The sequence below is a fragment of the Pectinophora gossypiella genome, chromosome 18, assembly GCF_024362695.1.
Source record: "Pectinophora gossypiella chromosome 18, ilPecGoss1.1, whole genome shotgun sequence".
In the NCBI taxonomy this organism is placed as follows: Eukaryota; Metazoa; Arthropoda; class Insecta; order Lepidoptera; family Gelechiidae; genus Pectinophora; species Pectinophora gossypiella.
This window is the reverse complement of record NC_065421.1, coordinates 6,227,766-6,342,924: the sequence shown is the minus strand read 5'-3', so window position 1 is coordinate 6,342,924 and position 115,159 is coordinate 6,227,766. Positions and strand designations below refer to the sequence as shown.

General features: G+C 38.0%; 4 protein-coding genes and 1 long non-coding RNA gene across 7 annotated transcripts; 3 read left to right on the top strand and 2 right to left on the bottom strand.

Annotated features, from left to right (window-relative positions):
• Positions 1 to 14,770: 14,770 nt before the first annotated feature.
• Positions 14,771 to 67,925, top strand: LOC126374914 (Down syndrome cell adhesion molecule-like protein 1 homolog). Its single transcript, XM_050021686.1, has 31 exons — positions 14,771 to 14,863; positions 39,425 to 39,496; positions 40,618 to 40,762; positions 42,323 to 42,498; positions 44,443 to 44,533; positions 44,824 to 44,974; positions 45,552 to 45,716; positions 45,791 to 45,926; positions 46,011 to 46,130; positions 46,208 to 46,372; positions 46,453 to 46,597; positions 46,669 to 46,817; positions 47,044 to 47,251; positions 47,332 to 47,527; positions 47,631 to 47,797; positions 47,889 to 47,971; positions 48,060 to 48,197; positions 48,438 to 48,641; positions 48,751 to 48,880; positions 48,964 to 49,148; positions 49,396 to 49,575; positions 49,721 to 49,909; positions 50,673 to 50,900; positions 51,838 to 52,049; positions 52,410 to 52,524; positions 53,413 to 53,575; positions 59,058 to 59,209; positions 62,801 to 62,965; positions 63,896 to 64,003; positions 64,825 to 64,893; positions 65,298 to 67,925. Exons 4-31 carry the CDS (start codon positions 42,384 to 42,386, stop codon positions 65,423 to 65,425), a joined length of 4,257 nt encoding a protein of 1,418 aa, XP_049877643.1. The 5' UTR covers positions 14,771 to 14,863; positions 39,425 to 39,496; positions 40,618 to 40,762; positions 42,323 to 42,383; the 3' UTR covers positions 65,426 to 67,925.
• A 5,987-nt stretch (positions 67,926 to 73,912) lies between these two features.
• LOC126374927 (protein NDRG3-like) lies at positions 73,913 to 75,470 on the bottom strand. Its single transcript, XM_050021711.1, has one exon. It carries the CDS (start codon positions 75,058 to 75,060, stop codon positions 74,080 to 74,082), a length of 981 nt encoding a protein of 326 aa, XP_049877668.1. The 5' UTR covers positions 75,061 to 75,470; the 3' UTR covers positions 73,913 to 74,079.
• A 4,703-nt stretch (positions 75,471 to 80,173) lies between these two features.
• Positions 80,174 to 98,124, top strand: LOC126374919 (uncharacterized). 3 transcript variants are annotated; one of them, XM_050021693.1, is made up of 14 exons: positions 80,174 to 80,410; positions 81,072 to 81,164; positions 81,990 to 82,164; positions 82,474 to 82,569; positions 85,070 to 85,210; positions 85,878 to 86,042; positions 86,730 to 86,867; positions 87,186 to 87,286; positions 88,271 to 88,364; positions 88,555 to 88,713; positions 93,417 to 93,665; positions 95,252 to 95,429; positions 95,755 to 95,951; positions 97,255 to 98,124. In XM_050021693.1, the coding sequence occupies exons 2-14, from the start codon at positions 81,133 to 81,135 to the stop codon at positions 97,417 to 97,419; spliced, it is 1,890 nt and encodes a 629-aa protein (XP_049877650.1). In that variant the 5' UTR covers positions 80,174 to 80,410; positions 81,072 to 81,132; the 3' UTR covers positions 97,420 to 98,124. The 3 variants fall into 3 exon arrangements, with proteins under 3 accessions (XP_049877650.1, XP_049877649.1, XP_049877651.1); XM_050021692.1 differs by having other exon boundaries at positions 81,072 to 81,169; XM_050021694.1 differs by lacking the exons at positions 87,186 to 87,286; positions 88,271 to 88,364 and having other exon boundaries at positions 81,072 to 81,169.
• On the bottom strand, positions 89,044 to 93,170 carry LOC126374935 (uncharacterized). The gene is made up of 2 exons (XR_007567518.1): positions 90,787 to 93,170; positions 89,044 to 90,715 (listed from the first exon to the last, which is right to left on the bottom strand). It is a non-coding gene; the product is annotated as an uncharacterized LOC126374935 (long non-coding RNA).
• Positions 98,125 to 108,777: 10,653 nt separating the features above from the next.
• On the top strand, positions 108,778 to 114,551 carry LOC126375068 (uncharacterized). The gene is made up of 3 exons (XM_050021910.1): positions 108,778 to 108,941; positions 113,918 to 113,986; positions 114,450 to 114,551. The coding sequence occupies exons 1-3, from the start codon at positions 108,778 to 108,780 to the stop codon at positions 114,541 to 114,543; spliced, it is 327 nt and encodes a 108-aa protein (XP_049877867.1). The 3' UTR covers positions 114,544 to 114,551.
• The last annotated feature ends 608 nt before the right edge of the window (positions 114,552 to 115,159 follow it).

Sequence of the window (115,159 nt, the reverse complement as noted above, 5' to 3'; positions counted from 1 at the left end):
CGTATCATTCACTTTCCATTCACGCATATTATAATTATCATTCATCATAATTTACATCAATCAGCGCGCATCATCCCACTACTAGGTACGGGACTCCACCAATAGCTACTTGACAGTTGTAACAATAAAATATGTCGGATATGGTAGTTTATCCTTGAATGATAATTATTATCTAATAGTCTCTTTAATAAGATCATTTTTAAATATTATGTTGTTTTTACAAAATAAGAATGCATTTTTTTATCTGTGTATTACAAGACCCGAAACACGGGCGGCCATGATTGAGGTTCGTGTGACGTCACATTTCACAAAATGAACAAAAAATATCTGTCAGGTTTCAAGTGATACTGTTAAAATGTCACGGGACCAACCGTTTTCGCGCGAAATTTAAACTGATTGAAGAAAAATGAGTTTTTTTCTATTATATAAATCTTTTTTGAGAAAATAAAATATTTTAAGAGGTATAAAATAAGCAATTGTAATTTTTTAAATACTTATCCGTATTAAATTTAAATACTTATAGTCAAATCAGTTACTTTTTACTAAAAGTCAAAACACGAAATTACTATGGAATTTGTATGAAAAAGCAACTTGTGACGTCATAGAAAACCGTGACAAAATGTCGCACTTATTATTATATTTTTCTTTATTAAAATTCATAAATAAGTTAACTTTAAAAAAGAAGACGTTTTTTATCACCTTTAGATGTGTCTTTATTTAGTAGTCAGAATCTCATAATTTATCTTTGACCTACCCAATTGCAGCATCTATTTTATCCATCCCTACGCCAAGTTATCGTACCCTACACTCCACCTGGGCGTGTCCGTTCCTGATTTTTCGATGCAAACAGTTTACGCGCGTGGCCTTATTTGCCCGGTGCAATGGGTCAGTGCACTCGCAAAGTTCACAGTATTGATTTTATTGCGCGCGCCCCCAAAATATAAATGGAATCTCACTATGTAGTGGCCGATGATTTACTAGCGTTCGAAGCTCGTACGCCTTTCTGTTCATAACAACATAAACTCACGAGTATATCCCAGTTGGGGTAGTCATCCGTGCTTCGGAAGGCACGTTAAGCCGTTGGTCCCGGTTACTATTTACTGATGTAAGTGAGTAATCGTTACATGAGCCATGTCAGGGGTCTTTGGCGGCTCAATCATAACCATGACACCAGGGTTGATGAGGTTGGTATTCCACTCACAACCCACACGATAAGAAGAAGGGGTAGGTCCATCGCTGGATGACTCATCATCATCATCATCATCAGCCCATTAACGTCCCTATTGCTGGGGCACGGGCCTTCTCTATGGATGGATAGGGAGATCGGGCCTTAAACCATCACGCGGGCCCATTGATGGTTATTAACGACTGCTAATGCAGCCGGGACCAACGGCTTAACGTGTCTTCCGAAGCACGGAGGAGCTCGAGATGAAAACTTTTTTTTTGTGTTCACAAATCCTATGACCGGCCTTTGCGAAAGTTGCTTAACTTCAACAATCACAGACCGAGCGCGTTTACCGCTGCGCCACCGAGCTGGATGACTAAGTACTCACATCTCAGCTTTCTGTTAGACCAACGTAGTGATGTCTCGTATCCCCGTATATAATGGTCGAGTCAACTGTGTTAGTGAAAACCCGATACATGCCGGAGTCCCACAAGGCTCCGTCCTCTCCCCTTTACTATTTTCATTGTATACTAGTGACATTTTCAAATCCCCTAATACCGAACTAGCTTTATTTGCGGATGATACAGCCATCAGTGGTGAAACAGGACATAGATATCGGAAATATATTTTTTAATTTTTTAATGAAAGCATTTCTAGCTAGCTAGTGTAATTGTATAGGTACCTATCTACTTGGAAACATTGATCAACAACCTTAGCTTAGGTGTCATTTTTGAGGTTGTTTCTCTGACGTGGTAGGTAGAGATGCTTTAATAGTATACACACACACTCCTCGCCAGTTATGTTTAAAACCATATAATAGGAGGCGAGGGGGCGAAGCTATTTCCATTAACCGGGCACAAATCTTGAAAACCATGTGATGTCAACTGTCTATGACCTAATGAAGACAAACATCTAATAGACCTAGGTATTCATTGTTACCCTACAACCCCTTAACACTGGAACTCTTTCGTTTAATGTGATTTCGTAACGGCCTCAGGTTGGTAACGTAAAAACACATAAATTGTCCTGTTGTGACGCTTCCTCTGATTTATTGAACCGCCATTGGCAGAGCGTGAATAATTGCCGAAAACGGACGTCATGCTAAAACGGGGATGTAAAAATAAAAGGGGGCTTAATTAAGGTGTAAATTAATGTTTTTTTGGCTTGACAGGTGTCTTTGTGGCTTTGCACACTCCAATAGGGATTACGGGCATGTTTTTTTTATTTTTGGAATAAATTAAAATTCAAAAATTATTCGTTCGGAGAACATAAGATCCATAGGGTTAGTAACAAAAACTTACATACTAAGTAAGTTTACAAAAAAAGGTGGACGATATACGGATTTAAATCATAAATAACATAAATGTGTTTTTATTTGGGTATAAATCTTTATCCTATTTAAGGAAGTTTGTGGTGAGGAAAATAGGTATTTTTTTCATCCAAACTCATTTCCCACACTTTCGGGGATGACGGGGAAAGTTTGATTAATAAAAACAACTTACTGGTTTCCTTGCTACTAGTTATAAAAACGTATAAATAAACACAACAGTCACAAATTTACTACTTATAGATAAAAATTCTCATTATTAGAAGATAATAATATAACGTCCTTATATGGATGTGATGAACCATACAGATACAAGTGATTCCATGGAATCCAACACACAACATGGGTATTTTGAGAAATGATTTTCAAAATATGTTTCGAGGAAATATATAAACATAATTACGCGCTCAAAAAACTGGTTAGCTTGATGAATTGTCACAGCTTTTTCTCGAAACTACATTTTTTTTGTCGCCACAATATTGGATTTGATGTGCGATATGTTATAAGTCCATTGCAACAGCAGCAAACAGCCTCCGTGGTCTAGTGGTTAGAGCGTTACGCTCACGATCTGGAGGTCCGGGTTCGATTCCCGATGGGGACATTGTCGAAATCACTGTGTGAGACTGTCCTTTGTTTGGTAAGGACTTTTCAGGCTTGAGTCACCTGATTGTCCGAAAAAGTAAGATGATTCCGTGCTTCGGAAGGCACGTCAAGCCGTTGGTCCCGGCTATTGGCCGTAAAAACACCTCCACCAACCCGTACTGGAGCAGCGTGGTGGAGTATGCTCCATACCCCCTCCGGTTGATTGAGGGGAGGCCTGTGCCCAGCAGTGGGACGTATATAGGCAGTTTATGTATGTATGTATGTATGTTATAAGTCCAGTATGTTAGAAGCAGTACAGTTCCGCTGTTGATTTTCAAGACTAGCCCACTTTTTTTCTATTTTGTTCTTTCACAGTGCTGTATAGAAGCAAAAACATAAAATATCGATACGAAACAAAAGACAATCAATCACTTACTAAAACCAAATGTTATGTGTGTATTAACTCAGTAGGTACTCGATGCAAAAGCATTGTTGCTGTGTACATTATACGGTCTATGATTATCGTCGAACAGGTTCAATTACTTAAATTATCTTAATTAATTGATGACGTCACTGTATCCATGTTCGATGTTTGCTCGATATTCGACACTGGGGTGTCAATTTTGTAAATTGTCTGTGTTAATACATTTGTTTTTTCTTTCGCAGGTTTTGATGGAGAGGGGAATGAGTTGAGGTGTCAAGTTTTGCATCCGGTCGGAGGGTAAGCAGCTTTTATGCATTTTTGCTTTCATAGAAAAAAAAATCGAAAAAGTCTGACTCAGACGGGATTTGAACCCGCAGCTGTTGTCTAGCCGGGACGAGCGTGTTAACCATTAGCTTCGATAGCAAGGGTGAGTGCTATAAAAATAAAAATAAATCTTTCGTTACTTACATGTTATTAAATTGATTTCGATACATACACAAACTCCCGCCTATTTACCAACGGGCTAAGTAGAGACTATATAATTATATTTGCTCCGAACCTGACATACTTCTCTTGCTTCCTCCATATGCTGTTCAGAGGAGATCGTGCTAAACCTTTTCTAAGGATAATTTGTTTTTTATCATCTATTATACTTACTAATACTATTCAGAGGCAAAGTTTGTGAGTTTGTTTGTAGCAGGGATTCTCTGGAAGTTCTTTCACCAGTAGAAGTCTACTTTATTCATGCGTGATAGTAGTATAGCAAGTAGTCCACGCGGACAGAGAAACGAGCGGGAAGTTAGTTAAATTTAAAAAGTTTTTTTTTACGTTAAGTACTTATTTTTGGCCGGAGATGTAAATAGTAACACTACCACAGTTACACTCATAATGAATGCATTTTAATTAGTAAGTGTTGTCGTATTCTAAATCCAACACTTAAAGCACACTTGTAATTCGAATCTGAGTTTTCCGCATTGTGAGCCTGACGCTTAACACTCTTAACAGGTGCAACATAACGGCCTCCGTGGTCCAATGGTTTGAGCGTTGGTCTCACGATCCACAGGCCCTGGGTTCGAATACCAGTGGGGACATATCACAAAAATCACTTTGTGATCCCTAGTTTGATTAGAACATTACAGGCTGATCACCTGATTGTCCGAAAGTAAGACGATCAGTGCTTCGGAAGGCACGTTAAACCGTTGGTCCCGGTTACTACTTACTGGTAAGTAAGTAGTCGTTACATGAGTCATGTCAGGGGCCTTTAGCGGCTCAATAATAACCCTGACACCAGGGTTGATGAGGTTGGTACTCCACCGCACAACCCATACGATAGAAGAAGAAGGTGCAATATAAAAAAACATGTCAAACAAAACCTATGTATACTTATATATTTCTTATTTTATACCTACATATTTATTATTGAGGTAAATGATGCGACAATTGTAAAATATATTATCTTGGGAAAATAATACTTGTAGCTTCCCGACAATGAAAGGTATTCCAAAACAAAACACTGTCCCCGCTCCGAAATGTTATACAAAGCGCGTCATAACCGTAGACTTAAGACGTTCTGCCTCTGAGCACGCGGCGTCGCGACGTCGTGACGTAATTACAGCGGCCGACGACCCCGACTTTGACCCACTTCCAGTCTAATTCTCAGTCTCACCCTCTAGACAAAGTTGTCTATAGCGAGGTTATATAAACCCGGAATGCGTGGGTTTGTCGTTTAAACTGGTTATGGGTTAAGATTTTTGGTTAGCCATGTTTTAATGTTGTGGTTGCGAATATACCTTAACGTATATTTGTAAAACAGAATGATTTAGCTTTAAATTATTTTATAAATTGATATATTTATTAACAGGTTTAGAAAATATAAAGTCAAAGAAAATAGAAAATTGTAATTAAAATAATTGTTAGAATATGGACTTAGTAAAATCATTACATTCGTCATTAGAAATCTGTGTAGTACAGTAAGGAAATTAGTTTTAGAATATCATGTTCTAAAATTATCTTTAAAAAGATAATATTATAGATAAAATTATCTATATACACAATAGAGTCAACTGAAAAAATATACCTATCCATCTATAATACCAAAATGCGCAAGATATATTATACATACATAAACAGCCTATATACGTCCCATTGCTGGGCACAGGCCTCCCCTCAATCAACCGGAGGGGGTATGAAGCATACTCCACCACGCTGCTCCAATGCGGGTTGGTGGAGGTGTTTTTACGGCTAATAGCCGGGACCAACGGCTTAACGTGCCCTCCGAAACACGGAATCATCTTACTTTTTCGTACAATCAAGTGGTTCAAGCCCGAAAAGTCCTTACCAAACAAAGGACAGTCTCACAAAGTGATTTCGACAATGTCCCTATCGGGAATCGAACCCGGACCTCCAGATCGTGAGCCTAACGCTCTAACCACTAGACCACGGAGGCTGTTAAGATATATTATTATAAATAAATAAATATATAATTATATTTAACTGATTAATGCATTAATGTATACAGCTTTAAAACCAGCCTAAAACAGGTTTTTATTCAAAATAAAATCAAAATTTTTTAGACATAAAAACTAATTACGTAATTGTTTGGTAGCAACGTCTACGTCTCCTGAGAGTTTATCGTGACTGTTAGCTACGGCGTAGAACGTAGCCTTCTACTCTAATTTAGTCAAAGTGGAAACAATTACATTTTAGCAGTTTATTTGCAACGGGTTATAGCATTTTTACTATCACCATCATCATCTGCCTGCGCCATTTCCCATCATCTAGGGTCGGCTCTCCTTGTGCATCTTCTCCATTTTGGGCGATTTTGAGCGGTTTCGGGTTTCGCATTTTTACTACAATTTGAAATATAATTCTTTCGGAAGAAATTCCGAAGATACTTTTCGAAATTCACATGTAATTTTAAACGATGGAAGGGATGGGATATTCAAATTGAAACATGGGATATTTTAATATACGTTTCCTAAATAAATATGAGAATAATTGAATTACAAAATCTTTAATTTGGCTTTAATAGTAAGTATACGTATATTCATTTACGAATCCAACATTTTTGTTATTACAGATGGCGCCAAATACCTCTTTTATATAAAACAATAATATGTTCCTACTTTAACAATGCTAAAATTACAGAAGCTTTTGTTTGAGGGATTTCATAAAACAATATTTATACAAGATCCGAAAAAAGGTCCTATTTTTATAATGGTCGAGTCGATCGCCTTTCATGATATGTTATAAAGCGTGCATATTTGATTTCTACTGCCTTTGAAAGTGTCAGTACTATACGAAAGAATATAAAAGTAATGTCCCCTAGCCATATCCGATATTCTTTTTACTTTGTATTGTTATAGCTGTTGTATTATTGATGACCCGTCAAGCATATTAACTGTAAAAAACACTTTCATCAACGGCATGGACCTCAAAGTGAGAGGCAAGCGTTCTACCAATAGAGCTATAACAACTACACAATCCCTCTGTCGAATATACAAGTAAATAAACTAAAATATGACTTATTACATTGGTAATACATGTCAAGCACGTTTATATAGTTATACAACGTGGAAGTTTCTATAGTACAAGTTGTGAAAGCCAACGCGACTGCAAGACTAACTTTTATCGCCACTTCGCTTACACAGCTGCCAATTGACCATTTTAAATAACTCATCTATAAACTAAGCGATAAGCTGTTTAGTTAAACATGGTCTCTTATTGTTTTATGTCTGAGTCTGTTCCATTCTATACCTAGTTTGGGGGCCAGATAATCAATTCATTGTATACTACATTAACCAATAACAACAATGTATCAACAATTATATTGTGGAAGTTTATGAAAATAAATAAATTTATTATTATTATATATTATATAAAAAAATATTATTATTATTATTGCTTTAATGGATGATGGATTGTGTCTTTTCTAACATGATTATCACCATAAGGTTCATCATATCCAGCAACGGCCGCCGCGGTCCAGCATTTGAGCGTTAGGCTCACGATCCGGAGGTCCCGGGTTCGAATCCCGGTGGGGAAATATCACAAAAATCACTTTGTTATCTAGTTTGGAAATGCCCACGACATGACTCATGTAACGACTTACATCAGCCGAAGTACGGATCATCTTACTTTCGGACGATCAAGTAATTACAGGTTGATTACTTGATTGGCATTTGGCGGCTCAATAGTAACACTGGCACAAGGGTTGATGAGGTTGGTAATCCACCTCACAACCCACACTAGAGAAGAAGATGATCATATCCAGCTTACATCGTATCAACAGTGGCTGCAAGTTGTCTTTGATTACTTGTGGCTCTGCCCATCCGATTAGGGATTACGGGTGTGAGTTTATGTATGTATGTGTTTAGGAAAATGAGTAGAAAATAAAAGATTATACTATGGAAGGATAATGAATGGGGTTTCGTTGTTTATGGTATGAATTTAGGTTGGGTAATGAATCGGATGGATGAAAGTTTTAAAAAATATAAGGTGATTGTCTATTATTGGATAGTCGTCGGAATTTGGTTTTTGAAAATAAAAGTCATGATACTTACAAAAATGTTCGTGCGTTGTTTACACTCCTATAAAATCTATATAAAAATGTTCGTGCGTCGTTTACACTCCTATAAAATTTATATAAAAATGTTCGTGTGTCGTTTACAATAATTAAAATATCGCTTTTTATTGTATGTACTTTTATATTATGGACTGTTAACGAGATTTCCCCGTTTATCGTAATAATAAGGGGCAGAGACAACAGATTTCCATCGGTGTCCATCTCGCCTACTTTATGTTGTGAAAAAATGATAAATTACATTGTACGGTATTGTATTAAAAAATACACGTACAAGTAGGTTAGCGGATACATAAATCTCTACGCCCGGCGCCCGCGTTGCGCATTACTACCCCACACCCTGACCGTAAATTAAAATATTTTCACTTATACGTATACCTTATATATTTCCGCGATTGCCTTGTTCAGAGAACGCGTTTTGCATCGCAGTGTTACGTGTTTAAATTCTGGTTCGGGGCTCTTAACCACTGACTACTTTATTGAATTCAAATTCGGACCATAGATAATCGATATCACGTGATTTCCAAGATTTGTGCTCGGTCAATGGGCCATTGACCGAGCACAAATCTTACATAGCGGCGAGGAGAGGATCTACTATTCATCTCTGCCTACCTCTTCAGGGATGCAATCGTAATGCTACGTTGTAATATGTTAACACTTACATTTGTTAGAGATTGTGCCGTTTCTAATAGGATGGAACCCTTGTTACCATAAGGTTCATCATATCCATCTTAGGACTACGTATAAACAGTGGCTGCAATGTTGTCTTTGATTACTTATGTCTCTGCTCACCCCATTAGGGATCAGGGGCGTGAGTTTATATATCTATCACTTACGTTTTTAGAATTCGAGATGAAATACTGTTTCCGGGGGTAAACAGAGATTATGGATTTCAATTTGCTTCGATCCTGATATTATCTTGCTTCCTCCACATTCGTCTATCTTTTCATACACGCACGCCGGTTCAGAGTAGATCAAACTAATCCTTTTCTATGGAAAAAACTTTCGCTTTATATACCACAGGTAGATTCCTATCGTATATAACATATTCATATTTGCAACAGTAAACCAGCCAATTTGACTAAAAATCGGATAAACAGACAACAGCTGTGGGTTGCAATCAATTAAGTCTATTTATAGTCCCTTTTATACTGGGTGTTAGTGACATAGCAACGAATACTAAGGGGGTGATTCTGAGTTGATATCAAGTGGAATTTCCTCTCGGAAAATTCATGAATATTTTTTTTTAAGTTCCATACTTTTGCGACGGAAAATTCAACTAGATATTAATTTAGAATCATGATCTGAATCATCCCTCAAACTTTCGTTACGATGTCATTAACACCTTGTATAGAGGGTACAAACTATTTTACCTACTCTAGTCCTTTCTGTTACATAACAAGTATATAGTGTTGATTAAGTGTGCGGGAGTTTAAGTTGGAAAACAGGTATATAAATCGACAACATGCCAGTTGTAACATAAATCGTTACTAGACCGACGTGTCGGGTCGGAAGGTGATATATTTTCACCACGTTTCTGTTACATTTAACGCTTTCTCCTTTTAGTCTGTTTTCATCCTATGGTTTAATACTCTATGTAAAGAGGTACCTGCTTACTAGTTGAAATGATGTTAAATAATAATAAGATATCGTTTAGGTATTTCAGTAGTTTTTACAATAGAAAATTACACTAAATACTTAAAGGACAAAAATATTTGTATGTAAATATCAATTTAAGTTGTAAGTTATAAATTGTAAGGAAATATCAATCCCGCGAGTACCCGAAATTTTCGGGATCTCGTCTAGTTCATAAAAAATAAATAAAGTAAGGATGGGTGAAAACGATGAAAACTACTTGTTTGTGATAGTGAGATTAATTAAATCAAAATATTACTAGCTAAATAAAAAGTTTTCTTTGTAAATCAGCATATACAAAAAGTTTAACTCAAGGAGATTCTTTCCGGAGTTGTAAATCTAAAACCATAGAATACTAGAGAACTAACAGCTTCAAATCTATTGTTAGTAAATCTCGAATAATCGTCATAAAGATAATTACAGAATCTGCAATATGTCGAGTTTTCAGCTAGACAGACAAAGGTAAACATTGCAGAACAAAACAAGTGTGTATCGATTTCAAACTCGAATTCGAAATCAAGTATAATAGAAAGTAAAGTAATATAAAATAGTTAAACAACAAATTGAAATATACTTCAAGTTTTATATCTCAAAAGTTTTACTGTTCTAGAAAAAAAATCTCAGTTTTATTCATTATTATGAGCTGGCAAAAGAGTTAAGCGCTTTGAAAATATAATAATACCATTTTTCAGTTTAATAATAAGAGGATTACGCTAAGCAGTGTACGACTAAGCTGGCCGGGCGTGTACAAATTCTTATAACATTTTAGCGCTAAACTCCAACAACACTGTGAAATGGGAAGAGGAAAAACACACGTGCATTAGAGCTTTGTGTCGTACAAAGAATTCGAGCACATACTTATAAGAGTGTAGCCACACCCATGCGATCGCCGTCGGTAAATGCCTGACACACCTATTTGTTCAAAGTCAATGCTTGAATGAAAGAAGTGTAAGTGCCTGCGTGTTAGTGACATCGTAACGAATACTGAGGGGGATGATTCAGACAATGATTCTGAGTTAATATCAAGTGGAATTTTCCGTCGCAAAATTCATGACTTTTTAAAGTTTTTTTGAAATATTTTCAATTCTATACTTTTGCGATGGAAAATTCCACTTGATATTAATTCAGAATAATGAGCTGAATTATCTCTCTCAGTATTCGGCACGATGTCATAAGTGACATCAAGTGTGTAAGTGTGTGTGTCATAAGTGTGTAATCACCTCATTCAAGTACACACAGGTAGCCATACAAGTGGGTATGAGTGTTAGTGACACCGTAACGAATCTGAGGGGGATGATTCACACCATAATTCTGAGTTGATATCAAGTGGAATTTTCTGTCGGAAAATTAAAAAAAAATCGAAAAATTCATTTTTTCCTTTTTAATTATTTTGATTTCCTCACTTTTGCGGCGGAAAATTCCACTTGATATTAACTCAAAATCATGGTCTAAATCAACCCCCTCAGTATTCGTTAAGATGTCACTAACACCCTGTATAGCGAGCACATTACTAATCTTCGTACTTCAGTGAATCGATTCGGTAGGTCGCTTAACACGTCCTTTTAAAAGTATTATCGAATCGGGTTAGAACATATTCGTACACCGATAGGTAGAATTTCAGACTATTTTTACTTTAATATCAATGTCCTTATAAATAATAATGATATAAGCTCACGACTATATTCCGATTGGGTTAATCATAGGTACATCCATCGCATCGCATCGCCTAGGCGGATGAACTAATGTTCATCTTGCGATTGGTATTAACCCTCCGAGCTTTCTGTTCAACCAACGTGATAGGTGGTGAGTCGTACCGCTTTCCCAATGTTCCCATCATCGAATATAAAGCCAAGGAGCATATATAATCATAGGGTAGCGCTGGTTGTGACTGATGCTGTCTAGAAGCTTACCCAATCAATCCAGTTTAACGCTTTTCGTATGCGATTTGAAATGATTTTATGCAATGGTTAGGTATCAATTCGGTGGTCGATTTGCACGAAAATCGATTAGTGTTAAGTACTAAACTTTCACCAATTCACTTCTACTACCATTTACTTTTAAAGTTGAAGTTGTTGTTACTAGTTAGTATCTATTGATGAAATTACGTAGTCGTTATATGAGACATTGCAGGGGCCTTTGGCGGCTCCATGATGCAACCTCAGCAGCGTTGGAGCGCCTCTGGGATTTGCGGACTGAATTTCGACAGTACATTACTTCGACAAGTACCAAACTCCGAAAACATATAGATCGACAAGTCATTGCTTCGACAGACAATACTTAGACAAGACACACCTTCGAATGACCACTACTTAGACAGTCGATTGTTCGACAGAATAACGTGCTTAATTTAAAGCTCCTAACAACCTACCTTTTTAATGTCAACCGATCAGTTCATTGTGAAGTCGATCGTGTTAGGTTTGGTAAAAGCCTTAGGATTGTGAATGTCTTCACGCAATTAACAAGGTTCACACAAAAGGCGAGTCGGAGGAAAATAATTTGAATTCGTTCCAACCACTGTAATTGGTAGGCTCTTTTATGTGCTGTCACGTGTCTTACCTTTTGCGGGACAACCTTTTTGAATGACACAGAGCTGTCTCGTTTTTTTCCTTTGACACAAAGTAATACTTGTGATATTATTTAAAAGTACGCAGGACAGTAAGTTTATCACAATAAAAAATACAAATATTTTGGGTGCGAAAAAAAATATTTTTATTTTATCTACTTACTATAATAACATTTCGTGTCAGTGAAGTATCGCCAACAAAAATGTTTGCTCATGCTTTCATTATTCTAGCTAGTCATCGAGTTAATTTTGCTAGAACAAATAGGTGCATTCTGAAGAACCAATAGGTCTGGACCCGGTTACTAGTTACTGGTGTATGTAAGTAGTCGTTACACGAGCCATGTCAGGGGCTTTTGGCGGCTCAATGATTACCCTGATGGGTTGATGACGTCCGTTTTACCTGTTAGCGTCGACAGTTGATGGTCCATAGTTTAAGCTTATTTGCAGCAATTTTTTGGCCAAGAGTAGCATAGAAATCGTTTATTTTAAAAGGACGCCACACACACTAGTAAGACATTAATATCATTCTTCTATCGTGTGGGTTGTGAGGTGGAATACCAACCTCATCAACCCTGGTGTCAGGGTTATTATTGAGCCGCCAAAGGCCCCTGGCTCATGTATCGACTACATACTTACATCAGTCAACGGCTTAACGTGCCTTCCGAAGCACTGATCATCTTACTTTCGGATAATCAGGTGATCAGCCTGCAATGTCCTAACCAAACTAGGGATCCCAAAGTGATTTTTGTGATATTTCCCCACCGGGATTCGAACCCGGGACCTCCGGATCGTGAGCCCAACTCAACCACTCAACTACTACTACTACTACTGGACCACGTAGGCCATTAATATTAATATCATTTAAAATTTAACACAATGTAACAATTAATGAAAAAAGATGTTCGTCGAAATGATCATAAGTAGTGGACGTCTTGACATAAAGGGGCCTCATTCGGCACAAGCCGTGGCATGAACATCGATCCAGGTATTCCCATTAGTCCCAGGCTTTAGTCCCGTAATTCACCTTTGTTACCCCAACACTATTGGCTTTTTAGGCGAGAGAAGGCTGCGGCACATCAAACAAACGGCCCAAATTACAGGCTTTTAATTTTCGCCAATTAATAAAATGTAATGCTCTTTGTGAAGGAAGGTAATTAAAGGTTTCAATTTGTATGTTGTCGATGTGTTTGTGCATTCACGTACATTCTCAAAGCTTTGAAGTTTGCACTCCTTTGTGCCACAGAACGTTGGCTGTGTCTTAACGATGTCTTGTTATACCTACTTGACGGTAAATTGGAATAATTATGTACTTTAGACTTACAGAGGTATATTTAAATGTGATTTTAGATACGTTCTTGTAAAAGATTCTACTTTTGATGTGATTATAGTGACATAAAATATATAGACATAAACAACGCATAATAATATAAGTACATTCCGATATCAAATACATAAACAAGCGGCAAAGAAAGGGGGTAGACAGATATGTCTGCCCGTAGAAAATTATGGATCTACCTTCTCCACACCAATCTTATCAGTCATCCCGTGATCATGGTACTTGAAACAGTGTCGAAATATCGGGAGTCTCATATCCCTGATTTAAACGCGGTAGGAACCCGTTCTTATGTGTTTTAATTATGATAATAACCGCGTAAACCTAAAACAATGTAATATAAGTTTCGCTGGGGACTGTATAGAACAACTGTATAGATACATCAATGGTATAGAACCGTAAGCTAAGTACATGGAAGTAATTCACCTTAAAAATAATATTGCTATTTGACATTCCAGCCTACAAGATCCCACTGGCGGGAAAGACCATCTTAACATTTTAAAATAATTTATTTTAAGTACTTATGTGAAAAGTAAAAACTTATTTTACATTTGGTCTTCTATCGTGTGGGTTGTGAGGTGAATTACCAACCTCATCAACCCTGGTGTCAGGGTTATTACTGAGCCGCCCAAGGCCCCTGACATGGCTGATGTAAAGACTACTTACATCAGTAAGTAGTAACCGGGACCAACGGCTTAACAATAAGCAATAAGGCCGCCTGTTTGCTTTTCTGTAATGTTGCCCTTATCTCAGTATCCATTGTGCTCAATAAAGTATTTTATCTATCTATCTTAACGTGCCTTCCGAAGCACGGATCATTCTACTTTTACATTTGGTGAAATATCACTGTTATATGCGCAAACGTCAAATGACAATATTGCTTTCTAGATGAATAACTTCAATGAAGCCTTTTTAGACTCCCTGATTTTCATTCATCGATCTGAAATTGAATGGAGTATACTCCACCATGCTGCTCCATTGCAGGATGTATCAGTACAATGACCCAACAAATTCCAAATAAAAAAAATAAATTAAATTATAAATTAAATTAAATTAAATATTATTATTATTTATTAAATATTATTATTATTTATTAATTAAATATTATTATTATTTTTTATTATTTTAAATTATAAATTATGTTTTCTTTACAGAAACAACAGTCTACAGTTTGAAAGCAGCAACAATGAAGCTGTGAAGCTCGGCTGCGTCATAATCAAGAAAAGAAATAAAAAACATATTCCATATAGCGGTAAGTGATTCCATACATGGTATAAGAAAACCAGGTATGCTCAAAAGTGACAGCTAGCATTTCAAGGTTAGTCCAGCTGACGTCAATCCACCCTACGTTGCCATTTTGTAAAAAAATAATTAGCCACAACCAATGTTTGTATATTTACTTTGCAAGGAAATTTTGAACTTTTAGTAAAAGGTTTACTTACACAGTTTTAATGATTTTTATATATATGACAAGTAATAGTAGTTAAATACATTTGCCAGTAATTCACTTAATTACCAATAATAACATTTACGGCCTTGGAATGTTGGAGATACCAATTTAAAGGGAACACAGTGGTAATACTTACGTCATCAAAGGGCTAGCAATGGCGGCTTGTATACCTTGCATACCTGGTTTTCTTGTACCATGATTCCGTATATTTAAAGGTGTGTACTTTAATAAAACATCAAATAAAAGTTAAATAAACATCGTGAGAAAACCCACATTCCTGAGAAAAGCATTTTTGAGGGTAATGTGACCTAACCTGTAACCTGTGCGGCTGGTTTTCCCTTCGCGGGTTGGAAGGCCAGACAGGCAGTCGCTTCTGTAAAAAACCGGACTTGTCAAAACTTCAGGTTAGGTAAGCGGACCCTGTGAAAAAGGGGTTAATGCTAGGGATATGTATAAATAAAGGATAATGAAGTAAATGAAACAGCCTCCGTGGTCTAGTGGTTAGAGCGTTAGGCTCACGATCTGGAGGTCCGGGTTCGATTCCCGATGGGGACATTGTCGAAATTACTTTGTGAGACTGTCCTTTGTTTGGTAAGGACTTTTCAGGCTTGAATCACCTGATTGTCCGAAAAAGTAAGATGATTCCGTGCTTCGGAGGGCACGTTAAGCCGTCGGTCCCGGCTATTAGCCGTAAAAACACCTCCACCAACCCGCAGTGGAGCAGCGTGGTGGAGTATGCTCCATACCCCCTCCGGTTGATTGAGGGGAGGCCTGTGCCCACCAGTGGGACGTATATAGGCAGTTTATGTATGTACTTTTGTATGTCATATTTTACAGCCAATTTTGATAAGATGGAACATCAGATCAAAATCACGATGCGGATTCGCGAAGATGATGTGATTTTGTTAACAAAACCATGCAATAGGCACGCTAGTTTCCATCCAGGTAGATTTTTTTTGCCGGATTGAAATTATATGAAGTAAATTGAGGTTTATTAAATTACTTCAGAATGTGATTTTTGATAGGCATTATGTGTGTGTATGGTTTTCCCTATTTGGCGGCGTTATGATGTTTTCACAATAAGACGATGATAATATGGTAGATAAATCACTTGATTTTTTTTTTAATATGTACCCGGGACCGTTTTTTTTTTCCCTAAATGGCTTCTGTCAACAGGGAACCCGGGACGATAGACAAGCCGAACCGAACGCAATTTATGTTTTTCTTTAGAACCTAGTCATATTAGACGGAATCTTCTTCTATATCGTGTGGTTTATGGTTTACCAACCTCATCAACCCTGGTGTCAGAGTATTGACTCGCCAAATTCCCCTAACGTAGCTCACATAACTACTACGTACTTACATTAGTAAGTAGCAACCGGGATCAACGGTTTTACTTGCCTTCCGAAGCATGAAACATCTTACTTTCGGACAATCGGACAGCCTGCAATGTCCTAACCAAGTGGCTCAGGATTTATACTTACATAAAACATAATAACGTTACGCAAGAATTTAGTTCTTCTGTAGTTTAATCTAAGGATATTATTGGTAAAACTCATCATAACACGTAAACTAATATTACTAGAATCAACAAAAGGCTGATTGCGTGTTGCAAAAACATTCCGCCTTTCAACAAAGCCCTTACTTACTTTTATGATGTGCAGAATAATCTCATATATCTTCCTTATCCTATACAGGGAAACTAACGTTAGATAAACGTGTGTACTTATGGTAAAACAGGATATGTTTGTAGGAAAGGATCGTAAATATTTATATTATGAAAGTTGTGAAGATACGCTCCTGGGTTTTACCACAGAAACGTTCACGAATTTGTTTGGAAGTGTGTTGTGGATTATGCGAGTCTGGATAAAATAAGATATTAGCCGTTTTCTTTGAAACATACCTACAATAAATAAATAATAAAATAGTCTATATACGTCCCACTGCTGAGCACATGCCTCCGCTCAATCAACAGGGCGGTTTGAAGTTTCTGAAAGTTATTGATGACTTTGTAAAGTGTTTCCTCTTCCTTTGTAAGTACTAACGATTGCTTTATGATACTTTTACGGTGATGGATAATACTTTAAATGATGTTAAGCTTATTAATTAATATTATAGTGTGGCGCGACTATTATTTGGATGCTTGCCGGAGGGACTGGCCGGAATACGCACAGGACCCCGAAACATGGATAGAGGAAGGGAGGTCGTTGCCCAGCAGTGGGATCTTGTAGGGTAGATTAGATTAGAATAACATAATAAAAAGTTAACTATAAAATAAAATCATATTTTACCACGCCGAGCTGGTTGAAAGGGCTCTCGTTTAGAGATATCTTTAGGACCTTTTGTTAAATATTCTCTTAATTTTTGTCAAAGTGCCTCCTAGACACTTTATAAATCATATAGAAAAGATGTATTACGCCTGATGAGGCGAAATGTATGTCTATTATTATAAAGAATATTATTAATATCCTTCCTAACTTATCCCAGTGGACTTTTACGAAAGGCACGATGCTTAATATTATAACAGCCTATTTGTTACGTCTCACTGCTGGGCCAAACCTCCCCTACGTTACTCCACTGCGGAATTAATCATTCACTTTTTTTTACAAACAATATACAAAAACTCAATATCCAACTGCAACTATGTTCCCCTGCGTTTGCGGCAGTCTGTAATTCTTTCCTCTCGCGCCCGGTATATTTATAGCCCGTCTTATTATAAAGCTACCCTATATTTCTACTTGTGGTCCAGCTAGTGCTTGCTAGTGCCTACTTCCTACTCCGTCGTAACTTCTGACTTCCTGGTAATGGAATTTTATATAAAGTTACCTGAAAGTTGTGTTATATTAATAACACAACTATAAGGAATATAAGGAATAAAAAAAATGGAAACTTATAATATTGTGTATTGTGACTTGTAGTTTTAAAGATCTTTTTTTATTACCTTTGATGGGTTTGCTCTTGGCCTCAGACATCCCCGACGGCACTGAAGAGGCCTAAGATGGAGCGAGCTCGCCCAGAAGGTGCCTGTTCACTAGGAGAAAATAAAATTAAAAGCTGTTGCTTATGTATTTATATACTTAGTCAGCTATGGTACCTACTCAATTATATTCATGTCAATTAATGTACCGATATTTTTGTCAATAAATATTATTATTTGTATGTCGTTTCCATGTCTCGGGCCTACGGAGTCCCGGAAGGCGTGCGTGGGGCCGAAGCCAACACGTAGAGGCCCCTTAAGACAGTTTAATCTAAATGTGGTGTGACACCAACCGGCGATTATCCCTGTATGCACTATGGGAGTGCACCCAAAGACAATCCCCGGTTCGTGTAGGACTATTGCAGATTATGGGAACAAAGGGAACCGGGCTATTGGGTTGGGGGTTAGTGGACCGGGATACTGGAGCTATGGGGGACTATGGCGCCTGCTCGACCAATGTTGGTAAACATGGATAAAATGAGCAGGCGGTGACTATGTTACAAATGACAATTTAGTTATAAGCAGTCACGAATTTAGTCGCTCTAATTTCATGTAGTCATCTTTAAAAACAGAAGCTTGATTATTCTAAGTATAAGAAACTTCACACTAGATATTAGAACATAAAATTGCAAGTTAGTTCTAGATTGCTTTCTTTATTACTTATTTTATGGTTCCGTGTTCAACCAAAAGACTAGCTTCGATACGATTAATCTTTCGTGTCCCTAAATACTTAAAAAAGTTTAGACAAAGGAGATCGCTTTATCAGATATTAAGTTTGTGAGTTGTGCACAGGCGTGACTTTATGAAAATAAATATATTTTTAAATGTCGCTTTCAAGTTTAGTTTACGATTTCCGTGGTCCAGTCGTTGAGCGTTGGGCTCACGTTCCGAATTCGACTCCCGGTGGGGACATACCATAAAAGTTACTTTGTGATCCATAGTTTGGTTAAGACATTACAAGCTGATCACCTGATCCGAAAGTAAGTTGATCCTTGCTTCGGAAGGCACGTTAAGCCGTTGGTCCTGGTTACTGCTTACTGATGTAAGTACGTAGTTGTTACGTGAGTCATGTCATGAGCATGTAGTCGGGGCGTGAGTCATGTCAATAGTAACACTGACACCAGGGTTGATGAGGTTGGTGATCCACCTCACAACCCACACGACATTTTTTTTTTTTTTTTTTTTTTTTTTTTTTTTTTTTTTTTTTTTTTTTTTTTTTTTTTTTTGAGATTTGCCGCAGATGGCATTAACTACTTGGCCGGACAAAAGGGGAGCGCTGAAGGCTCTCACCCGGTACAACGTTTAAGGACCCACACGACAGAAGAAGAAGATTATATCCAGCTTACATCGTATAAACAGTGGCTGCAAGTTGTTTTTGCCTACTCTGCCCATCCCATTAGGGATTACGGGTGTAAGAGCCTTTTTTCCAGATGCATTAAAAACAGCACTAGTAAAACCAGTGTATAAAAAAGGAGAAAAAGTTGATCCAAAAAACTATCGTCCCATTGCTCTATTACCCACATCTGCAAAAATTTTTGAATGCGCCATGTCTAAGCAAATATATGCATTTTATGAAAAATATCATATCTTTGATGATAGTCAAAATGGTTTTCGCAAAAATCGATCTACAACTTTAGCAATCTATAAATACGTTCAAAAAATTCTTGATACTCTCGATAGTAAAAAATATGCAGTCGGCTTGCTACTCGATATGAGTAAAGCCTATGATAGAGTAAATTATAATTTTCTATTAGACAAACTTTATGCTACCGGAATCCGCGGAGTTCCTTATAAATGGTTTGAATCTTACTTAGATAATCGGGCACAAATTGTAGAAATCCAAAATACAAATTTTAAAACAGGCCAAATTCAGAAATATAGGTCAGAAAAAATAAACATAACGGGATCCATACCACAAGGAAGTGTACTGGGCTGTATCCTGTTTTTGATCTATATAAATAACCTACCAAAACAAATAGAAGAACAATGCATTATCTTTGCCGACGATGTCTCTATTATGATTCCCTGTTTAGATACTACAGAATTGAATAATAGATTAAATAACACACTGGAAAAAGTTGATGATTGGTTAGAATACAATAATTTAAAACTAAATAAAACAAAAACCAAATTAATACAATTCAGACCCCACCAAAAGAAACCATTACAGATAAACTACAATTATAAAAATGTCAATTTTGATATAGTAAATTCAGCTACACTACTAGGCATAGAAATTGACACACATTTAAATTGGAAAACACATATAGAAAAGTTAGCTAGTAAACTGTCTTCATTTATTTATGCACTTATCCACTTAAAAAAGGTCACAAATCTTAATACAGCTCTTTCAGCTTACTATGCTTATGCTCATTCTAGACTAAGTTATGGTATTATTCTTTGGGGTAATTGCACAAATATTGACAAAATCTTCATATTACAAAAAAAGATTATTAGGATTTTAACAAATATAGACAAAATGGAGCATTGCAGACCTTACTTCAGAAAGCATGGCATACTCACCTTAACTTCTCTATACATTTTAGAATCTTGTAAGTTTGTTAAAAAACATATAAATCTATTCTCTCCGGTAAATACTATAAAAAGAAATAATCGCACTGAAAACAAATTACAAACCCAATTCTCAAAATTAAACCTAGTAACGGAAGGCCCCCATTGTATGACAATTAAAATCTACAATGGTATTCCAAATGCTATCAAAAAAACAGAAAATTTAAAGTCGTTTATAAAACAATTAAAATTATTCCTACTAAACAAAAATTATTATAATATTGAAGAGTTTTTTAATGATAAACAGATTGTTGGATGAGGTGCTTAGGTAAGTATATAATTATGTATTGTATATTTTCTTGCGTACTTTATTTAATTTGTATAGTTTTAAATTAATATAATTTTTAAAATATTGTATTTTAGACTGTGATGTATATATATAGTGTATAATAATTTTGTTACCTTTAACTTGTTTAATTCATAATTAACTATGTTACTTTCTAATATTTTTTATAATGAAGCTGCTGTCACCTCTTACGTTGCTGTGCCTTTGCAGGGCGTCACATGTACCTAATACCATGTATGTAACACCTAACTGCTTGTGACTTTGCAATGATTAAATGAATATGAATATGAATATGAATATGTTTATGCCTTTGGCGGCTAAGTAATAACCCTGGCAGGGTTGATAAGGTTGGTATTCCACTTCACAACCGACACGATAAGAAGAAGAAGAATATAGTCACACCGTATACTAACACTAACCACAAAATGTAACGATCTCCTTGAAAGTGTCTCAAAGAATAAGAAAACCTCGGGGTACTCTGTTCCGGCTTTATACGGAGCCAAATAGGATATCATTTTATAAAAAATTTCGCTAGAACAATTTCGCTGTTTTCGTTCAATAGGCCACAGTGGAGCCGCGTATATTATGTACGTTCCCTTACCCCGTGAATCATTAGATATTCGTATATTTCGTACCTATTTCTTTACTATTAAAAGATGAAACTCACGCCTCTTTCCCACCGGGGTAAGTTGAGACTATGGAAGTCCTTTGCTTCGATCTTGGCACACTTCTGTAGCTTCCTCCACATTATCAAGCGTTTCATATACGCCGGTTATGCGTGTATGTTACTTGATTGAATAAACGTATTAGAAAGGTATATAATACGTATATAGTAGGTATAGTTTTTCTAAGTATAGTGTATGCACCCTTGAAAAATCAATAGTTTTGTTTTTTATCATTTCTTTATAGAATCCCAAATAAGTTAAATATTTGAAGAAAGTTTATAACAGCCTCTATGGTCTAGTGCCTAGCCTTATGATCAGGATCTATCCAGGTTCCATTCCCGGTGAGATCATTGTCGAAATCATAGTGAAAAAGTAAGATGATTTCGTGCTTCGGAAGGCACATTAAGCCCTTGGCCCGCATTGAAGCAACGGAGTAAAGTATGATCCATGATGCCCCTTCGGTTGGTCGAGGGGAGGCCTGTGCCCAGCAGTGGGACGTATATAGGCTATTTATGTCTTTGTTTATTTGAATATATTTATTTGTCTATGCTGATATTTAAAATACAGGCGTAGTTGAAAGCCAAGAAGATATTTGAAAAGTATGTAATGTTAAGTATATACCTAACTTAACATTACATACTTTTCAAGTATATACCTAACTTAACATTACATACTTTTCAAATATCTTCTTGGCTTTCAACTACGCCTGTATTTTAAATATCAGCATAGACAAATAAATATATTCAAATAAACAAAGACGTAAATAAAATAACAGGAGACTGCCTGGAATAGCTAGGAATACAATGGGGCCTTATGATAACACCGGGGTTTGAACTTAGTTACCGCCGGGAAAACTGTGGACTGTGGAGCATTATTTATAGACACTACCTTTATACCTGTCTTCTGAAGCAGGAATACTTAGTATTCGTTACGGTGTCACTAACACCCATACCTACTTGTATGGCTACCTGTAGGTATGTACTTGTACGGTCACGAGAATTAATAATATGTATACACTTTGGTACCATGTCACATTAACTTTTTTGACCAATTAAACTATAAGTCTCACTAAATGTCAAATATGTTAGTGCGACAGAGTCCTAAAGTGGGTACATTATATTGCTCATGGCTGTAAGTGACATCGTAACGAATACTGAGAGGGATGATTCAGCTCATTATTCTGAGTTAAAATCAAGTGGAATTTTCCAAAGTAAAGCCTCGGTAAAGTATAAAATTGAAAATAATTTTAAAACTAAAAAAAAACATTAATTTTGCGACGGAAATTTCCACTTGATATTATCTCAGAATCATGGTCTGAATCTTCCCTCAAACCTTCCCTTCCCTTTGCGTCACGATGTCACTAACACCCTGTATACCTGTATATATTTATAATTTAACACAATAAAGACTTAAGTATATTTTTTTATTTAAGAACTTGTCAAATACAAAGGTAGGTACTTACCTATTTTTATAGAAAATAACACATTTCCGTTACATTCGCCTCCTGGTTCACACAGACGGATGAACTTCATTCCCGTAATACTGTTTCCAATAAAATATTTTTACACGCAGATGGGCAGAATGGCTGCTCCCTCTAGCCACGAGAAACAAATATATTGCGATTTGCTCCTTCATTTTCTCGCAAAGGTATTTTATTGCCTTGGGTCTCTCATAAATTCCTTACTCACTCAGAGAGAAAAATAAGGTCTAAGCTCTGGAGGAAATTGGTGCGAAAAATAACTTGTATTAGACCATTCTTATCTCATGAGTGCAGGGCTAGTTATTACTTATGAGAGCTATTGGGTCGGACCTTCGTTAGTAAATTGCTTAGTACCTACTCTTAGGTTATGATGCCCTGGTACTGGGAATAGAAGACAATAATTGGTAGCGTATGGAACAAATACGCAATCCTTCATGATATGGACTTACTTACCTACGTAAGTAGTCGTTACATGAGCCATGTCAGGGGCCTTTGGCCGCTCAATAGGAACCCTGACCCAGGGTTGATGAGGTTGGTAGTCCACCTCACAACCCATACGATAGAAAAAAATGAGATGGATAGATCTATAATAATCGGAAGACAAGTTGAAACCACTTTTATCCAATTTTAATCTCAAGATGAACCGCTTGGGGACAGTTGCGTGATAGGTGTATGTTAGAAAGGACATATATAATCTGTCGTTCAGTTTCTGGAACAATCTAATATAAGCTAGTCTATAAGATCTCTTTGCTGGGCAAAAGCCTAACCTTCCTCTTTCCATTTTTCGAGGAAAAATACTAATATTATTTATATGCCACAAGATTTCGGATTTTCCGTTAAAATCTGTTGTGAGAATACCTAGAAACGAACTGTCGCAAAGTAAAATAATATCGAACTAAAACTATTTCCTTTGAAAACAGAATGTCGACGCGGTAACTGGAACTCATTAGTCAGAGTCCGTAATAAATCAAAGAAATCTTTTAAAATCCTGTCGTAATGAATTTCCACTCGAACTGAAAGTAGCTTTAATTAGAAATTTCTGGCTTAAGTATGCCAAGTATTCTAGACCATGTTATTAAAAATCTGCATTACTTATTAAACAGCGTTTTCTGTTGAATTTACTATATGTTAATTGTAAAATGAATAAAGAATATACCTTTAAATAATTACACGTTAAATTAATTAATGTTTTATTTATTTATTTTATTTTATTTATTTATTTAGGTACAATGTTAATTAATTAAAGTTAAATTAATGAATTAAAGTTACAAGAGCTATTTTAAGGGCTTTTATCGGCTCGATAGTAACCCTGACATTGTCGGTCATTCGATCTCACGACCCACACAAGAGAAGATTTTATTTAATTACTGGCGTACGTACTTATCTTTTTCCAGCTAAGTAGTTAATGCCATCTGCGTCAAATCTACAATAAGTCCGTCAAAAAAAATCTATTAAAGCTTTAGCAGTACCGAAACTAGAAATAATTCATAACTCGCTTTCTTACTAATATATCACATTCAAAGATAAATATTACTTATTTAGAAAAAGTATATAGAAAACAACATAGTGCTAGAAGCATGGCGCCATCTACACTTTTTGTCATAAGCACTGACATACTATAAACAAATAGACTCACATTCGTTATGGAGTTTTTCAAAAAACGCGTCCGAACCGTGTTGTAAATACGCAGATAGCACAAGTTCGTTCCCTCAAATTAAGCTGTTATGGCTGTTCAAATAAAATGTAATATCGGTTGAACAGTGTCATTACACGCCGTTGCTAGTGACAAGACGCGCCGCGTATATTTTTTACAGTGATTGGTTGTCTATCTGTTTTACGATGACAATGGTCATAAGACCTTTTCAAATAAAAATCTTTTGGAATATCGCGCTTTCCAGCCAGCATGATGTGTCTAGAAGAGGTCACATAATCACATTATCAATATAATTATTTCAGAAATAACAACTCTTATTCTGAGAATACTATAAACATGAATGGCAGTTTATGAAAGGCAACATTGCAGAAACTTTGTCAATAAAACGCGAAATTCGGGTGCCAAATGTGCGAAACATTTAATTGATTCGAGCATAAATTACTACAGTCCTATTGACCTATTGTTTTGCGAATGAGTGCGGTGACTTGGTTTAGCCAAAGTAGATCCGTAGCTGAATTAGATCTGATTTTTTTATTGTAACTGAATATCATCATCATCATCCACGCTCTTATCGGTGTAGCAGTTTCTATAACTTCTTCTTTTTTTTCTTTTTTTTTTGGTGACGGCATATAATATTAATAATATGTTACAATATAATATTTATATCTAACATTTTAGAAGAGGTTTGAATTTTTTAATTTTAAATTCAACACATTACATAACATTGCATTACTAACATTGTATTAGCAGAGGTGTCAAATTTACTTAATACATAATATGTATCTATGTATTACGTATAAATGGGGTATATATGGGTGTATATTATACACCCACTTCTCGCCAGCTCTGTTGAAGTCCCTTTAAATAGGGGGCCAATTGCCACTAACCGGGAACAGATCCTGTAAACTACATGATATCAATTATTATCTATGATCCAAACATGAATTCAAACTTATAAAGTCGAAATTTGAAATTCAGTATTATGCTATGTATGTATATATTTTTTGTTTAGAGGAGATTTTGTTTTATATTGAACACATCACTGTGATTCAAATGCTATGACCCTTTGTTTTCGTTGAAATGCGAAATATAATATTACCTTCAGAGTAGAATTACGTGTAGCGTTCATATTTTCAGAATTGATCGCTTTAATCTGCCCCTTACACTTAGCACCCGAAAAATATAAGTTATTATAAACATAACATTAACATAAATCCCAATTGGGATGATCAGACGTACATCCACCGCAAGATAAACTAAGTACTGTGGGTACCTCTCAGCAAGCTTTCTGTTACATCAATGTGATAGGTGGTGAGCCAACTTAGTGAAAACTGAACTTAAGATAAAACATTGGTGCAAGTCTATACTAAATATAGTTAATGTATGGAAACTTAGCTGATGGTGACAACGAACTTGAAACTTTACAACTGATTCCACTCTCAACCTGAATAAGTTAGTCGTCTTTATTATTTAAAAGCATTTTCGAGTTCTTTCACTTAATTAATTAATAAAATATTCTACTATAACACTGAACTTTACTAATTTATTAGCGCAGTAAAGAAAAAGTAAATCTGGGAAAAATCTGTTACTTATTTTATTCTTATTCTTAAATGATTGACAACGATGCCATCTAATTGCCTGCCATTTTCATAATAATATACGCAGAAAATGAAAGGGAACGGAATTATCCGTTCCGGAATTATCCGTATCCATTAGGATAGACATAAAATTTATGGGACATTTTACATTGGCCAATAACCCGACCGTATTGAGCTGACAGCACGTCAAACGGGTTACATACAGCGAGATGCCTATTTGATTCGCACGGGTTAGTCATTCATTCATTTTAAAATTAATAACTATCAATCATCTGTACCTTTCGTTTTCGGTGAATAAGAATTTCATTTGTCAGTGAATTACATGACCCAAAACACGGGTTTCGTATGACGTCACATATAACAAAATAAAATAATTGAGAAGCTCAGTGGCGCAGCGGTAAACGCGCTCGGTCGGCGATTGTTAATGTTAAGCAACTTTCGCAAAGGCCGGTCATAGGATGGGTGACCAAAAAAAAAAGTTTTCATCTCGAGCTTCTCCGTGCTTCGGAATGCACGTTAAGCCGTTGGTCCCGGCTGCATTAGCAGTCGTTAATAACCATCAATCCGCACTGGGCCCGCGTGATGGTTTAAGGCCCATCTCCCTATCCATCCATAGGGAAGGCCCGTGCCCCAGCAGTGGGAAAGTTAATGGGCTGATGATGATGAGGATTCAAGTAATACTGTTTGATAGTTTCTAAGTTTGACTTCACTTGGTAAAATGTCACGTAATCAACCGTTTTCGCGCGAAATTTAAACTATATAAAGCTTTTTCAAGAAAATAAAATATTTTAAGAGGTCTATAATAAGCGTTCGTTATATTAAAAATAATTATCCGAAAAAGGTCAAATAGCCAATTATATTAATTACCCCAAAATATGAGTTTCCCTATTACTAGGAAATACTCATTTTTAATTACCATTCAAAGTACATTCAATGTTTTTCTTAAATAGGATATAACCACAATTTAGCTTGAAAATAACATTTCGATATTGTCCTTTTCATCAATCGGAATTGGTCCAATTTCGTCAAAGAGAAATTAATCCAAGACTTTAGATCTGGTTACGATTGAAGTCGAGGGATTTCTGTGCAACTTTGGGAACCACGGCAATAAACGCTACATTCTGACTACACGCGCAACCTACAGCTGCGCCTTACCCAATTGTTTTTTTTTGTCGTGACTTATTCTAGATTTGCCGCAGATGGCATTAACTACTTGGCCGGACAAATGGGGAGCGCTGAGGGCTCTCACTCGGTACAGTCTTACCCAACTATTTTTAAACCATAGGAAACAATGGTCCCGCCTCAAAACTTATCCACTGAAAAAGAAAAGGACGGGAAATCGACAAGCATACAATTTATGGAACACACATCAATTTTAAGCAGAAATTTAAAAATCCCTAGCAGTTTGTAATAATGAAGGAGGACACTCTTCTTCTTTGCGAGTCGATGGCGATCGAAACTAAATTTTTGCTGACCAATAATTGGCCACGCTTAGGCTTAAGGAGGACACTGATCTAGCGGTTTGCATGGGAGGAATGTCGACCACATATCATCGGTGATGTCGTTAACTGACGTATCTGAAATTTTTGGCAAACCTGATTTCCACCTTTTGGTCAAAAAGACACAAATTATTTTAACCAAATATTGCAGATACGTCAGTTTGCAAAAACATCCACAAATTATGGATGGATCTTGGCCGCCTTATACGACTTTATACGAGTAGTTTCGATCAAAACATACTTGTACATAATGGCCCCGATTCCTGGAGACACCGCCTAATTTTATTTTAAGTTATATCCGTCATTTTCATATCCGTCGAAAAGGAAAGGGACGGATGATTCCCAGCTCTTAATTTTAGGAAGAATGAGTAAATGAATGTGTCGGGTTATTGACTGATGTAAAATTTTTAGACGGTTGGTTTAGATTTGTGCTTAAAACTGACGTGTGTTCCATAAATTTTATGCTTGTCGATTACCCGTCCCTTTCCTTTTCGGCGGATAAGAAAATGACAGATATAACTTAAAATAAAATTAGATGGTATTTACAGGAATTAGCACCAATATGATAGTTTCTAATTATTCAAATCAGTTACTTTTTATTAAGTACACGTCAAAACACGAAATTTCTATGGAATTTGTATGAAAAAGAAACTTGTGATGTCATAGAACAACGTGACAAAATGTCGCGCTTATTACATTATTATTATTACATTTTTCTTTATTAAAATTCATAAAAAGGTTAAATAGAAAAAATCTAATCTTTTTTGTCATCATTACGTCTGTCTTTATTTTGTAATCGGCCACGGCCTCCGTGGTCCAATGGTTGAGCGTTGGGCTCACGATCCGGAGGTCCCAGGTTCGAATCCACAAAAAGACATATCACAAAAATCACTTTGTGATCCCTAGTTTGGTTAGGACATTACAGGCTGATCACCTGATTGTCCGAAAGTCAGATAAGCCGTTGGTCCCGGTTACTACTTACTTACTGATGTAAGTAAGTGAGTAATCTTTACATGAGCCATGTCTGAGGCCTTTGGCGGCTCAATAGTAACCCTAACACCAGGGTTGACAAGTTTCGTAATTCAACTCACAACCCACACTAAAGAAGAAGAAGATTTAATAATCAGAATTTCATAATTAATCTTTGACCTAGGAAACTACCCAATTTGTATCGTCATTGTACATAATATCGTTGAGCCTTATTTTAACTCCATTATGTTATGTAAATATGTCCCCAATTCGCTCGTTTATAATAAATGCATTAATAAAATATTAACTGGATTACCGGAGCATAAATTCCCCTTAATTAAAATCATATTACGCAGAACTTAATAAAAACTTCAAGCTATCGAACGGCGGTTATGTACAATGATGGACGACGGCACAAAGCAAATAAGTTAGTGATGTGACAAGTCAAAACTCATTTTTTTTAAACCGATTACCTCGATTTATAATTCCACTAAATCGAGTTACTTGTTGTAGAAACTTTGTATATAGTAATAACAGTAAATTGCAGCCAATCAGCTCGCGACACCAAACACTTCAGGACTCCGATACCGACCCCGCCGGCGTGGTTGACGACTTCCCTCAATCAGCACTTATCGCTATCGACCCGCCAGGGTCGATTAATTCTTTCAAATATTTTTCCTCTCAGATGACGCCCTGAGCCGAGGTTCGCGCCCAACTGGGCACCCTCAGGCCTGTTGTCTTAAAACGTTGTACCGGGTGAGAGCCTTCAGAAGTAGTTAATGCCACCTGCGGCAAATCTACAATAAGTCTAAAAAAATAACAGTAAAAGTAGTAGTGATAGTTTAGACTATTCTAGTAAAGTTCTCTCCAGTATTCGTAATCCGTTATAGGAAAGTCTTTGTAATAAGAAAACTACATGCACTTGCGGCGTTTAGTTTTAAATAAGTTACCAACTCGTCGAAAATTCCACGTTCTCTACATTAATATTTAAGACATACGTACCACTTACGTACTTTGTACACTGTTGTAGAGGTTAAAAATAAAAAAAGATAGTTTGGTGTTCAATTTCAGGTTTATATTTGAATAAAAATCTTCATCATCGTGATCTTCATGGTTGGATTTCCGATATCTATAATTATCTGGTGTTTTCGTCACCTCCAATGCGATTGTAATAGAAGTTAGCAGCCCGACAAATAATGAGCATAGTATGCTCCTATCGTTACATCACTAAGATCGATACAAATGTTATATAAATGAATATATAAATGTTAATATCAGGCCCCGAATTTGTGTGATTTGTGAAAGGGCGATGTAGGCGTTTCTATTGGACATCCAACTCGGGTTACGGTCGGCTTACTGGACGAAGCTTAGAGTTTTATGAAGCGTCTTAGGTAAACTTGTTTGGGACGAAAAGTCATTTCACTTTTTTATGGTAGAAGATGTCTTGGATACAAGTTTCGTTTTAAGTCGATCGGCGATGGTATTAAGTCCACTTACCGATTTTTCTTTATTTCTGTTTTTCTTGTAAGCAAGTTACTATTTTTTAAAAGCACATGTATTTAGATACTATCGGAGAAGTATAAAAGCTGCTATTTTAGATTCCATCTTTTCCTCTCTTCCAAATCTCAAAGGTTATTCTCGCTAATTTAAGAGCCACCCTCGTGTCGGTGTGGCATTCTCTATGCTACTTTTTTTAGGAAAAATAGGGCAGCGGTTTCCCTCTTGCCTTCCGCCCCGCAGTACTCAGTCTGACGCGAGTGGGATGACGACCAGCGTAGTCTATTTCAGAGCTGTACTAGGACTGCTATCCTCCGTCTCTGAATAGTACTGACAGTTACTGCTGCCCTCTATTAGGTTTCAGGTTACAGTCCCTATGACTTGCCTCTTCCGTCCTGCATTACCATATTGATAGATAGATAGATCATTTATTGGCATGAACACAGTACAATGGTCTTAATAAGTAATAATATATCCGTCCCATCCCCATCTCCGCCTCTGCAACCAGTAGTGAGGTCTTCACCCGTATCCCTGGGCAAGGGTTCTACGTTACCACGTAAAAGTTATCCTAAATTATGAAAAAGCCTTTAGTGCAGAGAATGGTGTCATTGTGTGTCGCCAAAACACTTAATTTAGAATTATTGTAATTAAATATTTTTGTTCTGTTTTGGTCATTCTGTTGCCTTTGTTGTACCGTCCCGCATGCAGGTATTTATGACAAATTCCTGGTAGTAGGCCGCCTACTTCTACTGCAGTTATATGTTATAATACATTTTTGTACGTTCTGGTTGCGTGCAATAAGTATAATGATTTGATTTTATAAAGGCGAGATGGAACTATATTTTCAAGTTACATCACAAACATTGACGGGAAGAACCGAAGCGGTTATTGAATTGCGACAACATACGAACCCTGTGGGTCCCAAACACGACCGTATAATTAGGTCCACGTAGTGACCTACAAACTGAGAACGACCGCCGGTAACATGTTTTGTGCAGGGAATAATGCATTGTAATAATATTATGGTTCTCATTATAATTATGATTCGGATGCCATGATTAGAACTTTCAGTATAATTTCTCAATTTTTTGATTGATTTTGCCAGGCCTTTAAAAGGAATCAAACAAAAAAACAGTACGATTGATTCCAAATACCTATCACATAAACAGCTTACATGAAACAGATTAAAGAGAAGGCGAACGTCGTGTCTTGGGGGTTAAAATGGCCAATTTGAAGCAATTCATCTAAGAAAGCAATATTACTATTTGACATTTCGCACATCTAGTTCTTAAAAGTCATAAATGTTAAAAAAATCTGGAATTGAGTTAACTTAGTAATTAACGTAGATATGGAAAAACAAAAATCGTTAAAGCGCTCTACTGTAAAATTTAAAAAAATACATTTATGTCTTTAAAGAACTAGATGTGCGATTTGTTTGCATTGCGCAGTTACTTTTATATGTGCAAATGTCAAATTGCAATATTGCTTTCTTAGATGAATTGCTTCGATGTGGCCATTTTAACCCCCCTTATAAGGAGGTGAAGGAATTGGTCTTTGATAGACAAGAATGGAATTGAGGAGCTCGGTGGCGCAGCGGTAAACACGCTCGATCTGCGATTGTTGAAGTAAAGTAACTTTCGCAGAGGCCTTCGCGGGACTTCACTTGTCGTTATATATACAGGGTGTTAGTTACATCGTACCGAATACTGAGAGAGATGATTCAGACTATGATTCTGACTAAATATTAAGTGGAATTTTCCGTCGCGAAATTAATGTTTATTTTGTGTTTTTTATTTTTTATAATTTTTATTCAATCATCTCCTTCAGTAGTCGTTACGATGTCACTTACACCTCGTACAAGTACGTAAATGTATATGAATTATAGAAGCTGATATAGCGTTTATTGGCTACCATAATTATGATAATAACCCACATAGGATTATTCGTCGCATTTCGGATACAAAATCAAAAATAATTTTCATTTTCGCTACCGATAGGAAATCCCACCTCCAAATAATACGAGTACCTAGTTCTCTATTTATAGCTAGGTCCACGGAGTGACCTACAAACCAGTGATGTGCTGTTCTTGGGAATAGTCCCTAAGAACGTTCCCATTGTATAAACTCTTCAATAAGGTCTTGAGTAAGGACACTTGCTTCTTTTATTTTTCAAATTGTTCTTCCTTGTACTCTGGTCTTATCTGCCTAAAGGTTCTATTTATTTATTTATAAAAAAGGTACACTAACAGCTTATATAATAAAACATTAAATAAAATAAAAGTTACATCAGGCATTAGACTGTTACATAAGCCAATTATAGGTGCACACAACATTTGCAAAGTGAGACAACGTAATCGTTTAGTAGATAACTAAATAATAAAATTTAAAAAACAGATAATTAAAAAAATACATAAAACAGTAAAATATAATTATACAGGTAATAAAGGTCCTTTTACCTAAGCTATACGCCTTTTTATCTTATTCTTTATAGTACACATAACAAGGAAAAACAAAACAATGAAAATATAAAACAAAAGGTGGGCTTATCTCTAAAAGAGATCTCTTCCAGCCAAACCTGCATGGTGGGAAATATTATGGGGTTTAGGCGGTCACTCACTGTACCTTATATAGAAGAAAATAAAAATAAATGTAAACATATTTATTTATATATATACAGGTAGTATCTAATAAATATGAATGAAAATTATATTTAAATATGAAATATATTTCTATAATATACACCTACATATTAATAAGTACTACATAGTCTAATAAATTTATATAAACATCAATATACCTACTACATATATCATAAATAAATATTAATACAGACGGACGGAAAAACAATGGAAAAGGAAGTTTGTAAAGGAGTGAGGGTTTTTTGAGGAGCTCGGTGGCGCAGCGGTAAACGCGCACGGTCTGCGATTGTTGAAGTTAAGCAACTTTCGCAGTGGCCGGTCATAGGATGGGTGACCACAAAAAAAAGTTTTCATCTCGAGCTCCTCCGTGTTTCGGAAGGCACGTTAAGTCGTTGGTCCCGGCTGCATTAGCAGTCGTTAATAACCATCAATCCGCACTGGGCCCACGTGATGGTTTAAGGCCCGTTCTCCCTATCCATCTATAGGGAAGGCCCGTGCCCCAGCAGTGGGGACGTTAAAGAGCTGATGATGATGATGATGATTTTACTGGCGGGAACATTCCCGCGAACAGCACATCACTGCTGCAAACTGGCGGCGGTCGACCGCGACATGTTTTATGCAGCGGGTTGTGCACCGTAATAATATTTGTGCGAGCCACCCTGTGACGTGCTGACGTTATGTCTGACCGACAACCGGCCGCCTGCACCTACTGAATTCGGAAGTTATTAGTTCATTAATACGAGTATGTATCGTTGGTGGTAGAGTCAAAGCCAATCTCATTGAGTGTTAAATAAAAATTCGTTTATTTTCAATGTACGAACACCAAAGTTGCCCAGAAAGCCCCGTTGGTAGAACGCATGCCTCTCGCTTTGAGATCGCAGTGCAGGTTCGAATCCAGCACAGGCCTAAACCAATGATTGTCGAATTTGTTTTCGAATTCATGTTGATCACAAAATATGATTATCAAGTTCTCAGTGGTGAAGGAAAACATCGTGAGGAAACCCACATTCCCGGAAATGCATTTTCGGAGATGTGTAACTTAACCTGTGTTGGGCTGGTTTTCCTTTCGCGGGTCAGATAGGCAGTCGCTTATATAAAAAACTGGACCTGTTAAATCTTCAGGTTAGGTAAGCGGACCCTGTGAAAAACGGGATAATGATAGGGAGATGATAATCACCAATGTACACTTATTGTATACCTACCTCCACAAAGAGTGATAAAAATAACCAGTCACCTATCTGCTTGTCCAGCTTCTTCGTTCTATAGATTTCATTCGTTTTTATTTCCTTAAGTTAAGAGTTTAAAAATGTCATAACGTCTATCACATTATAGAGGAAGTACCTAAGTACTTGAGTAAGCTTTTTGTAGTAGAGATGGAAAATTTAAGCCTATTCAGTGTTTTTACTCATAGCGGTAATTTTTTGCTAAAGTGATTTGTGTCTTATTGACAATTATAAGAAGTGGAAATCAGTTTTACCAAAAATTGCATATACGTCAGTTAGCGATACCAGAGACGACATAATATGACAAATATCAATAACCACATAATTCACAAAACGACCCGAGCCCCACAACTGACGAGATAGAGCGGGATCAATTTTTCGAGTTCATTTCTGGATAACCGAGTGCGGTTGCTCACCAAAAGGAAACTTTCCAAATTGGAATAGTTCCCTGGATATTTCGCTGCGGAATCCATCTTTGTGGGGGTGGGCGGTCGAGGGGTGCCCCTGTTGCTTTTTTCATGTGAATAACTCGATTTGTGGCGCCTCTATTTTTGACAGTTCTTTGATTAGAGATTCTGTGGAATAGACCGTATGAAATATGTTATCAGGGTAGATTCACGCAAGTCGAATCACTAATCAAATGTTATAATTATTGCTTTTTGTACTCGTAAGACCGAATGTCCTTTTAAAGTCCAAACACTAAAATCCAAATGTTTAACTTTTGTGTCTGGAAATCTCGGCCTTACGAGGTTGAAGTATTTAATAATCGAATAATAATCTTGTGCTCCATACAATTGAGCAGTACATGCTGTCTTCTGAGCAGACTGCAGCCGTCCACGTGTAGATGTCGAGGCCAGATCGTAGAATTGATCATTTCATGATGTGTTCGACCATTTCATTAAATGGTCATATTTCATAAAATAGCCAACTTCAAAATTAATGATATTTCAATCAAGATTTGGCCATATCATATAGGCGGTGTCCATGCTATGTGGTATAATAAAAATGCGAATATTCGATTAATTTCTGAGGTCAAAATTATTTACCTAATGGATACTATCAATATGGAAAATTGTACAACTATACATTGATTCATCGATTATAATAATAATATCAATCAAGTTTTAAAAATGATCGACACCAGCGCCACTACCAGTGGATAGTGTTACTAATTTTACGATATGATTGCCAACGTTTGGCCATATCATGAAGTAATCATGCATTTAGTTGCTAATATCGTTAAACGTTTTGTGTTCATTGATCAGGCCAAACTACATCATGAATGATATTCTATTTCATGAAATATGACCATTTCATGAAATGATCGACATTATCATGAAATGATCAATTCTAAGGTCTGGCCACGACATCGACGTTTGCTGCCGATGTATGAAATGTCAACTGCAGGTATCGATGTAGGTCGGCAACTACCGACGCGTCATCGGCATCAAGTGTGTCGACATTTTATGCCGATGCCGAAAGTGGGGGAGCAATGTCGATTCGTCTCCCACACTAGTTTAACCTACCACGTCAATACTATGTTAAAATGCTCCTAAGTTAGCGACCAAATATTTTTCACTCCGCTTTACTGACTATGAATTATGTATGAGAGTCAAAGCTGCTTCTTACGTCGACTAGGCGACTGTAGGATGTCTCTACTTGTAGATTCACATTGTACTTTGGACCTAAAAGTGTTTTATTATTAGTAATGAAATTACCTTTTAAAATAAATAAATAAAAAGTCATTTAACTTTTAACTAAATATTATAAAAGCTTTTGTTAACTGGCGAAATCTAACGCAAGTTACTTAAATTAATAAAGAATAATTCCTCCATCCTATGTAAACACATGAAAGTAAAAGCGTACTTAATATATTTTTGGATTTCTTCAGATTTGTAGAGCAGTCAAATTGATTTTCCCAATGATTCAAGTGTGAAGGAATAGGTAACACATTATAGTCATCATCATCTCCTAGCAATATCGCGTTTTTCACAGAGTCCGCTTACATAACCTAAAGATTTGATCCGGTTTTTTACAGAAGCGACTGCCTGTCCGACCTTCCAACCCGCGAAGGATTAACCAGCCCAATACAGGTTAGGTCACAGACCTCCGAAAATGCATTTCTCGCGAATGTGGGTTTCCTCACGATGTTATCGTTCACCGCTGAGCACGTGATAATCATTTATGATCCAAACATGAATTCGAAAACAAATTCTGTATATTCCTATCACCTAAGTCGATAAATTCGGTCACATTTATAGAGATATATTCTCATTGGCCCATATGGGTTTATTTTGGGTGATATGGGGAGAGATAAATCCACATTCATCCCAAGCAAAGAAACAAGAGAAATGTGTCATGAACGAAGCAAACGGAATTCCATAGTCTCTGCTTACCCCTACTGGAAATAGGCGAGATCATAAGATCCAAACATGAATTCGAAAACAAATTCGATTATAATTGGTTTAGGCATGTGCTGGATTTGAACCTGCGACCTCAAAGAGAGAGCCAAACGTTCTACCAACTGGGGTACCACGGCTCCACAGGTTACAGTTTTGCCTTAAAATGGCTTGCATATCTGTAGACTATTGCTTTAAGGGTAATCGCTGCAGCTTTCTTAAAAAAAGGAAAACGTGAAAAAGTTATATAAATATATACAATGGAAATATCTATTGCTGGTACCTACCTACTTTATTACAGGGACATTAATGTCTATAGGTCACACATATATCGATGTTTATGGCACAGATAAGCCAGGGTTTATCTCGCCGGTCCAGGATTCAGGGGTTGTAATTTTTTTGCCCAGTTGTACGATTTATGACGATATAAACCCGGGGCGAACGTGGGCAGTTATGCAGACGGAGTGAATTTTTCAACAGGCCCCTTTATATGAACAGAACTCATGTAACATCCGGAAGCTACAATTTTATGTTTCTTTATAGCTATCTTACTTTATATATTATTAAGTACTTATTTTTTTATTTTATTTGAGGACAACACACATAAATGTATGATGAAGAAAAAAGTTGTTGACTCAATCTTTTACTTCTATCGTGTAGGTTATTATTAAGGGTGTCATGTAACGATTACATACTTACATCAGTATGTGGTAACCGGGACCAACGGTTTAATGTGCCTTCTGAATCACGGATCATCTAACTTTTGAACGCACGGGTGATCAGCCTGTAATATCCTACAAACTACTTAGGGATCACGAAGTGATTTTAAGTGGTTGACTCAATAATTTAAATAGATAGGTAAAATACTTTATTGAGCACAATGGTCACAAAATACAGAAATAAGGACATCATATACTTACAGAAAAGCACAACAGGCGGCCTTATTGTGAGCAGCAATTTCTTCCAGGCAACCTTTGGGTACAGGAAAAATTAACACTAACAACAATAACACAACACAACAACACTATTCGAACTTATTTGCATGGGTAACTAGTTCATTTTGCGATGAATGTACCTAAGACTGACTACCCCGATTGGGTATGTAGACTTGAGTTTATGTTACGTTATAACTAATTTCGTTAGTATATTCCTACCACCTAAGTCGATAAATATTCGGTCACATTTACAGATATATATTCTCATTGGCCCATATGGGTTTATTTTGGGAGATATGGGGAGAGATAAATCCACATTCATCCCAAGCAAAGAAACAAGATAAATGTGTCATGAACGAAGCAAACGGAATTCGGTCTCTGCTTACTCCGGTGGGAAATAGGCGTGAGTTTATATTTCAACGTATGTAGTTAGATACTTAAAATGTGGCTCTCGTTATTCGTGTTATATTGTAATATTAATATAAATTTTCCTGTACCCAAAGGTTGCCTGGAAGAAATTGCTGCATGAGCAATAAGGCCGCCTGTTGTGCTTTTCTGTATATGTTGTCCTTATCTCTGTATTTTGTGTCCATTGTGCTCAATAAAGTATTTTATCTATCTATCTATTAATATTTCGTATTGTAAAAATAAAAAATGCTACAAACAGTAACTATTTACTCAATTTTCGTTAAGCATACAAAAAATCACAACAAACTTTAATATATATTAACTAACTGAGCTTCATTTATTTAAGTAAGACTTATTTGTTATATGAAAATTCGCCTTCCAGCTGAAGAACAGCCAAACTATCTAGAAATAGAGCAGACGTCTGGAGATATAATATGTATCAAGGTTTATAATATTTATGGAGCTTTCCGTGAAGTGCCGGAATGGAAATAGGACCACTCCAATTCTCATTCGGATCTCACTGCAGATGATATGTACTGGCAAAATTGGTGTCATAATGGCGGGAGCAATTACTTAATGTTGAAATTCCATATTGTTAGGAACATTACTATGAACTAGTATATATAGTCCTCCTTGTCGTATGCGACAACGGCGACCTCAGTCTCTTCTCTCGTGCGTTCGAATGTGACTGGCAAAGCCAAACTTTGTTCTGAAAACCCGGTCACATTTTTTATGAACTAGTACTCACTATATGATATCTTTTTAAAACGTTAAACTGCGGTTCTGACGGAGAAGGACATTATATCGTCCTAATGAACCGATTATTCTAGTCATAGAGGCGGCCGATCAGCCATGCCGTGGACCCGTGGTAGCCCAGTTGGTGGAATACTTGCCTCTCACTTTGAGGTCGCAGGTTTAAAAGTAGCACAGGCTTAAACCAATGATTGTCGAATTTGTTTACGAATTCATTTTGGATGATAAATAATTATCACGTGCTCATCGATACCGACTCTGCCGGTGTGGTCGTCAAATTCCATTTAGTGATTATCGCTATCGGCCTCCTAGGGTCGATAAAAAAATAAGTTATGAAATAGTACTAGGTTGATAGCATACCTGACAATATTGAGTTCATCAAGTTGTTTTTAAAAGAAAGAAAGAAACGTTTATTTAGGGGTCTGTGACTTGTTTAAACCAGCTGTATGGATAAAACATCGCTCCCTTTTCATAATGTATATACTATGTACATCATTATGAAAAGGGAGCGATTGCTTCTCTTTATTTTGATCAGAATAATAATGGGTGGAAAATGTAATTGTGCCTGGGTGTAATAAAAAGGGCATTTATAGAGCATTAGAGTAAAAGAGCATTTATACCCAAAAACAAAGGATGAAAGATGCATAGTGTCTGTTATCCATGAAATTAGAAGGAAGGAACGAAGAAAAAACTGTACAACGCCATCTATATTGATTTTGAGAAACGTACCCTGGAAAGTTCCTCATTGTTCTCCCGATCATTGGCTGTACAGGAAAACATTAAATTATAACAAGGTCGTTTTATATTGCAGGCAGGAGGTCATTAGTGAGTGAAACGAGTGCCATACACGGTTTCAAACGAAAACGTTTAAAAAGGTCCTCAGGTGAGTATTTTCATACCAAGTACCCGTTTGAACCCTCGTTAACAATTTGTATTTCAAAAAGAGTTTACGTTTCAACTGAGCCTTAATTAAAAGAACACTTTGTAACGTTATTCTCATGGCTTACGGCCTTGAATTCCAGGAATCGTTTTAAATAATACAAATTAATAGACAGAATGTTTTTTTCGTGTTGCTTTCGTTTTAGTCTTTACGTACGTCCCATTGCTGAGCTCAAGCCTTCCCCTAAGAGACCCCCACACTAGCGTCTTTCGAGCGTCGTCTTCAGCTTTCGACGTCAGCGCCGCGCAAGGTCGGCGTTCGGCAGCAGGCCAGCGCTTACGTCGCGCTGATGCTGGCACGACGACGACGCTCGAAAGACACTAGTGTAGGAGTATCTTTCAACCTTAGACAGTAAGCATACTCCACCACGCTTCTCCACTGCGGATTGGTGCATATGATTGGAATTGTTCTGTCTATGTACCTGAACATCTCCGACCGCAAAAAATAAATATACACATACTTACAACAATTAGATAACAGCTTTTTTTTCCCACTGGAGTAGCGTGGTGGAGTATGCTCCTTTCCTCCTCCGGTTGACTGAGGGGAGGCCTGTGCCCAGCAGTGCGACGCATATAATATGTAGTATATTATGATAAGTATGGTCTTATTTTCTCTCGATTCTCATGGTTGTCAAGTAGTCGCTGTGATCCTGTGGTATACCGGCTTGCTTCTCAAATGATTAGCGCCGGTTCAAACCCCGGAACCGGACTTGCACCAACGAGTTATTAAGTAATTTATCTGAGACAGTTGGCCCGACTAATATAGACGGCGATACGGCTCACCATCTATTACGTTGGAGTACTAACTACTTACACCTCGCCGAACTTTCTGTTAGACCTATCGTCTTGCGATGGATGTACAGTCATGAGATGATAATGTACCCACTTTAGGACTCTGTCGCACTAACATATTTGACATTTAGTAAGACTTACAGTTCAATATGCTAAAAAAGTTAATGTGACATGGTACCAAATTATATAGGTACATATTAATGCTCGTGACCGTACCTATGACTACCCCAATTGGAATATATTCGTGAGCTCATGTTACGTTTATGTCTGTAGATTCTCGGCCAGAGTTGGTGTACACGTTCATCGAGCAAGCGGTGCAGCCGGGTGCTCAGGTAGCACTCAAGTGCTCCGCCGTGGGTGAGCCGCCGCCCCGCTTCCGGTGGACTTTGGACGGACAGACCATACCTTCACATCATGGGTAATTTGTACTTCACCCCAATATCTTAATTTTTTTACACTTACTTACACACAAATCTTTCACTCCCACAGGGTTACCGGAAGAAATTTCTGTTATAAATAATTTGTGCATTTTGTCTCTCTTCACGTTGTCGTATAGTCTTTATGTGTCATATCTTGTGTTCAATAAATGTGCATTCAATACTCTATTTGGTGCCTCTAATATATTCTCTAATGTAATTAAAATATGATGGAAGTTTTAGAAGATACTGGATAGGTAGGTACTAAATATGTTTTTTAGTTTTACGTGTATGTCTTTTGAATGGGAAAGGTACTATATTTTTTAGTTTAGGTACTAAATAGTACTAGACGGGTACTAGGTATATCTAAAAATATGCAATTTCAATATTAAGCAATTATTTCCGCCATTTTGACGCCAATGTTAGACCGGTCCAATATTCGGTAACGTAATTATTGCTAATATTCGCTTTCTTAGTACATTGTAAAGCTGTTCAGCTCAGCATATCTGTAGTTGAAACCTTATTACCCTAATATATTTTAGAATCACAGCAACAATTGCATGCGGCTATCTAAACTGCGTCTGTAAAATACGAGTGTAGTGTAGGTAACGTACCAACAGACAGTTATTTATACCGCCCATCCGTTAAACAGTTTGCTTTAAACATCTCTATACTATGTACGTTTGTTTAGATCTCTGCATAAATAGCAATGTCTTGTCTCTGAAAGTGTTGTGTCTGATAAATATAGAAAGCACAACACCGTTTTCTAAAGGTGAAAAGAAAAGATTATTTGCAAACATTCTTAGTATGGATTCTTACACAACTGGATTACTATACGAGTACAACCTACACTACAAAAAATAACTGTTAAGTGACATTATTTGTCTTCATCTTATCGTGTGTCAGGTGTCAGCGTTATTATTGATCCTCCAAAGGCCTCTGACATGCCTCATGGCTTATTTGTAAATAATAATATGCCTTATGTATCATCGGGTCCGGGTGCGATTCCCGATGGGGACATTGTCGAAATCACTTTGTGAGACTGTACTTTATTTGGTAACATTTGTCACTTGCCTATACGTGTATATATTACGATCTTGTCTATAAATATCAGGATGTAGTAGAACGACCAGCAGAAGTATTGGCGCGTGCCTTGGCTCAACAAACTCTTTGAAAAGACTATTAATTTATATCACCATCATCAGCCTATTAACGTCCCCACTGCTGAGCCACGGGCCTTTCCTATGGATGGATAGGGAGATCGGGCTTTTAACCATCACGCGCGCCCAGTGCGGATTGATGGTTATTAACGACTGCTAATGTAGCCGGGACCAACGTTTAACGTACCTTCCGAAGCACGGAGGAGTTCGAGATGAAAACTTTTTTTGTTGTCACCCATCCTATGACCGGCCTTTGCGAAAATTGCTTAACTTCAACAATCGCAGACCGAGCTCGTTTACCGCTGCGCCACCGAGCTCCTCATATTTATTTATATATTTTTTCATATTGCTCTGACTACGTAAATGATGAATCTTTCTAAGAATGTATTGCGTATTCAACAGGGCGATAATAACAGAAGGCAGAGAGAGCAGTCCCTCGGGCATAGGTTCGAGCACCAACTACATGCTGTCTACCCTGTCACTGAACAGTGCGCGCGTGGAGCATGGCGGGCGGTACGAGTGCCGCGCTACTAACACGCATGGATCTGTTGCGCATGCGGCGCGGCTTAATGTTTATGGTAAGCTATAATTCTATTCTATATACTATAACGGCCTCTGTGGTCCAGCGGTTGAGCGTTCAATATATATTTTGAATGAAATTAGTTTCGTGGAAAGGAAAGATTTAGATCTAACTATCATCATCATCATCAGCCCATTAACGTCCCCACTGCTGAGGCACGGGCCTTCCCTATGGATGGATAGGGAGAGATCCTATCTGTACAGAGATCAAATACGGGAAGTTTTTATGAAAAGCCCGCCCAAGAGAACTTTAACCTCCTAACGTCGAGATTTCCAGACACAATACTTAAGCAATGGGGTTTGTGTTTTAGAAGAAAATTCGGTCTTACGTCTTTAAACCGACGAACAAGTAACTACGAAGATTTAATGAGAATGGAAGAAACAAAAGTGGTGTGTCAGGATCGTAGCAAGTCAAATTCCATGATCTTTGCCTTTATAATTATGTAGGTATGTATAACAAGTAACAATTGGCAATTATGATGAATGTGGTTGTGCAGGTTGTCAACCTATCGGCAGTTCATCATGTTATAGAGGACATTAATGACTCCGACACCAAAGTATGATTGCAAGTTATATTCTGATGCTTTACCCAACGAGATTAGGATTACGGGCTGGTAATGGGGTAGTCAGAGGTACATCTCGCGCAAGATGAACTAAGTACCCACACTTCACCGAGCTTTCTGTTAGACCAACGTGATAGGTGGTAAGCCGTGTTGCCGTCTATAATGGTCGACCCAACTGTGTTAGATAAATTAATAACTCGTTGGTGCAAGTCTGGTACCGGGATTCGAACCGGCGTCTTCCTTTGAGAAGCAAGCCGGTGTACTACAGGATCACAGTGACTACTTATTACCAACATACTTATTGCCAACTGTATTGGTGAAATCACAGAAACATGCATGAGAACTGATATTAGACAGCTAAATTACTCAATTGTATAACAATACTTAATTTTAATGTTTATTTTAAAAAATACGTCTAGGGCCCTGTTCCAAGCTTTTTCTTGCAGCTTCTTTTCCCCGGCTATACAGGTTGTGAGAAGCTGCAGTAGTTTTAGGCGGATGAGACGTACGTTATGCAAAAATTGACGATTCAAAGTGTAACTATGTTACCTGCTGAATAAAGATATTTTTGAATTTGAATTTGAATGATCTTTGCAAATAAATTATCATTATCTGAATTAATTAAAGGAACAGTCAACATTTTAATAGCACATATTTTGCAAAAAGCATCAAGTATAGCAAACTCGCAGTTCGTACAAATTAAAATTATTTAATTAGTCAGTTCGATGCCTAATAAAGTTTGTTTATTATGAGAGAGGGTATTAATGTACCAAGTTTATGAATAAACCGAAACTTTAGTAGTTAACTATGTATTTAATTGTACGGCGGGTTGAATTAATGGTTATATGTTTTAGTTTAAGTGTTTGTTTTTTACTGTTTGTGTTAAGCTTGTGAGTAAAAAGTAGGTGACAAGAATTACGAGTTTGAATCATTAAATCCTACCCCAGGGCCTTAGCCAAGTTGAAAACAATCACGAAAAACGATAACTGATGATATTCTTATATCACTTATCACTGTCGCTTTTCAAAATAGTTTCCAACTTGGCTAACCAGGCCAAATTTTCGATATTTACTTTTAAGGTACTCCATGACAAGATTAACTAAGACCCCATAGCTTACCGAACTTTCTGTCAAGCCAAATGTGTTAGTAATTAATAACTCATTGTTGCATCTCCGGTACCGGGGTTCGAACCGGCTTTGCCCGATTGAGAAAGATATATTTATACTACAGGACCACTATTTTTGTCTTTTTGTTAAGTATTTATGTTTTCTGTCACCTTTAGGGCACTTACAGACGAACGATGGTGTCGACGAACGTCGTCATCTTCATTTGTTTTCTTTCGTGTGAAAGTAAACAAAGTAATGTTTTGTTTTCTAACAGGTGCTCCGTACATTCGAGCCATGAATTCCGTGAAAGCAGTAGCGGGCTCTGAAGTCGCAGTCTGGTGTCCCTACTATGGATTTCCTATTGAGTAAGACTTTCTTAATCATTTATTCCTATGCAAATTTTGGTCATGTTTTATTGCTTCAACAGACGAATAGCGATACCTACTACCTACGCGAATACGAAAATAAGTATAATAAGAGTAATTTCGTGCGAATTAGTGAAAGTGATCTCGGAAATTCAATAATTGTGTGTCTTAGAAGGACTAACTAGTACTTGCATGACTTTTCCCGATATTTTTATGTGCTCCGTCAAAAATGCTATTTTAATAAACATAGATATGTTGCAATAAAACATAGAAATGGTGTTTGAAAACAGGTCAGTAAAATGGGAAGGAGGAGCTGGTAACGACCCTAGATACCATCAGGCAGACGGTATGCTGACCATTACAAATGTAGACAAAAACCGGGACAAAGGAGCTTGGACGTGCTCAGTACTTACACCTGGCGGAGAGCTGGCTAGGAGAGAAGTAAGTATTTGGATTTAGTTTAGTTTACGGGTCAGGGATAGACTAATACCGGAAACGGGATTACGAGATTACTAGGGAGATGGAAATGGAATGAATGGATGAATGAGGCCAATTCTAGCAGACATAACTTAATAGTTTGACAGCTCCAAAATAGTCATCCTCCACTTATATATAGTTTAAGAATAGTCAAACAATAAAAAGTATTTTTTTGGTTCTTCAAGCAAATAAGTAAGTAAATTATAACACAGATATTTTTCCGAATATGATGAAAACAAATTAATTAAAGAAACAACAATTAATTACTAACTCCGTGATCAGTGAACGTTGCTAGGTTCAGTAAGCGTGGGACGTAAACCTTATAAGATATTATTATATTATCAAAAACAGAAAGAGCAAAATAATTTTCCCTCGTAAAACTTCACATATTTGAATTTCAATTACCGAAATAAAACTTTCCTCGATTTATTCATGGTTCGCTCAGTTTATAGTCTGCTCATTATTATGTATGGCCCAACTTTGTTCTTTAAAGTTTTTGAACATCTTGTGTTCTTGTTTAGAAATATTATTATATTTCTAGGTCCAAATAACAGTGGTATCTCCACCGGTTTTGTCGCCTATTGTGTTCCCTCCTGGGCTGAGGGCGGGAGATCGATCTCAGATCACATGTACAGTCACTTCTGGTGATATGCCTGTATACTTTTCTTGGTTAAAGGATGGGATGCCTATATCGAGTGTCCTTCAGGTAAACATAATTTAATCAACTGGATTCATTAGAAGCTCTTAACGCTATGCTAAATTTATGGTAACAATTTTTAGGTGGACGAAAGAGGTGCAGAATTCTACAGCATGCTTCTTTTCAAGAGTTTGACAGCTTCCCACAGTGGCATATATACTTGTGTTGTTACTAATACTGCCGGAAAGGCTAACGTTTCCGCTGAACTCGCTATTAAAGGTAAGGAAGGAAAAGGAAAACTCTTTTGAATTTGAAAATTTTACTTCATTAGTTCCAGTCATTATTTTCATTTCTACATTTCAGTGCCTCCATACTGGCAAGTAGAACCCACAGATAGTTCAGTCCTTCTTAATGGATCTCTAACAGTAAGTTGCGAAGCTCGCGGTCATCCACCGCCGACCATTTATTGGACCAAGTATGCTGGTAAGAATTTTTGATGTTTTAATTCTTTCAATAAACAATGAAAAATACATTCAAAACTTGCTATGCTTTGTCTGTAGGTAATACAGAAGCGACATTAGGAGGAGTATCTGACCCCGTGGTGCTAAGTAATGGATCGTTAAGACTGGATGCAGCAAGAGGAGAACATTCAGGGAAATATCGTTGTAGGGCTGACAATGGCGTTGCTCCTGCCTTATCTAAGACACTTACTATTCATGTCAATGGTAAGTAATATGATGATCTCTTCTGCATCAATAGATCTATTTTCTATAGCTGTTGTCGAAATTATTGTTATTTTCTACAGAACCTGCAAGATTTGAAACTCCATCAGCAAATGTGACGTCGAAATTAGGAGATACTGTAAGACTGATATGCGTTGCCAGAGGTGATACTCCTCTTTCCACTGCTTGGAGCCATTCTGGAAGAGCGTTGCCAAACTCTGATTACAGGTATGCTTTTAAATCAATGCAAAAGATGTTCTTTCTCGAATAACACATTTAAATCTTTAATAATATTTCAGAATGAGCATATCAGAAACGAGAAGTGCTGAGGGTTTACGAAGTGAGTTGGTTATTGAACGAGCAGACCGACGAGATTCAGGAGTATATCGATGCCAAGCGTCGAATCCTTACGGAAGGTCGGACCATTTCGTTCACTTAGCGGTTCAAGGTATGTTTATAGCAAAATAATGACAAGTTCTAGATTTTCTTGAAATAATTTTTGAAGAAATATAATTAGTTTTTAGCACAAAGCATAAAAAAAAATTGGCCAAGAAAATTAGGGTAAGAAGCCGAAGGAATGGATTACACAGAACAATAAAAGATGGAGGATGCTATTCATATGCCAACTCATAGTTTTTATTGTTCTGTGGTAATTTACTTTTGCTTGATTTCAGAACCGCCGGAACCACCAGCAAATTTCAGAGTATTGGAGACAACGTCTCGATCGGTACGCCTGCAATGGCGACGTCCATACGATGGCAATTCACCAGTATTGGGTTATATGGTACAATATCGTCGACATGATTCTACTAACTCTGATTCTTGGAGAGACGCTGAAACTCATAATGTTTCCGTTTCTGCTCACCCTCTGGATTCATATGAGTAAGTTGTGTTAATTTCTAACTTCATAAAAATACAATATTTTTTTGAATGTCAGTAAATGTGTAACCATACTGCTCTAGGACTGAAGGAGCTACAATATCAGGTTTAGAACCAGCAACAGCGTACTTGGTGCGAGCTAGAACAGTGACTGCGCAGTTTGCTTCGAGTCATACTAGAGCGTTACTAGCATTGACATTACACGAACCTCCTGCTCGGGCACCTATCAGTCTTCGTGCATCAGCTCCTAGGCCTTCAACTATTGAATTGGCTTGGCAGGTACTATTACCACTTCTACATTCTTCGTACATACATATTTGTTGTCTATTATGATCTGATTTTAAAACTAATTATGTTGATGTACCTATATGTTGTATTTAAGGCTCCTCCAGTGTCTTCGTGGAATGGAGAATTACTCGGATACACAGTTTGGTGGTGGCCCTCAGCTGATGGTTCATTGGCTGGTGGTGCAAACGTTGGCATGGAGTTCTCCACAGTTCGTGGGCAAATCAATAAGTATACCATCGAAGGATTGGAGCATTATACGAGGTTGGATTACTCGTCTGTTTACAAAATTACTTAGACTGGTAATTTTTCTCCGAAGGTGTGATATTTATTATAGTTATTGCTTTTTTCTCAGATATTCAGTAAGTGTAAGAGCATTTAACAGTGCTGGTGCTGGACCTGCTACGGCTCCTGTTAACACTTTGACTCAAGAAAGTGGTGAGCCCAAAAAACAGTGTTTATCGGTCTTCGAGTATAATTCATATTAAAAGACTTTTTAACTAAGTAACTTTTGTTTTGCTCATAGTACCATCTGAAGGTCCTCGAGCAGTGAGATGTCGCGCCGTATCCCCACAAAGCCTAAAGGTAGAGTGGTCACCCCCTCCAGCACACGCGCACCACGGAGCCCTTCTTGGATACAAACTGCTTTATCGACCGGAACACAGTGAGTAGAGGGGTAATTAACCATTATTACTGACAGAATAAGTCGCCCTGGCTTTACAACTAAAAGTAACTTAATACTTTAATAACAGGTAAGTATATACTTCATAAAAATATACTTGACATTTAGAATACAATAGCCATTTAGTTAGTAATTCATAAGAAATACAAGAGGCCGAAGTTGGGAAGGACTTGATAATACTTCGTAACTCCTAGCTGAGTGATGGCAGTTGTTTGTCGGCAGCGGCAGATTGGCTGGAGTGGGAGGTACGAGGCGGTGGCGGTCCAAGCGCAGGAGTGGGCGCGGAAGTCAAGAGAGTAGCGGGCGTGGAAACTTTGCTTCTAGCGTTGAGACCACACACTAACTATACTGTTCAGGCTTTGGCTTACACAGCTGCTGGCGACGGCTTGCCTGCTCATCCTATACACTGCACCACTCAGCAAGATGGTAAGATTTTTTAGATAAACGAAAAGACTCCGAGAGTTATACGTACTATTGTGGATAACTTGAAGGTGTTCCTTTGTCTTTTACTTTTAAAATGTATTTTTTTTAACAGTACCGGGAGCACCGGCAGCAGTAAAAGTAGTTCCAACATCAGTGACGTCATTAGCAGTCAGTTGGCTGCCACCAAGCCGTCCCAATGGACCAATATTATATTATACAGTATTCTATCGTGAGCTTGGCAGGTAAGTATCAATTTATTTACAAAATACCACTTACCTGCATTTAAAAAAATATCGTAAAGAATTAACAATTCCATCGCATTTAGGGATAGACCACCTCAAACCACGACAGTCCAAGGCGAGGATGGTGAGCCTTCAGTGGGTCTAGGAGGTTCAACAGAACTGCGATCGTTGTCTGAAAGTGCCACGTATGAAGCATGGGTGTCTGCGCATTCAGCCGCTGGAGAAGGAGAACCATCGGCGCCTATACCTGCTACTACCACTTCTAGGGGTAAGAAGTCATAATTTATTGGTAAATAGTTATGCGAGACGTTGAATATTTTGTCCATCAGTCTTGTCATAAGACAGTGTTCTACTAATTTAGTGTCGTGTGGAACACAGATGACACAGTTGAAGGTAAAAGAGTCCTGTAAATAGGATCAAAACGGGCGATCGCAGTCTTTGCTTCATATTTTCCAGCCAGCGCGTATATTCAGCGTGTTACTGCATATTCTAAAGATATTATTTTTTTTCATTAGCCGGCGCCAGATTGCTATCGTTTGGAGTGTGGGCTCGAGTGCAATGTGGTCACTCTCTCCGGCTGGCGTGTGCGTGGCGAGGCGAGCCCACTCCTCGAGCCCGCTGGTTGCGTGGCGACCGCCCGGTCACGCACGATCCTCGCGCCCATCTTACTCCGCATGGTCATCTAGCTATTCATGGTAAGTGTAGTTTTAGAAACGGAAGTCTCTATTTTATCTTGCTGTTTCTTTCTCAATTTGATTATTTAATCTCTTCAAGGATATAATTTTAAGTATGTTGATCTTCTTTTGTTTATTCATTTTATAAAAATCCTATCCATAACAGAAGTGGACGCAGCAACGAGTGGCAACTACACATGCTCGGCTCGCAATGCGTTTGGATCAGAGGAAGTGACGTATAAAGTGGAATGTGCCGCGCCGCCGTCCGCTCCGACCCTCACCTTGGAACACGCGGCGCACAAGGAGGCGCGGCTCACGTGGAGGACGACTCATCACCCGGCCGCACCGCCGCATGGCAAGTTGCTTTATGACCCTTGTATTGACACAGCTGTACTATATCATTCTATTTTGTGGACGGCAGTGACATGTGAGGTACGTACTTGATGTCTGATTGCAAATAAACGATTCTGATCGCGCAGTCAGTCTGTCGGACGTAATAAAACTCCGATCTCCAAAACACATTTCGAGAAGTAACCAATCATATACAGCGTGTTAGTGATATCTTAACGAAAATTTTGAGGGATGATTGAGCCCATGATTCTGAGTTGATATCAAGTGAAATTTTCCGTTGAAAAATGAATTTTTCGAGAGGAAATTTTACTTGATATCAACTCAGAATCGTGGTCTGAATTCCCTTCAATATTTGTTACGGTACCACTAACACCCACACGTACTTGTTTGTCTACCGGTACGTATTTGTACAGGTGTAAGTGATATCGTAACGAATACTGAGGGGGATGATTTAGCCGTAAGAGTAAAAGCCGTAAAAGTGGAAACACAAAAAAAAAACATGAATTTGCCACAGAAAATTCTACTTGATATTAACTCAGAATCATGGTCTGAATCATCCCTGTATTCAGTACGATGTCAGGGACACCCTATATACTTTTTATATATAAGTAACTTTAAACACAGTGTTATTTCTGAATTTATAATCATTTCATTATAATCACAGTGAAAGACAGATATTACATTACATTTTGTAATTACGAGTAGGTAAATTGTGGTACGAAATGAGGTCATAGTTTTCAACGTGCGCCATTTTCTTTTCCCGTAAGGTTTTACAATCTGGTGGTCTCGTATACGCGACGATACAGCTGACAGCATGGACGCTACTTCTTCGCGAGGTGAAGAAGAACGGAGGCTAGAAGCGGGTGGGGAGGCCGTGGGGGTGGTGCTGAGGGCCTTGTCTTGTGGGGCCTCTTATACTGTCAGAGCTGTGGCTCACTCCAGGGCCGGACCATCACCACCTTCGACACCCTTGCTGGTTCGAACCAAACCTCCAGGTAAGACTAACTAAACTTGGGAATCGTTTCTCATACATACATACACCCACGGCTATTTCCCATCGGGGTAAACAGAGATTATTCATAATATGAATTGTGTTTCTTTCGTATTTGGACTCGAGATATGAATAGGTACGTTAGGTGGTTTCAAAAGTAATCAATAATAGTTGAAAAGTTATAATGTTTTTATTTCATTTTATATAGTGTTTAATAATTAAAAACCTTTCTTAATTTAATAGTTGAGTGGCGCGGCGTAAAATCAAACAGTATTTGGAAGTTAAAACTTTCTGTGGCTATATTTACACAATTAACTAATACGTCAGACGTTGGACGAATATAAGATGACCTGCAAGCACTATAACCACTAGTAATAAATAATATAAATAATAAATTTGTTTATTTCGGATTAAAACACATTACATCCATATAATGTTAGTAAAAATGAGTAGTAAATTTAAAAGCTATTGTTAGTAATTATTGTGCAATAATTGTCGTAGTGAAGTAGAAATGATCGTCGAACGGGTAAGTTCCCGTGATCGTCACCCTACGCACAAAACACGTCCATAGCGGCGATGTGTAACGATCAGCCAATCTTCAGGATGCTGTTGGGGCTGCTCCTCGCCTTGATGAGAAGGAGCTCGTTTTTTGCGTATGATCGCTTCAAAACCGTCGGTCTGATACTGCATATCAGTACAGACTAGATCTCTCTCTTTCTTTATTTAAGAGCTGCGCTCTTGTCGGTGGAGTAATCGCCATTCCTCTCTTCTTCCCGCCAAAAAATTCACCTCCTGATACGAAACGACCTGCACCTTATCTTTTATTTGTTTCATAAAATATGTTCTCCTAGGTCTACCCCTTCCTCACACAACCAGACACACACACAGACTAGATACCAGCACATAAACTGTTTATGTAAAATTATGTTTTTCATTACCAGTATTAGTATGGGAAGGAGGAGGAGATGAAGAGAAGCCCGAAGAGGGTGCAGAAGCGGCTGTGTGGAGTAACAGCAGTGCTTTGGCAGTGGATGCTCGCCGAGCAGTGCGGTGCGGGGCGCGCCTGGTCAGGCTGCAGTGGCGAAGGGCTGATGCCGGCGGCTCGACGGCTTGGAGAGACGCTGATCTCACTTCCTTGCATCACCATCGAGAGGTAACACTTGTTTATTAGTTTTTCTAGTGGTTGTTCAAATTATTACATTTTTGTTTATTAAAATTCATAAATATGTTAAATAGAACAAAGAAAACGTTTTTCTCACATTTAGATCGGTCTTTATTTTGTAATCATAACTTCATAATTTATCTTTGGAAACTACCCAATTCTTATTGTTGATATTTCTATTAATTTTATAGTATTTTTGGGAATGAAATTATTAAATTTAAAAAAAAAATATATATGTAAGTATGTTATTTTTAATGTTTTTTTAAAATTCCATAATTACATGACATGACTGAGGTATTTATTGCACCCTATAGAGTAGGTATCTGAAATGATCTATGTCTATGTTGCTAGGTGGTGATTGGGGGGTTAGCTGCCGGTGCGTGGTACGGACTCAGGCTGTGGACGGCTACCGAGTCAGCTCGTCATCAGGCTATAATTTATGCTGCCACTACCACGCATTCCGGAGGTTAGTGACCTTTCATACTTGAACTTGCCGAATTCAAATAACATTGTGCCCACTAAATATTATACTTAGTATTTTCGAACATAAATGACATTCACCCGGAATACTCGTGTATGAGTAATTATAACCCCTATTATTGCTTATTGCTTCTTTCGACTTTCAATATGTGTAGTATCAATAGGTTTTCATGGGGGAAGGTATGAGTATAAGGAAGTTAATTCAATGGAATTTACATTGTACCTGGTATAGATCTGTGATGACAGAAAGCTCGGTGATGTGTGAGTACTTAGTTCATCTTGCGATGGATGTACTTCTGGCTACCCCAATTGGGATATAATCGTGAGTTTATGTTATGCTGGTATTGTTCTATGATCTGCAAATCATCATCTTCCTAGCATTATCTCGTTTTTCACAAAGGTCCGGTTTTTTATATAAGCGACTGCCCTGTCTGACCTTTCAACCCGCGAAGGTAAAACCTGCCCAATATAGATTAGGTCACGTACCTCCAAAAATGCATTTCTCGGGAATGTGGGTTGAGGGCAGGAGTAACAGTAACACTGTTTCATCATCATCAATTTAACAGTCACGCTCTTGTCGGTGCAGCATTTTCCATGCTACTTTTTTAGGGAAAAATAGGGCAGTGGTTTCCCTCTTGCCTTCCGCCCCGCAGTACTCTGTCTGACGCAAGTGGGATGACGTCCAGAATAGTCTATTACAAAGCCATACTAGGACTCCTGTCCTCCGCCTCTGAATAGTACTGACAGTTACTGCTGCCCTCTGTTAGGTTCCAGGTTGCAGTCCCTGTGACTTGCCCACAACACAGTAACACTGTTTATTTAGTTTAAAAAAAATTAGAAAAAAAATAATGATCTTAATCGTGGTTTGTTTTAGAGCGTCTAAGACGTCCAGTGGCGTTTCATTCGGAGGGCGGCAGTGTGGTGCCGGTGAGCGCAGCTGATGCTGAACGCGTGCTGGGTGCAGTGTCTCTGGCCTTCGCTGCCCTAGCCGCGTTGGCTGTTGCCGCGTTGCTACTAGTTCTCTTGGCGAGGAGAAGGTGAATATTGCACTGATATTACAAACACGTTTAATGGTCATTCAAAGGTGAGGAGCTAGTGATCGCAGCTTATGCTGAGCGTGTCCTTGGTGCTTTGTCTCTGACGTTCACTGTCCTAGCCGCGTTGGCTGTTGCCACGTTGATACTGGTTCTCTTGCCGGAGGAGGTGAGTACTATACTTATATTATAAACACACGCCCAAAGACCATTCGGAGGTGAGAATCTAGTGAGAGCTGTTGATGCGGAGCGGATCCTTAAGTGTTTATTTCTGGCGTTCGCTGCCCTAGCCGCGTTGGCTGTTGCCGCGTTCCTACTGGTTCTCTTGCCGAGGAGGAGTTGAGTATCGCACTAATATCATATCCACACGTTCAATGGCGTCCCAATCGAAGTCGTGATGCTGGTGCGCGCCGCTGATGCTGAGCGGGTCCTTGGCGATGTGTCTTTGATCTGCGCCCTGGCTTTTGACGATTCAAAGTGTAATTACCCTAACTATGTTACTTACTGAATATATATGAATTTGAAAGGTGTGGGGGATTTTGCATTAATTATTTAGGCACCATTAGATAGGTAACTTTGATGAAAGTGGATGGTTTTTTTACCTTTGATGGTTTTGCTCTTGGCCCCAGACATGCCCGAAGGCATTGACGAGGCCTAAGATGGAGCGAGCTATTGTAAATGGTGTTAGCGGACATAGTAACAACTTAAACTTTACTTATAATAAGCAGAAAATAAAACTACTAGTATAGTATAGTGTAGTAGTAGTTAGTATATTGCATCCACAACCAATGTTGAAAGCTGATACAGATTCTTCTAAAGCGTACGCTTCGGGAGATTCATTAAGTGCTTATTTTCTACAAGCCGTTAAGTAAGTACTTGCGGCTACCTTTATACTGATAATTCAGTGGTATGTTTTAATTAAGCATAACTTCTACATTCACGCACGCACGTACACACACACGTACGCACACACGTAAATGCGTGCACGTGCACGTACATATTATAGCCGTGATTCCTCTCTGTCTAAGAAATATTCAAGTCATATTAGCTATTTCTCTCAATAGGATTAGAACGTCTTCTTTCTTGTCGTTCCCTCACTGCTGAGCATCGTGATTTTATGTGATCTTCCTCCACTGGGTTCGGTTCTGTGCCATGTGTACAGACAGCTCTTTGCATAAGGCCCCCTACCTGCTTGACCTGGTCCACCCATCTGATCGGCGCTCTTCCTCTGGCACGCTTACCCTCAATCTGGCCCAGAATAATTTGCTTCTCTAGACAGTGCAACGGGGATCGCATCATGTGCCCAAAGAAACTCAAGACTCTCTCCTGGCATGTGGTAAGACAGACGTTTGGTGACCTTGATCTCATTGAGAATGGAGACTTTGACGTAGAACATCTATTGCAGTCTAAAAAAATCAACTTTATTTAACATTTTGTTGTAAGCATAAAGCTTAAAATCCATTATAATTTGTTACAGTTAATTTATTATCAACTCTTAAGTGTTTTGAACTAATTATAAAATTAACCTTTGAGCCGGTATACGTGCCGGTACCTTTGTCATATTTTTGGCAGTAATATTAGACTAATAAGATTATAAATAAGCAAGTAAACAAAACAATTATTACCAGCTTATTTCATACATACATACATACATAAACAGCCTATATATACGTCCCACTGCTGGGCACAGGCCTCCTCTCACCGGAGGGGGTATGCAGCCTACTCCACCACATTGCTCCATTGCGGGTTGGTTGAGGTGTTTTTATGGCTAATAGCCGGGACCAACGGCTTAACGTGCCCTCCGAAGCACGGAATCAATTTACTTTTTCGGACAATCAGGTGATTCAAGCCTGAACAGTCCTTACCAAACAAAGGACAGTCTCACAAAATGATTTCGACAATGTCCCCATTGGGAATCGAACCCGGACATCCAGATCGTGAGCCTAACGCTCTAACTACCACGGAGGCTGACCACGGAGGCTGTTTCATTTACTTCATTATCCTTTATTTATACATCTCCCTAGCATTAACCCCTTTTTTCACAGAGTCCGCTTACCTAACCTGAAGATTCGACAGGTTCGGTTTTTTGCAGAAGCGACTGCATGTCTGAGCTACCAACCCGCGAAGGGAAAAACAGCCGCACAAGTTACAGGTTAGGTTAGGTCACATACCCTCGAAAATGCTTTTCTTAGGAATGTGGGTTTCCTCACGATGTTTTCCTTCACCGCTGAACACGTGATAATCATTTATGATCCAAACACGAATTCGACCATCAATTGTCCTTAAAAAATTATAATATTATTATTTTTTAGATTTATATTTTTATTTAATTTTTAGATAAGTAAATAAATTATCCTTTATTTATACATTTTATAACAAAGCATCAACAACCTTTTGCAAAAAAGGGCTGTCTACAAACGCTACAAAACTAACAGCTATAAGCAGGGTCCATTTAGGTAAGCTTTTCTTTATAAAAAAGAAATACGTATTGTAAAAGTACGGCTAATAGTGCAGATTTTGTTCGTGCCTCACAGGTTTACACTTAATCTGATAAGAAGATTTCTTATCTTCTTAAGAACGTCGGAAAAAGTGTTCGGTCGCATGGAATCGAAACAAATAGCCTGCCTGGTTTTATGTAAGTAGTATTATTTTATAGCAAATTCTAATCTAAACGTGGGCGAAGACAAAAACTTTAATGGAAAAAAAAATAAGTCTACTACTTATCACGACAAATATCTTGCTACAAGATATTTTCATAGTCGACAACCTATGAATCAAGTAAATAGATATACCTTGGTATACCTCCCTAAATTTAGTATAAAACTTATTAATCTGTACACATAAAGTCTACGCCTTAGACCAAAATACATTTTAGGTTTCTCAGTAACCTAATTAAGGGTGATAAACTACTCGACCCTCAAGTAAATGGATCAGTCGTACCTCAGAGTAAACTACGTATTTCACGTTTCTTTCTACGCAAACAAAATTAATGGCCGCCACAAAAAAGTTTCGCGTGACGTCCAGTAAGGGAGTGGTCGTAAATAAACAGAGAAACAAAAACACAGTGAATAAGGTCACTAGGATAGCATAGCTAGCCTCAATTCAGATTGCCTGGGGACCGAAATGAATGCACGAAAAGGTAAAACAAAACAGCATCGAGGTATATACGCGAAATTCGCAATTCCAGTGTGAGCTACGACCCAATCCCACTCAGTCCCAATCGATTCACAAACGAAGGTAATTTCTGTACGAGAAAACGAAATAAAAAGCAATTCAGTTACGTACGACATGTTCGTGTTGCGCTCCCTCTGTAATTTCGGAATACAAGCTCGTCTGCGCTCTTTAAAACTCTGTAGCTCGTTAGATGAGCCGTTTACTGTCGTAGATTGACTGTAATGTTGTAACTTAACTATTGAAAACATATCTAACGGGAATTGTAAATAAATATGAACAGTATAATCAGTTACTTCGTTCCACTAATTGACAAAGACCTCCATCAGGAGTAGCTTCATCGCAGGTAGATGGAAAATTTACTTTGTTAAGGGGAGGTTGAATCATAAACTTACCAAATGAATTGGTTACCAAACTTGATGGAAAATTCGACTTGATATTAACTCAGAATAATGAGCTGAATCATCGCTCTCGGTATTTGTTACGATGTCACTTACACCCTGCACAAGTACATACAAGTAGATACTGTGTTAGTGACCTCGTAACAAATACTGAATATAAATCAGACCATGATTCTGATTTTCTGATTTTGAGTTCATATCAAGTAGACTTTCTCATCGGAAATTTCATGAAAATTTTAGAGTTTTTTTTAATTATTTTCTGTTCCATACTTTTCCGTTGGAAAATTACACTTGATATCGACTCAGAAACATGGCCTGCATCATCCCTCAAAGTTTTCGTTATGATATCACTAACACCTGTATACGTTTTTCTAATAGTATAAAGGGGGTTTTTGTTACGAGAAATGGAGTTGTATGGTCGGCAACCCTGCTGATAATATCATTAGCTACTGAACTACGCTTATCAACTTCATAAATCACTGCTATTATAATATTCACAATTTAGTTATAAATCGTTTAGACTTACAATAAGCGTGTAAGGTGGACCAAGGTTGTATTGATATTCATTACCTATATGTCTAGTTATATTGTATTTGGTACAATTATGTTGACCTGTTCGCTGCGTAGAAGAACTTTCACCTTGTACAGGCTTCCGTGGTTCAGTGGTTGAGCGTTATGCTCACGATCCGGAGCTCCCGGGTTCGTATCCCGGTGGGGACAAATCACAAAAATCACTTTGTGATCCCTAATTTGGTTAGGACATTACAGGCTGATCACCTGATTGTCCAAAAGTATGATGATCTTCGGAAGGCGCGTTAAGCCATTTAGTCTTGTCCTGGTTACATGAGGCATGTCAGGGGCCTTTGGCGGCTCAATAATAACGCTGACACCAGGGTTGATGAGGTTGGTAATCCACATATAACCCACACGATAGAGGAGAAGAGACCTTGTAGTTACTATTCGTTTGACCTCGTTATGTTAGTGTTGGCATCATTATGTATTTATTATAATGTTGAGGTATTTACGTCGTACTTATGAAGCGGGTGTGACTCAAAAACACACATGCGAGCCCTCATAAAACATAAACAGTCTATACGTCCCACTCGGCACAGGCCTCCTCTCAATCAACCGGAGGGAGCATACTCCAACACGCTGCTTCATTGCAGGTTGATGGAGGTGTTTTTACGGCTAATAGTCGGGACCTGTGGCTTAACGTGCCCTATGAAGCACGGAATCATCTTACTTCTTCGGTCAATCAGGTGATTCGAGCATGCAAAGTCCTTATCAAACAACGGACAGTCTCATAAAGTGATTTCGACAATGCCCCCATCGAGAATCGAACCCCGACCTCCAGATCGTGAGCCTAACGCTTTAACCACTATGCCACAGGGGCTGTGTCGTTGTGAGCCCTTAATGTTTACCGGGCCAAGTAGTAAACATTGGAAGCAAATATAACACTGACCGGTTTTAATTGTTGTTTACTTTCGCTTTTGCAGCAATCACACCCAGTTTGACGCTTGTTTGTATTTACAATATAACTTTATCTGTTCGTTACCTTACCACACACATTGGTAAGAAAAACTTAGGGATATATACGTATATACTACGGTACGCTACTGGGACAGACGTACGAGTACCTGCCTACTAAGCGCGACATAACCGCGTGGCCGGAAACCTTCGGTAAAGATAAAACTTCTATCGTGTGGATTACCAACCTCATCAACTCTGACGTCATGTTTATTATTGAGCCGCCAAAAGCCCCTGACATGACTCATGTAACGAGTACGTACTTACATTAGTAGGCAGGAACCGGGACCAAAGTTTAACGTGCCTTAAGAAGCACGGAAGATATCACTATAGTTCAAAAATTGCTCCATTATTAAATTATTTACGTGAATATTTTCTTCCACCAGTACCCTGTGGCCCTGCGCAGCCCGGGTGGACGAGGAAACGCGTCGCTGCAGCCACTCCGTCGCCAGCACTGACAAGTCTGTCTGCCCTGAGCAGCAGAACATCAGGAACTGTCAACATGACTACAAGCACGATAAACTGTCGCCTGCGTCTGGTAAGAAAGCATTGTTTGAACTAGTTTTGATACAAGTCCTTGAGCCATCATCATTATATTGTGTAAGTGCAGGATTGTACGTAAATCGTCGAAGTATATAACTTTTGTTTACTTATTTTGCAATGTCAAATGTCAAATCAATTCAATTACAAAACAAAGCGGGGCAGGCTTTGTTTTGTAATTGAATTGATACCTTAGCAACATAGCCGCCTTTTGTACGCGCGCGTTTCTCCCTCACTTGCCACATCCAACTTCTTTCTTCTATTCCGTAGCTATAATTCACCTCCAAGCATAAATTCATTAAAATAACAAGAAGATCTCCCCTACAATGTGTGAACTTCTTTGCGTAATAAGTACAACAACATTGTTTACTTTTATACTTTTCATGGTAGTTTTTATCTCGGCAATATCGTTAGATGGAGGAAACAAATGAGGTGTGCGAGAATATAGCGTGGATAAACAGACACGATATACACTATATTTATCACTCCTATATGTTATAATGTCTCACAGACAGAGATGTAGCGATAGAATATCTTCCATCCCATACAGACCTGTTAGGTACAGTGACTCCGCTACAAGACTATAATTAAGGAAGTACTTGTACAGTCATGAGCAATATAATGTACCCACTTTAGGACTCTGTCGCACTAACATATTTGACATTTAGTGAGACTTACAGTTCAATTTGTCAAAAAAGTTAATGTGACAAGGTACCAAAATTTTATACATATTAATGCTCGTGCGTGACCGTACTCCGAATGTCAATTTTAACTATTCGATAAGCATTAGTGGAATTTCCTGGTCACTGCCAACCTCAACGGAAATAGACGTGATGTTTAATAGTCCAATTCCCTTTATTCCCATAATCTGCACGAACCGGTGATTGTCTTTGGCTGCACTCCCATAGTGCAAACTCCCATAGTGCAAGCTCTCATAGTGCAAACTCCCATAATGCAAACTCCCATAGTGCAAACTCCCATAGTGCAAACTCCCATAGTGCAAACTCTCACAGTGCAAACTCCCGTAGTGCAAACTCCAATAGTGGTTTCGAACCAGTGACACTACAATATAAGTCACTTGTTTTTGAACTGGGCTATCACATACCAGAAATTTGAATAAGATAATAAAAAACACACGCAGTGTTTTGTTATTTTTTCTACTCCCTTCGCACTAGTTTCTGAATCAAATCTCGACTCTTCTATACCTACATCCTATCGGTTACCCTTTACCAATAATTTACATAAACCAAAAGGTTTAAAGCCTTATAAATGTAATGTCCTTTCTCTTACAACGTTTTTCATAATAAAGCTATGATGCCAGAATGTTTGTGAACCGTTTTAATTATTCATCAATTAATAATTAATCGATTGACCTGTGTACGGTAACAAGCAGAATTACCGCCACTGTTGGTTGATTTAAACGCCAGAGGCAATTTTCCCAATAAATACAGGGTGTTAGTGACTTCGTAACGAAAAATTTGAGGTATGATTCAAGACCATGTTTCTGAGTAGTTATCAAGTGGTATTGTCCGTCGCAAAAACATGGAACTGAAAATAATTGAAAAAATATCACTAAAATTTTCATGAATTTTCCGAGAAGAAATTCCACTTGATATCAACTCAGAATCATGGTCTGTATCGTCCCCCTCAGTATTTGTTACGGTGTCACTAACACCCATACGCACTTGTATGGCTACTGTACACACTTGTACGGGGTGTTTATGACATTGTTACGAATACTGAGTGGGTGAGTTTATTATTCTGAGTTAATATCAAGTGGAATTTTCTATCGCAAAAGTATAGAATCAGAACTCAGAATCATGATCTGAATCATCCCCCTCAGTAGTCGGTACGATGTCACTAACACCCTGTATTTGATTGGTGAATCGAGGCTCCATACATCAGACATCCCTCCGGAGAAGATAACGCCACTGGCTGGCGTTCAAATTCGTTCTTGCTACGAGCATTCGCGTGAACTAAACTTTTGATACTTTTTTTTAAGGTAACAACTTATTGTTACCTCAGACGGCTCTCATCCGGTTTCGATGCTCGAGACCAAGATGCTTGTAGGCTACTTAGAGTTTATCTACGAAATAAGTGTGTTAAAGGAAGTAATCCGGAGCAAAGTCTAATTCATCAAACTAGTGCTTAGCAAGACACCCGTCTTGCACCTATAAAACCCGTCCTAATCTGACAAAAGTGCCTGTCTACTGGTCAAGTGAAGTAGGTATATCCAAGTGAATATAGTAGTACGTTCGCCAGGTAGATGCTAATGTCGGAACCGAGAGGCCATTACTAACTTTTTCAAACTGTTATTGAAATCATTAAAAATAAACATACGCGTCGAATTGAAAACAATTTTCTTTTTTTAAGGCGATTTAAACAATCGACAAGCATTCTACCAAATAATCGTCGTATTTTGTTAGATGCCAAGGAGGGAAAGAAAATAATCAATATCATAATCTTCCATTTTCAAAGAACTGTTCCGTCTTGTGAGAATATTCGCTACTTATTTGTTTACGAAAAATTCAAGTATTGAATTGCGTTCGATTTATAACAAAATTTGCGAATGCTCGCTCAAGAATGCGCTAAATGAGTATGCTCCATTCTGGCGATCAAAAGGGGTGGGTGGGGGTAGATTCCCGAACTGAAATACTCACATCAGTGTCCTATAGCTGTTGTGACCTATTTTCGAACAGATGAACAAAGCTACAAATAAAACATTCACTGCTAACCATTCGACTGTTTTACGCTTGCCCCAATTTGGGCGCCAATAACGTTAGAATTATTCTGCAAGTTTAGTACCCGTGACGAATCTAAAATTCGACTAAACTTTATGGATGGTTTAACATGCGGGTGCCTGAATAATCGAAATGCATTCTGCTTGTGTGTATTGAATATATTTTTATCGTTAAACTTTATATAGGGTAGGTATGCTTAAATAAAAAAAAAATGGTGTTCTTTGATTGAAATTTGGACAAGGCAACGTCTATTAGGTTAACTTGTTGTCTAAACAACCGTCCTTATTAGTATTACAAAAATATTTTCAACAAATCCACCTTTTACTATTGTGAGATCGATGACCGATATCACCAATTTTGGAGTCAGGGTTATTATGGAGATGACCTTAGGCACTTGATTTTTGTTTTTTTCTTTTCTTTTTGTATTAATTCTGTTCTGCATAAATGTTATGTGCCTGTCTGTCTGTGTAATAATAACATCACATTTAGATTAATTTATCTTAAGGGGTCTTTACGTGTTGGCTTCGGCCCCACACACGCCCTCCAAAAGTCCGGGACTCCATAGGCCCGAGATATGGAAACGACATACAATAATAATTAAGTTTATTCAGGTAAAACCTTCGACACACATATACATTTACAACATTAAAATATACACACATTAATATTTAGTTGGGAAACATAAACATAAAGGCATACAACATAAAGACATAAAGGCATATGGGTGCCGCAGTTCACCAAAAGATACCAGGGTTCAGCGAAAATTTACCCAGGGGGCAACACTGATCCACTGTGTCTGTGGTGTCCGAAAATAATCAATGTTTCTTTCTTTCATTTCTTACCAACAGATGTCTACGAGATAAGTCCATATGCTACATTCGCGGTGGGCGGTGAGACGCAGGCTACACTGGACCACACTCTGCAGTTCAGAACATTCGGCCACAGGGACAACGACGCGCCGCCACATCGACCCTGCCGCAAGCACCCTCAACGCCATCGGGATCGAGCTGATGGTAATATCCATCTCTTAACAATTGAGTATCTATGTCCTATATCAAGTGACAGAGGGCCCCTTTCTAACATGTTAGATCATTATAGTGATGAACGACTGTTCACTTGTCCCATTCTTATCCTGTTAGCATAATTTCCTATCATTTTCGGTTATAACACCCTCAACGCCATCGGGATCGAGCTGATGGTAATATTCATCTCTTAACAATTGAGTACTTATCTCCAGTGACAGAGAGATACTTTCTAACATGTTAGATCGTTATAATGATGAGCGATGACTGCTCACTTGTGCCATTCTTATCTTGTTAGCATAATTATCTATCATTTTCGGTTAATGCACCTTCAACGCCATCGGGATCGAGCTGATGGTAATATTCATCTCTTAACATCTCTTAACTATCTCAAGTGACAGAGGGATCCCTTCTAACATTTTAGATCATTATAATGATGAGCGACTGTTCACTTGTCCCATTCTTATCATGTTAGTCCATTATCATTTTCGGTTAAATATTGCTTTTTCGATCCTGCTTACTAATATCAGTCTTAATTAGGTAGCGACTGGTATTCCAGTAGTCTAGACGAATATCAACATATTACCTACCTGTTTATTAGTTCACACAAACAAATTTTATTATTGTTTCCTGGGTCTAAAATCTTGCATCCTTTTCCTGGTACTTGGTGCAGGTGAAAGGTGACATTAATAGATGTCAAAATTAAAGATAAAATTGTGTAGCTCATTATTTTTTTTTTGACGTGGGTTATTGTTGATTTGCCGCAGATGGCATTAACTTGGCCGGACAAATGGGCGAACCTCGGCTCAGGGTGTCGTTTGAGGGGATCATATTGAAAGAATTAATCGACCCTAGTGGGTCGACATCCCGCCGGCGGGGTCGGTAGCGGGGTGTAACTCATTGTGATAATCTTGTCAACAGTAGAGAAGCACCATTCAGACTGCGAGCTTCAACAGTTGAGTCGTTACGAGAAGGTGCGCCCGCGCCACTGTCCGGGCACCTCGTATTGCGTGCCGCTTGCGCATCATGGTTAGTATGTTATATAAATTTATTACTATAAAAAACTAAAGTGAATTTCATCGTATTTAGGTGGCGACGTCAGCACTCATCACATCAGGGAAAATTGTGATCAAGAGGAAATTTTGATATACCTAAATTTAAAAAATAACTTACTGTAAAATCCTTTTTTGTTTTTGTTATATTGTAGGTATAAAAATGTTTCAACACTGATTAGATGCGACTTCGCTTCGTGTTAAAAAAATATTCTCTGTGCTACCTATTTTAATAAGTACTTTTTTTTATTTTTTGTGCCAAAAGATTTCCTCTGACACGAACAATTTGTTATTCTATCAAACTGGGATTAAACTGTTACTGAACTTAATTTCACGGAGTGTTTGACAATAATAACTCTCTTTATAAAGTGACTTAGTAGAACTGATTAAAAGATTTTGTGGGCAATTTGTAACTACTAAATATAAACCCCAAATGAAAAATGTTAAAATATTTATTATTAATTTGGTATAATATAATATATTATATTCAATCTCCTGGTTAGTCCAAATTAATAATAAATATTTTAACATCGAGATATTATCTCGGTTTGCAAACGTGTCTGGCGCATTTACCCAGGAACCCTGCCGTACAGCTGCCAGTCAAACCCTGGACATTCAAACCCTGTATGGACACCATATATTTTCTCTATTAGAGCTCGAAATGTGAATCAAAAATATTATGATGCCGTTAAATTCTCGCAAAAACAACGATTAAGAGGAAATGTACTTAGGCTTCACTGAAATCTTTCAAAATTTAATAACCCTGCAATTGGCTATAAGAATCCAAATATTTTTCAGCAACAACCTTTCGGGCCGACGAGCTTCGAGGGAGTAAAGAGAGTAACATATACGCTTACATAAAAAATGGTAACAAAACACAATTTTAAAACGACTAAAATAAGTAATCACCTCAAGCTATTATTTTCTTAAATTGTATTTAAGTAATTACGGTAAGAACATAACTACGTAGTCATAATATTTTGTTGATTAAATTAAGTAAGGTATTCGTGCTGTAATTTGTGGGTGGATTGTAACTATACGTATTTATCCAACTGATACACAGAAAAGCTTTCAGATTAACGAGATATGTACAGGCAGAATTGAAACCTACAGAATTACGCTCACGTAAATATATTAAAGTTCACCTTTGTTTCGGAGTTTACAACAACTATTCAAAATTGATAAACATTTTCGTTTCTCATGTGTATGTTCTGTCTTGTAAGCGTATGTTGAAATCTGATTACAGTGTTGTACAAAGGTTTGTTTTCCAGGCGGCGGAGGAAGCAGCCAGGGCGGCGGAGGTAGCGGCGGGGGGTTCTCGGAGGTGTACGCGGGGGACTCGAGCGCCGAGTCGGGCCCTGGGTCGCTCTCTCCCCGCACCCACCACGAGCACAGCTAGCAGCGCACGGCGCGCCTGCAGCCCAACCCGTACACGATGATGTAATCATCGACACTGAACAACGGGGGGCCTTCCCAGGCTACGCCACCCCTCAGTCCGACCCTGGACTCACTTCGGATGCAGTATGTAAATTAATTTATATCTCGAGTCAATTTATGGCGTTCGTTTGCCAATTTTATGGAAATAAGCGCGAAAAGTGTCCGTCATTTTTCATATTGAAAATTTTAAACAATTTTATCGTTAAACAGTTTATTGCTGCATTTAGTTCACATACTGCATCTTTATTTTAGTTAGATGAATTGAGGTTACTCGATATGCCGAGTATTTTGGACTCTATCAGATAGAGCGATGTAAGCCAAATTGATTGCCATTACGGATTGTGCCAAGCGATTTATTATTAATATCACTGCCTGTTTATTACTGCTTTATAACGAATCTATACTATAGTAATACCTGCCTATAGCCATATAACTCAGCAATTGTGTTCTCTTTCATTAGTAAGTTCCGTGAAACAACTTAATACAACGGAACATATCGATATTGAAACGTGGAAATAGTGTAAGGCATAATTTTAAGTAATAATCGAATTGATATGGACTTTCAAGATGTACAGTTGCCAAATATGATATTATAATAATCTGATAACTGTTTGTGAAACTATTCGAAGTTCTGTTAATTATTATTATATACGATACCAGTATTTTATACTGCTATATAACATTACTTCTCCACTTTAGTTAAAGAAAACCTGAAGGTAAGTTACCTAATATTACACCCTACACTTCAAATACTTCTCTGAAAGTTCGTACGATCACGAGCATTAATATGTATACACTTTGGTACCATGTCACATTAACTTTTTTGACAAATTGAACTGTAAGTCTCGCTAAATGTCAAATATGTTAGTGCGACAGAGTCCCAAAGTCGGTACATTATATTATATTGCTCATGACTGTACATAGTACATTCTAGAACGAAATACGTTATGAAACATCTTTCCACCATTACACGACTTGACGTTAGGAGGGATTCCATCTAAGTATATGTGGTCGACATTCCCTCTGAACCGCTAGATTCGCTTCCTCCTTCATTATGCGAACTGCTAAAGAATGGAATTCTCTTCCCGCGTTCCCAGATACATATAATTTGGGTTTTCAAGGCAAGGGTGAATAGACCACATCGCTGCTTAAGATCAGACCGAGTCGTGGTCAAACGTACTCAAATGCAATACTCAATATAAGAAGTGTTTTCTGACATTTATTACGCCAATCGTACGGCTTTAGCCACTAAGAAATTCCCGGCTCAAATTCTACGAACCGAACAGTACTTTATGAAACGTATTATTAGCAATTTTATTGATTTTACTACGTACTGCAGTTTCAGAGTACCATTTATAATATAAGCAGTTCTACCGAGTGTAATCAATAGTTTTAAAGATTTTGTCGTCTCATGTTGTCAATAGTTGTAGCTCGTGTATGTGCGATCACTGTGTGAGGAGGGTATTTCGATGGATGGATGGACGAAATACGTGTTGTGATTTGGCGACTTTTGGAAATGATTACATTTTCAATAGGCTAGTTTCCAACTAGTCAAATCAGTTACTTTTTAGTCAAACACGAAATTAAAGCAACCTGTGACGTCACAGAGAAACGTGACAAAATGTCGCACCTATTATTACATTTTTCTTCATTAAAATTCATAAATAAGTTAAATAGAAAAAAGAAGATGTTTTTGTCACCTTTAGAACTGTCTTTATTTAGTAATCAGCCGGGTCTGCATGATAACCACGCCGCGCGCGGCGCGAATTATATTAAGCGTTTCGATCAATAAACGATACGAATGCTATCTACGTAGATGGACGTCAAACGGCTATTGGTCGAAAGCTTTGATATAATTCGCGCCGCGAGCGGCGCGGTTATCGTGTAGAGCCTACTGAATTTCAAAATTTATCTTTGACCTAGGTATTCGTTACGATGGCACTAACATCCTGTATAGTTAACACGGTAGGCTCACCGGCTGAAATGAACTCAGTGTAGATTGGATATAAGTCGGTGTTTATTCTAACTTTATCCGGTCAAGTTGTGAATGCCATATGCGGGAAATCTACAGTTCTTAAATCTACAGCTAAGTCACGTCAAAAAAAGTTCGGGTTGTATGCGTGTATTTTAAGAAGTCTTACATCGAATATTCATAGAATTATTGATAATACAGTCGGCATGGGTTATTGACAACTGTCGCACATAATGATGGCATATACACGAGCTCTGTAGCTAGTCATCTCTATGTCAAATCATTAGGAACAATGTAAATATATCTAGTCAGACTGATATTTAATAATTTTAATCGGAGCTTACATTTTGTACATACATTTTGTAGATAACATCTGAATTGTAGTCAATTTTTATTGAATGTTTTTATGACAATATGATTGTACTTTGTACATAACGAAAATCGTCTATGTGACAATCTGGTTATCTGTAAAATAAATCTATTTATCGCATGGATTGGTTTTATTTCGATAATTTGCAGAGCGTACGAGTATAATGCGGTATCTGAAAGTTGTTCGCCGTCCATTGGACGTATAAACCACTCTGGAAGAAAGCAGTTTCAACGTGAACTATAGAAATGTCAGTAAGATATTTTTAACCGACTTCAAAAAAGTAGGTTATCAATCTGAACTGTATGCGTATATATATTCGTATGTTAGTCTCAAACGCTTGTGCCAAATTCGAAGATGTATGTATGTTTGCCCACGTATTTCTCAGAAACTATAAATCGTATTGCAATCATATTCCGGATTGAAATCTATTAGGTGCAGCTACACATAAGGAAGTGAGGTTATGTTATTTTATAATTTATCCAATTTTAAGTTTGATTTGATTTGACTTGTTTGAATTGATTTGTTTTTGCCACTAACATAGTATGTATTTCAGTTTTGATACTGTTACTAACAATTATGGACACATGGTCAGATTTTTTTTCAGGTCAGTTATTGATTTGATTTGATTAGGAATAGTGCAAGTTTCATCAAAATCGGCTTAGTAGTTTTAAAGTTATGGCCTGAAAACATTATTATTGAACAATAACAATGAACTCGTTGATGTCTTTTGTATGAAGGAAGCCCTTATCAGTGTTAGTTGGCAGAAGTCTTAATAGTATGTAGTCAATGATCACCTTTAATTAGACTTTAACAGTGTTACTACAAAACAAAGACTAAAAGATAAACTATGTTTAAAATATAATCCGCATACGAAAGAAGTCCCGAAGGCCGCGGCGCTACTGTCGCAGATTCTGCTAAGAATTATTATATTATGACTTGTCAAGTTAGTTTCATTAAAATCTGCCGACTTCTTTCGTGGCGCGAAATAAAAAAACCTAGTTTATTTTTAGTTTGTGTTTTGTAGTAACACTGTAAGATTCTAAACAAGTAGGCCACATTAATTTGTTTCAAAGCAAAATATTCTTCCACAATTATAAAAGCCCTAGGCATTCCATATTCAAAGAGAAACTGTCAACGAAAGCCGCTTTTTTCGGCTTCCGAAAAGGACCTAAACAAAAACCTGAGTAAGTACTAGTTTTTCCTGAACGTCAGGACAGCCTATCTAGTATCGTGCGTGCGATACTAAATAGGGGGTCCTGACGTTCACAGGTTTTTGTTATTCTATCCTACTACCTTATACGAAACCGTTTTGCACCAGTTATAAAAAATATAAAGATCAACAAATAACTTTAAAATACAAAGGCGACAGTGTGACATCATCATTGATTAAATCATTTATATTCATGGTAACCATGAACAAGTCCTTCAGTTACCGTTAGTTAATTATTAGCAAGCGTGAGACGCACCCAGTCCTCTAGAGGTAAGTACACCTCTACTTATTTACTTTGTATACAGATTGCACAGAGAATTTACAATATAACTACGAAACTGTCCCTAATAAATCTGCAATACATTCCGTTTTACATTGTAGCTTGGGAGACCTATTGAATTCCTTCAAGTTTCACTCGCAAAAATGTGGCGATAGCAATCCGGGGAGATTCCAATATCAGGCATTCCGGAACGCTGGCTCTGGAATCCTTCCGACCCGATATTACCTACCCTATCGCCTAAACAGTTCGCACCAACTGTTTCCAAAACGCCCCGAATTATTTACATATACAAACTTGCAAGATTGATTTGGCTGTAGGCGGGAAATAGACTCTAAAAGTGTCAAATAAAAAACCCTTTTCATTTAACAATATTTTAATCAGTACTTATTATTACAATCATAACATTTGCGCTAAAAATATAGCAATACTGTTGTACCGACTCAATAAAAAGCAGTCTATATTATAGTAGGTACTCTTTTAATTATAATAAGGCATTCTTCAACGAAGTAGGCACTAGAGTCCGCGCACTAACCGCAGTGTGTGGTCGGAATTGCCTCTCAGCTCTCCGCCGATTTATTTTATTTCGCTTTTTTATTTTCCGATGAAATATTTCATAATCCGTTCACCCAGTGGTCAGTGGGGTAGGGGGAGTTAAGCACCACTCGTTCGCAATCGAGTCCATTTAACTAGCCCCCCTACCCCACAGCCGGGGGGCATGCACGTTTGTCCAGAAAAAACGTTCCCGATAAAAAATACGAATGGAACGCTGAGCGCGAATCGAAAATTAATTATAGCTTTAAATAAAAACTTTAATATTTTCTGTTGTTGCCGACGTTGTTTTTCAGTCCTTTGTTCGTGCTGCGTTGCGAGCGTTGTTCGCGTGGTTTAATTTAAATTTCATGTGTCACGGGAATGCTTTTAAAGGTGTGTTCACCGTTTAGTTGACGTTCATGTTTACGCGAAGCTTTCTATACATATACAATAATATACATACAAAAATAAAGCTACGTGGAAAATGTATTATTATTTTTAATGAAAATATATTGACTCGGGGGACACTATTCAAGAAATGAACATCAAAAAAACAAACAATACTTTTTTCAAACGACACTAGAGTCTCTACAAAGAGCTATTTTCCCAGAACACCCGCAGAGCTTTTCTTTTAACGGCTCTGAGTGATACTGGGAACTACACGGGTAAACTGTTTTAGAAACCAAATACTCTCTAAGGAAACTAACGGAAATTCAAAATCGCAAGTTGAACAAATATATTCTGAGTATATGGCTTATTACACTACCCAATCCCTCAGGCCCGGTGCATCGGGTGTAGGTATAAAATGTTTGACCACCAATGAGCAACACTGCCCGAATCCGACGCATCAGGCCCGATTGATTGGGCAGTGTAATAAGCCCTTATCTCACGTTAGAGACTTAAGAGAGGAATGAAAACTCACATACTTTTCATTAATAAGTTGATAACTAATAAGTTGTCATCAATGATGCAAGAGAGACACTGCGACATTCACCTACAAAACAACACTTACTCACTATTCAGGGTGTTAGTGACAAAGTAAAGAACACTGAATTCAGACCATGATTCTGAGATAATATCAAGTGGAATTTTCCGTCGCAAAATTTATATTTTTTTTTAGTTTTTTTAAATTATTTTCAATTCGTTACTTTTGCGATAGAAAATTCCACTTGATATTAACTCAGAATAATGAGCTGGATCAGATTCGTTACGATGTCACTTACACCCCGTATCAGTACAGATAGCCATACTAGTAGGTATCGACATCGTAACGAATACTGAGGGGGCTGATTCAGAGCATGATTCTGAGATGATATCAAGTGGAATTTTCTGTCGGAAAATTCATGAAAATGTTTGTGGTTTTTTTTATTATTTTCCGTCCTATACTTTTGCGACGGAAAATTCCACTTTATATCAACTAAGAATCATGGTCTGAATCATTCCTCAAAGTTTCGTTACGATGTCACTAACACCCTGTATAGGTGTGAAAATTACATAAAATTATTTTAAAAAAGCAGTTGAATTCGTAGAGAATGGAAAACAATAGCGGGCTCTGTAGTTCCGTGGAGAGCAGTTAAAAATTCCGGGACTCAGACTTTGCATTCATTTTACATTTTTACTGCACAAGCTTCTGTATCCATAGCACGTTGGAATGTAGCTCGGGGGGAGATACCCTAACAAAGGACGGGTTGTTTTTATAATTTTAGTGTATAGGATTCGTAGCGACTTTTACGGAGGCTCTCTTGTTGCACTGTGCAGGTGAGAGCGGTTATTATAAATTGAAATTTTTCTGTTTTGCTAGGGAAATGTTTTGTCACAGTTGTTTTTTTAATTAGTCATAACAATTTTCAAATACTTGCTGTTAGACCCTTCTAACAGTAACTACCTTCTTATAAGTTTTAAATTTACTTTCTATGTTATATGTTTCTAGTAAGTGAGATAGACATAGTTTTTTTATATAAGTACCTCCCTATCCACAAAAAAAAAGTTTTCATCCCGAGCTCCTCCGTGCTTCGGAAGGCACGTTAAGCCGTTGGTCCCGGCTGCATTAGCAGTCGTTAATAACCATCAATCCGCATTGGGCCCGCGTGATGGTTTAAGGCCCGATCTCCCTATTCATCATTAGGGGACATTAATGGGCTGCTGATGATGATGATGACCTCCCTATATTTTTTATCAATTAAGCTTGTTTGTGATTGGCTGAGACTACCCTTAGCTTAACTTCTTATCTTATTTTATTTAGCCTATACGATCCCACTGCTGGCAAAGGCCTCCCCTTGATTTTTCCACTCCTCTCGACTTTGCGCGATCTCCGGCCAATCCTTCCGATAAGCATTGAGGTCGTCACACCATCTTTTACGCAGTCTGCCTCGACTTCTAAGCCCGCCCTGAGGTATCCAGTGAGTAACGACTCGTGCCCACCGCTCCGGATGCATCCGACAAACGTGTCCGGCCCAGTCCCACTTCAGTTTGGCGGACTTTTTCCCTACATCAGTGATACCCGTTTTGGAGCGCAGTGTAGTGTTTCGCACACGGTCGATTCGTTTAACGCCTAGGATACTGCGTTCCATTGCTCTTTGGCAGACCTTGAGCTTGGACTTAGCTTGGACTTTCCAGGCTATGTTCCCCAAAAGTGATATAGATGGCGCTGTAAGATAATTACCTATTTTCTCATTACTCGGGTACATAATTCAAAAAATCAAAAATACAATGTAACGGTAGAAGCGTATATAAAAATAATTGTTGCTAGATATTTGGATCACATTGTATATAGAATTATGTTGCTACCTTGCTTGTTTCTCTTTTTGATCAGAATTATAATGGGTGGAAGATGTGATTGTGCACAGAGTGCAGAGAGAGAGAGAGAGATATATTGTTTTGAGGAACATAGGAAAGTCCCTCATGGGTTTGATAGTCAAACAATGAAACAAATTTAATCCTTCACAAACTGATTTTCAAATTAGGTACTTGAGCTATCTCTGTACGCCCTAATAAATATTACGGGTGAGAGAATAGTCTCATACATAGGTGCAATGAAAAGCAATCAACACATATCTTTGAGAAAAGTATGTACTTATAATCTTCTTCCTCTATCGTGGGGGTTGTGAGGTGGATTACCAACCTCATCAACCCTGGCGTCAGGGTTACTATTGAGCTGCCAAAGGCCCCTGACATGACTCATGTAACGACTACATCCTCACATCAGTAAGTAGTAACCGGGACCAACGGCTTAACGTGCCTTCCGAAGCACGGATCGTCTCATTTTCGGACAATGAAGTCATCATCCTGTAATGTCCTAACCAAACTAGGGACCACAAAGTGATTTTTGTGATACGTCCCCACCGCGATTCGAACCCAGGACCTCCGGATCGTGAGCCCAACGCTCAACCACTGGACCACGGAGGCCGTTGTACTTATAATAAAAATGTTTGATTTAATGTGTGTTAGAGAAAATAAAATGAATCAACCGTTTATGACAATAGTAACAATGTAAGGTATGTATATAGCTACCTCTTTCTGTTCGTGTAAGTAGTTAGTTTCACCAGGAAGATATACCAGTTAAACTGTTTTATTATAATTAGCTTATTTACTTCCTGCGTGAAGCCTTACAATATATTCCTTCTTGTAAAGGCAATTAGCAGCAATTTAAATTAATTTAACAGAAAACAAGATCTTTTGAAAGTAATAAAACTGGCAAGACCCAAAACTGTCGCTAATTGAAAATGGTTTATAATTTAACGCTTTCCAAATTCAATTTGGATTACTGCAGCCCTTTAATTGAATATGGAAATCTGACGTTCTTCGTCCAAACTCATTTCATTTTGAAAATTGCCATATTCCAATTTATTGTTTTTCTAAAGGAGAAAGTGTTTTCATTGTTCAGGGGTATCGCTACTGTGTTTTTTCTAACATTTCTAAATGTTGCTACCTTTCTAAATATTAATTTATATGAGGATAACTATATTTACTAAGTTGGCTATTAGTATACTAATTTTAAATAGGTTCAGGTAGGTATATCGCTACAACTAAACAGTGCTAGGAAACCTAAATCCACTAGTCCTAATAAAGGGAGTAAAAAAGCCATCATAAGCCGTAAAATAAATTTATTTCCATAAATATCTAAACAAGGAACAACGTTTTCGTCTACATTCTCAATGTGTCTACAACAGTGTTGTTAAAGCTCGCGTGTAAGCAACATGTGCAACTATTAAATATGGGTAGCTCTGCGTTCGCTTCGTCGTTTGGCAACGCGACTACCTGCAGTACCCCTCGCCCTGCAGGAAGAGCCTGAACGCCTCGGCGATCTTACTCGGTTGCTCCTCCAGCACCATGCCGCAGTCCGAGATCGACAGCCAAGACGTCTTCGACGGCTCCAGCCTCCCGTTGAATGTCACCGTGTCATCAACGTGAGGCGACAATGCCCCCGTCATGTTTAACACAGGAACCTTAATCGTATTCGAATCCCTTGCGATACCCAAATCGGTGCGGCGCAGATACGACTCAATAAACATCGACAAATTCACAGGGTTCACATGCGCGAAACATTCCTTGTAGATGTGCGCTAAATCATGGTTGCGATCTTCAGTGCTGCGGCCGAAGTGGTGCCACATCAGATAGTCCAATGCACCCTGCGTCATCCCGCTAGATCGCAGCTGCCTCGTGTTTATCTTTTGATAGAGCCACTCGGTCCAACCGGCTTGAGTAGAAGTACAGTTAATCAAAGCTAAAGCATCCACTTTTTGAGGGCTATTCATGGCATAGCGCGCTAAAATATTGGCGCCAGCCCCGACGCCGAAACCAATAAAAGATCGTATCCCGAAATGGCCAAGGACGAAATCAATTTGGGAAGCCAATTCATCCATAGTCGGGTAAGTGTAATCCTCGGGCAGCGGAGCGGCGCCCTCCTCCTGGCCGGGTGCGTTGAGATGATAAATGCAAAACTTGTCGAGTATAGCTCGCATATCGACGAAGTTGAAGAACGCCTGAAAATTGGCGGCATAGTTGAGTCCAAGGTCATGGTAGGTGAGGATGGCGCGCTTGGTGCGGTCCCCCCGGACCGCCACCAGGATGTCCCCGCGGGAAGTCCTCACCCGCTCCTCCACGCATGCGCCGTCGCTCTGCAGTCTCCTGTCCGATGGGAAGTGTAGCTGTACACTCTTCAGATCATCATCATAATTATCTGAAGACATCATGTTGAGAAGAGCGATATTTTCGGGTATTGTCGTTGTCGGCATTTTTCTAATTTTCTATTTCGCACGAACTTTAACAAAGACTCCTTGTTAATATGGACGTATAACGTTTGTTCCAATTGTCACTGTAGTCGGCGTGAATTAGTTGTGTTTGGAATATTTACCAAACAAATGCTAATTAGCGTAATGCATCACCGGCTCCTAACGATCGTGCGCTTACTACGCGCATTTCTATTACTATTACACAATATGGTCTAGAGACTAACAAATTAGGTTAAAAACTGTTTTTATCACTGAAACACTGTATTATCACTGATTATTGTTAATATTGGGCAGTTTTTACGGCAGCTGTGGTTTGTCTTGATGAGAATAACGCAGGAAGTGGTCAATAAATGTGTTGACCGGGCGAGCGTGATTCCCAGCAGGCGGATGGTTCGGTACTGTTCGGTCGTTTCCGTGTGCGGTCGGCGCCAGCCCCGCGCGCATGACGTCACTGTTCGGCTGACATCGGGCCGCTTGAGACAAAAGTCGCGCAGTGCGCACATGCGCACTAAACTTACAACATCTCCCCAAGGCTTTACCTCACGCCAAGCGTATCGATATGAATGAACCGGTTTCGGCTGGATTTTATAGGATCTTAGCACACGATATTCATGCGTACTTGAACTAATAGGATTATATTAAAATAATACCTGGCTTGACTCATAAGGCAACCTCAAATTCTTCTTCTTCTTCTCTTCTCTATATTTTTAATGCAGCCCAGCTGGCTCCTAGAGAACTACTGTCATTCCGGATTTTTTTTGTGTGGAGAACCTAATCAATTCGCATTAAGGTACTAAGTCCCATTCATGTACAATATTACACTATTATTCGCCCAACTGGGCACCCTCAGGCCTGTTGTCTTAAATTTTATACCGGGTAAGAGCCCTCAGCGCTCTCCATTTGTCCGGCCAAGTAGATAATGCCAAAAAAAAAACTAAAAAATACTTTATTATTATTACTGCTTAAGTCTCATTCCTTTCAGTCAACGATATTGATCTCGAAATCCGTGCACATTATTTTCAGCCATATCCTTGAAACAGTTCCAACAATGGGAAGTGTAAGGAGGTTCTGTACAATGGCCAGTATTAGGTAGAGGAAGCAGATATGCGGCCTTGTTGAATGAGTTCATTATAGACAGCCCCCTCACGTTATCACGATCCACCAATAATAGAGGATATTTTGTAGCTAAAGATATCTTTCTCAGTAATGGGCACACACTTTTATTATGAGTTGTGTGGAGAACGCTAAAGATAGTCGATATAGGTGGGTACTTATAGTTGTTTGTGGGTACAGGGTAGTTTATAAATATTAGAATAGAATAAAAATAGTTTATTACAAAAGGGCGCCACACACACAAAAAAAAGACAACAACATCATATCAAATCATATTATATTATGTGTGTTATTGGAAAAACAGGTACAACACATTGTATCATCTCTCTAGCCTTATCTCGTTTTCCACAGTTTCGACTAAACATGAAGTTCATAGAAGCGACTGCCTGTCTGACCCTCCAACCCGCGAAGAGAAAACCAGCCCAATACAGGTTAGGGTAGGTCACACCGTTTCAAAATACATTTCTCGGGAACATAGGTTTCCTCACAATGTTATCCTTCACTACTGAAGACGTGACTATCATTTAAAAAAAGCAATAATATAAAGATATATCTTTAATATATAAATAAGTGAACTTTTTTGTTTGTCCAATGTCAAAATATACTTCATACGATATTTACAACAAGCAATATCTAATCATTTTATTCCATTGCCTTAAGATTCCAGAGATACCCCTGAATAGCTTTTCTTCTTTTTCAGCGGAATTGAATTTGAATTCGAAAATTTGAATTTGAATTTGTGCCCACTGAACCAACTAAACCAAGTCAACAGAGTCAACTGAGCCTATAGTGACAACGGAGCCAACGGAGCCAACAGACCCTACAGAGCCAACGGAGCCAACTGAGCGGAGTGACAAGTGTTATGATATTTGAAATATAACTAAAAAATATAAAACATGGTATTGTATTATTTTTTTTGTAAATACAGGTATACCATCGAATATGTACTACAATATGCACATGATACTTTTATACTTTTATACTTTTATAAAAGTATCATATTGTAGTACATATAAAAAACATTATATTATTGTATTGTGTATTGTATTGTAAGCTTGCCTGTACTATCTGTTTTCTAGTATGTTTCTTGTGTCTGTTTTATTGTGTACAAATAAATAAATAAATAATAATAAATAAATAATATAAGGGACTTTTCCCTTGCATGGTAAGCAAATAAATAAAAATATTATTGAATAGGATAATGAATCTTATTTATCTTATTAATGAATTTTATTAAGTTAAAATGCTCTTTGTTATCATGTCTGATATTGTTATTGTGTCTTATATTGTATGATTGAGTTACTTACTTCTATTTTTTTTTTTATTTCTATTTTTTTGATATATCAAAGAAAGAAAATTTGCAGTGCCCCGACGGGGTGTCATGTTGTAAGTGCTAAATAATTAATTTAAGAACCTTTGTCAAAGAATCAGCTTACCCATGTACAGTCATGAACAATATAATGTACCCACTTTAGGATTCTGTCGCACTAACATATTTGATATTTAGTGAGACTTACAGTTCAATTTGTCAAAAAAGTGAATGTGACATGGTACCAAAGTGTATACATATTAGTGCTCGTGACGGTACATCTTTTGTAAGTAATTCAACTTTCATTCCATTATCAAAATTGCCGTTAAGTACAGAACTAAACACCAATAATTTCGGCATGCGTACATTCCCGATTACCTGTCCCAGCGGTCACATTAGGTCAGATTAAAATGCACAAACACAAACCCGGTACCTACCCGGATTGTTACCGAAATAACGAGCCGGGTACCGGTTTAAATTCAACGAGTATGTAAACAGAACACTGTTTATTAGGTTTTAAAGCCATTTTCACGCCCAGTGCACAATAACGAGAGCTGTGAACGCTGAATTGTAGGCTGTACGGTGTTTTATGTTGACTGTACTGGCTACAGGTTAAATTATGGCATTGGACTAGGTTGGATGGACTGAAAGGTTTTATAACAGTATATATTTACTGTTATAAGTATTATCCAGAGCATCCACATAAAACCTACAAGACGACCGACCTGACCTGACGACCTGAGACGTTTTCTATATATCGTTTATCGATCAGAAAATATTATGATACTTACTGTTTCAGTGTCTTCAATAATTATTTATAGACGTGATGTTCATTAATTAATGCACATCATCATCATCCGCCCATTACCGTCCCCACTGCTGGGGCACGGGCCTTCCCTATGGATGGATAGGAAGATCGGGCCTTAAACCATCACGCGGGCCCAGTGCGGATTGATGGTTATTAACGACTGCTAATGCAGCCGGGACCAACGGCTTAACGTGCCTTCCGAAGCACGGAGGAGCTCGAGATGAAAACTTTTTTTTTGTGGTCACCCATCCTATGACCGGCCTTTGCGAAAGTTGCTTAACTTCAACAATCGCAGACCGAGCGCGTTTACCGCTGCGCCACCGAGCTCAATTAATGCACAGACGTGTGAAAAGAACGTAGGTATACATTAAATAAGGGACTTTCCAACCGACGTTCACCAAAAACAATATAGATGGCGTTGTAGTACAGCTTTAACGTGATAATTGCCTATTTTTTCTCAATACTCAACACATACATACATAAACTCACGCCCGTAATCCCTAATGGGGTGGGCAGAGCCACAAGTAATCAAAGACAACTTGCAGCCACTGTTGATACGATGTCGTAAGCTGGATATGATGAACCTTATGGTGATAAGGGATCAGCCTATCGCCCATAACATTAGTCCATCATGTTATAGGACACAGTCCCTCTGTCGGTTTTTACGACATGCCCGGGAAGACAAGCAGCTGAACGTTTTCTATGTTTTTTATTTGCTCCCAGAACAGCATAGAAGCAATACTCAAGACTCAAATTAAAATACAATGTAATAGTAGAAGCATATAAATATGTAAAAATATTTGTTGCTGGATATTAAAATTTGGAACACATTATGTATAGAATTATGCTGCTACTTATATTGCTGCTCTTTATTTTGACCAGAACAATAATGGGTGGAAAATGTAATTGAGCCTGGGTGTAATAAAAAGGGTAATCATTTATACCTAAGAACAAATATAAAACATGCATTATGTATGTTATTCATGAAATTAGAAGGTTAAACGAAGGGAAGTCTGAACAGCGCCATCTATTTTATTTTTAGGAAACCTAGCCTGGAAAGTTCCTCATAGTCTATAATTTAAATTCAAAAATAATTTTAATTCAGTGGTTTAGAGCCCGAGCCGGGAATCGATCCCGTGACACTACGACGTAATAATAATAACTTCTTACCAATACCAGCCAATAACAGCCTCAGTGGTCTAGTGGTTAGAGCGTTAGGCTCACGATCTGGAGGCCCGAGCTCGATTCCCGATGGGAACATTGTCGAAATGACTTTATGAGACTGTCCTTTGTTTGGTAAGGTTACAAAAAACTTAAAAATTTCAGGCTTGAATCACCTGATTGTCCGAAAAAGTAAGATGATTCCGTGCTTCGGAGGGCACGCTAAGCCGTTGGTCCCGGCTATTAGCCGTAAAAACACCTCCACCAGCCCGCATCTGGAGCAGCGTGGTGGAGTATGCTCCATACCCCCTAAGTTGGTTAAGGGGAGGCCTGTGCCCAGCAGTGGGACGTACGTATACATATAGGCTATTTATGTATGTTACCAATACCAGGAAAAGCTGTACAGCGCCATCTATATTATTTTTGAAGAACCCTGGAAAGTCCTTCATTCAAAATACATCCATCCATCCATTTTAATACTTAGTTGCAAGTTGTATTTTGATTATGTAGGTACCTACTTTTACCTATAGCCAAAGCCTATATAAACACCATCGCTGCACTTTAATTACCCACAAATAAATATTAAAAATTCAGTAAATAGACCAGTAAAGTTATTATAAACACGAAAGTCATGTTTCACCGTCTATTGAAACATGACTTTCGTGTTTTTTGTGTACAATGGAAGCTTTATTTCACGTGTTTCAAAGCTAAAACGAGCACTTGCCTGAACAATAATGTATAAATTACCAAAAACACAAGCTTTATCTCGTAATAAATTACCGTAATTAGCTCCCATATTTGTGAAATAAGGGTTTAATAATACTGTAAATTATTTGGAAATTAGTCTAATAATTTTACTGTTTTGTTTGGTAGGAAAATACTAGGGAAGTATGAAGCTATTAGTGATGTTATTCATGTCGTACATTTTGTGGATTTTGTTAATGCATCTGCCTTTATCTGTGGTAAGTTTTTAGTAAGTACGTACACTTCTTTACAATACTTTCTTGCTATTGATAATTTATTGCATACACATAATAGTACATTAAAACGTCACAAAAAATAAATCAAAAGACACATTAATTAATCGATCTCATTGTTCATAAGTTGTTAATAAGACTTTAAATAGGAGTTACACTTATTTGTACCAATAAGACTATTAACTATTAAAGTAAGATAATCTTACTTATTTGCTTATTAGATATAATTCTTATATGTAGTAACTTAATGTTGCGTTAGAACGGTTCAAAAATGAGTCTTATCAGGATCTTAGCTAAGGCGTAAACGATTATGAAAACGACAGATAAAAATACATTGGATTGATATTTTTATTACTGACACTGTCGCTTTTTGACGCCGTTTGCAATTTGCTAACCCCGTAGACTATTTTGGCTTGGTGTTAATCCTTAAAATGGATTAAACTGGGCATTAATATTTGAAAATAGAATACCGAATGGAAATTTTCTGTTTGGATATTTTGTCAGATTAGAAAATAATGTCAACGCCCTCTATATTGATCCGTTTGTAACATTGTTCCGACAACGGACGTTACACGTCAAGATTGTTGTTTCAGCAGTCGATAGATGGCGCTGTGTTCAAAAATCTAAAGAAGGATTGTATTCGCAGGTTGGAGAAACGCCGAAATTCCGAGTTCTTGCACCGGAATTCATTTGTCCGAAAGATCAAGATGCAGCTGTCGACAAGCCAGACAATACAGTCGTTACGTTTGTATTTTCTCCTCTTATCTTCTTCTTCACATCACGTGAATAGTAAATGGTATTGTCACAAGATGTTGGTATTGTCTTTGCCTATATTTTTATTTTCGCTTTTAAAACTAGTCCTCCGCTTTTGGATACCCTAATACTTTAGTCGAATTCTATGATATTAGTTTAAATAGTAATGATGGGTAGGTGTCACAATTTTAAACATTAAAAATTATAGTAAAATAGTATAGTAAAGTAGCACAGTAAAATAAACACCTTATAAGAGCGACTTCTAACTCCTTAGTAGGTACATAAAGATTACTAAACGTAATGAGATTAGTTTGGAAAGAAAGAAACGAGTTTGCTATTCAGTTCGTTCTACAGCAATTTAAATTAGCTAAGGAAGTTTAAACTTACTAACAAATTAAACTTGCATAAAAATCCGGTGAATCAAAACGTTTGTAAGCTTCTTTATTTGAATTACTGGCTGATTTCCTCTAAAAAATATTTGAAATCACAAGTAACTTAAAATACAAAAAGTTGTTTTTTTCTGTGTCTGTAATGGCGTTTACACGTATTTGTTCCAGCAGTTACAGCCAGTTAATAAAATTTACATAAGTAATTACTTTTTTATTATTTTTACGATTCTTTTTATGAGTTATTGGTTCTTCTTCAAGTAAATTTACTTTTTGAACAAACTATTGGATTTCGAGATCAAATAAGATTTTTAATAAAGTATCCGTCGTGTTTTTATGCCCGACTGTGCGAGGCAATAAGGAGTGTAATATGTTTATTTGTAAACATCATGTATGACTTCAATCCAAGAATGATTTTCCTCCAGGCTTCAAACCCCGGCAGGGTCAACATTCGACATAGTGTGGTCGGTGCGATGGACAACGCTGGATGCGCCCACGCAGCGATTCACGCTCATGGTGTGGAAGGCTGTGCGGGAGCTCGAGAAACGGCTGAATAAGGAGCAGCCTGAGCCTTATGTCTATGTTATTCCTAATGATGAGGTACCTACTTTAAGCTGGGTTCTCACTACTAAGTACTCTCGGGCTGAGTTTGGATAACTGCTCAGTTCACTGTGGATGTGAAGTCCGAGTGCACTCAGATCATAATGTCTATCCATCACAAGTAACGACCGAGTATCCGAGTACTCGTATAGTGAGAATCCGGCTTTAGAGACTTAGGTATTTATTGTATGACTGCCTTTACCAATAGGCCACACGATATAAATCGCTAATGAGAATGATCATATTTCAATATATATTACACCCACCATTGGCGACATCGACTTATAATAATAATAATAATGATTTTAGCTCCTCCGCGGAGTAAATTTCATATTCAATATCACGGCGATAGACCAAGGCGGAGAGACAAGTGCTCCGAAGAGCTTCCACATTGACAACACCCAGGTAAGTAAAGAATAAAAGTAACAATTAGAAGTGAAGTATAATGAGTTATTTATTCAACAAGAGAAGTAAGTCTTGTGTGCGAGTGCCGAGTTTAAACCACTGAAGTAGTTTAGAAATAGTTTAGAAGTACTGGTATAGGTACTTACTAAGCGCTGTGAGTAATTTAAAAGCACAAGACAAAAAAACAAGTTTACTGTGAAACGTACAACTTTAATTCACTTTCAATAAGCAATATTTTACTTACCACCGTACTAAGAGACAAAAAATCTACATCCTTTATTAGTGAACATTTTTTGTACAAAAAAATAAAACGAATAGTTTAGGTACTAACTATTAAGAACTGATTGAGGTGTTTAGTGTTCAATTTATGCCGTGCGCAAATTATTTCGGCTCATCATCTCTAACGTACTTACTATAATAATAAACAAACTTTTTTATAATTTTTATGTAATTTTGATGTTTTATATTCTTTTGTTTCGTCTGTCAGTTTAATAAGGGACTTTCCAGTCGGCGTTCCCCAAAAACACGATAGATGGCGTTGTTAAGTTTTTTCTTCGTTTAAAGTTCTAATTTCATGGATAATAGAAATGCATCTTTTATTTTTGTTTTTGGGTATAAATGATGACCCTTTTTATTACACCAAGGTACATTTACAACTTCCACCTATTATTATCCTGATCAAAGAGAAGCAATATAGGTAGCAACATCATTCTATACATAATGTGATCCAAATCATCATCATCAGCCCATTAACGTCCCCACTGCTGGGGCACGGGCCTTCCCTATGGATGCATAGGGAGATCGGGCCTTAAACCATCACGCGGGCCCAGTGCGGATTGATGGTTATTAACGACTGCTAATGCAGCCGGGACCAAGGGCTTTACGTGCCTTACGAAGCACGGAGGAGCTCGAGATGAAAACTTTTTTTTGTTGTCACCCAACCTATGACCGGCCTTTGCGAAAGTTGCTTAACTTCAACAATCGCAGACCGAGCGCGTTTAACGCTCCGCCACCAACCTCACCGTGATCCAAATATTAAGCAACAATTAGTTTTATACCTATATGCTTCTGCCATTTGGTTTCGGTTTCAAAAATTCTTTATTTATTATGAGTTTTACAATACTAATTAACGGACACATTCATGTTCATAGTACTTACATTAAAATTTACAACTTTTCGCCGGTTGAATGTCAAGGAAATCTCAAGGAAACACTAGTTTTACACTTCTATAATAACATGGCAATAATGCGGATAACTTATTTATTTATACGTAATAATGTATATACACTTTAGAAAAGGCATATTTTTTGCATCACAATTTTATTTACATTACATTTTTGAATAATTCATCATCATCATCATCAGCCCATTAACATCCCCACTGCTGGGGCACGGGCCTTCCCTATGGATGGATAGGGAGATCGGGCCTTAAACCACCACGCGGGCGGGACCAACGGCTTAACGTGCCTTCCGAAGCACGGAGGAACTCGAGATGAAAACTTTTTTTTTGTGGTCACCCATCCTATGACCGGCCTTTGCGAATGTTGCTTAACTTCAACAATCGCAGACCGAGCGCGTTAACTGCTGCGCCACCGAGCTCCTCTTTTGAATAATTATGTACCCCATAAATGACAAAAAAAGGTAATTATCACGTAAAGCGTGAATTTCAAAATGTGCTAAGTTTGGTGGCGAACTTTCATATTATTTTTTCGTGAAAAATTGGGTTCCGACATGAAAAAAGATAGTTCCACTAAAACCCTATACTTAACTTGTTCTTCGTAGCTAGAACTATCCTTTTTCATGTCGGAACCCAATTTTTCACGAAAAAATAATAATATGAAAGTTCGCCACCAAACTTGAAATTTTGATATCACCCTAAAAGTGAATAACGCCATCTATCGTGTGTTTGGGGAACGTCGTTTGGAAAGTCCCTTGTTTATTCAAATATTCTAGTCCTTTTTGTGTTTCATATTGTCAAAATTCAAATTTAATAATATCACAAATAGCTTTATTCAGTAGGTAACATAGTTGCACATTGATTCATCATTTTTTATTTAACGAATGTCTCATCCGCCTAAAACTACTGCAGCTTCTCAAAACCTGTATAGCCGAGGAAAAGAAGCTGCAAAAACCTCGACACAGGGCCCTAGACGTTCTTTAAAAAAAACATAAAATACTGTTATACAATTTAGTAATTTGACTGCCTAATATCAGTTCCCAAACAGTAAATCCCAGTTGGGCACGAACCTCGGCTCAGGGCGTCGTCTGAGAGGAAAATTATTTGAAAGAATGTGATAGCTGTACAGAGCAATATAATGTACCCACTTTAGGACTCTGTCGGACTAACATATTTATTTTGACATTTAGTGAGACTTACAGTTCAATTTGTCAAAAAAGTTAATGTGACACGGTACCAAAGTGTATGCATATTAATGCTCGTGACCGTACTCGCATAATAAAATAATCTTTCTTTCGTTCTAATTAGTAATCTTATTGTCAGGGAGAACAGAAGCTGGACCTGGTGGAGGGGAGGGCTGAGCAGCTGTATATGGTGCTGGTAGGAGGTCAGCTCACCTACTCTGATGTGCCGTATGTTTTGCAGGCGCAGGTTACCTCTTGTGCCCCTACGCAGGATTATTACGTTAGTTAATACAACTGATTATATCTGTAGTAGATACCTACTTACTTACTTATATACATACTCTTAGAGAAAACGACTAGTTAAGTACAATTAGTGATTATATTTCATTATAGATAACATTTTAGCGCTATCTATAATGTACTATTATAATCATTTATGATTATTGGTAGTAATTTACGGATAGTAGCCGGAACCAACGGCTTAACATGCCTTTCGAAGCACGGATAAGTCTTCCTTTTTCAAACAATCATGGCATGTGATTGAACCTGCAATATGCTTACCAAACGAAACTCCATTTGGACATTTCCCTGGGCATCAAACCCGGACTTCCAGACCGTGAGCCCAGTGCTCTAACTACTAAACCATGGAGGTTGTTACTGTCACTATATACTTGACTAATAATAATTGGGAAGTTTCCTAGGTCAAGGATAAATTATGAAATTCTGATTACTAAATAAGGTGACAAAACACGCTTTCTTTTTTCTATTTAACTTATTTGTGAATTTTAATAAAGAAAAATTTAATAATAAGTGCGACATTTTGTCACAGTCATGGGTTTTTTAAATGACTATGGAATTTCATACAAATGCCATAGTCATTTCTTGATTTGACGTTTAGTAAAAAGTAACTGATTTGACTAGTTGGAAACTACCCTATTCTTCCACAGTTCATCTGGTCAGTACACGATACGATATCGCACGAGTCCGTTATAGACGTATCTTCAACAATTGGCTCCACGTTGACGATACCTCCTCATTCGCTGAGGCCTGGCCTTGAATACGATGTCAACTGTCAAGTCATCAAGCAAAGCACTCGGCTGCGTATTACTCAGGTAATGACCCCGATTCCTACAGACACCTCCCTCCTTAAGTTATACCTGTCATTTTCTTATCCGCCGAAAAGGAAAGGGATGGATGATTGACAGTTCCTATGTTTAAGAAGAATGAGTAAATGAATGAATAACCCGGGCGAATCAATAATGTATCTCGCTGGTATACAAACCGTTTGACGTGTGCTGTAAACATAAATCTGTCGAGTTATGTTAAGACCGGGAAGTACATTTGGAGCACTGGTGATCCAGAAACACAGGCTCTGGCTTATCTCGAGCACCAGTCTCCACTCTAAACTGCGCTTTAATTTATGTAACCCATCTGTAGATTGTGGAGAACAAATGAAGATATTAATATTTTTTTTTTATGATATTATTATTATATTAATTCCAACAACACGACATAACAACAACATGAGTCAGTCGTTGATGAGTGAGTTATAACATGAGTTTATTTATTTTATTTTTATTTATTTAATAGTTTATTGTACACAGAACAGGATATAAAACACAAGACAGACAAACTTATTGTGACCGGGAAAGAGATAAACTTAAAAACAAACACAAGGCAGATAGGGCGTGTACATCACTAACAAATAGAAATAACACATACAATATATTAACAATACTTAGTTTATATACCTCATGTTTGAAGAACATAAACTAATTTACTTAACCCCTTATTTCTAGACCGGTTTGCCGTTTCAAGTCCTTCAGCGAGGTTTAAAAGTCTATCTCAGCGTAGATTACCTGATAATACCTGTCAACCAACCCTTCTTCATCGCGAGTAAAGTCATCAACCAAGATTATTACGATAGTTTTGTTGAGGTAAGATTTTTTTTATTTTATTCTCATACGACGCAGACTTTGTAGCGGCGCACCGTTCGTGTGTTAGACACAGTGATGTATCGTGTCTTTTTACTTCTTTGTGGGTTGTGAGGTGGACGACCAACCTCATCAACCCTGGTGTCAGGGTTACTATTGCGCCGCCAAAGGCCCCTGACAGGGCTCGTGTAACAATTACTTACATAAGTAAATAGTAACCGGGATCAATGGCTTAACGTTGCCTTCCGAAACACGGGAGCAATTTTAATAACATAGGAAAAATATCTAAAACATATTTATCCATGCTTTAATTATTTGCAGTTTTCTTGGGAATGTCTATCGGCAGTCACTCCTTGTGATTTCCTTGAAATTACCAGTAATGACACGCTGTTTTTCCCGGATGGAATACCCACTGTCGGAGAGTACGTGTTTGTTGTTTTATAATTTTTTTTCAAACTGAGGCAAAAGCCCTGATCCCTGCAGACCTTCTAATTTTATTTTACGTTATAACCTGTCATTTTCTTATCTAGCAAAATGGAAAGAGGCGGATGATTGGCAGCTGTTAATTTCAAAATGAATGAGTTAATGAATGAATAGCCTGGTTGAATCGAATAGGCATTTCGTTGATATACTACCCGTTTCACGTGTGCTGTCAACTTAATTCTGTCGGGTTGTTGACCAATGAAAAACTTTGAGAGGGCTGTTTACTGCCTTAGACACATCGATTACCCGTCCATTTCTTTGTTGGTGGAAAAGAAAATTACAGTTAAGTATACCAAACTTAAAATAAAATTAGTTGGTATGTGCTGGAATCATCACCATTATTACATTTATATAAGTAATGAAGATAAAGTGTACCAACTAAATAAACAGGTTAAATGTACAAATAAAATCCTAATCGAACCTCGGCCCAGGGCATCGTCTGCGAGGATTATATTTGAAAGATCGACCCTAGTTGGTCGATAGCGATAAGCGCTGAATGAGGGAAATCATCAACCACGCCGGGGGTTGTCGGTATCGGGGTTGATCATAAAATATCATGCAGCCACACTTGATAATAAATATGGATATAATGGTCTTGGTCGTATAGTAATACATGTTACCACTGTTACCTATCACTAAATGCCGACATGTGTAACTTAAGGGTTTTTGTTAAACCTGCGATAATCACGTGCTCAGCGGTGAAGGAAAACATCGTGAGGAAACCCACATTTCTGAGAAACACAATTTCGGAGGTATGTGACCTAACCTGTATTGGGCTGGTTTTCCCTTCGCGAGTTAGAAGGTCAGACAGGCAGTCGCTTCTGTAAAAAACCGGACCTGTCAAACCTTCAGGTTAGGTAAGCGGACCCTGTGAAAAACGGGATAGTGCTACGGGTATGTTGACATTTGCGATAATCTTTCAGATACGAAATAAAACTGTCAGTAAATGTAGATGATCAATCGACTGAATCTAGCGCTGTTATTAAAACGGTGGATCAAACTTTGCCCGTATTACAGGTAGCCATTTTATAATTCATTCAGTCCAGCTTATAAAATCACATTAATGGCCAACTAGGTACCTTTTTAGCTTCTATTATCAGCGGTCTTATGCTTGTGTTTAATATTTTGAAGACCTTAATGGAATCAGACGTTACTGTGGATGTTAATTATTTTGTATAAAAAAGTAAATATCAATGTGTACTTTCAGATAACACCTATATCTCGAGTAGTAAACGAAGGCAGCAAGATTTCATTGGTTGCGAATGCCAGTAATGTAGCTCCGGCTTGCACTCTTACTTGGTATTTTGCAAAGGAGGGGTTTGTTGCAGTAGAAGTTGAAGGAAATGGAACGTGTGAAGATTGCCAGGTAGGTACCTCTTCCCTACACTTGCCCCACACTCTTTAATAATCCGTCGACTAGTTAAATCGAGCAAAAATTTAAAACAAATAGTTCTAAAACAGAAAAAAAACATATAAAAACTATTTGTCAAGAACATAAATTCAAGAAGTTCTTATATTAAAAATTTTGGTTCAAAACACTGGCTGAATTATTTGAAAAAAGTTTTGAATAGCCAAATGTTTTTAAAACTAAATATATATATATATGTCGTAGCAGTGGGGGTTGTCGGTCGTAACATCATCAGAATGGAGGGTGGGCGTTAGAAGAGTGGGCGTTAGAAGACAATAATGGCCGTCATCAGTATCACAATCATTTTATTTACTTCCACATAGTTTTTGTATCACGATTAAATAAAGTCACAGCATAAGGTACACACTCACGGCAACGTCACGGTATTCGTAACGGTTACACAGTCTCTCGTTATCTAGCGCGCATAAGGACGTTAGCGCGAAGGGGCTACTCGCCCTCTACTTGCCCTCCACCACCCATGGTTCCTATATTCGGACCGAATCATCGGGACACGTGCTCTTTTCCGATCACACTTTCTTGACGTCCCTACAAGTTATAGGTGAGCGACTATAGCACTCCACTTTCCGATCGTAATTATTCGACACGTCCGTTCATGACGAAGGTTCGCGGCAGACTGCCCGACTATAACGGCAGTGCACGTCCGCTCGACACGACGACTCTGTAGTGACTCCCCGACTTCACGCAGCTCTGGCCGTAGGCCACCTGACGTCGGAGCGATGCAACTTCATGACGGTAGTGATGTAACTTCATTTTATTTTCCGATTTGATCAATTTCTCTTCTTAATTCATAACTAACTCCGACACGGCCATCCTGCGTGACACACGTCCTCGTGTGTTAATCTGAAACAATATACCACAGCACAGTATCCAAGTTCGCTCGGTCATTCCTGACCTAACATGAGACTCTATAAAGGACTCTACATGAGCTCTACTTGTGACTCTACACGAGCTCTACTTGTGACTCTACACGAGCTCTACTTGTGACTCTACACGAGCTCTACTTGTGACTCTACACGAGCTCTACTTGTGACTCTACACGAGCTCTACTTGTGACTCTACACGAGCTCTACTTGTGACTCTACACGAGCTCTACTTGTGACTCTACACGAGCTCTACTTGTGACTCTACACGAGCTCTACTTGTGACTCTACACGAGCTCTACTTGTGACTCTACACGAGCTCTACTTGTGACTCTACACGAGCTCTACTTGTGACTCTACACGAGCTCTACTTGTGACTCTACATGAGCTCACATTACATCATGATAAATCATCAACTAACAATACACGGACCATTGACCAGTATTCACACACTATAAACAACCAAACTTGAAAATCCAATTACTCTTTACACATCGGTCGTTACTATCACCTAAACGAGCGATAGTAACTCATGCCACTCTACTGAGCGACGATATCTCAAAACCAGGCGTCACTACCACCTAAATCGAGCGGTAGCAACTCATGCCACTCTACTGAGTGACGATATCTCACAACCAGGCGTCACTACCACCTAAATCGAGCGGTAGCAACTCATGCCACTTACACCAAGTGACGATATCTCAACACAGTCGTTGCTGCCACCTAAACCGAGCGACAGCAACTCATGCCACTTACACCAAGTGACGATATCTCAACACAGTCGTTGCTGCCACCTAAATCGAGCGACAGCAACTCATGCCACTTACACCAAGTGACGATATCTCACAACCAGGCGTCACTACCACCTAAATCGAGCGGTAGCAACTCATGCCACTTACACCAAGTGACGATATCTCAACACAGTCGTTGCTGCCACCTAAACCGAGCGACAGCAACTCATGCCACTTACACCAAGTGACGATATCTCAACACAGTCGTTGCTGCCACCTAAATCGAGCGACAGCAACTCATGCCACTTACACCAAGTGACGATATCCCAACACAGTCGTTACTGCCACCTAAATCGAGCGACAGCAACTCATGCCACTTACACCAAGTGACGATATCTCAACACAGTCGTCACTGCCACCTAAATCGAGCGACAGCAACTCATGCCACTTACACCAAGTGACGATATCTCAACACAGCTAGCACACAAACTTTACATTTTAGTTGGTAGAATAGTGGTCAATGCGTTACACAATTTCTTTTATATCACTAATTTCTAATTTGCGCAGTTCGACTAATTCTACCGGAGGTCAACTTGACTTAGATTCAGGTACAATGTCATGACCAAATACAAAGTCAACATGACATCCAGGCCTCGACCGCATACCTGTAGTTTCTAAGACGAGCAGCACAAAAGTGGCTGCAGCCCCGAACACTACAAGTGCGCAGCTTCCTATCAGAGTTGCTCCGAAACAGGTCAATCATAGCTTTCATTGCTCAATTAAATCAACCAACATTACACATCTACTGCAAAGCACAACAGGCTGTAATATTCCTCCCCAAACTGCGGTTACGCTACAAAACAGTCATGAGTCACAACATCCCCTCCCGGGATGGCCACCTTGGTCCACGACCACAAAACGACAGAGCACCCTGGCTCTCTCACACACAAGTCATAAAGTCACAATGTAACGACCAACACCTTGAGGAAATATTACTGCACTTACACAATTACTGATTTGGTATGATCATCATTTAGAATGTTTTGCTCTAATTTTCTTTCTAATGATTTACTCTGTTTCGGGCATTTTCTAAGCCTATTTCATTTAATCATGATCCAAATAATTTTACTTCGCAATGTTTACTTCACTTCATTACAATTTCCAATTTAACTAAAGTAAAAGAGAACTTTCTGCACTAAGTTCGTTTGTATCTTATTACAACTTCCCATATTTCAAATCAGGTAAAACAGATACGACTCACCAGGACTTATAAGAATTTCCAATAAAAGATCAACCACTGGTCTTGTGACATAGTTTAGGTCGTCAACAGCACCAGCGCAGTAAGTCCGGCTGGTATACAACGTGCTGCCATGATGTCGTCACTTTACACGGCTACGGCTCAGCCCGCGCCATTTTCATCCTCGCTTGCAATCCACCAATTGCCGAACCAAGTTATGACATGAAACAAAAGAATTCACTGTATTATCGTATTCACATGACTTTCTTTCAATCAGTTTAAAAAGATTATTAAAGAATGTTGAATATTGAAACATTTGACGAATGACGGTAGATTACAAAACAATTATCATGTCATGATTAATTTCTTTTTGCTTGGAGTGAGAAAATACAACTTTAACCACGCAGGTCAAGCGTGTCTACACCAATTCGAAATATTTTTAGACCAAAATACAACGATTTTACGATGATGAAAACAGATTGGAAAACGCGGTGTGATTGACACGGATTGACACAATGTGTCTCGTCAATTTTGTTTTTTTTAAAAAACAATTTCCTCATTATTAGAAACGGAAATTCACATAGCAATAAAGTCAACAACAATAAGGTTCCAGTATGAAAACGACTCACCGTAATAACAGTTTTCAATTTCAGGTTCCATAATTTTCAAACACGACTGCACACAGTATGGACATATTGTGATGTTCACGCCATCATATCTTACGGCATGTAGTGATGTCGATCATTAACAAGGTCCAGGTCACTTCAAATTCAGGTCCATCTCCAAATTCAGGCATGGCTGTAGACTACATCTTCATCACGTGGTCACACGAATGTGATAGTCATCATAATCTTCTGATTGTGATAATCCAAACTTACATTGTCTTGTTGTGAACGTCGCATCACATTGTCTTCATAAGTTCACTAATCCCACTTCTGATGTCGTAGCAGTGGGGGTTGTCGGTCGTAACATCATCAGAATGGAGGGTGGGCGTTAGAAGAGTGGGCGTTAGAAGACAATAATGGCCGTCATCAGTATCACAATCATTTTATTTACTTCCACATAGTTTTTGTATCACGATTAAATAAAGTCACAGCATAAGGTACACACTCACGGCAACGTCACGGTATTCGTAACGGTTACACAGTCTCTCGTTATCTAGCGCGCATAAGGACGTTAGCGCGAAGGGGCTACTCGCCCTCTACTTGCCCTCCACCACCCATGGTTCCTATATTCGGACCGAATCATCGGGACACGTGCTCTTTTCCGATCACACTTTCTTGACGTCCCTACAAGTTATAGGTGAGCGACTATAGCACTCCACTTTCCGATCGTAATTATTCGACACGTCCGTTCATGACGAAGGTTCGCGGCAGACTGCCCGACTATAACGGCAGTGCACGTCCGCTCGACACGACGACTCTGTAGTGACTCCCCGACTTCACGCAGCTCTGGCCGTAGGCCACCTGACGTCGGAGCGATGCAACTTCATGACGGTAGTGATGTAACTTCATTTTATTTTCCGATTTGATCAATTTCTCTTCTTAATTCATAACTAACTCCGACATATATATATATATATATATATTATTAATGTTATTAATTAATGCTATTAATGTTAATTATTAATGTCGTTTATAAATATTGTTTTGAGCTGTCACTGCCAGATTTTGTATTATTAAAATCTTTTTCTTCAAATTATTTACAAATTATTTTCGTCGATAAACATTACTATTAAAAAGATTACTTACCAACTTTTTAAAAAGAAATTAATAGAACTTATACTATATTTTTATATCATTATCATTTTAGCAAGGAGAAGCATTATCCGACACGTTGACTATATTCTCTTTGGAGGAGAACTTTTTGAATGAACTAGCAGATTACACGAATGAGACGGAATGGCGACAAGTGACGGGAGAAATGCCGGCCGCGGGTGGTCGAGCGCGCTTTATCGCACGATGCGGGTGTTCGCTCACATTTGAATGTGAAACCAAGGGAATGGTCTTTGCTGACTTAACATTTGTATTGAATGCGAGTCCAAAACCTGGCGGAGTAAAGGTGAATGTTACCTTTTTTTAACTGACATCAAACAGGAGGTTCTATGTTCCACTGTATTTAGATTTTTTTTAAGTACTTACTTAGATAATGTTTGTCACGGAATAAATATACATTAATTATTATGGATTGATTTAGGCAGTTTAAACTTCCTGATCACCTCATAGCGAAGACTTCCCATTTTACGCAGCATACACAAAAAACCTCTCTCAAAAAATCCTTAAATAAATAAGTCTTAGGCTTAGATTTTTAAATGAATAAGTCTTTTTTTATCTTGATAACAATTAATGAACTACTCTCATTATAAATACAAACAGAAAAGTAATCATAATCCCCTACCGTTATCCATACCATAGGGATTTGACAGGTCGTGATATCTACAGAAACCAATTATAAGTAAGTAAGTACCTACCTATGCCAATTATTATTAAGTACTTTCAAGTCGAAGGCAAAACCAGGCAACTACAGGTTAGGTCGCATGCCTCCGTAAACACATTTCTCAGAAATACGTACCAGTAAGTATGTTCAGTAAGTAAGATACTTACTTGCGAAAAGTCACTGGGCTTTCAAACGCTCCATTATAAATGTAATTATGTTTTTTTTTTTGATTGATAATAAAAACATGAACATAATACCTTAAACGCTAAGAAGCATTGTTAAACCCGGCATGAGTTTGCCTCCCAGTAAAATATAATCTAAACTAAAACATCAGTTAGCAAGCAGTTGTTCAACTTAACTTATAAAGGGTAGGTAATTTACAAAGAAATACTAGCTAGTAAACACGTAAACAAGTACGAGAGTAGGCATCATGCGAGCGGCTGCGCAGCGCAATTCGTTCATTATATAGGCGGCTCCAAAATTCACACCGAAGTCTCGGCAAGAATTGAGTGCAGGTAGTTTTTTATTACTTATATAATCATCATCATTATTCATTACTTACATATAACGTGGTTGCGATGGCGGCCAAAGGGTATTTATCTGTGCTTCACGCCGTGTAACTCTTTCCGTCTACTTTTACTTCGTTTACTCATATTTTGTCTTTATCTTTTTGTTATCACAGTTGTTAGGGTCGATCATGCTGTGCGACACTTTACTGGTTCTACCATCTGGAATAATACTTTACATACTATTAGATGTTATCCTCTATTATGATTGTTAACTGTTGTAGGTACTCGTCTTTTAAATAAATAAATGAAAAGTTATTTCTGAGAAATTTTATCGTGTACAAACTCATAGTAGGTATAAACCTTAACACTTCTGGCGCTTTAAAAACAGCACCTGAATATAACCCGAACGAAACAGATGCACAAGAAACGTCAAGGGGATTCCATATTAGCGAAATGTCTAGTTGTTTCGCAGGTTTTGCTTTGTTTTAGTTTGATAAAAATAATCTCTCAGTCATTTCGCGATTAGGTCGATATACGGTCTAGGTGAAATTAAATTTAACTATATAAATTTTCTCATTAATAGGTAGCTGAAAAAAAAATTATATCTAATAATCTAGTCAATATGGATGTAGTATATAGTCATACTTCTATCTTGATAACCTGAAACGAATCCTGTGTCGTCTTAAATTGAATTGGTTCTAGATATCCCCAGAATCGGGATCAGCAATGGAGACGGTGTTCCGCATCAGTACCCTATCAGTGTTGGACCCAGAGACGCCGCTACAATACTCCTTCTATTGTCGGGTTGGAGATGATGAGGCGCTGCTTCTTGGCTCCTTTACTGAACACCTTGCCGTGGAGACATTCCTACCATTTATAGGTAACGTATAAGTTTCGAAGACAGAGGCAGAGGTACTGCTTTATGTAATATACATTACAACTTGTAATTTGCACTTTAATTTGTAGCGCATAAACCAAATACAAGAAAACCAATACAATATATAATAAATACAAGAAAGCTTTTTAGCTTATCTTTTAATTGTAATTCTTTCAAGTAGCAACTCAAAATAGTTGTAATGCAAAATTTTACTTGCATGTATTTGTATACTTATCAGTAGTAACGGGGAGTCACTGTAAATTGACCTTATTTTTTCTTAATCTTCCAAACACAATATAATAAATTATATTTTCCACGTCCTCCACAGTCGGTGGTACAGAAATATGGGTAGAAGTATGTGACTCGCTCGGGGCGTGTTCTACAGGGGAGCCAACGACGGTGCTACTATCTCCTGGACACGGCTCCACTATAGACATGCTCTCTGAGGATGCGAGGGGCTTTATCAGGAGATGCGAGTTGAAGCAGTTGCAAACTGTGACTATAGGAGCAATTGTCACTTATATGGTACGTTTAATGTCCCTTTTTATTAACCCCCGACGCAAAAACGACGGATGATTCGATTTTAGTGCCGTTTTTTTTGTTTGAAAGGTTTATCAGTCGAGAGTGTTCTTAGCTATGTTTGGTGGAAATCGGTTCAGGTCTTCAAGGTCATCAGGTCGTTTTTTAAGTGTATTAGGAATGTTACACGTTCAGTCTGCTTGCAAGCATATATGAGACAAGTTATTTTTTGCTTTTTATAGGGTTTAGTATTTTTAACCTTTTGTCATAATAATTGAGTACTTTTTTTGGTCGGGGGTTTTTCTATTTTTTTGATTTAATTTTTGGTACACTACACTGCATGGCACTAACAGTAGTGTCATGGGAAGTTTTACTTTGTTGTAACACAACTATACGTGGCGGCATGCGGCTGGAACCTTAAGATTAAGAATATTTCTATGTAAACGGATGCAAATTCAAATTCAAAAATATCTTTATTCAGTAGGTAACATAGTTACACTTTGAATCGTCAATTTTTACATAACGAACGTCTCATCCGCCTAAAAATACTGCAGCTTCTCACAACCTGTATAGCCGGGGAAAAGAAGCTGCAAGAAAAACCTCGGCACAGGGCCCTAGACGTTCTTTAAAAAAATATATATAAACAAAATGCATACTAGTAGACATTATAAACGTTGTTTGTTACCCTGTTACCGTTACCGTTACTCTGTGTATATTTAGTTTTACATTTTATTTATTTTCGAAAAATGAATTAAGTATTATTTTATTTTATTCTTATTCTTATTTAATAAGGGATTTTCCGGGCTTCGTTCCTCAAACAGAATATAGATGAGATGTATAGATTTAACGTGATATTTACCTATTTCGTCATTACTCGTGTAGGTACGTAATTAGTATTACAATTATTCAAAAAAATATGCAGTGACAAGCATGTATAAAAAATAAAGAAAAGATATGATATAGAATTAAGTGGCTACTTATATTGCTTGTCATTATTTTGGTTGGAATAATAATGGGGCTCACGATCCGGAGGTCCCGAGTGCGAATCCCGGTGGGGACATATCACAGAAATCACTGTGTGATCCCTAGTTTGGTTAGGACATTACAGGCTGCTCACCTGATCTTCCAAAAGCGAGCAGGTTTAATAAGTATGTAGTAAAATCATTACATGAGCCATGTCAGGAGACTTTAGCGGCTCAATAGAAACTTTAACATCAAGGTTGAAGACTAGAGGTAAGTCATTGATCACACAATCACAACGCAAACGAGAAAAGATGATGATTAATAGTTTCAATCGTAATATTCGCAGAACGCCGAGCAACCGGACCTACTGTCACGGTTCTCCACAGCCACTCTTGGAGCCCTGCCGCCACCAGCCAGCTGTCTCCAGCAATACGCTGAACAGTACACATCTCTCTTACACTCTCTAGCCACTCATGGAGTCGATACCAGTGCGCTGATGGGATCTTCTTAAGAATCGTCATTCGTCTAGATATAATTATTATATCGATGTGTGGAAAATACCTACTAGGTATATTATAATAGTCATGGTTCACCTAATTATTAAGTAGATACCTCTATTGTATGGTACTTATGTACATAAAATACCCCGTTTATCAGGTTAAATACACTAATTTAACTAGTCAGATCAGTTACTTTTTACTAAACGTTAAATTATGAAATTAATAAGAATTTGTAAGAAAAAAGCAACCTGTGACGTCATAGAAAACGTGACAAAACGTCGCACATATTACATGATTTTTTATTCAAATTCATAAATATGTTAAATAGAAAAAATGAAACGTTTTTTATCACCATTAGATCTGTCTTTAATTAGAAAATCTTAGGAAATTACGTGTGGGTCAGGATGGCGGGTGTATGGTTATAAATGGTGATGATTTCGATACGAGAGGAATGTACAAGCAATGTACTGAATGTACCTAAAATTAAAAGCAATGTACCTTTTTGGAACAAAAGTTATTTAAAAAAAAGTGAGCCGCTAACCTGACTGTCAGAATGGCGAGTGTATTCTTAAATCTTAGCACATTACTAACAATTCAAGATTGTTATAAGTATGACAGCAATGTACGAGCAATGTGCCTCAACGTGTTGAAAATTCATCAATATGCAACAAAAGGTTTCAGAGTAATTTGAAAATAAAAATTCTCAAAAATTTCAACGCCTGATTATTTTTATCACTCGAAATCGTGGTTTCCAAGGTTACGACCCTAGACTACACGATCTGATCGGGAAACGGGAGTTGGTGGGGAATAACCATGGCAACCAACGTAACCTTGACGCATCTAGCCTGTCGGATAGGTAGGTGTAATGAGCCCTGTATTTTTAGGTACCCATCCGTCTCTTTCCTTTTCGGCAAATAAGAAGATGACAGGTATAACTTAAAGTAGGTAAAATTAGGAGGTGTCTGAAGGAATCGGGGCCATTTTCTGTTCACGGCGATACATTTATTTATTTATTTATTTATTTGTCCATAACATTCAATAAATATATAAATGATAAACTAAAATGAAAAATTTTTAATAATATTTTATAAATTAAATCATAATAAACATATAAAACAATACATAAAATATAAGTGCAATAATATTGTTAAAATATAGTAAGTATAATTCTGCCAACCTTTGCCCAATGGCTCAAATTAGCTTCCAAACGTTTTTTCGATTCTGCTCCGCACCACCCAAATCCCCTGGTAGTTGCGGCTTCCGAATACATCCCGCTTAGGGACGGTACTGAAAAGTATCGGCGTCCGAAGGACGTAATATACAATCCCGACGACCCGATTACCCTAGCCATAGAGGCAGCCAATCAGCTCGCGACACCAAACACTTCAGGACCCCGATACCGACCCCGCCGGCGTGGTCGACGATTTCCCTCATTCAGCGCTTATCGCTATCGACCCACTAGGGTCGATTAATTCTTTCAAATATTTTTCCTCTCAGACGACGCCCTGAGCCGAGGTTCGCGCCCAACTGGGCACCCTCAGGCCTGTTGTCTTAAACGTTGTACCGGGTGAGAGCCTTCAGCGCTCCCCATTTGTCCGGCCAAGTAGTTAATGCCATCTGCGGCAAATCTACAATAAGTCACGTCAAAAAAAAAAAGTAAGTATAATAAATACAAGTTGTATCGCTGACTAATAATTAAGTATGTTGTCCTCTCTACCAGTTGCAGTGCCCTTACCGGGTCCATGTTGATACTATAATACTTATTACTTCTGTATTTTTATAACACCACAATTTGTACGAACACATGGTCGCAATAAAACATTTCTATTCTATTCTATTCATTGTTTCTTTGTTTTTATACTTGATGGTACAGGGAATGCCATAAAACTCAGGTAGTAAAAGTTGTGAAAGAGATTGCTTTGAAAAAAAAAAAACGAGCAGTCGAAATGAAAATTATTAAATTCGCCTTCGAGTCGGCCATTGTCTCTAGGCACTATTTCTTCGACCAAATCGTGAGCCCGCAGATAAGTCAGGTAACTGGGTTAGCCACCTAAACGCACACACCAACCCGTATAGCTGCAAGGACAACAACGTTTGGAGACTATCAAAATTCAATACTTTTTTGACACTATTTGGTACCTACATTAAATTATCTAGTACCTCTCGAAACAGTGAAAAAACATAATAAAGAAACTGGCCAGACATTCTGACGTCAGGTTGTCTGGATCAAATTTTTTTGTCACATCATCATCATCATCAGCCCATTAACGTCCCCACTGCTGGGGCACGGGCCTTCCCTATGGATGGATAGGGAGATCGGGCCTTAAACCATCACGCGGGCCCAGTGCGGATTGATGGTTATTAACGACTGCTAATGCAGCCGAAACCAACGGCTTAACGTGCCTTCCGAAGCACGGAGGAGCTCGAGATGAAAGCTTTTTTTGTGGTCACCTTTTTTTTTTTTTTTTTTTTTTTTTTGACGTGACTTATTGTAGATTTGCCGCAGATGGCATTAACTACTTGGCCGGACAAATGGGGAGCGCTGAAGGCTCTCACCCGGTACAACGTTTAAGACAACAGGCCTGAGGGTGCCCAGTTGGGCGCGAACCTCGGCTCAGGGCGTCGTCTGAGAGGAAAAATATTTGAAAGAATTAATCGACCCTAGTGGGTCGATAGCGATAAGCGCTGAATGTGGGAAATCGTCGACCACGCCGGCGGGGTCGGTATCGGGGTCCTGAAGTGTTTGGTGTCGCGAGCTGATTGGCTGCCTCTATGGCTAGAGTAATCGGGTCGTCGGGATCGTATATTACGTCCTTCGGACGCCGATACTTTTCAGTACCGTCCCTAAGCGGGATGTATTCGGAAGCCGCAACTACCAGGGGATTTGGGTGGTGCGGAGCAGAATCGAAAAAACGTTTGGAAGCTAATTTGAGCCATTGGGCAATGGTTGGCAGACCTAGGTCAATGTGCAGATTTTCATTGCGAAGGAACCACGGAGCTCCCGTGGCTTTCCGCATGAAACGATTTTGTATTACCTGTAGACGGTGGATTTGAGAGGGACTCGCATGAGCGAAAACTACCCCTGCATAGGTCATGATCGGACGGAGTTTGTGGTCACCCATCCTATGACCGGCCTTTGCGAAAGTTGCTTTACTTCAATAATCGTAGACCGAGCGCGTTGAACCGCTGCGCCACCGAGCTCCTCACATATTTTTGTCACATACTTTGATTATATTAATCAATAACACGATACCAGCCTCATCAACCCACCAGGGTATTATTGAGCCGCCATAGGCATGCGAAATATGGAATAATTCAAGATATCATTCAAACAGAATCATCAATACTTTTTGGTGTAATAACATGAGAGCGTAGGTTATAATGTATAAGCTCTGTCGTCGCGTTCCAACGCGTTTAAATATGATGCTAAAATGTGACCGATGCAAAACGAGAACGAATTATGGCACTATATTTATAGTCTACATAATCAAAATAAAAAATATGTATATAACAAGGTACATTACGTAGCTTAGTCTTTCATACCTTACTCCTACTAAGGAATTTTGCCGTATACTTACTATAAATAAGGAGTTATTTCGATATCATGCAAAAACTAGCAAAATACCTACCTACAATTAATTAATTAGCTATAATTATTCAATCGGAATCGGATTTTATTGGTCGCGGGAAGCCGCTGGATGCGGGCAGCGCAGGACCGATCGTCGTGGAGATCCTTGGGGGAGGCCTATGCCCAGCAGTGGGCGTCGTAAGGCTGATGATGATGATGATGATTCAATATCTTTCATAATTCCACAAGAAGCTTATGAATAGATTTTCCCCAATACCAGCAATCACCAATATAACTTTTTTAAATACATAACAATGGGGAGGATTAAGATTATTAAGTCGACGGCTGTTTTTGCGAATCTAGGGCGCATTCGTGGTGGGAGTGAGTATGTCTCATTGTCTACCGCAGGTACCCTCATTTAGTTAGCAACTTGTAAAATAAAAATCATTATGGGCCTTTCTCTGAACTGTAATAATAAAAAAGGATTGTGAGTTTTATGACGGGCTTGCAATTTTTCGAAGTATTAATACTTGCTTCGTGACGGTGGCCAGACCCCAGCGGATGTCGTCAGGTAGATGTTTTTGGTTGTTTCCGCATTTGACGCACCTAAATTGTACACACATTCCAGAATAGTTTTATAATTTTACAGGTATAAACTCGCATCGAACCGGGGCCATATCGCTCGTAGAACGGACTACCGATACCGATAGCCAATCCCTCCTGCTCAATGCGTCAAGGTCACAGGCTCAGCGATCAGGATTGTGTAGTACAGTCATGAACAATATAATGTACCCTCTTTAGGACTCCGTCGCTATAACATATTTGACATTTAGTGCGGCTTACAGTTCAATTTGTCAAAAAAGTTAATGTGACATGGTACCAAAGTGTATACATATTAATGCTCGTGACCGTACATACATGCATAAACTCACGACTATTTCCCACTGGGGTAAACCCAGACTATGGAATTCCATTTGCTTCGATCCTGACACACTTCTCTTGCTTCAAACCGGTTCAGAGTAGTTCGTACTAAACTTATATCTCTGCATTGTGTAGTCAATAGCAAATTAATGGACGTAACCATGGTAACCACAATAGCAAGCGTAATAGCTTTGATTTTCGCGATCTCTGTGACCTTGAAGCATTGGGTAGGATGCATCGGGTAGGGTGTAGTAACCGCTTAAGGTTCTCCACAGGCGACCACGGACCGGAACGCGCACTGTAGGGATAGCATGCGCAACGTGACGAAATTTTCTCACTGTCATTTTGTCGATACTTCTTCTATCGTGTGGTTTGTGAGGTGGAGTACCAGCCTCATCAACCCCGGTGTCAGGGTTACTATTGATCCGCCAAAGGCCCCTGACATGGCTCATGTAACGACTACTTACTTACGTAGTAACCGGGACCAGCGGCTTAACGTGCCTTCCGAAGCACGGATCGTCTTACTTTCGAACAATCTGGTCGATACTGACGATATAATTTAATTATGTCGTTTTGTCGATCGGTCGTAATATGTGAACCTAAATAAGTCGTCGTTTTGTCAAAATACGAACAAAATCACATGACACGTATGTTAGGGAAAAAGAAACTTATCGATTTGTGTGATGCTCTGTCGCGGAGCCACCACCTCCAATTCAGTTGAAAACGATATAGATTACTGTACGTACCATGTACATAGTGTACGTGAAAAGATTTTATGTGTACGTGCTATAATTAGAAACAAAACAACAAATTAAAGTGGCTTCGCTGGAGAGCATACTCCCCAGCGGAGCCACTCAGTTTGCATACTTCGAGATGTTTTCTTCCTGTAAATTGAAGTATAGTTTGATGTACGTACTACGTACATAGTGTACGTGGAAAGATTTTATGTGTACGTGCTATAATTAGAAAGAAAACAACAAATTAAAGTGGCTTCGCTGGAGAGCATACTCCCCAGCGGAGCCACTCAGTTTGCATACTTCGAGATGTTTTCTTCCTGTAAATTGTAGTATAGTTTGATGTACGTACTACGTACATAGTGTACGTGAAAAGATTTTATGTGTACGTGCTATAATTAGAAAGAAAACAACAAATTAAAGTGTATATGACGGCATGAACAAAACGTGAAGCGCTGAAGATTTTAAGAAACAATCTCCTTGCGAGAACTTTTTATCTATGCACAGACTACTAAGAGAACCTATTTCAGACGAACGTCTCTCATACAAAACAAAGAGCCTCAGAATTTAGAGTATGACACTTGATTTGACATATAAAATTATATTGCCACACGCAAAAATTATTGTGGGGTTGCCATAGTAATGATATGGCACGGCGTGGCAGTAGTGATAGCTTTAAATTATTTAGATTATACTTACTTTAAATTTTGATGACAAGGTTTGGTGACGGATCGGTACGGCACTGACAATTTATGTCAAATCTGTCATAGATACACGGCCGGAAATGTTCATACAAAAAAATTGTACCATAGCGCAAATGTACCGAGTTTAGAAAATGACAGCTACTTCACCCCTCTCCTACTTCATTTCACCCCTCTGCGATCTTCCGCCATCTTGGGACAATCTTAGGTTAGGATATAAACATAGACACAAGGGCAAGCGCTGCCCGCCCGGCGTCCTAACCAAACAAAATCCAAAATCAATCATTGTTTCATTGTAGTTTTATAAATGTAAGTGATCGAGTGAAATTTGCGTTGAATAAATTCCGTAGTTAGCCTCTCAACTAGAAAACTGTGATATCCATACAGTATGAGTGTAAGATAAGTAAGCGAAAAGACGAAAAGACGCTATATTTCACCAGTTTCCTAAAAGTGAGTTAGGAAGAACTCTAGAAGTGCAGAAGTTACAGTGTTTGTGTGATGACAATTTGCGAAGGCTTAGGACTACTGGGAACAATTGTGTTTGCCATGCGGATTGCACAAAGACATTTTTATTAAAAACTTTCCGGGTCTCTCAAGATTAGCAGTGTTATTATAAACAAAATATTAAAGGGTACAGATGTCTCTAGATTAGAGAGTTTAGAGGAAAGTTTGCCATTAATGCAAAAAGGCATATTTAAAATAATAATAATAAAGCTCTATTTCAGAAAAAAAATCCATAAAATATAAAACAAAATTAAAAAATAAAATGTTATACAAGTAAACTGCAGTCTTTTTTTTATAAACCTTGTCATCAAAATTTAAAGTAAGTATAATCTAAATAATTTAAAGCTATCACTACTGCCACGCCGTGCCATATCATTACTATGGCAACCCCACAATTATTTTTGCGTGTGGCAATATAATTTTATATGTCAAATCAAGTGTCATACTCTAAATTCTGAGGCTCTTTGTTTTGTATGAGAGACGTTCGTCTGAAATAGGTTCTCTTAGTAGTTTGTGCATAGATAAAAAGTTCTCGCAAGGAGATTGTTTCTTAAAATCTTCAGCGCTTCACGTTTTGTTCATGCCGTCATATACACTTTAATTTGTTGTTTTCTTTCTAATTATAGCACGTACACATAAAATCTTTTCACGTACACTATGTACGTAGTACGTACATCAAACTATACTACAATTTACAGGAAGAAAACATCTCGAAGTATGCAAACTGAGTGGCTCCGCTGGGGAGTATGCTCTCCAGCGAAGCCACTTTAATTTGTTGTTTTCTTTCTAATTATAGCACGTACACATAAAATCTTTTCACGTACACTATGTACGTAGTACGTACATCAAACTATACTTTAATTTACAGGAAGAAAACATCTCGAAGTATGCAAACTGAGTGGCTCCGCTGGGGAGTATGCTCTCCAGCGAAGCCACTTTAATTTGTTGTTTTGTTTCTAATTATAGCACGTACACATAAAATCTTTTCACGTACACTATGTACGTAGTACGTACATCAAACTATACTTTAATTTACAGGAAGAAAACATCTCGAAGTATGCAAACTGAGTGGCTCCGCTGGGGAGTATGCTCTCCAGCGAAGCCACTTTAATTTGTTGTTTTCTTTCTAATTATAGCACGTACACATAAAATCTTTTCACGTACACTATGTACATGGTACGTACAGTAATCTATATCGTTTTCAACTGAATTGGAGGTGGTGGCTCCGCGACAGAGCATCACACATCGATTTCGACTACATTTATTGAATCGATTGATAATTTTATCACGTTGCTCATTTTAGCCCTACAGGTAGCCTCCAATAGGTAGACCCATAACGTACTAAAAGTGGGAAACAGTTGGATGCAGGCAGCAGAAAATCGGTAATTGTGGGTATCCTGTGAGAGACTTATTTCCAGCGGCAGACAATTTCCGGCTGGTCAGAAATCAAAAATCAGAATCAGAAATCAGAATCATTTATTTAACGTAATTATCATGGATAAACTTGTTGAAGGTCAATGTAACATTTTTTAATTTACGTCATTTCGCAAGGTGTTATGGCTGAGGAGAAGAAATGACAAGAAACTGCAACAGCAACACCTTTTAAATGAAGGTACATTACAAATTATTTAATAACTAGAGGAACACATTCATTCATAGTGATTATGATGACATACTCGAATGAGAATGTAAGTGCCTATGTCCGAATACCTATGTAATTTACAACTTTACGTTACGCGATACATTGACTTTGACGCGTCGGAAAGGTGTAAAATGTATAACGAAATCGTGGTCCTCTCTTTTAATAAACACGATACTAATGACGCGTTGCGGTAAGTGAATAACGAAATTCGGACCTTAAAAGCGTGGGCCATAACTATTTTATGACATGACTGCATCTGAAGGAGTTAAGTATTCAATACAGTTGTACTAGGGTAAGAAGATGATTTGTTATAATACCATGATGTCAAATAATAATTAGGGATTTATCTATCTATTTTTCATAAACTTAAAAAACATCCTTAAAACTATAAAACAGAAAAATAAATAGGTAGGTATAATAATGAAATGAAAATGGTTTCACAGTAAAGAAAACACGGTTATATGTACATAATAATAGATCATTTATTTTATGTCAAAGAATTACAATGTAAATAGGAGTACCTAGTTAATGGAAAGATTAGATGGGTGTCTACAGTAATCAGCATTGTATAAGTTACAACTTATGCTTAACTATGTTATAATGCGCAACGTGTTAATTATTATTATTGTACTTTACATTGTACATACGGACCTGTCCCAGATATGGAAATTTGGCGAGGTTGTGACAATACTGGGGCCGGTGCACTATCTGGCGAGAACGGATGATGGTGAGACCTGCAAGAGGCACGTCGACCAGATGCTGCAGACCTCAGTAACAACCCATAGCAACTAACTACAAGATTTAGGGGGGAGGCCTGTGGTATATCTATGTTTTTACTTATGGTTTTATATCATGTCAAAATATGATTGATAATCAAAAAAAGAATTATCAAAATCGGTTCATACACGACGAAGTTATCCCCGAACAAACATAAAAAAAATATATATACGGTCGAATTGAAAACCTCCTCCTTTTTTTGAAGTCACTAAAAATGTAAATGCCGTTTTATTGAATATATAACAGGAACGTAGCCTGGAAAGTCCCTCATTGTCTATAATTCAAATTCAAAAAGTCTAATTCAGTGGCTTAGAGCCCGAGCCGGGAATCGAACCCGTGATACTACGATTTAATAATAATCACTTCTTACCAATTATATTATCTGCTTCGTTGCGGGCTAGAACTAAAAACACGTCGTCTCATCTATCGTGTGAGTTGTGAGGTGGATTACCAACCTCATCAACCCTGGTGTCAAGAGTTACTATTGAGCCACCAAAGGCCTCTGGCATGACTCATGTAACGACTACATACTTACATCAGTAAGTAGTAACCGGGACCAACGGCTTAACGTGCCTTTCGAAGCACGGATCGTCTTACTTTCGGACAATCAGCCCGTAATGTCTTAACTAAACTAGGGATCACAAAATGATTTTTGTGATATGTCCCCACCGGGATTCGAACCCGGGGCCTCCGGATCGTGAGCCCAACGCTCAACCACTAGACCACGGAGGCCGTTTTAAAAGCACGTATCGTAAAAGTTCTAAAAAACAAAAGTAGCCAAGTATGGTACCACACCTTTGATTCCTTACCGTACAGCCAGCTGTCGTTCAAGCGAATAAGTCACTTTCAAAATGGTTTTTCTTAAACAAGTACCGTTTTTGGTTTCATAATTATGCGATGCGTACTCAATGTTGCGATCAAAGTCACAAATAGTTATATGTACATGTGTATGAGAAAGCAATGAGCGACTTAGGCGGGTAATCCAATATTTTTTTTATAGACGAATACTAGGAAGCGGGAAAGACACGTCTGTCTTTAGCAGCCACCCACTATGACTTTTATTAAAAACCTATTACACGGTCAGTATTACATCAATCCATCCATCTTTATCATTAAAACTGATGGGCCAGTACTTACCTATACACTTTAATTATTTACCTACTTGATTTTTTTTTTAACTAAGATGACCTGGAAGGACGTACATTGACCAAATTGGAGATGTCCTTAGAACAGGTTGAGTACCATTTACTCTGAAATGGCGTGCGTGTATGTAACGATTGATGAATGTGAAGGAAGCAAAAGAAGTGTGTCAGTATCGAAGCAAATGGAATTAAATAGTCTCTGCTTACTCCGGTGGGAAATAGGCGTGAGTTTACGTATGTATTGTTTTTATTACCACCATCTATCACTTTGGTCTAACAGAAAACTCGGTGAGGTGTGAGTACTTAGTTCATCTTGCGATTTGTGTACCCACTCACTCTGACTGGTCAAGAGCTGATGTTATCTTGTGTTGTTTTTTTTTTCGTTTTTTATCAATGTATTGTAGTATTTATTTTAAATCCAAAGACCCATTCATCATTGCATCATTATTAACCCACTGACTGATAGACTGATGAAATAGACATACAAATAATCATCGCAGTACAGAAAAATAAGATCGATATTTTTTATTCGATTATTATCATCGATCAGTCCGTCATCAGTCATCAGTCCAGACTGACGGGCTGCATTGTTGAAATATTGATCGTGTAACCTGACGTATTTCTCCTATACGCAACTACCCACTTTGACTTTTCTAAACAAGTATTCAAATGATGCTAAGGGTCATCGCAGACCAAGCAGAAAAATGCTCGGGTAAACTCCGGCATTGTCTATAGATGTTTGAACAATATTACACTGTACGGAAATGGTTATCAACATTTTGTGTGTACTTATACTTATCAGAAAATCTAACTTAAAAATTATCCTAACGCTAAGCGCGAGAAAAAAAAACACTGAACTTGATAAATTGTGCGCAAGCGATACAAATATAGAATGCGTTCAGCTGCTTATCTACTACTTAGCATGTCGTAAAAACCGACAGAGGCAATGTGTCCTTTCACGTGATGGACATGGAAAAATGATGTCCCCTGCAAAACCCGAACAATCGATAGTATAAACTTATACTTATTTACTTATACGTAGTATATAGCAAGACCGTTGCGTTTTTTCCGACTTCACCATGTCATGTCAGGGTTTATGGGGTTGGTAACATCTCAAAAAACCCACACGATAGAAGAGACACCATATGGTTCATGTATAGTTACGATTTTGTTTCAAAAGTAGTCTACTCATCCTATATTAAATACTCTTTATTGTACACAATAATTAAATTAATGACCAAAAACACAAACATAGGTGCAAAAGGTGGACTTATCTCTAAAAGAGATCTTCAACCCCGCAGCCAATCCTATTCGAGATTAAGAGCGCCAGTTAGCTTAGTATGAAAATAGTGATAATGTTTTTGAAGTGCATTTTATAAGATGTTCGCTTCGCGGTTCCTCTTGATCTGCGACGACCCTAAACCTTTAATATCAGCAGTAGAAGGTAGGTGCAAGATTTCGACTCTGCGACGTGGCTCGTCGACCGTTGGCTGGCAGACACGTTACAACCACGACGGTGATCGAGTGCCTGTTCCAGTAAATCGGTAAGTTCTTTAATTTTATCACTTTTTAATTAACAGCAATACAGGTCTGAATTTATATTTTGTTTCCCCAAATCCAGTTCATTTGTTCAAATAAAATTAGCAGACTTTCGATAGTCGGTTTAGGGTCGTATCTCACTAGAACGCCACGATGGCGCCACCACTTTCGCGCCACCAACAAAATGTATGCAGTTACTTTTGATCGTGACTTCTGTGAGGTATTACAACTGCATATATTTTGTATGTGGCGCGACCGTGGTTGCACCGCCAGTGAGTCGCCGCTAGTGAGATTATGTCCTAAAGGTGAACTCGCACATTTACGAACGTGAGCCGCACGCGCCGAAGTCTTCGCATTTTATACATTTTTGAATGAAATCGTATGCAACGTCGCGCTCCTATCCGCGCAGTACTATCCGCATTATTATGCCGCAAAATGCGATGTCTAGGTGCGTGCTCACTTTAGCCTCCTGGATCCCGGATAAAGTCCCTGATGTGTATTGCCGTTCATGAATGTATTTTATGCCCTTTCATACCGAGAGAAGTTTTCATTTCGTATTATTTTCGTAAAAAAGGTATTATGTGTGAATATGCTTCGTCATCTTGTAACAATGAGATCTTTGAGGCCACAGTGCTGGCCAAGTACTTACTTAATGCTGTCTGAGGCAAATATATAATGCCACGTCAAAAAACTATTTAAAAAATTGCCGTTTGGTTGCCAATTTGCACTCAATATTCGGTACCTACCCACCTACCCACTTCTTGTTAAAGTTTTGAAAAGTGGCAATGATTAAAATTTTACAATTTATAAATTATTTTGATCGTTGGAAATATGAATATATGAAATAATAATGCTCAAACCATACTGAAATTTCAATATAACTTGGAAGTAGTGCCAGTAAAAAATATCATTAATTAGGTAGTTGAAAGAACTTTTTTTTAACACTGTTCTTCGGTGTATCTGGCTTGCTTCTCAAACGGGGAGCACCAGTTTGATACTGATGAGTTATTATCAGTAGTCTCGGCCATTATCGACAGCGATATGTCTCACTACCTTTAGAAACACACAGAAAGCTGAGGTGTAGGGTGGGTAGTCAGTTCATTTTGAAACGCATGTACCTCTGACGAGCCTAATTGGGAAAAAAGTCGTGAACTTACGTTTGCAAAATCCATGGGGTTAAGGATTTATTAAATAATAGAATACCCATACACGTATACCCATTTGTACTGTTGTTAAAATGTTTGTATTTTTTGTTTGTGTGCTATAAAGTACATTTGATTTGATTTTAGAATACTGAATAAAAGTAAACTTAATTGCATCAGTACCATTGTTTGAAAAGTATAATGAAAGGCTTAGAACAGTCTCCGTGGTCTAGTGGTTAGGGAGTCAGGCTCACGATCTGGAGATCCGGGTTCGATTCCCAATGGGGACATTGTCGAAATCACATTGTGAGACTGTCCTTTGTTTGGTAAGGACTTTTCAGGCTTGAATCATCTGATTGTCTGAAAAAGTAAGATGATTCCGTGCTTCGGAGGGCACGTTAAGCCGTAGATCCCGGCTCTTAGCCGTAGAAACAACTCCACCTACCCTCATTGGAGCAGCTTGGTGAAGTATGCTCCATACACCCACCGGTTGATTGAGGGGAAGCCTGTGCCCAGCAGTGGGACGAATATAGGCTGTTTATGATTATGATCGCAATGGCTTAATGCTTAAAACGATTTCTTTCAATCAGTGAAAAATAGGTAAAATTAAATAAAATAGATGACGTGTGCAAGATTATGCCTGACGGTTACAAAAGTTGTATAAATCTACCTACATTTTGAAATATATTTTTTTTTATATTAAATACAGCGAAGGATTAGACTGTCTGCTGTCGTCTGTTTTTCTAACTCGTTATAATCTAGGAGTCTTCAAAGCCTAGAGTGAATAGGCATTTGCTAGGTAAGCGTGATCCACCATAGACCACATCATCACTACCATCAGGTAAGATTGTGGTCAAACGCGAGCCTATACCATTTACAAAAGAGAGTTCTTTTTTTTATTAAACTCACGAATTTAATTAGTGTTATTTACACTGATTTCATATAAGCCATCTATTTGCATTGATAACTTTTGTGCCCGACGCTGATGGATTTAGTCATTTTGAATGACTATGATTAATAATTTTATTATAGGAATATTAATTTATTGTAAAGATGAATTATTTACAAAAAATAAACATAAAAAAAATGGTAAATGTTATTAGTTCAAGTGAGAAAAATACATCCAAACACAATAAATCCGTCTTGCTTTTTTTGAGATTGTTTAGTGGAAATTTGATATGATGTTATTGTCTTTTTTTCGTGTGTGGCGCCCCTATTTCTATTCTAAATATGTCACAGCTATAATTGCAAAAGTTGGTACAGCAATCGCATGACGAACCAAGTACCCGCTTTTCACCGAGCTTAAGGACGTAACTCATCTCAATGACAACTCATTTTGTATAACGCATCAATTGATAATTATTGATAGGTAGGTATCGTTATGATCGACACTGAACAATTTGAGTTTTTAGACCACGACATTTCGAGTATTAAATCTTTATTTTGTATTAATTGAATCCCTGTGGTAATGATCTCACGACAAAACAACCGAATTGAATACGATTTGATTTTTTTACGTAAGTATGCATGAATGTCGACGCGGAGCAATGTCTCGAAGACGGCTTTCTCGCAAAGACTCCGTGATTCTTTTTTATGTTGCCAATGGGAAATTCGATAAAATTGCGTATGCGTCATACAAAAAATAAATGCCGTGTAAACGTAGTCGTATTACTCAATAATCACAAATTGCTACGACGCGCGTAACGCTTTGCTACAGCGAATTAAAGCGCTACCCTCGGATGTTTGAGCATGAATCAATAAGCGATAACCGGGTGTTTCGTCATATTCATAATTCATTTATTCATTGCAAAGTCAAAAGCAGTTGGGTGGTATTAGGTACATGTGACGCCCTGCAAGGGCACAGCAACGTAAGAGGTGACAGCAGCTTAATTATAAGAATATTAGTAAGTAACATAATTAATTATGAATCAAACTAGTTAAAGGTAACAAAATTATTATACATTTACAAAATTATTACATAATAATAAACACAGCCTAAAATACATATATTTTTAAAAATTCTATTATTTATTAAATTATAATCTTTAAAACTATACAAGTTAAATAAATTGTCATTAAAAAACTCTTCAATATTATAATAACTTTTATTTAGAAGGAATAATTTTAATTGTTTTATAAAATACTTTAAATTTTCTGTATTTTTGATAGTATTTGGAACACTGTTGTAGATTTTGATTGTCATATACAATGGGTTTTTCCGTTACTAGGTTTAATTTTGGGAATTGGGTTTGTAATTTGTCTCACTATAGTTTGATTATAATGACACATGTCAGAAAAGGTAATTTTCCTGGTAGGTCTCTTTGACACTTAAGTTGCATACTATATTTTTATCCTGATGTAATAATATAACATCACGCCTGTATCCCTGAAGGGGTAGGCAGAGATGTAAAGTATATACACCCACTCTTCGCCAGCTATACTTTCAAGTCGCGCGTTCTCCTGCTGCTGTGATCTTTGCTTATTATATTTAGTGAGGTTGATAACAATATTATTCTTCTTCCATTTATTTGCGCATATGGCCACCCGCGACTTGTTGCCATTCGGGGTCTCACTCACACAGGCTAGATCGGGTGCGGTCCGGGCCCGGGTTTTGTATGAAGCGTGCGCGCGTCTGTGTGAACGCATACATGCAAAAACAAACTCGAACATTCCACGAAATAACGGTTAGCGACGCCACTGGACTCGCTACTTCACTTGTAACAAATACTAAAACATTTTACACTTTATAAAGCTTCATAATTTATTTTCAATACTAGCTTGGTGTGTCTTGTAAACAGAAAAACGAAAGTGATCCTATAAGGGTTCTGTATTCCTTTTGAGGTTCTGAACCCTAAAAAACAAGGGCTCAGGGTTCTCTCGATTAAAACATTAAGTACATTACATAGAACGTCCTGCCGTTCACAGTTCCACTTGTTAGTAATACCTATGATAAAAAGCTAATGTACTTATTTTAAATGTTTCGTACACTTTTTGTCCTCTTTTCGAAAAATCAAGATGGCAGTTATCGAGTATTACTTGTGCGCTGTACTAGTATTTGTTGTACATTATTTATTATTAAAAAAATAGGGAATAACCGCCTTATATCAAAATGAAGAGTAAAGATAATAATCTGCGCAACGAAGGAAGTCAACGGATTTTTATGAAACTAATTGACAAGACATAATAATTCTATGCAGAATCTGCGACAGTAGCGCCGCGGTCGAGTGAATTCTTTCGTGACTCAGGACTATATTTTGTACTTATCAATTAGTTTATCTTTTTAGTCTTCGTTTTGTAAAGAGTTTTTGATTTAAATAATTAACTACCAAAAATACCAGTACAGCTTCACCACCCGACGCGGGCGCCTCCCGCCTACCTGAGTGTGCCTGTAGAAAGGGAGGGAGGATCGAGGGTTTACGGGTTACGCGCGTACGCAGAACAAACCCAGGCTTTTCAATTGGTCATGATTTTGTACTTTACTATTGCTCTAGCGCTCGCTGAGTAAAGACGTACTTATTTAAACTTAAAATCAGTTCCGTGAATTTTATTTTTTGCTCTAACCATGTCGAATACTCGTAACAAGCTCGTAGCAGGACAAGTAAGTAGTTTTAAATGTATTAATATTCTAAAAAAAGCTCTTAGCGATAAGGCCGCCTTTGCCCACCTAATAAGTTTATCCTGTAAATGTTTTGTGAATTTGTGTGCAATAAAGTGTTTTTATTATTATTATTATTATTATTATAAACTTCTCCTAGTGTTTACGGTTCTTTGCCAAATATATGTTGTGTGTGTATATGTTCTACGTAGGTAAGTGTTCAAATAAGTTTTTTTTTGTGCAGTCTGTATCCTCCGTTCCGGCCAGAAGGCGAGGAAGGCCTGCTGGTAAAAACCGGGTCCCTTTGTCTCAAGTAAGTAACAATTTAATTAGTTATGAGTATTTCATAAAGTAATATTTTATTCCCAATTAAAAAAAAAAGTTATATTTTTTTAAAAGATAATTTGTATTTAATTTACATCATTTGATAAAATATTACTTTATGCAATACTCACAACTAATTAAATAACGTAAATACGTTATTTATACAATTACGGCCGCCCACACCGTTAAACGGACGGAATTTATACAAACTTGTTAATCGGCCAGTATGAGTCGGTCGTCAGCGTCAGTCAGCGCACGGTAAGATGCGTACGATCAGCTTACAGTGGCCAAGTCAGAAGACCTATCCAGCTTAAGATAATTGTACCCGTTGACAGAAGCCATATTTATAAATATTGAATTGAAAAGCTTGTTTGGAAGAAATTGCTTATATAACAACCACTTTGTCTTTGTGCGTATGCGTTCATTTGTTAATTAAATGTATCGTTGTAAAGGCGGAGAGGCGTCAGCGGAACGCGCAGTACGAGCGTGAGCGGCGTCAGCATAATGCTAGGGCGATGGCGGCCCTCGCGGAAGCTGTTGGCTTGAATCCGTCTGTATGTATCATTATCAAATTACATAATCGTACTAATAGCTATAGCTGTTCTTATCGGCAAAACGATGTATAACCTAGCGTAGCAAGTAATGGCGGAGTTACAAGACGCGTGGCGCCACTGGCGTGGGCGTCTAGTCTTTTCATTCATCTTATCGCCGCCAGATGGCGGCAGAGCTAAGGCGCAAGCACGACAATTTCCGCCACCGGACCTATGCCTCTTTTTTTTCGTTGTCGTTAGTTGAAACAGGAGTGATAGAATGACGGCAGAATTAAGCACCCGCACGCTCCCATAAAGCGAGCCGCACGCGTAGGAGTCAACGTATTTTATAAATCTTTATATGACATGGTATGCATTTTGTCGCAAAATGTGATGACTTCGGCGCTTGTGGCTCCTGCGGTGCTTTCTTGGTGCGCGTTCATCTATAGACGCCGGCGCCAGCGTCCATGATGCCACCTCATTCATTGAAATGACGCAATGATACATAATGGCAGCGAAGTTGAAACCTGCTGCCAGGTGGACTCCAAAATCATTCGTTTTACACTTTTTTATAACCGCGGCTTCTTCTGTAGGCTGTGCACAACAACCGTACTAAATATATAGAGGTTTTC

Bases quoted from the DNA above. Each gene is read 5' to 3' on its own strand.
- LOC126374914 (XM_050021686.1), top strand. From the start codon at position 42,384: ATGCTGTCTACCCTGTCACTGAACAGTGCGCGCGTGGAGCATGGCGGG. The intron at 45,927-46,010 runs GTAAGGAAGGAA...TCTACATTTCAG, and splicing joins CGCTGAACTCGCTATTAAAG to TGCCTCCATACTGGCAAGTA. The intron at 52,525-53,412 runs GTTAGTGACCTT...GGTTTGTTTTAG, and splicing joins CACTACCACGCATTCCGGAG to AGCGTCTAAGACGTCCAGTG.
- LOC126374927 (XM_050021711.1), bottom strand. From the start codon at position 75,060: ATGCCGACAACGACAATACCCGAAAATATCGCTCTTCTCAACATGATG.
- LOC126374919 (XM_050021692.1), top strand. From the start codon at position 80,339: ATGAAGCTATTAGTGATGTTATTCATGTCGTACATTTTGTGGATTTTG. The intron at 81,170-81,989 runs GTTTGTATTTTC...ATTTTCCTCCAG, and splicing joins CCAGACAATACAGTCGTTAC to GCTTCAAACCCCGGCAGGGT. The intron at 93,666-95,251 runs GTGAATGTTACC...AATTGGTTCTAG, and splicing joins CAAAACCTGGCGGAGTAAAG to ATATCCCCAGAATCGGGATC.
- LOC126375068 (XM_050021910.1), top strand. From the start codon at position 108,778: ATGTTCGCTTCGCGGTTCCTCTTGATCTGCGACGACCCTAAACCTTTA. The intron at 108,942-113,917 runs GTAAGTTCTTTA...TTTTTTGTGCAG, and splicing joins GTGCCTGTTCCAGTAAATCG to TCTGTATCCTCCGTTCCGGC. The intron at 113,987-114,449 runs GTAAGTAACAAT...ATCGTTGTAAAG, and splicing joins ACCGGGTCCCTTTGTCTCAA to GCGGAGAGGCGTCAGCGGAA.